Consider the following 144,179-nt stretch of genomic DNA (forward strand, 5'->3'; position numbering starts at 1 on the left):
ATCTACTTTGTGACAGAGGTGATGGACCCAGGGTACAGATCAAGACATTTTAAAAAATATGACTGAGGTAGGAATTTGTTTTGCTTAACTATGCACGTTTATTACAAGTGGCTCTACACATACAAACATACCCCAAGGGGTGAAGTCAGTGAAAGGGAGAAAAAAGACTTTTGTTCAATGAAAAAAAAATGTTTAAAGAAATATAAGAGATGAACAAAATAAATACAAAGGGTGGGATTCACAACTGGGGATTCAGGAAAGTTCCCTTAAGGATGTGGATGATTGAGCTGAGCCTTGAAGAGTTCCTAAGAGTTCCAAGTCCTGGGAGTAGCCATGAATACAAATTGTGACGGTGAGCTAAATAAACTCTGTGACCATGGCCTTTGCACTGATATCTTAAGGAACATCTGAATTTCCTACTGGATAGAAATCCCTGCTGATTTTTGGATATAAGATCAGAATCATGTTCCCTTACATTTCCCTAAGTTTTCCCACTACATTTCTAGCAGCTGCCAGGACTAAAACTTCCTCCTTTACCTGACAGAACTGCTAAGAGCAGGGCAGCTAGATGGTACAGTGGGTAGATCACTGGCTCTGGAATCAAGAGGACCTGAGTTCAAATCTCACCTCACACACTTAGTAGCTGTGTGACCCTGGACAAGTCACTTAACCCTAATTGCCTCCAACATCTGGGGCCATCTCGTTTTCCTGATGCCATTGGACCCAGATGGCTCTGGAAGAGAGAGGCTGGTAACTTTGCACAGCCCTTCCTCACTTAAATCCAATTCATTGCATCACCTCCTAATGTCACAGTCCATTCAAAAATGAAGGACAAACAACAGCTAAGAGCATTTCTGTAAATGCAAAGTCTCCAGTTAAATAAACCTGCTAGGGGCAGCTAGGTGTTGCAGTGGATAGAGCACCGGCCCTGGAGTCAGGAGGACCTGAGTTCAAATCCAACCTCAGACATTTATCACTTACTAGCTGTGTGACCCTGGGCAAGTCACAACCCCAAATGCCTCACCAAAAAAAAAAAAATACTTCTCAAGACCATAGATCATAGATTGAGATCTGGAAGGGACCTTGGAGGCCATGTAATAAATAAACCTGCTAACTTCCCCATGTTGCTAGGTCAGTTTAGTATTCACCTTGCACATAGCTTCATCCAGCTCATTGCCCCTGCTTCTACTGGTCCACTTTCAAAATTCTTGGGGACTTCCTTTCTTTCTTTCTTTTCTTTTTTTTTTTTTGCTGGGCAATGGGGGTTAAGTGACGTGCCCAGGGTCACACAGCTAGTGAGTGTCAAGTGTCTGAGGCAGGATTTGAACTCAGGTCCTCCTGAATCCAAGGCCTGTGCTTTATCCACTGCGCCACCTAGCTGCCCCTACTTCCCTTTTTTATATATGATTTCAGGCTGATTATATCATGTGTCACTGGCCCATCCCTAGCTAAGCCCCCATTCCCAAGTCAGCCTCCAACATGTTATAGTGGAAAGAGTACTAGATTGGGAGTCTGAGGACCTAGGTTTAAACCTACATGTGCTACTTACTATTTCACCAAAGTTTTTCTTAAGTATGCTAGTGATCCGAAGCTCCTGATCTCAGGGGACACTTTCAATCAATGCACATTGTTTAAGCACCTACTATGTGCTACATTGTGCCTCAGGAACTTCATCACTGGGAAATCTTATCATCCTGCAAGATCAAATCAGCCTCAGGACTTGAGTTTCATCACTGCCCTCTACCCTCTGGTTGGAAGTCAGAGCCATAAGCTCCCAAATTTCCAGTTAAGGAGGGGGCCCAGGACAATCATCTCATCATTTCCCCTTAACTGCACTGCTTTGGGATTTCTTCATGCCCCCACGATGAGTACCTTCTCCTCCCACCCCCTTGACTTCTCAGCTTCCTTTCATGTACTATCTTTCCCCATTAGATTGTAAGCTCCTTGAGGGCATGGCCGTCTTTTTTGTTTTATTTTGTTTTTTGGTCTTTGTATTTCCAGTGCTTAGCACAGTGCCTGGCACATAGCAGGTGATTAATAAATATTTATTAATTGATGACAAATTGTGCTAAATGCTGGCACTACAAATACAAAAGTGACACTAGTCACAACATCAAGGAGCTATCAGTGGATACAAGTAAATACAGGACATACCATGAAGTAATTTGGTGGGGGAACACTAACAATGAGGGATCAAAGAAACCTCTCTGGAAGGATGTAGCACAAACTATGAAGAGAAGGAGGACTTCCAAGAAGCACAGATGAGGAAGGAGAGTGTTCCAGGCACAGATGTAGCCCAGGAGAAGGCACTGGGGTGATTGATGGAAGGTTGTGTCAGCAAGGAGACCCATTTGACTGAAATGCAGAGTGAATAAAGGAAAGTAATTTGTAACCAACCTAGAAAGATGGCCTGGAGATAGATTGTGTAGAGCATTCAATGACAAACAGAGGGGTTTGCATTTTATCCTAGAAGGAATAAGAAGTCACAAAAATTCCTTGAGTAGGGCAGTGACATGGCTATTCCTGAACTTTAGGAAGATCACTTTGGTAGCTTTGTGGAAGAGAGATTGGCAAGGGGAGAGGAAAGATGCAGAGACACAATAAGAGGCTATTAGCATAGTCCAAGTGATGAAGAAAGAATATCCCTACTAAGACCGTTGTGGTGAGAGGTGACTGACTTTTGAGCTCTTTTGTTGTTCAATTCTTTTCAGTCATGCCCGAGTCTTCATGATGCCATTAGAGGTTTTCTTGGCAAAGATGCTAGAGTAGTTTGCCATTCCCTTCTCCAACTTATTTTACAGATGAGGAAACTGAGGCAAGCAAGGTTAAGTGACTTGCCCAGGATCATACTGGTGTCTGATGCCAGATCTGAACCCAGGTTTTCCTCACTCTAGGCCTGGCACTCTATCCACTGTGCCACCCAGCTGCCAAAGCACTGTAATGAGGATATGAATAAAAAGAGAAACAAGTCTTATTCTCTGAACTTTATTGGTATTTATTAATTTTATGGATTTACCAGTGATTGGATGAGATACTTTTTTTTTAGGGCAATGAGGGTTAAGTGACTTGTCCAGGATCACAACAGCTAGTCAAGTGTCTGAGGTTCAATTTGAACTCAGGTCCTCCTGAATCCAGGGCCAGTGCTTTATCCACTGCACTACCTAGCTGTCCCCTTATCCACTGTGCCACCTAGCTACCCCCAACAAGCCTTATTCTTAAGGAGCTCACACACTAATTGGGAGAGGCAACACATGATAAAAAGTTCAGCTGTAGGGCAGATGGAAGGGTCTGGAAGTTGTGATAAAATGATGGAATTTGGCAGATGCCCAGGGGTCCCACCTGAATGATCTAGTACTGTTTGGGAAACTGGCTAAGTACCTACTTGGGATGATTGGATATGGGCCACACCTGGCCTGCCTTGAGTGAGGTATGCTGCTGATGTCAGCAGGGGAACCACTCTCATATCCAGCTTGAAGGACCTCCCTTTTGGGGGAGGGAGAGAAAAAAGTAGAAAAAAGGGAATGCTTGCTGCCGGAAGCAGATTGCTGAGAAGCTGCACAGCTGTTTCCTATTGAAACTACGGACCCCAGGTGGTGAGTTAATAAAATAAAAAACTAGTCCAGCTCTTTGAATTAGCTAAGCTGGAAGCAAGTTTGGGGATTATGTCAGTCTTTGCTAGAGCCAGGGAGCTTATCCATTTTCCTCTTTCCCTATTCCCTTGTCATTGGCTTTATTAATTTCACCTTTGCTGTGTATTTTATTCCTATTAATAAAACCTGATTTGTTTGTGGAAAAGAGGCTGTTAATCTCCTTTCTTATTGGCCTGGAAGAAATAACTAAAAAAAAGCAGTTTGGAGGGTAGGAAACTTTGGACCTAGAGGTCCCTCATTATTTTCTGAACCTCAATATTATGGAGAGCCACCCAATTAACTCTCCCCATATTAAACTTGGTCCCTACAAAGTCCTAAAGGTGTAATGGCAGAACATTTGGCAAAGCCCAGAGGTTCTTTAGATACCTTAAGTAGGTGCTAATAACAGCTTTGGGCTCTGCATGTAGAGACAGCACCTCCAGGTGGTCCTATGAGTAGAAACGGAGGTCCTATGAGTAGTTAATGCAGCTGCTCTGACATTCTATATTCTATGTACTGAAGTTTGGTTTTGGGGCTGTCGTCAGTGAGTAACCTTGCCCTGTGCCAGCAGAGTTCAGTGTGAACTTTATTCTTCCAGAATCTGGCTTTGGATGCCTTTCATGGGGGACCCTGATCAAACATTGCACCTTTGTGTTTAAAGGTGGATGCCAAAACAATCAGCCATGACTTTCTGCAGGGAAGTGGTGCAAATATCCATTATCTCTCTCTCCCCCCCCCACACACACACATACACACATATTATTTGTTATATTCTGCTGAAGTTTGGCCATAAAATAGTAAGATTTCAAGCTGGAAAGGGTGTTAGAAATAATTTAATTCAACTTCATCATTTTATTTATTTATTTATTTTTGCAATCAACTCCATCATTTTGCAGATGAAGAAACCAAGGTCTGGAGTAGTGATACTTACCCACTCCACGAAGCTTTTCCTGATAGATTGAAGATAGAGTTCAATGATCCATTCATTTGTGTCCCCCAAAGTCTGGTCCTTTGTAGTACTTTTTCAAAATTAAATTTTATTTTAAAATGCATTTTTGTGTGTGTGTGAAGCAATTGGGGTTAAGTGACTTGCCCAGGGTCACACAGCTAGTAAGTGTCAAGTATCTGACGCTGGATTTGAATTCAGGTCCTCCTGAATCCAGGGCCGGTGCTTTATCCACTGCCACCTAGCTGCTCCCCTAAAATGTATTTCTAACAACATAAGCAAGTTTTACTCTTCTAGTCCCCACCTCTCTGCAAAGAGGATTCTTCTCCCTCTGCTTCTCTTCTCCCTCCCTCTTTCCCTTTTCCTCTTGTCCTTCTGACAAAACTGAATTATTTCTTTCAAATACTTTCTGTATTAATTGGGTAAACATTTTATGCTTTTCTTAATTTTTAAAAACAGGTGATTTGAACTAGAATCAGAGAATGTCAGAATTAGAAGAGATCTCAGAATAAAGAATTGGAAAGAACCTTGGAGAACTAACCTAGTCCCACCCACTCATTTTGTAAATGAGGAAACTGAAGTTCCTAAAGGAGCAGTGATTTTGCCTAGGGTTTCACAGTGAGTTAAGGTCAGAAAACTATTTGTGGGACGGATCAATTGTTGTTGATCCTTCATTCTTGAAGAGTACCATGACTTCAGGGTGATGCCATGTGGTGAACTGGATTTAAGTGAAGGAGGGCTGTGCAAAGTCACTAACCTCATTCCCTCCTGGGTCCTGTGGTAAGACATACATCAGGAGGACTGGAGATGGCCCTGAATGTTTAAGGCAATTGGGGTTAAGTGACTTGCCCAAGGTCACACAGCTAGTAAGTGTATGAGATGAGATTTGAACTCAGGTCTTCCCAACTTCAGGGCCAGTGCTCTATCCACTTGCCACCTAGCTGCCACTGGGATAGATGGATGAATAAAGGAAATGTGGAATCTACAGGTCTCTGTGTCTTTTTATGCATGATATAACCAATGGAAGCTTAATCATTATGCAAGTAAATGTATATGCCCTGACCCTTTTCTTGCCATCTTCAGGCCCTTAAATCCTGTAGCTGCACTCCCACGGGGAGGCAGAGAACGGGGTTCACATCCTGCCTCTCATGCTTAGTACCTGTGTGACTTTGGGTAGGTGCTTTAACCTGCCTTGGCCTCGGTTTCCTCAAGGGTAAGATGAAGAGTTTGGAAGAGGTGTTTCCAGAAATTTCCCACAATCTCCAACATCTTAAAGCAACTGCTGAGTCATTTAGAGGACAATGGATTTGGATCCAGGAAATCTGGGTTCGAGTTGACTTGCTCAATGAGTCTATTAACCTCCCTTAGCTGAAGGGGTAGTAATAATACCTTAAGATTACAGTGAGGATCCAAAGAGATAACGTATGTAAGGCGCTCTGCAAAGAAGAAAAGCCCTATAGAAGTGTCAGCCCTCTTTGGGAGATCTTTCTCTTCCCAACATAATTGCACCCGACCAAGCCTGTTTTTCCTCCATCATTATTACCAAGCACCTCAATAACTCACTTCCCAGAACTGCATCCTGGGCGTTCATTTCCGCTCTACTTTGAATTTTGAGTTTGCTGCGCCCTCCCGTTTGCTTATTTCTTTTTTTGTTTCTCAGCTCCCTGGTCGAGGACTGCGTCGGTGCACCGCGCTAGCGTCAGAAGTGACGTCATGGCGCGCCGGGGCCGCGGGGCGGAGAAGGGAACCCCGCTCGGGGAGGGGGGGCAAGGGAAGAGGGAGGGGCGGACGGAGAAGAAGGGGCGGACTCCGAGCGGCAGCGACGCAAGATGGCGGCGACCACGGGCTCGGGTGAGCTGGGGCGCCGGGGCCCGGCCCAGCTGCTGAGAACGAGGGGATCGGCCCGGACGGGCCCTGAGCCGCGGGGAACCCGGCGGCCTCCCGGTGCCGAGGCTTGGGGGAGGCTGGAGCCCGGCTCGGGGACCCGAGCAGCCATGGGGCCGGAGGCTGAGGCGGCGCCCGGGCGCCGGGGCCTCGGCTTTGGTTCCTCGGGCCCCTCTGCCCCGCGGGGTTCGGCGGGCCGCCCACGCTCCGGGCCGCAGAGCCGGGGGCTGCCCTCAGGCCCTGGGCGCGGTGGGTGTGTCGGCCCCAGCGGTGGCAGCTGCGTGGAGGCGGGGGCCGGAAGCAAGGGGCTGGGGCGCGGAGAGGCCGCGGGACTGAGGAGGGGATGGGGGGGTGGGGAGGGAAGATGGGCCAGGGGGCTGCAAGGGGCTGGGGGACGGAGAGCTGGGGCCGGTGTGTTGGGAGGCACTGTCCAGGGCTCTACTGGGGAGAGGAAATGTGGAGGGGGGCGGAGACCGTGCAGGGGTCGGTATCTTGAGGGGGGGACGGTTATTGGGGTTTGTGTTTGGGGGAAGGAGCCGCGCAAAGGTCTGTGTCTGGGAACCTGCTTTTGGGGGGTACTATGCAGGGTTCTGTGCGGTTTGGGGGCGCTTTTTAGTGGTGTATGTGTTTGGGGACCAACCTTGCAAAAATCGGGGGGGGGGCGCTATGTAGAGTTCTGTTTAGAAGGAACCTTTTCGAGATTTGTGTGTTTGACCGGGGAGGGGGAGGCTGGCGTGCAGAGGTCTCTGTTTGGGGAGGGGGAAGTATGCATGGGGTTTGTGTGTTGGGGGAAAGGGAGGAACCACGGAAGGATCTGTTAGGGGTGCAGTGATACAAAGGTAGGCTAGGGGAGGATTTGGTTTCTGAGAAATGGTATGGGAGCAGGTTAGTCCTCCCACTAGGAGCCTTCTGGGAGTTTGATGTTAGGACCAGATTTGGAAGAGATGGGGTTGCTGGAAATTTCTGGGGAAGAAAGGAAGTAATTTAATTCAAAAGACATTTATTAAGCACTGGCTTGCAAGGCGCTATATTTCTTGCCTTTGTATCTCATGATACAAAGCTTGGAAACTCCTCAAGAGACTTATATTGAGGAAAAAGAGACATTGACTCCAGAGGTAATCAGGGGAGACTTCCACAGGTGGCACCTGAATTGAACCTTGAAGGAAAATAGGGGTTCCAAAAGGTGAGATGGAAGGTGGAAGTGATGAAGCAAGAGACATTAGTGTTCTGCTCTCTATATAAGAGATACTGTCTTTCCCTTTTCAAACATTATTTGTGCCCCTAAAACATATTTCTGTTACCATTCATGCTGTTATGAACGGGGGAGAAATTGATAATAGAACATAGTTTGGTAGTGTGCTTTATAGTTTACAAAGCACTTTCTTTTCAAGGCCTTTGTGAGATGAGTAATAACAGCTGAGATTTGTAAAGTACTTTGCTTTAATCATTTCATTAATCATTTGATTTTCACAACTTCCAGATGAGGTCAGTAGGACAGATGGCTTCATCTTAGAGATGAGAAAAATGAACCTCAGAAATGTCAAGTGTCTTGCCTAGGGAAACATCATTATTAAGCCTGGAACTTGAATCTTTCTCCTCCTCTTCCAGTGACTGTCCATGTTAGATATAACTGAACTGCCAGAGCTGCTTTTGATTGATTTGATGAGTAGAATTTGACTTCTGAAAGTCTGTTTTATCTTAGAGATAGGATAGAGAAGATCTTGTGCTGGTTGCAACTTTAATAATACTGTTAACATACAAAGCTCCTACAACAGGCACTCTTAGAAGAGAAAGGCTGAGTCAGGCCAAACTGCTGTATGAAACTTTAAACTAGAATAACCTCTCTGCCAGGTTGCTCTGAATTGTAGTGTATTATTTTGAACCCACTAGCTGTTGGTTTCATAGCATGACAACTCTGCCCTGTTGATAGTTTCTTATAATTCTGTCTTCATGCATTTATTTTAACCTTTGTGAGGTGCTGCCAATCAAAAGTCCTTTAACAAATGGTGATGCACTAAGTTGAAACACTTTCTGTGGCTGAATTAGATGATGTAGAATAAATAGTTTTAGAGAATATTGAAGAAACCCTTCTCAAAGCTTCTTTGCCTGTCTGTAACTTAAAAGCTGATTTTGATTAATTGTATGTCTTCTCACATAAATATTAATCTGTTTCCATTGTTTTAACAATGGAAAGCAATTCAAACACTATGGAGTTTGCATCCCATACAGTTGTTTAGCTATACGTGTAAACATCATTAATGTGAAGTCCATACTTAGAAACCAGCTCTCCCCACCTCTCCCTGGGAAAAGTAGACTTCTTATGTTAACTTCTCTCTAGGGACTGAGTATTTTTTTAAGTCACTTATTAAGTCATTTATTTTAAGTCACATTTAAGTTATTATTCTGGACATAGCTACCACCTTCCTAATCTCCTTCAATTCTTAAATGCATAATTTCTTTTTTGTTTGTTTGTTTTTTTGTTTTGTTTTTTTGTGAGGCAATTAGGGTTAAGTGACTTGCCCAGGGTCACACAGCTAGTAAGTGTTAAGTGTCTGAGGCCGGATTTGAACTCAGGTACTCCTGACTCCAGGGCTGGTGCTCTATCCACTGTGCCACCTAGCCACCCCTTAAATGCATAATTTCAAGAGAAGTAGGGATTGGATTTCTGAAGTGAGTATTAGATCCCTTCAGGAAGTCATCAATAACTTGGCTCCTTCTGGACTATGCTGTGTTCATAATAGTTCAGTACAAATCATAGTGGTACAGTGGAATGGGCACTGGACTTGGAATCAGAAATCCTAGTTAGATTTAGATCCCAGCTTCTACCATTTACTAGTTATATGACCTTAGACAAGAGTTAACTTCTTAGGACTGTTTCCTTATCTGTAATATGGGAAGGGAGTTATGCTAGATAATGTCTAGGGTCCCTTCCAGTTCTGACATTTTGTGATTATAAAGCTCTTTAGATGTACAAGCTTCTAGCCCCATAAAAGGGCTGTTGCCTTACACATAGGTACTTAATAAACGTTTGTAGAATTGGACAGCTCTGTGAGGTAGATAATGCGAGTATGATGGCTTCCAATGAGATTTAAGGCTGGAAGGATGTTTAGAGACATTTAGTCCAAACTGTCCTCCCCAACTCTCCAAAGAGATTGTGAACAGCTTGCAAGTACACATTGGAGCTGAGTGCTATCTACTCTAGATAGGTGTGGAGTAGAAAAGGTCTACCAGGAGATTTTAATTACACAATGTCTTATAGGTCACAGTGACCATACCTGTTTAGACCTGTTTTAAATTTGTAGGCCATTAGTATAAGATTTAGCTTGCCAGGGTCTCTAAGGATTTAAGTTGCCTTAAAATGATTGATTACTTGAACCACCTACTAGTCAAATAATTTTTTATATCTAAAACTGAAGAATAATGCATTATCAGATTTTATCCAACTCTTGATCGTCTTCCCTAACAGGAAAAGAGTTTTCAAAGCACTTTCACAATCACTTTCATTTTTTCCTTTACTATAAAACCCCTTGAAGCAGACTGGGGGGGGGGGATGTTTTGTCTCTCTTCTTTACTGATGAGAAAACTGATGCTCATATAAGTGAAGTGACTTGTCCACAGATCATCTGATGCTTCTTCCAGCATCTTTTCCACTAGATGACACTGCCTTTGGAAGGAAAAGGTACAGATTGTGTATACCTCTTATTTTAGGTTTAGTGGCCCTTAGGTTAAATGGGGGTGGCATACCAGCTTACTCCTTCCTTGGGGACTGGAGGTTACTCACTAATGGGGACACCCAGGAGAACAGAAGGGTTATATTTAGGACTCATATGCAAAGAGCCAGAATCCCTGTAATATAATTGACATTTTAGTGAATCTGTAAAATTTGATAGGAAATAAAGTTAAAATGACCAGCCTTTAGAAAATAAGATAATCTTCTTATAACTTAGCATTTAGTGCCTTGGTGCCTTATTTTCCTCACCTGTATTAATAATTCACATTTCTGTAGAACTTTAAGGTTTATATTTTGCTTATGTAGTCCTATTTAAGGTAAATGCTAGTGATAAGTTCAACACTCCCATGGTTTTGACTTAGCATTATCACTAGCATTTATCTGGCACTTTAAGGTTTGCAAAGCACTTTACAAATACTCATTTGATTCTCATTACAACTCTAGGAGAGAGGTGCTATTACTAACCCCATTTTACAGATTAGGAAACTGAGGGAGATAGAGGTCACATGACTTGCCTCTTCGTACACATCAAATATATGTCTGAGACTGGCTTTTTTTGTTTTGTTTTTTGTTTTTTTTTTTTTGCGGGGCAATGGGGGTTAAGTGACTTGCCCAGGGTCACACAGCCAGTAAGGGTCAAGTGTCTGAGGCCGGATTTGAACTAAGGTACTTCTGAATGCAGGGCTGGTGCTTTATCCGCTGTGCTATCTAGCCGCCCCCTGAGACTGGCTTTTAATTTAGGTCTTCCTAACTTCAGGTCCAGTACTCTTTCCTTGCTAGGGGTGGGGGTGGGGGCCCCCGTAATGAATCACCACCTGCTGATTGATGATATAAGAATATTAGATTTGGAAGTAGGGGACCTGGTTTTGAATCCAGGCTTCCATATTTGTAGTTTCTCTGAGCTTGAGCAGCCCATAACCTCTCAAGGTACAAATTTCCTCGTCTATAAAATGAGCCAATTGGGCTATGTAATTCATAAGTTTCCTTCCAGGTCTAATGTTCTATGATTCTAGGTATGCTTGGTACATTATAGCAGAAGCAAATTTCCTTCTACTCTCCCTTCAGAGAAGCCCTAGGGTTTTTGTTGTTTTTTTTTTAATTTGTTCCATCCATAGTAGCCCAGAATCTCAGAAGCTTTATTTTACTGAATTTTAAGTCTTGCCCTGCAAAAAAAAATCAACATATCCAAGAATTAATTTACAGGGAGTGTCAAGAAGGAGTAAGAGGAAGCATTTTCCAAGACAGAAAAATCTAACAGTCCAGCACAGAGCTTCTTAACCTTTTTTGTGTCATGGATGTCTTTGGCATTCTGGTGAAGCCTGTGAACCCTTTTTCTTTTTTTTTCTTTTTTTCTTTTTTTTAGTGAGGCAATTGGGGTTAAGTGACTTGCCCAGGGTCACACAGCTAGTAAGTGTGAAGTGTCTGAGGCCGGATTTGAACTCAAGTACTCCTGAATCCAGGGCCGGTGCTTTATCCACTGTGCCACCTAGCCGCCCCACGTGAACCCTTTTTCACAGCGTTTTTAAATGCAAAAATTAAAATGCTTAAGATTACAAAGAAAAGCAATTATATTGACTTACATTTATCAAAAAGCTTTAGGGGGCAGCAAGGTGGCGCAGTGGATAAAGCACCAGCCCTGGATTCAGGAGTTCCTGAGTTCAAATCCGGCCTCAGACAGTTGACACTGACTAGCTGTGTGACCCTGGGCAAGTCACTTAACCCCCATTCCCCCACAAAAACAAATGAAAAACTTTAAAAGTTCATTGACTCCCTGAAATTTATTCATGGACCCCAGATTTAGAACCCTTGGTCTAGCATACACCAGTGTTCCACAGAAAACATTTTAGTACTACATGTAAAAAGGGTTTTTATTTTTTGTGTGTGTCTATTTGTAATGTATAGATGAATATGTATACAACACAGTTTTAAATAACTGCTTTGTTATGGGAGTTTTGGTACATGGCTATAGTTTTTCTGGGTGTGATGTGCTCAATTTAGGAGGGAAAAAAATCCCAATCTCACTTAACCACCCAGGGCTCATGAACTTAACATTTTAATGGTAAAAGCATACTTCAGTGAGTTTACATTTAGCCTTTGAAACCAAAATGGGTTTTAGTTAAGCTCTTTATCTCTACAAATCCTGTAGGTCTCATGGATTTACAAGATTAGCTATAGACAATTTTTGGTTGGAGGTGATTTTTTAAGGGGTTAAATAGTGGTGTTTGTCTGAGATCATTACCTTTTTGTAAGAGGTTTCAGATTTTTCAGTGAACCAAATAAAATACAACTGGGAACTAAAATATCTTGTTAAAATGTTTTTTGTGGTTTTTCTATTCAGGAGGAAAGGAAGTGAAGGGGGAAGGGGAATAAGCATTTATATAGCTCTATCCCTTTTGATCTTCACAGTTAGTTGCCTTGCAGGGTAGGTGCTGTTATTATCCCCATTTTACAGTTGAAGAAAAAAGCTGAGGCAAACAGAAGTTAAGTGACTTTTCCTGGGTCACAGAGGTAGTCGGTGCCAGAGGTAGAATTTGAACTCAGGTCATCCTGACTCCAGGTCTAGCGTCTATCCACTATACCACCTAGCTACCACTATATTTCTATTTTGTCATTATGCCATTATGCTCTGCCAGGGCCTATGCTCTACACAATAACTTTAGAGGACACAGTAAATTTCATCATAATGAGGTAGCAGAGCAAGTCTTTATTTATTACTTTTTCTTTGTTAGCAAGAAACAGTATTGTTCTAGCTTCTTAAAAATTCAGGATTTTAATGATTATAGTAAACATTGTTGTAAATAACATTTTCAAGTAAATAATTTTATTTTCTAGAAAAAACACTTTGAATTTTTATTCTTTAGAAGGAAAACATCCTGCTTCTCTCATTTCTTTTTAAAACTCCAGAAAGTAGTTCACCCAAATCGAATTATATTAGAAATTTTTTCTATACTAAATTCAAATGCTTCAGTTGTTTGAGGATGGGTGATGTTAGAAACATTTAGGGTAGAGTAGTATGGGTTAGAGAAGCAATGCCCATTATGCTGTTCTTAATGCAAATATTCTATTTCTCCCCATAAACTCACTTTTCTTGGATTATTAAAATTTGATGCGGGGGCAGCTAGGTGGTGCAGTGGATAGAGCACTGGCCCTAGAGTCGGGAGTACCTGAGTTTAAGTCTGGCCTCAGACACTTAACACTTACTAGCTGTGTGACCCTGGGCAAGTCACTTAACCCCAGTTACCTCACTTAAAAAAAAATTGATGCACAAAACACCATTACGATCTTTGTAGTTCTCTGAGAATAGATATATTTTTAATAGCAATATATTTTCAAGCTCTATAATGCCTTAATTGATGTTTTATAGATGTTAAACTTAGGGGGGGGGCAGCTAGATGGTACAGTGGTTAAAGCACCAGCCCTGGATTCAGGAGTACCTGAGTTCAAATACAGCCTCAGACACTTACTAGCTGTGTGACCCTGGGCAAGTCACTTAACCCCCATTGCCCCGCAAAAAACAAAACAAAACAAAACAAACAAACAAAAAAAAACTTAGAGGGTACAGTGAATAGAGTGCTGGGCCTGGAATTGGGAGCCTCCTTCCTGAGTTCAATCTGGTCTCAGACACCTACTAGTTGTGTGACCCTGAGGAAGTCACTTAATTCTTTTGCCTCCGTTTTCTCATCTGTAAAATGAGCTGGAGAAGGAAGTGGCAAACTATTGCAGTATCTCTGCCAGAAAACCCCAAACGGGGTCAAGAAGAATCAGACATGGCTGAAAAACTACAGAACACCAACAAGAACACTGAATTTTGAGTAAGAAGACCCCCCCTCAGACTCAAATCCTTAGTGAAACATGTATAACCTTGGAAAAGTTGCTTTACCTTATAGACTCCAATTTCCTTATCTGGATAATGAGTCAGAATTAGATGACCTCTAAGGCCCTTTACAATTCTAAAATCTTGTGTCTTGCATTTGTCACATAGGTACTTAATAAATGCTTGTTGATTGAATTTTCTGACAGTAAAAGATTGTCCAGACCTGAAATGATGGCTACTGGAAGAAGTTATGTAATCTTCTGTTTAAGATATTAAGACTTTGGGGGCAGCTAGGTGGCGCAGTGGATAAAGCACCGGCCCTGGATTCAGGAGTTCCTGAGTTCAAATCCGGCCTCAGACACTTGACACTTACTAGCTGTGTGATCCTGGGCAAGTCACAACCCCCATTGCCCCGCAAAAATTAAAAAAAAAAAAGATATTAAGACTTAATTGTTTGGGGGTAGTTTAGGAGTTGGGAAACAACCAAGGGGTCCCACAGTCTCTCTTCTAGCTCTTTAATTCTAGGATTCTAGATCTGAGGCACAGAAATATTTGTTAATATTTCTATGTACATATTAGAAAAAAACAGTGTATTTCAGTAGATGTGGGTCAGCAAAATTTTTTTATATTAAATTTGATCTGCAAATTGGTAATTTCTGGTTGTAAGACTTAATTTGAATGCCAGTATGCTGAAAGGTACTGTGCTTGATGCTACAAGTTAAAGCGAATGCTTCTGTCTTTTTAAAAAAGAGACCGTCTGGGGGCAGATAGTTGGCACAGTGGATAGAGCCCTGGCCCTGGATTCAGGAGGACCTGAGTTCAAATCTGGCTTCAGACACTTGACACTTACTAGCTATGTGACCCTGGGCAAGTCACTTAACCCTCATTGCCTTGCAAAAAAAGAAAAGAGACCGCCCATTTGCAAATTAATACAAGTGCTCACACAGATTTCTTGTAATTCCTCCCAACTCATTCTCAGGCATGTGAAGAAACTAGACAATGAGATTTTTAAAAACAGTATCAACCTCTCCCTCCCTCTATGTGTTAGCCATTTTGGGGGAGGTCAATTTAGAGTGTATTTGCTCCAAGCCTATGTTTCTGTTTTATATCCTGCCAATAACCAAACTGGTTTCTCTCCCATCAATCCATCATGAGATTATAAAAGCTGTGTTTTGGTAAAATGGATGATACTCCCTGTTGAAAACCTTCAGTGGCTTACCACTGACTTCAGGGATAAAGTTTATACTCCTCAGATTGGTTTTCACAGTTTTATATATATATAAATTAACTGCATCCTGGCTCTTCAACTTCATCTTTTGGTGTTTTTCTTTTCTTTTTCTTTTTCTTTTTTTTGGCAGGGCAGTGAGGATTAAGTGACCTGCCCAGGGTTACACAGCTAGTAAGTGTCAAGTGGCTGAGGCCGGATTTGAACTCAGGTCCTCCTGACTCCAGGGCCAGTGCTTTATCCACTGCATCACGTAGCTGCCCCCCTATCTTTCAGTGTTTTAAAGTAGTAATCCTTTCCTATAGTTAGGCTAGTCTTGTTTTTTAATTCTCTTTGGTACCTTTAGTTCACTTTACTTTGTATCTAGAAGCCTGGGCAAAACTTTAGAACTATATACTTTTTTTTTTAACTTTGAAGTAATGGAAAGCAAAAGCAGGAGGAACAAGCAATATGTTGGCAGTGAGGATTAAGTGACCTGCCCAGGTCACACAGCTAGTAAGTGTTAAGTGTCTGAGGCCAGATTTGAACTCAGGTCCTCCTGACTCCAGGACCAGTGCTGTATCCACTGTGCCACCTAGCTGCCCCTTAGAGTAGGTGTTCTTAACCAAACCCCTTTTGGGGATCTGAGAACTTGGATAGGGGAAAAAATTACATTTTTATTTTCACTAACTTCTAATGGAAAGTTAGTATTTCCTTCAGTTATGGGGCCCAGATTTTATTTGACCAGACCCATATTTTAGCTATAAACTGAGATCTAAAAGGGGCCCATGAAAAAGTCTTTGGGCTATTTGGGAAAAATCTCAAAAAGGAAACTGAGCATATCTGAGCAGGATGTGGAAGCTCAGGTACCCACATGGTCCATTCTCCCACTCAATCTACAAATTCTACCTTCTTTCCCCTCCACTCTCCTGAAATGTCCTCATGGGAAAGCCAAAGCTAGAGCCTTGGTGGGTAGGAAACCCAGGACTCCTTTTCAGCTTGTTAAAGTAAACTATGAACACCCTTGAGTGGAAAGAATAAAGTGCACTTCTTGGTAAGACTAAGTTGACAATGAGGCACCTAGTTTTGTGGCACCCAGGTCTTTGGGAGTCCTCTGTTCCTTCTGCTAGCTTTGTTTACAATGCAGTCCTCCCATTTTGACCCATCCTTAGTGGTTTAGCTATCTTAACTAAAGTTAAAGATTTAGTTAAAGTTCTCCTATTTGAAGTTTCTTAGAGTTTTCCACTCCATGTTGGCCGTTCTGTATAGCATATTTTCTGCCAACTTATAACATTTAACAATTAATAACCCTGTGAAGTAAGTGCTGTGGGTTTTATCTTCAATTTTACAGCTGAGAAAATTGAGGCATATTCTTAAGAAGCTAAGTTAACTTGCCTAGGACCTTACAACTATTAGGTGTATGATTTGGTATTCGAACCCACTGACTCTAAATCCATTACTTTATTCACTGTTCCATACTTCCATTCCATAATTACATGTGGCCTTCTTTTGATGTTTCATGTATGCCTAAATTGTCAATGTTTTATACTTATTTTGTAGCCTCTGCAGCACATAGCATAGGATGGAAAACATAGTGGTTGCTAAGTAAAAAGTTTTAGTTGAAAGAAGACATGGGGAAAGCTAGGTGGCAAAGTGGATAAAACACCGGCCCTGGATTCAGGAGGACCTAAGTTCAAATGTGGCCTCAGACACTTGACGCTTACTAGCTGTGTGACCCTCATTGCCCCACAAAAAAAAAAAAAAAAAATAAGAAGAAGATGTGGGAGATGTTACTGATAAATTTGAGTGTTGGTAGTGAAAATTGGTGAACATATGAAACATTTTTTAACTTAAGTGAAGGCTGGTATGAAAATAGTTATTTAACAGTGTTGCCTCCAAAACTAATTACTGTGTGCAAGGCATTGTGCTAAGTGCTAGGGATATCATGATTTTTGAAAAATGATAACCCTTCCCCTAAAGTGCTTACTTTTTACTGTGCAAAGAAAAACATCTGTTTTATCAATATCAATCAACAAGCATTACTAACTATGTGCCAGGCACTAAGCTAAATATAATACAAGGTAGGAAAAAATGGAACAAAAGAACAATACAGACTGTGTTCTAGTAAAATCTGAGGGCCAAGAGAGATGCTTGGAAATCTTGGGTTTGGGGTGAAATATATTTTATAAATGCTAAACCCATGCCTTCTTGGTCCTAGTACTAAGGAATTTGTTCTTAGGCACTTTACAATTCAGTCTACTAGGTAAATTAGGGACGATTGTCTTTTTGTTTTTTTGTCGGGGCAATGAGGTTTAAGTGACTTGCCCAGTGTCACACAGCTAGTGTCAAGTGTCTGAGGCCAGATTTGAACTCAGGTCCTCCTGAATCCAGGGCTGGTGCTTTATGTACTTCACCACCTAGCTGCCGCCGCCCCCCCCCCCCCATTATCCATTTTAAACTGTTTTAGCTGTGAGTAAAACTTAATGAACAAATTAACCTTTACTTGGAATCTGCAGGTTTCTGTCAGCTATTGTAACTTAGATATGCTTTTAAGCAGCATTTAAATTAATATAAAAGTTCTTCATGACTTAGGGAAGTAAATTAAAAATTCATAATAGGGAACCATCCACACATGGTACTTATTTTAGCCATTGAAGGACCTACCTGCTCTCATCTGATCAGCAGTTTGTTCACCACACATTCTCGTAGCATCATAGAAAATTAGAAGAAACGTTAAAGGTGATGGTCTCTCCCCTTAATTTTACAAATAAGGAAATTGAAAACCCACAAAGGTAAAATAACTTGTCCAGGGTCATGCAGCAAGTGGTGAACAGACCTGGGATTTCAAGGCTTTTGTTTTTATTCCAAAGGGTGTGTGGAATCATGCTTGGTTTCATAACAGGGAAATGTATCTTAGTTTCTTGGAGTTAACATAATAGCTAGGACTTGTGTAGTGTAAAGTGCTTTATAAATATCTCATTTTTATCCGTACAACAATCCTGGGAGGTATGTGCTATTATTATCCCCAGTTTACAAATGAGGAAAGCTGAAGCAGACAGGGTGGCTTACTCAGGGTTACACACACACACACACACACACACACACACACACACACACACACACACACACACACACACTTTTTAATTTTCCAGTCTAGAACACCAAACAAAAGAAGTGAGTGGCATTCCTTTAGATTCTTTAACTATTTGAACCAGGCCCTTAAGCTGTTCTTTCCTTACCTTTATACACTAATATCCCACCTTTATTTCGATTATGGTTGTTTAGTGCTTTAGAAACTTGTGAAAACAGAGCCCATTGGCAGTATTGTCCTAGGTAACTAAGCCTTTAACTAGTTTGCTGTGAAAGAATGAGAAAATGCTTGCCCACTGTAGGAGTAATACTTTTGCTATTTTGAAGTTTTTATATCATTGAACACCTACTTGGAATTTTTCCAGCACACCAGACACTTAACCAAGCTTTTTTCTTGCTAAACTATATCTAATGCATATTGTTTTACAACTTGAATCAAAGTTTAATTATGCTTTAATATTGAGTGTTCTTTGATGTAGTTATGAACTGCTTCTGAAGAGTAAAAACATTTGATTTACCATACTCTCAATTCCATTGTGTTTTAAGATTTATAAAACATTTTCCTCATGATACTAAAGTAGGTACAGCGGTACATAACATACTAGTGTCATAAATGAGGAATCTGAGGTTCTGAGAGTTTATGATTTGCTCAGATCTATACAACTAATAAGTGACAGAACCATGATTTGAACTGAGGTCCTTTGGCATATTATGTTCCAGTGTTCTTTCTCCTATGCCATACTATCCTTTTAATGCTACATTTTGGTCAGTAACAAACTAGAACTACTTTTTAATGACCTATATAGGTAATCAAACTGAGGTTGCATGGGACCAACATATAAAAGTTTAATTCTGCCCTCAAAAGTGTAGTCCTTTCTATTTACCATTTCCCCCAAAGATGAAATAATTCTAAAGAAATAAATACAATTCCCAGAAAAACTTGGGAAAGACATAAATGAACTGATGCTGAGTGAAGTGAACAAAACCAGGAGAATATTGTACACAGTTAACAACAACATTGTGTGATCAACTTCGATAGACTTGGCTCTTCTCAGCAATACAATAATCCAAGACAATTCCAAAAGACTTATATGGAAAATGCTTTTCACATTAAGAGAAAGAACTATGGAGTCCAAATGCAATTCAAAACATACTATTTTCGCCTCCTTTTTTGGAATTTTGCTTTTTTTTCTTTCTCATGTTTTTTCTTTTTTGTTCTGATTCTTCTTTCACTGATGTTGAAATATGTTTAATATGATTGTACATGTATAACCTACGTCAGATTGCTTGCTGTCTTGGGTGGGGGGAGGGAAGAGAGAAGGAGGGAGAGAGAAAAAAAATTTGGAACTCAAAATCTTATTAAAAATGAATGTTGAGGGGCAGCTAGGTGATGCAGTGGACAAAGCACTGTCCCTGGATTCAGGAGGACCTGAGTTCAAATCCCGACCTCAGATACTTAACACTTACTAGCTGTGTGACCCTGGGCAAGTCACTTAACCCTCATTGCCCAGCCCAAAAAAATGAATGTTGAGGGGCAGCTACATGGCGCAGTGGATAGAGCACTGGCCCTGGAGTCAGGAGGATCTGAGTTCAAATCCCACCTCAGATACTTAACACTTACTAGCTATGTGACCCTGGACAAGTCACTTAACCCCAATTGCCTCAACAACAAAAATGAATGTTGAAAACTATCTTTACATATAATTGGGGGGAAATTAAGTAAAAAACAAAAGTACCGTGTGTGTGTGTGTGTGTGTGTGTGTGTGTGTGTGTTAGGAAGAAAATCAGTCCATTTTCAACTCTGTGTTTAATTTTCACTGTTTCAGATGTCTCATAGCTAGAAAGGGGCTTTCTAACTTTCTTTTTTTTCTTCTTCTTTTTTTTTTTTAGTGAGGCAATTGGGGTTAAGTGACTTGCCCAGGGTCACACAGCTAGTAAGTGTTAAGTGTCTGAGGCCTGATTTGAACTCAGGTACTCCTGACTCCAGGGCCGGTGCTCTATCCACTTCACCATCTAGCTGCCCCTATAACTTTCATTTTTACAGTGGAAGTAAAGGAGGCCCAGAAAAGTAAGGTCACATACCTAGTCTTTGACAGAGCCAAGACTAATTACTTAGGTCCCCTCTTACTCTGGTACTCTTATTTTATTTATTTATTTGTTTGTTTGTTTGTTTATTTTACTAAGCCATGCTGTAAATGTACAGAAGTCAGAATCGCTTTCAGAAGTGTAGTCCTTCCTATTTGCCATTCCCCTCCCTCTTCCCCCCAGGAATTCTAAAGAAGTAAACATAATTTAATGGGGGGGTAGGTAGGGGAATAGGAATGTCTGTATTAAGTACCTACTATGTGCCAAATGCTAGGTGCACAAATAGAAAAGCAAAGATAGTCCCTGCTTTCCAGAAGCTCACATTCTGATTGGGGGAGGTAGCACATAAAAGAAAGTTTCAGATAAAGGGCAGATGGAAAGGTCCAGTGGTAATGCCATAATATGGTGAATGACAGGGTCCAAGTAACCTTAGGTACATTAACAAGCAGTGTTAAGTGATTCAAAGTGGTTAGTATCTCTCACATTTATCCAATTGCTATCACCGTAATTCAGGCCTTATTATCAATCCTCTAGACTGATCACAGAATTTGAGGAGAGTTGGAAGAGACCTCAGAGTGACCTTTTATTTATGTCTTCTATATGAGCACTCTTCTGACCACAACATTCTTCTGTTCCGAAACCTTAAGTGATTCTCCATTGCTGTTTTTGTTTTGGTGGGGCAATGAGGGTTAAGTGACTTGCCCAGGGTCACACGACTAGTAAGTGTCAAAAGTGTCTGAGGCTCGATTTGAACTCAGGTCCTCCTGAATCCAGGGCCACTGCACCACCTAGCTGTACCCTCTCTGTTGCCTTTTTTTTTTTCCTTGCAACAAACATTTATTTTATTTTTTCCAGTTACATGTAAGGGTAGTTTTCAACATTCATTTTCAGAAGATTTAGAGTTCCAAAATTTTCTCCCTCCCTTTCCTTCCCCCTCCACAAGACAGCAACCAATCTGATATAGGTTATATATGTACAATCCACAAGTGCTTTTTATCAGTTCTTTCTATGGGAGTGGATAGTATGCTTCATCATTAGTCCCTTGGGGTTGTTTTGGATCATTGTATTGCTGAGAGTAGTTAAGTCATTCATAATTGCTCATCGAACAATATTGCTGTCACTATGCACAATGTCCTCCCAGTTCTGTTCACTTCACTATATATCAGTTCATATGAGTCTTTCCAGGTTTTTCTGGATCATCCTGTTTGTCATTTCCTATAGTACAATAGCTAGCATTTGGCAAGGGGGCAATGAGGGTTAAGCGACTTACCCAAGGTCACACAGCTAGTAAGTGTCAAGTGTCTGAGGTCGGATTTGAACTCAGGTCTTCCTGAATCCAGGGCTGGTGCTTTATCCACTGCGCCGCCTAGCTGCCCCCTCTGTTGCCTTTTAAATAAATTCCTTAGCTTGGCATTCAAGCCTGGCATAATCTAGTTTCCTCTTATCTATACAGCAGTATCGTATACTACTTTGCTCCCTATAATGTGTTTCAACCACAGCACGATATTGTTTTATTCTTTAGTCAGTCTTGCACTTTTCTGCCTCTGCCTTTATGTATGTTAATCATAAAAGCTAAAATGGTTACCCCCATTTCTGATCTATAGAAATCCTCCCCAGCCATCAGAGGTCAGTTCACATTCCACCTTCTCCATGAAGCCTTCCTTTACCTCACACATAATTGATAAGATTTAAAGCTAGTAGGGATTTTAGAGAAAACCTAGTCAAACTTCATTTTATAAGTAAGGAAATTGAGACCTAGAAAATTGAAGTGCTTTGCCCCAAATCTTAACAGTGAGAATCTTTCCCTTCTTTAATCTAATGCTTCTAGTTTGGATCTTTTCTGGGAACTTAGAATTTGTATTTGTTATTTGTCTTCACCCCTACTAGATTGGAAGCTCCTTAAGAACTATTTCATTTGTGTATTCCTAGGACCTCACACAGCACGTGACCCCTGAATGCTTGTTGAATTGAATAAAATTTTCAACAACCTGTAGCATACAGGCACCTGGATATTCCACTTAGACCTCAAATTCAACTTTTCCAAAGCTGAGTTCATCTTTCCCTTCTAGCCTTTGCCCCTTTTCTCTATTTTTATTGATGGTACAGCTCTCCCAATCATTTAGGCTATCTCCTCCTTTTGACTCTCAGTGCTCTAGTTATTGACCCCATTACCTCTTCTCTGCTGGACTGCCCCCAATAACTCCTAACTGCTCTCCCCATTTCTAGTTTCTCCCCTCTCTGGGCCTAGTCTTCTCAATGCTTGCCCAATCATTTTTCAGTTCAAATCCCTTCAGCGGCTTTCCAAGATTTTCAGCCAGAGGAGTTCTTAAACTTTTTAGACTCACAGACCCGTTTGACAAGTCTGGTGGAGGCCCTTCTCAGAATAATGTTTTTAAAGACTTAAAATATATAGGATTACAAAGAAGTCAGTTATCAAAATATTTTTTTGAAACAAATTCACCCTTGCTCGGTCTTTGTCTATTAAGCAACTTCAGCCTTCTTTCTACCCTTATCTCATGCTGCTTATTTCACATAACTGTGTTGCAGGTAAATTGGAGGACTTATTTCTTGTTTTCATGATACCTGTCTCCTCACCCAATTTTCATCTTGTCTCTCATAGATCTATTTTCCATTTCTACCCATTGAAATCACTCCCAAGAGCCAACTGAGGCACATCTAATCCCCACATAAATTTATTGCTAAGAACATCCTTGTGTTTTTTATTGTAATTTTATGTTGTGGCCAAGGCCACCAAACACTGCACTTGAATAGTTTTTGTTTTTGTTTTTGTGAGGCAATTGGAGTTAGTGACTTGCCCACTGTCATACAGCTAGTACTTGTCAATTGTCTGAGGCTGGATTTGAACTCGGGTACTCCTGACTCCAGGGCCGGTGCTCTATCCACTGTGCCACCTAGCTGCCCCTCTTGAATAGTTTTAACATTAATAGCTTTAACACCAAACTCAATCTACTTCTATCCTAAACAAAAATAGTTTTTTGTGTGTTTGCATTTCTTACATCTTTTTTTATTAGAGAAGATAAAACAAATAGATCATCATCTCTCTAATTGATCCTGTAGCTAACTGTTCAAAACCTAAGTATTCCTATAAACACATTTTTGTAAGTATTTCATAGAGTCTAAGCTGAAGAGGACCTTAGAATGTAGAATGTCAAAGTTAGAGAAACTAGTCCAAAGAATAGGAAACCTGTGATCTTCAGGCTAAGTTCAGCTTTCCCTGATGCTTTTAGTGCCACCTTGTTTCGATGAGAACAGAGTGAGTTAGTTTTGATTAGCACCCCTCCAGATTGTTGCTATTATATTAGCTTAATATCCTAACTTGAACTGTAGTTCCTAGTAACTTGTCCCTTCCACCTTCCTCACAATTTAGATATATTGAGTTTAGAAAGGAATTTTTATGAAACAGTGCTCAAAAGTAACTTCCCAATTAAAAAAGAGAGGAATAATCTCAGTATATTGAGACAAAGCTCTAATACCAAAATACCTAAAGTTCACAAAGGTACTTCATGGGACTCAAGAGAGAGAAACATTCAACCTCAAAAGTGCTGTTGGTATCAGTATACTAAATTTCTTTTCATTCATTTTAGGAGTAAAAGTCCCTCGAAATTTCCGACTGTTGGAAGAACTTGAAGAAGGTCAGAAAGGAGTAGGAGATGGGACAGTTAGCTGGGGTCTTGAAGATGATGAAGATATGACACTTACAAGATGGACAGGAATGATTATTGGGCCTCCAAGAGTAAGCTTTAAGCAGTAACTTAAAATTTACTTTGCCTCATTATAAATATCTTAACCTTGTAATAGAAAAGTTCACCAATAGTTTATTTTCTAAACTGGATTTTTTTAACCAGTTTGAGTTTACATATATAATACTCTTTGAATGTTCTTAATTGTTAAATGATAAGGAAAAAGGATTTATTATCAGCTCTCCTGTTTAATTGCCTAGTTTGATTTGCTTGACAGTATATAAACAGTGAAGTTTGAGGACATTCAGTTTTAGATATATCTTTTATCTTAGGTAGAAATGCTTATCAGTGAATGGCTATCATAAAAATTTTTGAAGCACCTGCAAGTTTTTTTTTTTTAGCACTTGATGTCCATTCCCAATTTTTTTTGTCACTTTATTGTTTCTGGGAATAAGAGCAAATTCTCTCATTTCTGAATGGCTATTCCATAGTTTATAATAGAAAGCTAGCTTTATTTAGATTTACATTTTCATTTGTTACTATCAGAAAATGAGCCAGAAGAAAGAAAACTATCATTAATGTAGAAGTCAACAAATGAACTAATTAAAACCTTAATACCATTTTGTTTCAGACATGAAGTCATTTAGATGCTATTAAGTATCTAATATGTGCAAGGTAATAAATAAATGAGACTTGGGCCTCAACTTTGAGGAGTGTATAATCTATTGCTAGCATTGTTGTTTTTGCTTCTAAAGTTGTGCATGCTGGTGTGATAGGAAGATATGAGTTCTAATTCTCAGTCTGCTACTAATCAACTGTGTGACTTCAGGCAAGTTATTTTTCTTCCCCGATTCTTATTTTTCCAAACATATAAAATGGAGATAATCCTGTCATTCCTACTTCCATAGATTTGGTGAGGGGCAAATGAGATAAGGTAGGCGGAAGCACTTTGTAAACTAAATGCAATGGAATAGTTTATAGAACAAAAATTTTTTATGGAATACAAATTACTGTTCCACTTATTCAATTTAATGACTTTAATGTTAGATTAATTACATACATGTTGAATAGTAGTAACTTTTACATTTAATACTTGGAAGTCAAGCAGTACCCTCTGAGTTTTGAATCAGTTTTAACTTAGGTAAATGTTTGATCTCATCAGTGTGGGTACCATCTTTGCCTCATCTCAGAAACATTAGTGTAGTTTGTCTCTTGTTTCTCATTTCTTGCTACATTATCCTTTTCTGGTTATTATGCTAGTCTGCTTAGTAGGTATCCACCATTAGTTTTTTCATTGTCTTTTGTTGTTGTTTTATTTTTTAGGCTATCAGGGTTAATTAAGTGACTTGTTCAGGGTCACACAGCTAGTAAGTGTCTGAGTTCAGGTTTGAACTCAGATCCTCCTGGTTCTGGGGCTGGTGTTCTATTCTCTGCACCACCTAACTCCCCTTCCATTGCCTTTTAAGTTATTTGTAATTTGATTCTTTGGCAGTAGTTATTGTGTCACATGTGACTTTTATCTAAAACACTTACCTTGGCTGTTGGAGATGCAAGGTCTTGCAGGGAATACGTGATTACAAGTGCTTTTGTGACTTAAGAAAAACTTATTTTGGGGGCAGCTAGATGGCACAGTGGATAGAGCACCGGCCCTGGACTCGGGAGGACTTAAGTTCAAATCCGGTCTCAGACACTTAACACTTACTAGCTGTGTGACCCTGGGCAAGTCACTTAACCCTCGTTGCCCCCACCAAAAAAAAAGAAAGAAAGAAAGAAAAACTTATTTTAAAACCAAACTAGTGGGGGCAGCTAGGTGGCGTAGTGGATAGAGCACCAGCCTTGGATTCAGGAGGACCTGAGTTCAAATCCAGCCTCGGACACTTAAAACTTACTAGCTGTGTGGCCCTAGGCAAGTTACTTAACCCCAATTGCCTCACCAAAAAAACAAAAACCCAAACTAGTGACTACACTTTTATCATTTGCAATAGCATGTTTTCACACATAAATTTAATCAACAAAGGAGTTTAGTTTCATCACCAACTTTTGGGAGGGGGGGAGGGCAATGAAGGTTAAAGTGGCTTGCCCTAAAGAGCTACATCCATTTCTTTGAAGCATATTGTTCCATCGGTTCATCTTGAGGGGGACTTGTATTTATTTCAGAATTTTCATTAAATTTTTCTAAGAGTTTCATAAGAAATTCTTTCATAAGAAAGAAAAATAAAAACCCAAAACTTTAAGTATTGGTCTTAATTTTAGCTTTCATTTATACATATAATAGATGTTTTCTAATATCTGACACACACCCCCCCCTTGATTTTTCAACTTCTTCATAAAAATAACACTTGAACTTTGACTGTTATTTTTATCTCAGCATTCCATTTTTGGAATCAGATCATCAGTGATTCCTCTTCTATCTCCTTCTTGACTTTTTTCTTAGGTTCCAAGTGTTTTATTCAGCATTAAGCAAAAGACATAGAACTGAGAAAGATTACAACTACTTCTCATTTATGGAGCATTCAGTTATGTTCTTGTCCAACAAAAACATGATTCCTGTGCTTGATTTTGGATATACAAACATTGCTTCTAATACTGAGCAGTGGTACAACACAGCCATTTCTAAGTCATGAAACTGGTTGAATTCCTAGGATAGAAGAAACCCAGACTGCCCCTCATTTCCATTTGAGGACATTGGGACCTCGTCATTTTCCCTTTAAACACATCAGAACTCAAGCTAGATTTTCTGGCTCTTTTTTTAAAAAATGGATTCCTGGCTTGATATTTTAGCAATGTTTGTGAAATATGGAAGATGACAGGTTATACTTAGTGCTTTTTCTGCATCAAGGATAATTGCAGTCACTTTTTAGATATGTAAAGGACCTTAGATCATTTGGTCTGTCCCTTATTTATTTGTTTTAAAAATTAAAGAACAGAAAAAAAGGATTATATGTGAAACAAATCTCTTATGCACAGCTTGCTTTTCTTTTCTTTTTTTCTTTTCTTTTTTTCTTTTCTTTGTGGGGCAGTGAGGGTTAGGCGACTTGCTCAGGGTCACACAGTAACTGTCAATTGTATGAGGTTGGATTTGAACTCAGGTCCTCATGAATCCAGGCCCGGTGCTTTATCTACTGCACCACCTAGCTGCTTCCTTGCATTTCTTTTTAAATGTTTAATAAATTCAGCGTTTGGCTTTGAAAAGTCTTCTACTTTTCTGTGGTTCTTTCTGGCCTCCCTCTCTTCTGTGCATTTAAAAAGTACTTCAATGACCTTTTTCTTTGTTGGGGGAGGGAAGGTAGTACCTCATCTCTAGTCTCCCTCTCAGTTTCATGGCATCTCCAAGCCTACATTGGCAAAAAAAAAAAAAGAAAAGAAAAGCCCTTGTAAACAAATACACATAGGCAAACAAAACAAATTCCCACATTAGCCAAGAAGGTATGTCTTTTTATCTCAAATCAGGGTATGAGGTCTCGTGTTTCATCCTTGGTCCTCTGGAATCATGGTTGATCATTGGTCTTTCAGAGTTTCTTTTTCTTCATAATGTTATTGTATAAATTATACTCGTTCACTCTGCATTACTTCATGAAAATCATCCCAGGTTTCTCTGAAACCATGCCTTTGTCATTTCTTGTAGCACAAAAACATTAATACCATGGTATTCCTATACCATTCTGGTCCCTGTTTAAAGAGGAGGAAACTAGGGGGCAGCTAGGTGGCACAGTGGATAAAGCACCAGCCCTGGATTCAGGAGTACCTGAGTTCAAATCCAGCCGCAGACACTTGACACTTAACTAGCTGTGTGACCCTGGGCAAGTCACTTAACCCTCATTGCCCTGAAAAAAAAATTTTTTTAATAAAATAAAGAGGAGGAAACTGAAGGCCTAGAAATGTGAAGGGACTTGGCCAAGGTCTTTCAGAAAGTTAAGGACAAGCTGGGACTAGACCCAGGTTTCCTGATTTCTTGACCAGTCAGTCCAAGTTACTTTGTATCACACAGACCTGAGTTGCTTGTTTGGGGGTTGTTGTTTTTTTGTTGTTGTTGTTGTTTTTAGTTTTTGTCTTGAGTAATATTTTTCTGTTTGGACTTTTCTTTGCAAAAACCACTTAATTATAATTTTCTGATAATCTTGTTTTTTAAAAAAAATAACTATGATATATCTTAGATTTCTGTACATACTGAATTTTAAGAGTCATGCAATTTCATTGGTAGACAAAGATTAACATTTTTACGAGTCTTGTATATATCGTGCTATAGTTCGAAGGTTTTGTTCTAAGGTGTTTTCTTATAAGTAAAAGTATATTTGGTTTGGGCTGAAAATTTTGTCTCTGAAGGTGTGTTGTATATAATTTGATTATTCTGTCTGGCCACTAGATGTCACTGTTGCAGAGGAAGCCACCAAATGAACTTAAGGCCACTTAGCTGGATGTTAGGGTTTAGAGTTGGAAACAAACTTAGAAGTCTTTTTAAGTCCAGTCCCTTCACTTTACAGATGAAACTGAGGCTAAGAGAGGTTAAATGCTTTCTCCACAGTCACACAGATAATAAATAACAGCCTGAATTTGAGCATAGGTTTTCCAATTCCAAATCCACTACTCATTCAACTGTACCATGTTTGTCTCCTCTAAGTGGAGAATATGGATGGTTAGCAGTGGAAAAGGACCTCAAACCATAGAGCATGAATGAATGAATGTAGACCAACTTCCCCCTTGTTTTACAGATGACTAAGCTGAAGGCCATAGAAGGGAACTGACCTGCCTAAGGTCACACACACAGTGAGATAGTATGTCACGTCTTCAGAGTAAAAGTGGTAGAAGATACACTTTATCTGGTTGGTACATAAATGATTGGACTGCTGTTCCTTTTTCTGAAATTTGTTTCGTGAAAGTTCTAGGATTCATATATACTTGGTCAAGGACGAGTTGGTGCTACCATGGGAATTTGTTTCCTAGCAGTAAAATAATGATACATAACTAATTTGAAACCAGTATACTTGATTCCACAAACAAAAGCATCATTTCAAGTGCTTATGTTCACTGAATGTTTAATGTTCTAAGATGTTTACTATCATGATCCAGAGTTGATTGTTGACTGTCTATATGCCCCTTTTCTTTTTCTAGACAATTTATGAAAACCGAATATACAGCCTTAAAATAGAGTGTGGACCTAAATATCCAGAAGCCCCCCCATTTGTAAGATTTGTAACAAAAATTAATATGAATGGAGTAAATAGTTCTAATGGAGTGGTAAGTTGTATTTTTCCCTCTTATCTTCACTTGTATTCATTCTTCTAGAATGGTAATCTTGATCATTAGGACTTTTTTTAAAAACTTTGAGTTTTTTTAATTGTAAAGATAATATATAAAGAAAAAGTATGTTGATTATACAAATCGGTGGGTATCTGTAAGCCTGAGTTCATAATCCCTAGTCAGTCAAACATTGATTAGCCCTGAAGGAGATACAAAGATAAATGATATACTGGCCATTTTCTCTCCCAGATATCTACCCTATACTTCCAGGATATGTGCATTTGGAGAAGAGCAGTACTAGAGTTTGTAACCATTCCTTTGTGTTCTTTTGGTGCAGTATCTCTTTAGGTGTTACTATGAGGGGCAAAGTGTAGTGGAAAGAATAGTGGACTTGGAGTCAGAACACCTGGAATCAAACCCTGTCTCTAACACTTAAAGTTTTTGTTCTTCCCTTTGGATCCATGGTGCTTTACACATAGTAAAGACTCAATAAATGTTTGTTCATTGTTGTGACTTTGGACAAGTTGCTTCCCTTCTCTAAGCCTCAGTCTAGGTATCTTGTGCAATTTTTCTGTGTGTAAAATAAGGAGGTTGGACTGGGTAACCTCTAAGGTTCCTTTCAATCCTAAATCTGTGCTCTTAAGGTCTGTAACATTGGGCTAATGCTACTTGCACTAATTCCCACAGATTTGTTATGAACTAAACTTCAAGCATTATGTAAATGTAAACGGTTGTCATCAGAATCAGAATTCAAGGCAGTAATGTTTAAAAGTTAAGGTTTATGACTATATCTCTGTAGCCCCAGGCTCTCTACCATTTATAAGTCTCTTCTTTCTCCTGCTTGATCATAAGTTTAAAAATTATCTTTGGGGGCCGCTAGGTAGCGCAGTGGATAAAGCACCGGCCCTGCATTCAGGAGGACCTGAGTTCAAATCTGGCCTCAGACACTTGACATGTACTGGCTGTGTGACCCTGGGCAAGTCATTTAACCCTCATTGCCCCACCCCCCAAAAAATAAATTATCTTTGTATGTTTTCCAAGCACAACACATTGAACATAATAGATTGATGAATGAACCTGTTGGATGGGGCTGATACACATAAAAGCTTGAAGACTAGAAGAACTTTTTTTTAAAAGTCATTATTAAAAATTGCCTCAGGCAAGAAAGACCAGTGGCATTGGTAGAAAGAAAGGACCACTAACCCAGTAATTCTGGAGTGTAGGTCTATTAGGGAAAAAATAGAACCTTAAGTAGTTTGGTCAGATGTTTGGCTATGAGAACTAGTCTCCTCCCTGCCTTGGATTACTTCCTTATATTGCCCATTATAATTGTTTTCTAAAAACTCTACCACCTTCCCACACTAAGCACCATATCTCCAACAGAAGCAAAAGTAGGAGGCAGCTCAAGATTCCCTTCCCCTCGGTAACATCAGCTTCAAGAGCAGAAAGGTAAACACTGAAAGGAGTGGTAGGACCATGGTTACTACCTTTCTCTAGATCAGGGCTTCTTAAACTTTTTCCACTCTTTTCACTCAAGAACTTTTTATGCAGCTTCAGGTATATAGGTAATACTGTTGCCAAATTTTTCATGACCCCCACATTCAGTTACCCATAGTTTAAGAAGCTAGGCTCTAGGGGCAGCTAGGTGGCACAGTGGATAGAGCACCAGCGCTGGATTCAGAAGGACCTGAGCTCGAATCCGGCCTCAGACACTTAATACTTACTAGCTGTGTGACCCTGAGCGAGTCACTTAACCCCAATTGCCTCACCAAAAAAAAAAAAAGCAGCAGCAGCAGCTAGGCTCTAGAGTATGATGTCTGAATTGGAAGGGGCCAGAGGCCCATCTGTTCAACCTGGGCCTGCAGGAACTCCTTCCTTTATAATATCCCTGACAAAAGTCATTAAGCCTCTTCTTGAAAAGCCCAACAGTGAAAGTGAACTCCCTCCCTCCTGAAGCAGCCTATTCCACTTTGGGATAGCTCTGATGGCTAGGAACTTCTTCCTTACATCCATCAGAATCTATCTTCTTTTTTTGGTGGGGGAGGTGAGGCAATTGGGGTTGTGACTTGCCCAGGGTCACACAGCTAGTGTTAAGTGTCTGAGGTTGGATTTGAACTCAGGTCCTCCTGACTCCAGGGCCGGTGCTCTATCCACTGCTCCACCCAGCTGCCCCAGAATCTTTCTCCTTATAGCCTCTACTCTGTTGGTCCTAGTTCTGTCCTCTGAGATCAAGCAAAGTCTAATCCTTTTTCTTTCACATGACAGCCCTTCATGTATTTGGAAAGAGGTACCATGTCTTATCGTACCAGTCCCTATCCATATTCTCTCCCCAAATCTCTGCCCAAGGTAAACATCCCCAGTTCCTTCAATCTTTTGGTTTTGTTTCTTTCTCTGTTTCGGCTGCCCTCTTCTGAACTGATTCCAGTTTGTCAATGATCTTCCTAAATCTGACCCTGCCCCCCCCCCATATTGATCACAATATTCAAAATGTAATTGGGGGGGGGCAGCTGGATGGCGCAGTGGATGGAGCACTGGCCCTGGATTCAGGGGTACCTGAGTTCGGATCTGGCCTCAGACATTTACCACTTGCTGGCTGTGTGACCCTGGGCAAGTCACTTGACCCCAATTGCCTCAAAAAAAACAAAAACAAACAAACAAATGTAATTGGGCCAGGGCAAAATACAAAAGGCACGATTACCTACTTTGTCCTAGACATAATACCCTAAATCTGATTAGCTTTTTTGCCTTGTCATATCATATCATATGAAAGTTAAAGTTAGTGATTGTATTATCAGAAGATAAACTTGGAAGAAAAGTGTATTTTTCTTAGGATGTCTGCTCATAGCATCTGAATCCTAATACACACTGACATACATGAGAGCTTCCAGAGTTCGATAAATTGATGGATTTTTGTTGAATTCTTTTTTTAGGTGGACCCAAGAGCCATATCCGTGCTAGCAAAATGGCAGAATTCATATAGCATCAAAGTGGTTCTGCAAGAACTTCGACGTCTAATGATGTCTAAAGAAAATATGAAGCTTCCTCAGCCTCCTGAAGGACAATGTTACAGCAATTAATCAAAAAAAAAATCTCCCCCCTTTATTCAGTTTTAAGCTGTCTTCATTTTCCACAGTAGTAAATTTTCTAGATGCATCTTGTAGACCTCAAAGTACTGGAAAGGAAGTTCCCATTCAAAGGCAATTTATCTTAAGATACTGTAAATGATACTAATTTTTTCATTTGAAATATAAGTTGTGCTATAACAAATAATCTTGTCCTGTGTAACCACTGTCCACTTAGTTGAACTTCTGGTATCAAGAAAGTCTATTTAAATTTATTACTGTCATAACCAGTGTGGCACATCTAACTCAACTGTGAAAAAATATATCACACAATCACCTTGCTGCTTCTATGGCCAAGGATTCCACCACCCTACCCCCATCCCTACTCCTTTGCAATAGCATTCCAGCACTAAGCCATTTATTAAAGTAGACACAAAGGTTTTAACTTCCAGTATGACACAGGAAGCTTAATGGACTACTATTGAGGGGGTGTGCTAATCCGTCACCCCTCCCTTTGTGCTGGCTCTAGTAAAGGCTGACAATGCTGGTGTCTTTATTTTTATTATTAAATACCTTCCATTTAAAATGGTGCCCCAGCAAGCCATTTTACTTCCCCACAACCTTTGGCCAACACATAGATTGTACCCCTCTCCCACCCACTCATCCACCCTCTCTTACACGGGCCTTTGGTGAGGGATTCAGGGTTCTTTCAGTGTCTTCTCTTCCCCACCTTCATCATGGGGTGCTGCTCTTCCCTCATCCTTAAAATCAGTCTCCCCATTTCAGTGATACTTCCTCGCTTCTGGCCAGTAGCCAACCCAGGTAGGGTTGGAAGAAATCCCTGACTCCACTCCCTTTGCTTCTCATTTTTGGAACTACCTTTAATCATCACCAGCCTGGGAAATGAGTATCTAAACTGTTTGCAAACCTGGATCACCCCCTCCACCAGCCCCACCATGCCAGGATGCTGGCAGTGGGCAGCGTTTTTAGCTCAGCTTTTGATACAGTGACGAGCAGTAATTTCCCAGGATTGCTCAGATCTGCCAGCTTAGCAAAGGTTTTCATAGTTAAAAGGAAGGGCTGTCTGAAGACTCCCTAAGCACACACTCCAGTTGAAAGAATTGGACTTGTCCTTAAAAATTGAAGAAATGTGATTTGACAAGCATTGCACTCACTTGGTTGCTCTTTGCCATAGCTTAATAACAGGTTTGGAATTCAATGGCATGAACAAAACCTTCGATTTGAATTTGGTACAGATTTAGGTTTTGGCACTTCCTCCTTTCAAGCTCTTCAACAAAGACCGAAAGGGGGAAAAACCTGGGTGCATTGCAGATCCCAGAATCTGGCTGGCAGAACTCCCTGGCAAATCACTGCCTTTTCTGATTCACTGTCTTGGACCACTAGCTGCTGTAATGTGGATACAAGCTGAAATTAAAACAATTTATCGTGTCCCGAGGGTTTGGTTTTTTTTTTTTTAACTCAGTATTTGTGTAAATCCACATTTTAAAGCAGCAGCTGTCAAGTCAGAAAAAATAATTTGTTTCCATTAAAACTCTTTTGGGGAAAATATTCGTTGTAAGGATTTCATATCCTCTGTAATTAAAGTTTAACATAACAGTATTCCATAAGCAGCCTTTTTATTGTCAGACCATTGCCTGGTTTTAATATAATAAAGTGTGCGTTAATATTAAGAGGCTGCAGTCTTATTCCTCTTAGCTTATTGATTTAGGAGCAGAACTGCTCTGAGCTGTGGCCTTTAATGTCCTGGATGCTAGAAAGAGAGCCTTCTGTGCCTAGCTAGTTCATAACCTCTTTTGTCCTGTGTTCAGTTGATGTAAGTTTTTCAAATAAGTTCTCTCTAACCACTGTATTTTCTGCCCTGATAAAACCTGTGGCCAAACAAAACAAACATTAGGATAGTGGGAAAGGATCCTTTCTCCCCTCGTCTCAGCAACCCCGTTACTGTTATGATTTGTTTGTGATATCATGCATTTCTTTCTGTTTAAAGTTGCTAACTACGACTTCCCCCAAGAAGTTGTTCATCTCTTGCTGAAAGTAATTGATAGCTTTGCTGATTTAAGCTCCAGAGGTGTTTTCTCTTGTTGGATTTTAATTGTTTGAAATGAAACAGTTTTGATTTAGAAGAACTGAAAATTTGGGTGACCAAATAAAAAGTTTACTTGAATAGTTGAGTGAGGTGGTGGGTAGTCAAGATGTTACTGAGAATGTACAGACTGCACCCTGTTACTATTGAGGAAGACTACCATTACCATGTTTGGAAGGTGTTCCCCTTATCCACTTCCAAGTGTTTCTTTGGTTTGTTAGCTTTCCAAAGACTAGAGCGGTCTCATTGAGTGCCTTCCTCCAAGAAGGAGGCTCCTGGGCCACCCTCAGCCATGAAGTACCTATGTTTAGACTGAGTAAAGAAACTACAACTGGAGAAGGTGGGTGAGATGGGATTCCTAAACAAGTCCCCACACAGGAAGAACGACTTGAATGTCTGAAAAAAATAACCCTCATTTGGGCCATCGATGCGAGTTGTTTTTAAGATAGAGCTAACGGTAACACCGCAAAAGCTGTTGGATTCTAGCATTTCCAAATGAAATAAAATGTGACTTCAGCTACTTTTTAAAGACTTAAAATTCTTTCTCTTGGTACTTTGCTCAACCATAGTATAGGAACACTGATACCTCCTCTTCTTTCTTTTGTATGCAGCCCGATCCAGCTAGATGAAAGGAGAAGACAGAGCAACCCTTGGAAACAAATTTTACTATCAGCACAGTTTGAAAGGTTTAGCTGTCGGAAAAACAGACTTAAGTACAGTACAGAAGAGGTGGCGAACTGCATTCTTATAGTCCATGATATTCAAAAGCAGAGGCCGACAATCCATATTTTCATGTCCTCTAGTGCATACCTCTTACCTTCTTCCTGGTAGGATTTACCCAACCCAACTGTTACTAGTATTTCTGAAAATATCTTCAATGGAGTCCCCCTTTAGACTTAAAATATGATTGGTTTGATTTCCCTGCCCTTGCCTTCCCCCTTTTTAGGGAAGGGATTAGGGCTGAGCAGTCTGCTTATTGATGAACTTTCTAGATTGATGTACTTTGTGGGCAGAATCAAAAAGATTTGTGAAGGCCTAAGCCTAGCGTTAGAATAGAAATGTTATTTCAACCTTCCAAGCTTCAAAGAAAGCCGCCTGTGCCTGGCACTGTCATAACCTTCTTTGTCATATATTTGCTTATTTGGGTCCTCTCTGACCCCTGTATTTTCTATCCTTACTCATGCAAAGAGGTTGCCATGTAAAATGTCACTGTATTTGAATTAAATGGGATGCAAAAGTGACTTGCAAAATATAATTGCTGGGAGTTTTTAGGGTGGGAAAGATCTTAGGAAATGGATTCCCTTTGGTTGCTAGATCTGCTTTCCATCTGTTACCGTATTGGTCCAGATATAGGCTACACTCTTAAATCGACATCTCTTTGGAAGGAGGAAAAAAAAAAAAAAGGAATGTCTACACTGAGAAAATAATACTAAAGTTCCTTACAAAAATACGTTTACTGTGAAAGACTTTTAAAAACATTTTTTGAGTTCAAATAAAGGTTTTTTTAAAATTCACTTTATCATCACTGCTCTTTGTCACTTTCACTGTCATTCTCTTCCTGATTTCTATATGTGTAACTTTAGGTAGCATTAAGGTTCCCTACAAATCAAAATTTTTAGAGGGCTAGGAGGGAGTGGAGGAAGGGCAGAGTTAAGCCAATATTGGTACCAATACGGTAAATGTGCATTTGCAAAATCAGGAAAATAAGACATAAGCAATGTGTTAGAGCTGCCCTGTGACCTTTGCTGCATTCCTGAAACTGAGTGAGGGCAGGTATGTAGGGTTTTCAAAGCAATATCTGTATGGATTGTTTTGAGGCTTTAGACCTATGGGTTGATTGGTATATGTGCCACCTCAGGCAAGGTTTAGTGTTGTCTAGCATTGTGAATGGTATAAAAATAAACAGTTATGCTATTTTTTCATTGCCCTATGGAGTGTCTTCAGTGATCTTGTTTATGTTGTCCTGATGGATACATGCTTAGTATTTAATCTTTGGAAGACATATGGGTGGAAAGGAGACTTTCAATGTTTTCCTAAGCTTAACAGAGAGAATTTTTCAGTTTGGGTCGGACTAAGTATATAACTTATGCATATGGATTTGAAGTGGCCTTCCAAAGAAATATGTTGCAACTTTGGCAACAGAATCTTGGTCTCTTGGAATTACAGTTAGTAAATTCCAAAGAATCAATCATGTTTTTGGTTAACTAAAATGTTTTACTACACACTACTTGAATAAAAGATATGGACCATCCGCAGAAGTCTAGGAGTTTGTCACAAAGATTTTTCATCAAAATAGTATTTATTGTAATGGAATTCAACCTCTAACAGATATGGAGATTGTTCTAAGCCCTACCTTATGATTTGCTGTGTGATTGTGGCTAAATTAATGTTTAGCACTGTTTTACTCTCCTTGAGAGTGAAGTGGCACCTTGTGACCTTATAGATTGTAAAGGTTTCAGATAAAAGGTGTCCCAAACCTTTGAATAACATTGGATTGTGTCACTATTGTCTTCTTAGGAACTATAGAAATAGATATTGAATGGGAATATTTATAGTCTATTATAAATATCACAAAACAGAAGATGTATGTGACTCATGAACCACATTGAGAGAAAATGTGAATCCAGCTTCAGACACTTAAAACTTACTAGCTGTGTGACCCTGGGCAAGTCACTTAACCCCAGTTGCCTCACCAAAAAAAAAAAGAGAGAGAAAGAGAAAATATGGTCTACTGGGAAAAAAGTATTATACTGACTGTCAAGAAGCATGGGTCCCAGTTCTATTGTGTGATGTTGAGCAAGTCACCTCAACCTCTAAACTCTCTGGACTTTAGTCTCCTTCAGGGTTCCCATCCAGCTCTTAAGGTTCTAGGATGAGTTACCCTGTCTGTTAAGGCCTTTCTCACAGCCATGTCAGCACTAAATTTGCACTTAGAAAACCTGGGTTCAAATCTTGGGAGGCAGCTAGGTGGCGCAGTGGATAGAGCACCAGCCCTGGAGTCAGGAGGACTTGAGTTCAAATTTGGCCTCAGACACTAACACTTACTAGCTGTGTGACCCTGGGCAAGTCACTTAACCCCAATTGCCTCACTAAAACAAAAAACAAATCTTGGCTCTGTACCTTAGTACCCATGTGACCTTTTAGTCATTTAAACTCCCTAGATCTGAATTTTCTCATCTGTCAAGTGAGGGGATTGGACAAGATGATATCAGATGTTTCACCTCTAAGTCCTATAATTCCATAGTTGTACCAGATTCATGGAGGAGAAACATTTTAAGTTCAGAGAAATAAATGGCTTTCATTTGTATTGGCCATGGTTAATATAGCTGTGAATACTAAAGTCAAAACAAGGCATCAACAGAATTTGAAAACAAATTACAAGAAATCCTAGGATTTAGAGTTGGAAGAGACCTAGGGATTTGTCTAGTACAATCTCCTAATTTTACAGGCCCCAGGTGGGCCCAAGGTGGTTGTGATTGACCCAAAGTTGTAGAAGGTGGCAGAGCCATAATTCAGGCCTTGACTCTTAATCCAGTGCTCCTTCGACTACATGCTGCCAAATTACCACCTCAACATAATTAGGGTTCCTTAGAACCATGTAGACCATCAGAGCTGGAAGGGTTCTTACAAATCGTTTAGTTCAGGGCCTCTTAATCTGAGGTCCACCAACTTGAAAAACCAGCGTTTTTAACTATTCCAGTATAATTCCTTTATAAATCTGGGTATTTTGTGTTATTCATTAAAAAACATTTTGAGAAGGAATCTGTAGATTTTACCAAACTCCCAAAAGGAAGCTTGACCCAAAAAAGGTTAACATGAGATCTAATTTGAACCCCTCTCATTTTAGAAAAGAAATAGGCTTATAGATGTCCTACCCAACTAGCAAATACTGGCATTCAGATCTTATGAAAGCACTTTGTAAACCATAAAGTATTATAGAAAGATACCTTGTAAAGTTATGCGTCCTTGGTTGGGGTGGGGTTAGGCTTTAGGTCTTTCTGTCCAACTGCCTTTCCCCTGTTCAGCAAGAGGCATCTGCCGGTATTCCCTGCTTGGTCTCTGTTTTCATTTTCTTACTGTTCTCTGGGAAAAACAATGAGGTATTTGAAGGGCAGGGCAAGGGAGGCATATACAATCTCCTTAGTTGTTCCTGTCCTGATAAAGATTGAAGGGAGAGTGCCGCAGAGAAGAGATAAACTGCTAAGGAAAAAAACTTATTTTTCCTGCCTAATTCAGTGACTTTCACACAGCCTGGCAGATGCCTTCCTATACAGTGTGTCCACATCGGAATTATCTCCCATCACAAGCAGCATTGTTTTTCCTTTTCATGGTGTCCCAAGGATAGAAACCTGAGCCTTTGACCAGCCATAGATAGGCATGTTAAAGGAAGATGAGGGGGGGAAGTAGATGTTTTCTACCTCCTACCCCCAATATTTCTGGGATTTCATTTCAGTATGTGACTGAGAAATTTTTCTTTTTTCAACCGAAAAGGCTGGTCTCTGTAAACAAGATTGGCCAAGAGATAGAACCATGGAAAACTAGAAGAGGCCTTAGAACATGAAGTTTTAAAGCAAGAATGAACTGTATACAATTCAGTCCAGGGGTTCTTAACTTTTTTTATGTCACTGAACCCCTTTGGAGGTCTGGTGAAACCCTTCTCCAAATGATATTTTTAAATGCATAAAATCACATCAGATTAGAAAGGAAACTAATTTTATTAAAGAACTATTCAAAATAATTTTTAAAACAAGTATATAGATCCCAAGTTAAGAATTCCTTATCTAGTCCAACCTCCCCCCCCCCAGTTTTATGAATAAAGATACCCATTCTGGGAGACAGGAAACAATTCTCCCAAAACCACATAGCAAGATAGAGGCAGAACCCAAACTAGAAACTCAGGAATCTCTTAGTTTATTACTCCAACACCTTCCCCTATTTTAGAAAGGGAATGCCTTGTTCAGAAGACCTTTTTGCTCCTGGGATGTTTATCCCATGCAAATTATTGTTTCATTTTTTCCCTAGCAGATGTAGGAAGCAGACTCACCTGTTTGACTGAGTCCAGAGGGAATGTGAACCAAGTCAGCTCTTTAGAGAGGGGAACCTGACAACCCCACTCCCATCCTACCCCTTGGGTCAGTTTCAGTTTTGCAAGGGTATCTTAGCCCAAGGTCATCTCTGCATCTGTCCCTATGCAAGCTGTTCATCCATCCTTCCATCCATTCATCCCTCCGAGAGCTCAGTAGAGGGAGCCAGTGAACTGTGGCAGGAACCTGAATTCTCTAAAGTGTAAAATGACATTCACTTTGCTGCTCATCCCTGCTCACTACCACATAAACACGTTGGCCTTAGTGGAAGCCACTTGTCTTTTCTCTTTAGGGCCCTTATCTCTCTTATGTTCTGCTATCCCCTTTCTTCTGTCAGGTGATATCCCACTTGGAGCAAAGCAGATGTTGCCAAGACTCATTGACAGGCTATTGCTGCCATATCTGGGCAGCTCTCTCATGTATAGCCCCAGAAGAATCAGTCTTGAATGTTGGAGACAGAAGATAGAGATCATCTAGTTCAGTCCTCTTCCCCCCCCCCACACACACACCCTATTTTAAATATGGAAAAACAGGCCTAGAGAGAGGAGTGACTTGTTTTAAGGTTATACAGGGACTGATGGCAGAGACAAGACTCCAATACAAGAATTTTTCCACTCTTAGGCTTATACACATATGCTCCTTTATCAGTGAAAGGAAAAAGGAGGAGAAGGATAATTGTCCCTTTAAAGCTTCTGGCTAAAGAGCTAACCCATGTCACACTGGGTTCAGGGAAGTTTATGAGACACAGTGTGGTCTAGTGGGAGAAATCCTGGGCTGATTCTCAGAGAATTAATGAGAAAGTCCTTTTCTCTCTCTAATCCTGAGTTTCCTCCATTATAAAGTGAAGATAATAACTAACATAAGTTCATAGATGTAGAGCTAGACAGGATCCCCCTCATTTTACTGATAAGACAAATAAAGTACAGAGAAGTTAAGTATTTTACCAAGGAACACATAGATAGTGTTTGTGGTAAGATTTGAATTCAGGCCTTCTTGACTCCAAGTACAGCATTCTATATACTATATACTATGCCAGATAGCTGCATTTATTAAGCACTTGCTATATATGAGACACTGAATTTACAAAGACAGAAGCAGAACAATTCTTTCCCTCAAGGGGCTTAAATTCTAATAGGACAGACCACATGACTCCTGAAGGAGATTAGATATGGCAAGAGGCAGAGGGGAGGAGGAAGTATATTCCAGATTTGGGAGACAGTGACACAGAGATGAAAGATGGGGTGTGTCTGGTGTGAGGAGGACTATAGAATCTATGTATGGAAGTAAATATTGAAAATTACTGGAAAAGTAGGAAGATGTTATGTTGTGAAGACCTTTAAATGATTGCCATACCTATCTCACAGAGCTATTGTGAAGGAAGCATTTTGTAACCCTTAGAGTGCTATAGAAAGGTGTCCTATTTTTATTAATACCAAGCACCAGGCTGCTGGGACATCCTTGTTTCTTGTGCCCCAGTTCAGTGATATAAAGCGACAACACCCAGCCTTTCTCCTCCCGTATTACTCTCCTCCTTTACTTAGAACCTGGGAAATCTGGGAGCAATTTTCCAGTTCTGTTTATTGTTGGAAAGTGTCTTGTTCAGTAGTCCCATGTTTGGAGTAGGAGACCTTGCCACTGTGAGTTCAAGCTCTCTTGGCTTTTCCATTTCTTGGGCAAACTGCTTGGCAACCAGCCTCACGTCTAAACACCAGTGAGGGAAAATTTGGAAATGTCTTTCTGGTTTGGTTTGGTTTGGGGGTTGCTAAATGTGGGGTTTCTCTTGGATATAGGAAGCAAATACATTGTTTGTGGCTGGGAAGTTATGGAACTTTCTGCCCCCAGTGCCCCAACAAAGCCCCATTTCATTGACTCCTGGCAACCCTTGCTTGCTTATCAGCAAGAGCCAAGCAGTTCTTCAAGTATCCACCATAGCTATGCAAACCTTCTGTTGTAACCAGGGCTCCCAAGGTGGAGGATGCCTGTGCTGGCAGGTACAATGGCAGGAGCACTGGATTTGGAATCGGGGTACCTGGCATCTAATTATGTCTCTGCCACTCACTGCCTGTTGACCTTGGGCAGGGAACTTTCGGCTTCTTCATCTTTAAAACAAGAGTGTTGAAAGAGAAAATGTCTAGCCTTCCAGCTCTAAAAAACTCTGTCTTTGTACATTCAAATCTTGGGCAAGGAGAAGACAAAGAGTGATGTGCCCAGAATAAATTACAGGAACCTTAGTCTCTACTACAACTGAAGTCAAGAGAAATTGTTCCCATGAAGCCTTTCAAGACCCAACTCCATTCTTCCTTCCCCAGGCAGCCTTTCTTGACCATTTCAGTCCCTGATGTTGATTCCTTCTTCTAAATCTCGACCACACTATATCACTGACTGATACTTATTATAGAGTTAGAACTAGAAGCAACCTTAGGGCTCACTGAGTCCAGTGACTTGTTCAAGGTCATTCAGATAGTGAGCAGCAGAACCAGGATTACTGTTCAGCTTTTCTGAGTGCTCAGCGCTCTTTCCACTCCACCACTGTTCAGCCCCATAAACCATCATCTCTCTGAATGCCCATGACTCTCTAAGTAGGAAGCAGTCATACCCCTGACTTGTCCCTCTTTATAGCTGCTTCAAGCCCTTGCACATGGTATTAGTTAATATATTGGAGGGATTGTTTGGTGAAATGGGAAGAAGATTGGGTGCAGAAAAGCTGGCTTTAGCTCTTGGCCAAACACACAAGCTATGTGTCCTTTTCCTGCTCGAAACATCAATTTCTCCATCTGTAATGTAAGGATAATGGGATTTGCACTATTTCACTGGGGTGTTGCAAGGATCAAATAGAATCCTAAAAACTTTGTAACAGTCAAATGCTATATAAATGTGAGTTATTATTAGTTATTTGCAGCTCACTGAAGTATGTCCCAAGATCCTGAACCATTATTATTCTCTGGAGGAGGGGGAGGCAGGGGATAGAAAATGGAGAGAAGAGAATATAGCTACAAAGTCCTCCCACCCCCACCCCCCACCCCAAATGAGTAATCCCCTCCCTGTCTCAATCTGAGCTAAGGCTCCTTTCCATCCAGCCCCCTAGTACCCTCCTTCCTGCCCAGAGTTCCTGAAGAATATGACTTGGCCATGACAGTGTTGGTATAGGCAAGGGATGATTATAAAGGACGGTTTGGGTTATGATGTCAAGGTCCCTTCAACACCAAAAGATCTGTGGCGCCCAGAAACCTGAGCAGCTGCTGGGGGCAGGGGAACCTCAGACCAGAGAGCTGCCAAACTGCATTTCCTGCCCCTCACCCCCACCCCCACCCCCACCGCCCAGAAGCTGAAATCCTGAGGCACTTTGGAGTTCTGGTGGCTGCGGGTGGGTTAAGCTGCCAGATGTTTCCCAGCTGTTGGACCTGGGCCTCCAGCTGAGCCTGAATGAGCAGACCCTGTAGCTTGTAAGTATTCCTATAAACAGTTTGGGGGTTGATGAAGCCCTCACCTGGGGTGGCCACAGAAAAACTTCCCACGGTCCAGGCAGGGAGGTGGGCTTCCTCTGAGATGGTGGTGCATGTTGGGGGACATGGGGGAGGGCATCCTGCCTGGGTCAGGCCTGGGCCGCCACCTGCTAAAGCAGTGCCTGCCCAACCCTGCCCCCCTCCTGGTCTTCTGGCGCCAGAACCGTGTGGTCCCTGGAATTTGATTATTTGTCTTAGCAGATAATTCAGGCCAGAAGGCCCAGCCTGCCCCTTTCCCTCCTCGTTGCTGCTCAGCACTATTCTAGCTCCTAGGACCCTCTCCCCAATTACAAAAACCTCTTTTCACTCAGCTTCATAAAACCCTAAAATAGTTCCTCTCCTTGATGCTACTTCCAAGAACCCCGAGTTCACATCCCCCTCCCATTTTGCCACCTATGTGACCATAGGGAATCACCTCTCTTGACCTCAGTTTCCCCTTCTGTAAAATAAGGGAGTTGGACTAGATAAGCCCCGCATCTTGCTTTCTACTGTTGTGTGTTCTATGTTCCCTTACAGCCTGGACACTGTGTGCCCTGAGGTCCCTGCTACTTGCCTTCTATGTCATCTGTCCCCAGGTTCCTTCCAGCTCTACCATTCTGTGACTTAGTCTTTGCCCCCTCCCCACTCCAGTCCAACAGTTGGAGAACTCTATCCAGCAGATTTCGCCTGTATCAGATAAAAAGGACAGAGATCAAAGGAGGCCCTGGGAATAGATCTACATCATAAGCCTCATCTTATAAACCTGTGGACCCACTGCCCCAGGTCCTAGTACTAAAATGATGTGGCAGAAAGACACCTTCCAGGCCAGAAGAGAAGTAGGAAGTAGACATTGGTTTTCTCTACAAGAGATGAGATTCAAATGATAAAAGACTTCCATTCCCAATAAGAATAACCCAGGTGCAGGACTGACCTTTGTACTTTGCCACTGAATTTTTGCCTAATAAGCCATATGTTGTAGGTTTTAGTCATTTCAATTGTGCCTGACTCTCCCTGATTTCATTTGGGATTTTCTGGGCAAACATGCTGGCGTAGTTTGCCATTTCCTTGTCTAGCTCATTTTATAGGTGAGGAACTGAGGCAGACAAGGTTAAGTGACTTGTCCAGAGTCACATAGCTACGAAGTTTCTGAGCTGGATTTAAACTCAGGGAGATATTAATATTGATAGTTCATATTTCTATAGCTTTATACAAAATCCTCTTTTCGCAACTTGTAAAGTAAGTATGCCAAGACCAAAACTCAAAGAGATTCATTTTTGTCCAAGGTGACACGGTAGAGTTTAGAGCAAGGATTCAAACGCAGGACCTCTGGTTCCAAGTCTTGCTCATTCTGCTATGCTACTCCCTGTCCCTCAACTATATGCCCAAGCATTTTCCACCATTTTTCTTAAGATTCATGTTCAATGCTCTGCCTACTCTTTTAACCTTCAAGGATAATATCTTTCTCCAGAATGCTTGCTCTTGATTCTTTGCTCCTCTGGGCATCTTTAGCACTTTGTACCTCTTTTTTTTTTTTTTAGGAGAAATAAGGTCTTTAATCGGGGCAGAGGAACTATAACTCGTGGTATCGCAAAGCAAGATGCTAGGAATACCCACTTTGTACCTCTTATGTAGCATTTGACCTTATACTGAAGTTATGTGTATATTTATTTCTTCTACCCTACTAGATTCAAATAGATAAGGTTTATTGTTCAGTTGTTTTCATTCCTGTCTGACTTTTTGTGACTCCATTTGAGATTTTCTTGGCAAAGATTCTGGGGTGATTTACCATTTCCTTCTCCAACTCATTTTACAGATGAGAAAACTGAGGCAGACAGGGCTAAGTGACTTGCCCAGGGTCATATATCTAGTAAGTATCTGAGGCAAGATTTGAACTCATGAAAATGAGGCTTCCAGACTTCAGGTCTGGCATTCTATCCACTGTGCCACCTAGACTGCTTCTCATTAATCTTTTTGTTTCCTACATCACACAAATTGAATGGAATAGTACATTTCTTTACTGCTTTTACAATTTACAAAGTACTATACTCATAGCCATACTGTGAGGTAGGTAGTACAAGTACTGTTGTCCCTATTGTATGGGTAAAGCCAAAGGGGATTGAGGTATTTACCCAATATTTTACAGCTAGTAAATAGTTGAACCCAGGTCTCCTGACTTCAAGTCCAGTTAGCCCTCATTTAGTGGTTACTCAAGGAATAACCACTGAATGAATCCATTTTCAGTTCAGTACAATGGAATTGATACATGGTGTTGAGGAAGGAGCACCACACTTGTCTCCAGAGTTCTGATATTTAACACAGCTAAACTGTGTAATCTTGAACAAGTCATTTGGCTCCTTTCAGCCTCAGTTTGCACATCTGTAGAATGATGATGATAACACCCATACTACCCACCTCACAGGGTTGCTATGAAGAAAGCACTTTATACACTTCACAGCTCTTTAGAAATCTAAGTTATAATAATGATGCAAAGCTGCCCACTGGCTGTTCTGTACCAGAAGCCACGCTAGCTCCAGACTTTCCAAAGCTTGTCCTCCTCTCAAGAACCCAGGGTTACTTCCACATCACTAGAGTCTTCCTCCAGTGATTCTAATAACTGGCAGTAGGTAAGATGGAATCGAAGTAAAGTGCTGAAAGGTAGAGGGAGAACTTTGAAAGAAGACCAGGAAAGAGGAAAGAGGAAAGGGAAGAAAGATAAAAAGGAAAGAAGGAATTTATCTGGGAAGCCTTTTCTTCAGTTCTCTCTTCTATAAACAGTTACCAATAGTTTTCTAAGGCATGTTGTATCTCTAAATCTCCTGACCAGCATGCCAAAGAAAAGACCAGATGGAATATCCCAACCCCCTTGGTGAAACATCTCGATAGAATATGGTTTTTGTTATTGGGCAAGCCAAGTTATGACCTTGGCCCCAATAGCATTGCCACCTCCTTAGAGCACAGAGGTGCTTGGATACCCAGTACTTCCCCTCCAGGAAGAACCATGAAGCCTAAACTAATCCCTTGGAGAATCAGCAAACATTCACTGGGCTGCTATTATACACTCTTCTTAGGCTAGACAGAAATGGATCAATTCTAAAATATCAAGAGCTGAAAGGAACCTTAGAGATTATCTGGTTCAATCCCCTCATCTTCCAAAGAAGAAAACTGATGCCTTGTAAAGGGAAGGGACTTAGCCACGAGCACAAAATGAGTTAGTGACAAGGCTGACCCTAGAATCCAGTTCTTTTGACACACTATACTATTCTTTGCTCTCCTGCACATTCTTACCCTCCAGTATCTTATAGGATAGTAGGGGAAATAAGACAGACATAAAAAAATGACTACACTGTCATGTGGTCTGCCAAGAGTTGAATTTGCCTAGCTTTCTGGAAGATAGGGGCTTGAACAATCGATTGGCTTTGGAGAGGCGGAGAGGATCAGAGAGGGGAGTTCCTTGGGCAAGAACATAAGATTTATAGGTCAACTAAGAATCAGAATGTTAAAAATTGTTTTTACATATCATGGGGGAATAAAATAGTATTAAGAAAAAAGAAAAGCTTGGAGGAGGTGAGAGGGAGACAATACAGATTTGAAAATAAAACAAAATTAAATTCAGCAACAACAAAAAAAGTCTGTTGAATTTAATTGTTGAAACCAAGCTCTTAGGACAGTGGGTTGTCATTTACTGAGCTTGGCACTCAATGGGGACTGATGGCCACTAACATCACTGCCTACAGGGCAAAGTCCAAACTCCTGTCTTTAGACCTTAGCTTTCCGGTTCTGTCTTTCCAGAGCCATTTCACAGTTTCTCCATAGGCAATCATTATTCCAACCGACTTGCTCTATTCACCAACCCCTCAAAGAAAACATACCTGCATGGGGACTTTTCTTGGGACCACTGCAACCCACTGTCACCATGGTCCTCTGAGCCCTTCCCCGAAACCCTCTAACACTATTGGCCTTGGGAATGGACTCTCCTTAGGCCTGCCACACACTTCAACTGAATTTGTCCCAGGTAAAGTTTCCATTAGTTGTGATCTTGAGTGTGGTTGTAAATGCCAGTGCTGCTAGGCTTCATTAAGAAGCATAGTGACAGGGCAGCTAGGTGGCGCAGTGGATAGAGCACCGGCCCTGGAGTCAGGAGGACCTGAGTTCAAATCTGGCCTCAGACACTTGACACTTACTAGCTATGTGACCCTGGGCAAGTCACTTAACCCCAATTGCCTCACTAAAAAAATAAAAATAAAAAAAAGAAAGAAATGTATAGGGGGCGGCTAGGTGGCGCAGTGGATAAAGCACCAGCCCTGGATTCCGGAGTACCTGAGTTCAAATCCGGCCTCAGACACTTGACACTTACTAGCTGTGTGACCTTAGGCAAGTCACTTAACCCCCATTGCCCCGTAAAAAAAAAAAAGAAGCATAGTGTCCAGAGCAAGGGAGAAGAGAGTCCTGCCTGGAGAGTCCATAACACACCTGGAGTATTGTGTTCAATTCTGAGTGCCCCATTTCAGGGAGAACACTAAGAGCTTAAGAGGGGAACCAGGGTCATGAAGATCCTTGAGTCCATGCTATATGTTGCAGGAATTAAGAGATAGAGTCATTGTGTTTAGTCACAAGTGTTTGAAGGACTTTAATTGTGGAAGATTCTCCTTTTTTTCTTTTTTTAAATACTCATTTTGAACTTAAAAAGACAAAAAAGAACATTTTCATGTACACAAGATAAAAAGAGGATTCAATATAAATCCCATGATTTCCCATTTCACACTGTTTACTTTTTTTTTTTTTTTTTGCTGAGACAGTTGGGGTTAAGTGACTTGCTCAGGGTCACATAGCTAGTAAGGACCAGTGTTCTATCCACTGCACCACCTAGCTGCCCCTACACTGTTTACTTAAAAAACTATAATAAAGGGGGCAGCTAGGTGGCACAGTGGATAAAAAACATTGGCCCTGGATTCAGGAGGACCTGAGTTCAAATCCGACCTCAGACACTTGACACTTACTAACTGTGTGACCCTGGGCAAGTCACTTAACCCCCATGGCCCCCCCCCCAAAAAAAACCTGTAAAAATACTAAACATCATTTTCAAAACTACACTGCTTTTCTACACTTCCTTCTAAATTTTCTTTTCTCTGATATACACCTTTTTTTAGAGAGAGATATTCCACTTGTTCTGCAAGTATTTATAATACTCAGAATAGTTTAGACATTCACCATTATTCTTTGAACAACAATATTGCTGTTGCTGTATACAACATTCTTTTGATTCTGCTCATTTCACTGTTCATCATTTCATGCAAGTCTTTCCATGTTTTTCTAAAATCAATAAACTCATCATTTTTTACAGCACAGTAGTACTCCATCACAATCATTTACTACAGCTTGTTTAGCCATTCTTCAATTGATGGACATCCCCTCAATGTCTAGTTCTTTGCCACCACAGAGAGAGATGCTATAAATACTTTAGAACATATAAGTTATTTTCCTTCCCCCCCACCACCACCACCTTGGGAAACAGACATGAGTGGTATTGCTAGGATCAAAGGTTATACAGTTTTATAACCCTTTGGCCATAACTCCAAATTGCTCTCCAAAATAGTTGGATCAGTTCACAGTTCCATTAATAGTGTATTAGTGTCCCAGTTTTTCCACATCCCCTCCAACATTTGTCATTTTCTACTTCTATCATTTTAGCCAATCGGATGGGTGAGATATCTCAAAGTTGTTTTAATTTGCTTTTCTCTAATCGATAATGATTGAGTATTTTTTCATACGACTATCTGTATTGTTAATTTCTTCATCCAAAAACTGCTTTTTCATCTTTTGACCATTTATCAATTGGGACATGACTCATACCCTTATAAATCTGACAACATTCTCTATATATTTGAGATGAAACCTTTATCTGAGAAACTATCTATAAAATTTCCCCCCAAATTTTCTGCTTTCCTTCCAATCTTGGGGACATTAGTTTTATTTGTTTAAAAATGTTCGAATGTTGGGCAGCTAGGTGGCGCAGTGGATAGAGCACCGGCCCTGGAGTCAGGAGTACCTGAGTTCAGATCTGGCCTCAGACACTTAACACTTACTAGCTGTGTGACCCTGGGCAAGTCACTTAACCCCAATTGCCTCACTAAAAAAAAAAAAAAATGTTCGAATGTAATCAAAATGATCCATTTAATATTCCACAATGCTCTCTATCTTATTCACAAATTCTTCTCTTATCCATGAGTCTGACAGGTAATATGTTCCATGTTCTTCTAATTTACTTATATCTCCCTTTATGTCTAGGTCATGTATCCATTTTGACCTCATCTTCATAAATGATGTAAGATATTGATTTATACCTAATTTCTGCCAGACTTTTTCAGTTTTCTAACAATTTTTATGAATCTTTACATTTGTCAAACACAAGATTACTACAATCATTTATTACTGCATATTGTATGTCTACTCTGTTCCACTAATTCACCTTTATATTTCTTAGCCAGTACCAGATAGGTTTGATAATTACCATCTTATAAAACAGTTTAAGACTTCCTTCCTTTACATTTTTTCATTAATTCCCTTGATATTCTTTACCTTTTGTTCTTCCCATTGAATTTTGTTATTATTTTTTTTAAGTCAATAAAATATTTTTTGGTAATTTAATTGGAATGGTGATGAATAAGTAGATTAGTAGAATTGTCATTTTTATTATATTGGCTATGCCGACCCATGGACAATTAATATTTCTTCAATTATTTAAATCTGGCTTTATTTGTATAAAAAGTGTTTTATAATTATGTTCATGTAATTCCTGGATTATCTTGGCAAGTATACTCCCAGGTATTTTATGCTATCTGTGGTTATTTTAAATGGATTATCTCTTACTATCTCCTCTTTCTGCAGGGCTTTATTGGTGATATATAGAAAAGCTGATGATTTGTGTGGGGTTATTTTATATTCTGCTACTTTGCTAAAATTCTTAATTGTTTCAACTAACTCTTTAGTTGACAGTTCTAAACATTCTATAATTTTTTTTCATCTTAAACCCACCCCCACTTTAGAGTCTGATGTCTCATTCTTCTATGACAATCTCACCATTCCCCCCACCCCCAACATTTACCAGGCTCACTTCCTGCCCCGGGGCTCAGTCTCTTTACTAAGCCCAACATTTACTCATTTGGTTTTTTCCCATATTTTCTCCCCCAGCTTTCCCAAGCAGGTGATTGATGAATGTTTGTTAGATTTTTCTCAGTTACTTCCCTGGAAATGTAACCTTAAAACCTGAGTGTTCAGGAAAAGCCACCCAGGATAGTTGATGTAGGGTCATGCCTCCCCTTCTAGATAGGTATATATGTGTATACATATGTGGATATGTCTCCAATGTAGCCATATGCATGGCTATATATAAAATGTATGTGTCTGTATATGCATACATGACTGTATACGTCTGTGTATTAGTTCCTTGATATAAAATCAATCCCTTTGTCACCTCCCAGCAGACAATCTGAGCCCAGCAATCTGGAAAGCAGATGGAGGAATCCTCTCTATCTCCTGCGACACTGTTTGACTCCAGCCAGGCCTTCCCCAGGGCGAGAATCTCCTCCCCCTCCTCTTCTCTCCGGTGAGAGGAGAGGGGGTGGGGGGAGAAGACTTGTCTTTAGAGCTGATATTTAGGGAGCATTGTTCACATGGACTAGGAGTTCTCTTTACTGCTTGAGAGCAAGGGTCAGTGCCCTCCCTACTGGGGTCAAAGCTCAGGGTCACCTCCCAGAACTGGAGAAGCCCCTACTGATAAGGCTGGGGAGCACCTTTTCCCCTCAGAACATTTGGGAAAACGGTGCCAAAGTTACCTGCTCCAGGAAGCCATCCCTGACCACTGTAACCTTTATGATTTCTTCCCTCCCTAATTTCCTATGGCTCTTATTATTGTTATTAATAATATGGATAATAATAATAGGATCCTTAGAATCCTTATTGTTATATTGAATTCTTATATCGTTAATATGATATAATGTTATTATGTTATATTAGAATCCTTATATTGTTATGCTTATGTATGATATATAATTTTATATATTATATTATAATCCTTATATTGTTATACTGTTATATTAGAATCCTTGTATTGTTAATGTAGAGTACTTTAAGGTACTGTTGTTGTTTAATGAATTACTTGTGGCCAACTCTTAATTACTTTTTTTTGGCCATTTTCTTTAAGTTTTTCTTGTCATTTCCTTTAGCTCTTTTTACAGATAAGGCAATTAAGGTTAATTGACTTGCCCAGGGTCACATGTGTCCGAGAGCAGATTTGAACTCAGGAAGATGAGGCTTCCTGACTCCAGGTACACACTCTATCTACTGCCCACCTAGCTGCCCTGCTTTAAGGTTTATAAAATGCTTTAATTAATACACTTGTGAGAATCTATTTTCATCCCCATTTTACAGATAAGACATCAAGGCCCTGAAGGATTGTGTGACGTGCCCAAGGTCCCATAGGAAATACCAAGTTTCTGTACCACTAATTGGGCCATAAGAATATACAGTCCAAGATTGTTCATTTCCTTTCCATGTATATCTAGTCTCCCAAATAGAGTGTGAGCCCAGGAAGGAAAGGGTCTATATTTTCTGCCTGTTTATCTCCCCCAGAATTCATAGCCCAGGTCTGGGCATACAAAGTGTCCCAACACTTTAATAGCTGATGTCTTAGTGCTTGAAACCTTAATAGCTCAAAACTGCACTAAGCTTTTTGAGACACCCATATAGTAAAGGCTAAATTAATACCTACTTACTAATTAAAGAATTAAGCTACCACACATTTTCTCCCCTAACAAACAAAAACTGGGAGCCAAGACCCATGACTTGTTTTCCTTCTTTCCTGTTGCTACTCCCCCCTCCCCATCCAAAGAGTTCAATTAGATCTTGGGGGAGTAAATGCTAGAGAGGGGCCCTGCACATATATACCATTCCTGGCATGGAAATGAGAGGAAATAAAGCACCAAGAAAGATACACTGAACAGTTACGCTTTGGGGGCATCTATGAACTATGTTGAGGGCACAACTGAGAGAATGTTATACACCACTGAGAGATCTTTGAGGCAATGTAAGGTACCAGGGAAAGTATTAACGACAATGCCGCTACTACACTGGATGAGCTGCCTGAATATATAGAGAGATGTGCAAGATTGGGGATACTGGCTAGTGAGCACAAAGGCACCATCCTGTAATTGGCAGGGCCTGAACATTTTTTAACTGAGGGGAGAGTATGCACTCAGTTCCACCTTCCTTTACTTTCTCCTAAATAAGGTTAATTCTTTTTTTTTTTTTTTGGCAGGGCAACAGGGGTTAAGTGACCTGCCCAGGGCCACACAGCTAGTAAGTGTTAAGTGTCTGAGGCCAGATTTGAATTCAGGTCTTCCTGAATCCAGGGCCAGTGCTTTTCCACCGCACAACCTAGCTGTCCCTAATAAGGTTAATTCTTACTCAATGAGTGAATTTGTTTTGTCATGGGTACTTGTTGCCCCACCCATACTACACATTCATTATGGAATTAATAGCTAGTTCATACACTTGAGGCACTAGCCTTTACAAGGAGTTTGGATAGCTTAAGAGGGGGGAAAGAAAAAGGTCACACAGCCAAGAGTGGGGCTATGCAAAGACACAGACAAAGTCCCCACTCCACCCTATGCACAGCAGTAGGTGGAGGTGTCCGTGAAGCAGTGAAGCAGACAGGAGCTTGAAACATGGAACAATAAGACATAATCAACTGCATGCCACCATTGCCACTGGAAAGGGAGTCTCAGTCAACTCCCATGTGGCTTCACTCACTATCTCTATGACTTCCGAGAATATAAGCTCCTCAAAGGCAGGCATCGTTTTGTTTGCTGTCTGTATCCCCAGGACCTTGCTCTGTGTTTGGCACATAATAAGGACTTAATAAATGCTTTTCCATTCATTTATTCAACAGGAAAATAATCTCAGCTCTCAAAGAACTTACATTCTAATGAGGAAGACAGCACATACATAAACCGTGTTTATGAGATAAATTGTTGTTGTTGTTTGTCCTTTTCAAAGAGTTCCGGTGACATCATGGATGATGTATTGACTTGGGCATGAACTGGATTGAAGTAAGGCAGAGTTTCCCCAAGTCTAGGTCTCATTCATTCTCTCTTCCTGAGTCATCAAAGTCCAGTTGCAGGACAAAATTCAAAAGAGCCATCGAATGGCCCAGGATACAGTGGATGACCTTGGTACCTTTGATGTTTGACTAAGCTCTAAGAGCCCCCACAGTGCCTGCTTCCACTGCCTTCTTGGCATTTGAAACAAATTCTTCTCATCTGCCCATTCTCCTAGAGAAAATCTTCACATGCTTGGGGGAGACAACCCCCTAACTCACCGACCTGTTTGAGGCCTATCAGTTACCCTCAACCTGGTTTAGCCCATCTGCTGAGATGTTTCCTGGCTGTGGCCACTGTCCATGTTACACCTTCTTGGAGCCACAGGTGAGAGTTGGGTGAAAGGTGGACACCAAAGGTGGATGAGCAACCCTGAAAAGGGCTTTGCAAGCCCTCCTGCCAGAGGTGCTAGTCCTCTTTTTTTTTTTTTTAACATATAAGGTATTTTATTTTTTCCGTTACATGTAAAGATAGTTCTCAACTTTTGTTTATACAAGCTTTACAATTTCAGATTTTTCTCCCTCCCTCCCCCCTCCCCTAGACAGCAGGTAATCTGATATAGATTATATCTATATATCCATATCCATATACATGTATCTACACGCATATATATATATACACATAATAACATTAATCCTATTTCTGCATTAGTCATGTTATAAGAGAAAAAATCAGAGCAATGATGAAAAACCTCAAAATAGAAAAAAAAACAGCACCAAAAACAAAAGAAATAGTATGGTTCATTCAGCATCTATACTCCACAGTTCTTTTTTTTTGTTTTTCCTTGGATTTGGAGATCCTCTTCTATCATGAATTCCCTGGAACTCTTCTGTACCATTGCATTGTTGAGAAGAATATAGTCCATCACAGTAGATCAACACTCAATGTTGATGATACAATGTTCTGGTTCTGCTCATCTCACTCATCATCAGCTCACGTAAGACCCTCCAGGTTTCTCTGAACTCCTCCTGCTCATCATTTCTTACAGGTGCTAGTCCTCTTGACTATCCCATACACCCCTAGGTAAATACAGAGCAAATGGAAAGCTACCTTAAAGGAGGAGGCACTTGTAACTGAGGAGATAGGAAAACCTCTAGAAGGTAGCAGTGCTTGAGCTGACTCTGAAGGCAGTGAGATAGAAGATGGAGTAATGTGGGAAGAACAGCAAGGAAGCAGGTCTGTTGTACCACAGAGTCTGGAGGAGAATAACATGTCAAAAACCAGGAAGGCAGGAAGAGGCGAGGTTGTAAATAATCTTGGATGGATGTCAAATGGGGTTTATATCTGAGTGTAGAGGTACTAGTGAGCCACTGAAGGTTATTGAGTAGCAGGTTGATGTCATCAGACATGCATTTTAGGAAAATCACTTTGGGAGCTGAGGAGACAGTAGATTTAAAGGGAAAGATTTAAGGTAGAAAGTCCAATAAAAACTACCGCAAATTTATTCAGAGGAACAAAAGAGATAAAGAATGAAAAATGTAGGAATGGGGGGCAGTTAGGTGGCACAGTGGATAAAGCGTGGGCCCTGGATTCAGGAAGACCCGAGTTCAAATCTGACCTCAGACACTTGACACTTACTAGCTGTGTGATCCCGGGCAAGTCATTTAACCCTGATTGCCCTGCAAAAAAACAACAACAACATAGGAATGAGGGGAAAATAGTACTTCCGAACTCCAACCTATATTATATTACTCATCAAAACTCTTTGGTATCAATAGAACAGACTAGACTAAGGAGAACAGGAAATAACCCAGTTTTTTATAAATCCCCAAACATAAATTACTTGGGAAAGAGCTTTGTCTGATGAGAACTGTTGGGAAAACTGAAAAGCAATCTGGCAGAAATTAAACTCTTTACACCATATTCTACAATAAGTTCAAAATGGATATGCAACTTGATTATTAAAATTGTTAAAATTATTAAAATGGTCATACCATTTAAAAATTAGAAGAAAAGAAGATTCTGTACATTTTGCAGCTATGGAGAGATGTATTTTTTTCCAGTTGATATTATCAATTTATTTAAGAAAGGTGAACTTTTTAAAAATAAGAGTGAGACTATCACAGTTTCAAGTACTGTGTGGCCAAGCAAACAAACTAAAGGTTAACACACCTTCCACATCTGCTATCTTGCCAGGGTGGAGGACCTGGCACCAGAATCAAATCTCTTTCTTCTTACGGATAGGCTTTCTGTTTTGCTTGGAAACATCTCCCCAACCTCATTTATGATACCACACTGAAAATTTCCCAGACACCTCCTCTCTTCTGCTACCCCACCTATGGGATGCTGAAGAGCATGGGGTGAGGCTACTCTGGGAGTATATAATAACATCGGTGGTTTAGTTCCACCATGCAGAGTAAATTAAGTACAAGACAGAATTAGAAAAAAGTTTGAAGAAACTTAGCATGAGAGGGGAATCTGATTCCTGGCAGATGTTCCCACTTTATACTTGCTTCAGTTATGAACATTTCATAAAGGAATTCTGGCATTGTGTTCAAGGAAAGCAGGTTGGGAGAGAGTGTCACACTTTTATTTTACTCTCTGCTCTCCTCAAGATGAGTCTGGGCATGAAATTCAGTAACCTGAATTCAAATATTGAACATGTGATGAAATAATGAGATTTAGCAGATACTCAAAGACCCACCTGGAGATTAAACTAGACTGACTGAATCAAGTGAGAGTGATTAACTGCTGATTAGCCTACTTCAAGTTAACTGGATTGTAATCACAGTTTGAGAACACCTTCAGAACCAATGGATTTGGATGATGCCAACCAATCAGCTTGAAGCAGTGTGTAAGGACCGCCTCTATTCCAGACCTATAAAATGCTTCCACAATCAGTTTGCTAGAGAGTTCATGATTGAAGCAGGCTTGTGGCAGAGGACTTGAGGAAGAACCAGACCAGGCTGGAACTCTAGGCTAAATAGGCTTTTTTCTTAACTTTCTGAACTCCATGGGAATATCTATATGCTTTAATAAATGTTTAATGCCCAAGGACTAGTGCTAAAGCTTCTAATTTAAGGCGACCACAATTTAGATTTTAAACATCACAGTTTGGTGACCACGAAGGGTACCAAACATAAAAATGGTCTCTTAGATTTGAGTAATGTCAAGCAGGTAACTGATGAGATGCCAAAAAGTGAAGAAGCAAATCTCTTAACCTTAAAAGAGAGAGAGAGAGAGAGAGAGAAAGAAAAAAGATCCAGAAGGAGAAAAAATGCAGAACCTCAGTCAAAAAGGCAAATTTACCATTCTGAACTAGTGACCCCCGAAAATAAGAAAGGGGAATTGTGTTTCTAGCAGAAACCCATTTAGTTCCTCCCCACCTTGGAATTGGGAAGGGAAAAGAGGAGAAATTATCTTTCAAAAGAATAAATATTAACTACCAAATGCCCAGCTCTTTCCTCTGGGGATCAAGGGAGTTTTTTCATAAACATGGAAGATGCAATTTAGTTCTTGAATGGACACTTCTGGCTTAGTGGATGAGTGTGGTGCTGCTGCTGCACAGGGAATTTTTGGTTAGATCCTCCTGCATATTCTCATTCTCTCCCTCTCCCTCTCCCTCTCCCTCTCCCTCTCCCTCCCCGTGTGTGTGTGTGTGTGTGTGTGTGTGTGTATACACATATATATACATACACACATATACATTCTCCATCTCCTGGTCTTGGTCCTGCCCCATCTCCTCTTCTTTTTTCATCCTCCTCCTCTTCTCCAATCCCTTTCTCCATAGCTATGTCCCCATCTCTTGTGATCTCTTTCACATGAGCAAGCATGCCAGCTATCAGTGCTTCCTCTAAGTTCTTTCTCACTTGTTGTTTCCTGATCTCTTCATCAGTCACTGCTGATCAGCGTTTTGCAAAGTGGTTGGAAGGCAGATATTAAGCCACCACCCCAGCGTTCTTCCTCATAGCTGCTGAGAGGTGCCTAGACTGTTGTGCAGAGAACCGCAGAGAGAATAGTTTCGTTGGTACAGCCTGGTCTGACCACTTGTAAACCTTTAGAAAGATCCATTGTTCTCAAAAGCTCTTCTGCAGTATCAAAGGCATTCAATCCACTTAGTTTCTGCCCCCACCCCCACCCAAAAGCTGACAAGATGGTTCACAGCCTTATGTGTATCACTCTTTATTAAAGGGATGGTTAGTTGTCTCAGTAACAGGCTGTTTAAAGATGGAGGCTGTCTGCTGGACAACGTGAAGGGGAGGGCGGGGCCTGCATGAATCTGGTTTCCACTTGGCTTGGTTAGAATAACCATAATGCATCTTCTGCCTGTTCTTGTTCATCTTACTCATGAGCATTTCTCCTGTTTGAGAGTCAAAAGTGCTCAGCTCCTTAGAGTTCCCAAGGTAATAGACTACCTGAGATTTGCTTTGGAATTTCTTCCCCCTCTGGAATTAAGTCCATGAGATCACCAGTAAGTGTCTCGAGGAGGAATGACCCAAATAGTAACTGTCTAATTAAGAACCTTTCTGGAAGGTGCTTCATTAAGCTTTCTGGGAACTGGGAATCAGCTTCTCCGCCTCCAACAATTCCCTTCAAGATGTATTCTTTTTTTTTTTTGGCAGAGCAATGAGGGTTAAGTGACTTGCCCAAGTTTACACAGCTAGTAAGTGTCAAGTGTCTGAGGTCGGATTTGAACTCAGGTCCTCCTGAATGCAGGACTGATGCTTTATCCACTGCACCACCTAGCTGCCCCTTTCAAGATGTATTCCTTTTTTTTTTTTTTTTTTTTTTTGCTTTTTGCAGGGCAGTGAGGGATAAGTGACTTGCCCAGGGTCACACAGCTAGTTAAGTGTCTGAGGCCAGATTTGAACTCAGGTCCTCCTGAATCCAGGGCCACTGCTTTATCCACTGTACCACCTAGTTGCCCCTTACGTCTTTTTTCTTTTCTTTTTGGTGAGGCAATTGGGGTTAAGTGACTTGCCCAGGGTCACACGGCTAATAAGTGTCAAGGGTCTGAGGCCAGATTTGAACTCAGGTCCTCCTGAATCCAGGGCTGGTGCTCTATCTACTGTGCCACCTAGGTGCCCCCCCAAGATGTATTCTTTTTTTTTTTTTAAGTGAGGCAATTGGGGTTAAGTGACTTGCCCAGGGTCACACAGCTAGTAAGTATTAAGTGTCTGAGACCGGATTTTAACTCAGGTACTCCTGACTCCAGGGCCGGTGCTCTATCCACTGCGCCACCTAGCTGCCCCCCAAGATGTATTCTTAACAAAATAAGGAATAGAGGCCATCATAAAAGATAAAATCAATAATTTTGACTACATGAAATTGAAAAGTTTCTGCAAAAGAGAACAATCAAGTGTGACATTGAGTTTGTGAACTCAAGAGACTGGAAAGATGATGTTGTCTTCAACAGTACTCCTGAAGTTCAGAAAAGACTGGGTTCATGGGATGGGTTTTTTAGACATGCTGAGTTTCAGATTCCTATAGGATATTCAGTTTGAAATGTCCCATAAACAGTTGGTAGTGTAGGACTGGAGCTCAGGAGGACTAGGACTGAGTAAATAGATCTGTGGAATCATTTTCATGGAGATGATAGTTTAATCCATGGGAGTTAATGAGATCATCAAGTGAGAGAAGATAAAGAGAAAAGATGCAAGGGCCTAAGACAGAGCCTTGGGAGATGCCCACAGTTAGTGGGTATGACACGGATAAAGTTCCAGAAAAGGAGGAGTGGTCGGGTAGGTAAGAGGAGAACCAAGGGAGAGTGGAGTCATAAAAGACCAGAAAGGAGAGTATACCCAAGAGAAGAAGGTAATCAACACCAACAAACGCACCAGAGAGTTCAAGGATGATAAAGATTGAGGAAAGACCATCAAATCTGGCAATTGAAAAATCATTGGGCTTTTTTGTCTTTTCATTCATAAGATGATAAAGAAGTGAAATCGAGCCAAGAAGGACCATTGCTGAGTACCCAGTGCATGCCCAAGGACAAGACCATCAAGAAGTTAGTCATCTAAAACATCACGGAAACTGAAGTCTGCCAGTATCCTCATGTGCTACCCAAACTGCATGTGAAACAGTATTACTGTGTAAGATGCACAATTCACAACAAGGTAGTAAGGAAACAATCCATGAGACTCAGTGAAAACAATAGAAATACCCCATATAATATCAAAATATCCATAACAGGGTCAGCTAGGTGGTGCAGTGGGTAGAGCACCGGCCCTGGAGTCAGGAGGACCTGAGTTCAAATCCGACCTCAGACATTTAACACTTATTAGCTGTGTGACCCTGGGCAAGTCACTTAACCCCAAAGGCCTCACCAAAACAAAACAAAACAAAAATATTCTTAATAGTGTTATGGTAGCAAAAATCTGAAAACAAAGCGGGTGTCCATCAACTTAGGAAATAGCTTTTAAAATCTTGGCATAAGCCAATGGATTTTTTCCTTCATATTAATTTTTTGTTTTATTGTTGTCTCATTTTTAAAGCCTAAACATTTCCCCCCATCACCCTTCCTAGTGACAAAGAAAAATATTTAGGCAAAGCCAGACAGCACAAGTCAGCAAGTCAAGTCACAACAAGTATTCATTAAGCACCTACTGTCTACCTGGCACTGTGCTAAACCCTGGGATGCTAAGCAACTCCATCTGACAATGGCCCTCAGCTCTGTACTCAAAGGGGGAAGATATGTTTCCACCTGACTAGATTGTTATACTTCAACGAAGTACAATTGTTTTTTTTTTAACTATTGCTGTCACTTACAGTACTGAAGCCATTGTCTGTTCTCTTTGTTCAGCATTCTTTACTCTTCATACACATCTTCCCATGTTTCCATAAATTCCTCATATGGTATAATACTATTCCATTACATTCATACACAATTTGTAATAACCCATTTTGTCATTTTGTTTCCAGTTTTTGTTACCACAAAGAATGATGTTATAAATTTAAATGTATATAAAAATTATGTGTTAATGTGTGTGTATATGTATATATACATACATATACACATACACTTTTCTCACACATCTGTATGTTTATATTTACACTTTTCTGTCACTGACCTCCTTGAACATTTACCCAGTACTGAAATTACTGGGTCAAAGAGCATGTATAGTTTAGCAACTTTCCTCAAAAAATTCCAAATTAGGGAGCAGCTATGTAGTGCAGTGGATAAAGCACCGGCCCTGGATTCAGGAGGCCAGATTTGGCCTCAGACACTTGGCACTTACTAGCTGTGTGACCCTGGGCAAGTCACTTAACTGGCATTGCCCTGAAAAAAGAAAAAAACATTCCAAATTAATTTTCAAAATGACTGGATCAATTCACAGCTCTACCAACAGGGGCCTATCCAGCCCCAGTCCCCTATTATTGAGTTTTCATTTCTTTAATTTTCTATATCATTTTGATAGATGTATGGTAATGCCTCCATTTTTAAAATGTGCATTTCCCTTACTATTAGTGATTATCATCGATAATGTGCACTTCTGAAAACTGTTTCTGTCCTCTGAGTATTTATTATTTGGGGAATGCCTCTTGTTCTTATATATTCAAAAACTCAGATGGGGCTGTGACCTTATGAAAGTGGACATTCCTTCCAATAATTTAACCTATCCATGACATTCTCTCCTCTGCTTCTTTTATCCATGTTCTTCTATAACTTCGTCATAGGAAGTCTACCTGACATCATGGGCACCTTCTTCACTTTCTCTTGACATCATGAAGTTACCAGGGGAGCACACGGCCTGTCCATTCCTTGCTTTGGCTATGTGTGGTCTATCTGCCAAGTGGCCAATCCATCTTCTTTTTTGCCCATACATTTATTTGAGGAATCTTTTATTCCAGTTTTCCTTCCTAGTTCTTTGCCATGCATTATAGTCCACTCACGAATACCATGTGCCTCTTCATTGCAACAGAATAACAAGGATACCCAGACCAAAGAGGAGACTGCAGTGCTGTCACTAAATCTGTGGCGCTTTCTAGCTGGCTGATAGTGGCTGAGAACAGCAGCAAGTATACGGGAACTGCAGCCAGGAGCAAATCCATGGTTATGTTTCTCAGATCCAAACTCAGACCAAGAGCTTGCAGAGCTCAGACCAGGAGGGCAGTGCTCAGATTTCACCCTGAATCAGATTACTCTTTGCAGTCAGAAAGTGTGCAGGCATGCAACTTGAGCTATCCCTGAGATCCTAGAATAACACAACATTAAATACCCTGAGAAAGCAGCAGGACAACCCATGAGGACAGAAGACAAGACCAAGAACCTCCACATTTCCATTCCCTCCACAAGTGTAGCTGACTCTGTCAGGAAGTAAGATTGGAGGAATGAGAAAACAAAAGAAGAATCCCTTCCTAAAGAACAATTTTGGTGACAGGGATGCTCAAGATACAAATCCAGAAGAAGATGATTATTCTATGCAGCTTGGGGACAAATTGAACTAGAACTCCTGGGAGACATAAAACAAGGACCTTTTAAAAGGTTTTTAAATGATTTTATAAATGTGAAACTATGGGGGGGGGCGGAGCCAAGATGGCGGAGGAGAGACTGTGACTCCCACAAGCTCCAGATAAACCCGTCCATTCACGCCCAAATAATGCGGTAAAAATCAAAACCCAGAACAGCCTAATGCACATAAGAACAGAGTGAGACTGTTTCTCCGCAAAAGAGGGCGATTCTGATCACCTACTGATCAGGCTGAACAGCTCAGCGCGCGGTCCGGACCCAGCCACGGACACTGCTTCCAGCGCATGTCAGAGTCTTCAGCACCAGCAGCTTCTGAGGCTCCGATCACGGACTGGTGAGGGGGTTCGGAGGTAGGCCGGGGTGAAGTGGAGGCAGTATCTGCTGGAGTTGGGGCAAAGTGCCCTGGTTCTGAACCAGTGGGCTGAATCGAGTGGTGGTGGCCCAGTGGGGGAGGGGTAAAAGCACGCCAAGCTTCCAACCATAGAGAATCAGAGCTCAATCAGACTTCTGTTTCCGGGTCAAAGAGAAAGCGGCTGTGATTACTCACAAGCCAGGCAGGCTGAGAAGAAGCCCAATCACCCCCTGGGCCACGCTGTAGCACCAACGGTGTGTCCGGGAAGCAGTGCTACACTTTAAGGAGTAAAAAGCCAAGAAACAGTAAGCCAGGATGAGTAGGCAGAGAAAGCAGAAGACCATCGAAAACTTCTTTGGGGGAAAGGTAGACCACAATACATCCTCAGAAGAAGAAGATAATAATAGGGTCAAAGCTCCAACATCCAAAGCTTCCAAGAAAAATATGAACTGGTCTCAGGCCATGGAAGCTCTCAAAAGGGACTTTGAAGAGAAAGTAGGAGAGATAGAACGAAGATGTAGAGAAAGAGAGGAAGGAATGGAAAGAGAAATGAGAGCAATGCAGGAGAGTCATGAGAAAAAAGTCAACAGTTTGAAAAGCCAAATGGAAAAGGAGATTAAAAAACTGTCTGCTGAAAATAATTGCCTAAGAATTAGGATTGAACAAATGGAAGCTAGTGAGCTTATGAGAAACCAAGACACAGTAAAGCAAATCCAATTGAATGAAAAAATAGAAGGCAATGTGAAATATCTCCTTGGAAAAACAGCTGACCTAGAAAATAAATCTAGGAGAGATAATTTGAAAATCATTGGACTACCTGAAAACCATGACCAAAACAAGAGTTTAGACACCATCCTCCAAGAGATTGTGAGGGAAAATTGCCCTGATATTCTTGAAGCAGAAGCTAAAATAGAAATTGAAAAAATCCACCGATCACCTCCTGAAAGAGATCCCAAAAGGAAAACCTCCAGGAATTTTATAGCCAAATTCCAGAACTCCCAGGTCAAGGAGAAAATATTGCAAGCAGCTAGAAAAAAGGAATTTAAATACTGTGGAGCTCCAATAAGGATAAAGCAAGATCTAGCAGCTTCTACATTAAAGGACCGGAGGGCATGGAATATGATATTCCAGAGGGCAAAGGAACTGGGACTACAGCCAAAAATCACGTACCCAGCAAAACTAAGCATCCTCTTTCAGAGGCAAACATGGAACTTCAAGGAGAAAGAAGACTTTCAGGCATTTGTTATGAAAAGACCTGAACTGAATAGAAAATTTGACTTCAAATACAACACCCTGGAGAAGCATAAAAAGATAAACAGGAAAAAGACTTCATGAGGGATATTAAAATATCAAACTGTTAACATTCCTATATGGGAAGATAATACAGAGGACACAGGTCTGAACTGAATACGAAGGGAAGTTATGTTTGTTCTTTGTGGGGTGTCTTATGTATGGGGCCGGATTTGGGCTTGGGGCCTCCTGGGTCCAGGGCTGGTGCATTGTCCACTGTGCCATCTAACTAACCCATAATGACATCCTTAAAATAGGGTTGAGGTGTAGGAGAAATAGACTGGGGGAGGGGGAAGGGGAACGATTGTCTGTGGAGAGGTTGTTCATATGAAGGAAACAAGAAAAACGCTTATGGAGGGGAGGGGAAGAGGGGGAAGGAATTGGGGAGTGATTGAACCTTAATATCATCAGAATTGACTCAAAGAAGGACTAACATACATACTCAAGTGGGTATAGTAATATATTTTACCCTGAAGGAGGGGAGGGAGATAAGGGGGGGGGAGGGGAAGGAGGGAAGGGCAGATTCTGGGAGAGAGCAGTAAAAAGCAAAATACTTTCAAGGAAGGTGAAGACGTTCTGCATAACGGCACAAGTATGAAATATTGAATTGCTTGATTTCATAGGGAGGGTTGAGGAGAGAGGGAGGAAGAAATTTGGAACATAGAATTAGCTCAAAGACCTTAAACTCATCAGAATTGGCTCATGGAGGGAATAACATTCACACCCAGTTGGGAGGAGTAATCTATCTAACCTTACAGGAAAGTATGAGGGGAAGAGGATAAGGAAGGAAGGGTGGAAAAAAAGGGAGTGTAGAGTAGGGAGGGGACAGTCAGAAGTAAAATACTTTTGAGGAGGAATAGTTTAAAAGAAGATGGAAAATAGAGTAAATATCATGGGAAGGGAATAGGATGGAGGGAAATAGTTATGATGACTTTGCTGGGTTAATACGAAGAAAATTCTTTGTCAAGTTTAAGGTACATTATTTAGGGTATGATGAACAGGATACTATTAGAAAAACCTGGAAAGACCTACATGAACTGAAGCAGAGTGAAATGCACTGTATACAAAATAACAGCAATAGTGTAAAATGACCTGCTGGGAAGCATGTGGTTATTTTCAGCAAGGCAATGGTCAATATAACCCTGAAGGACTATGAAAATGGCAACCCATCTACAGAGAAAGAAGTGATAGTATCTGAAATAGTTGGAAACACATTTTTTTTTCTTTTCTCTCTTTTTTTTCTTTTTTGGTGAGGCAATTGGGGTTGGGTGGCTTGCCTGGGGTCATGTGGCTGGTGGGTGTTGGGTGTGTGGGGCTGAATTTGGGCTCGGGTGCTCCTGGTTCCAGGGGCCAGTGCTCTGTCCGCTGCACCACCTAGCTGCCCCTGGAAACACATTTTTTTAAAAAATGTTTTTTCCTCTTGACAATTCCTCAGTCTGAAGTTTTGGGAGTTTTTGACTGTTTTTTCCTCACAACCTAGCTAATGTGGGAATGTTTTCCATGACTACTCATGTATAATTTATTTTGAAATGCTTGAGTTCTAGTGGGTGGGGGTGGGAATAGAGGAGGAAGAGAAGTTGGAACAATTTTTTTAATTGATGTTAAAATTTGTTTTTACATATATTTTGGAAAATAAAATTCTATTCTAAAAAAAAAAAAAATGTGAAACTATGGCTTTAATCATGTCAAGAACATTTAAGATGGAGGAACTTGCTTCTGGGGAAGACATTCTGTGTCCTCCTACCACATGGGTGGGAGAAGGCATTTTCAATTTCCTAAGTAGTCAGAACAGGTTTTGTGTTTAAAAAATGCCAAACTGGCACACTCTCTTTCCCAAGGCATCCCAAGAGAGTGAAGATCCAAATTCACCCATACCATGGATAGTTTTAACTGAACTGGTAAAGGAAGAAAGAAAACCTTGCTCCCTCTCCTTTTTTAAGCCCTACAGCTCCAAGAAATGGGCTTGGATTTTCTTTTTTGGTCTGTTTCCTTTGTCCTTTCAGTTCAAAGAATATTAAGTGGAATCCCTGCTGGACCTGAAATTGGACCATGGTGTCCACAATGGAAGTACAACCAGCCAGTCCCTGCAGGGAAGTCCTGAGAAGCCAAGGTGCCTGGGATTTGAATTCAAGCTGGGTCTTTGGACTTAGAACTTGGGATAGTGCAAATTGGAACTGAACTAGGCCATGAACTTAATCATTCTCCCCTGCTCAAAGACTGAAGTGGTATTGGGGAAATGTTTCTGTGGTTATTCTTGCTATACCTTTCAAGTAAATACTTCTTTGTAAAAGCCAAGTGGTTTAAAAGCTAAGTGGATTGTTAAGTGGCTAAATGGAACTGAGATAAAGAGGACTTCCTACAATTGAGGAAGCACCATTGATGGGGCTGAAGCCAATGGCAAAGAGTCTAGACACCCCCAAACCTCCTTCAGGGTACCAAAGAACCCAGGAGGAAAGGTGAAATGTAACATACCTGGGCTTCAGGAAGTAAAGAGAAAATTGGAAAAGAATTGAATTACAGAAGAAAGAACTGGAAAGAGAATGAATAGCTTGGCATAAGAAATACAAAGTCTTGCCCAAGCCACAGATGCCTTGAAAATTACAATGGACCAAATAGAAATTAATGACTCCAAGAGGCAATATGTAGTAAAACAAAGTCAAAAGACTGAAAACAAAAAGAGAAAGAAAATGGAAGATAACTCATATCAAAAATAACAGATCTGGACAACAGATTGTAAAGAGATAATGTAAGAATTTGGGGACTTCCTGAAAACCATGACCAAAAATGAAACAAAACAAAACACACACACACCAGACATCATATTTCAATAAATCATAATAATAAAAAAAAACTATACAGATCTCTTAGAACCAGCAGGCAAAGTGAAAATAGAATTCACTGGTAAATTCCTAAAAGAAACCCCAAAACAAAAACTGCCAAGAACATTATAGCCAAAATTCAGAGCTTCCAGGTCAGAGAAAAAATAGTGAAGACAGCCAGAAAGAAATCAAAGTATGGAGGTGTCATAATCAAAATCACACAAGATTCAGCAGCCATCATTATAAAAGAGTGGAGAGCTTAGAATATGATATTCCAGAAGGCAAAGATATAACCTTACTACCGAGAATGACTTACCTAGCAAAAATGAATATAATTCTACATGGGGAAAATGAATCTTTAATGAAATAAAGGACTTTCAAGCACTCTTGATGAAAAGAATAAAGTTACATACAAAAAAAAGGTAAATATGAGGTAAAAATCCTAAGGGACTAAAAAAGGATGAATGATTTACATTATAATAGGGGGGAATAATACATGTGTCCCTTCAGCACCCTATTAACAAGACAGAGAGACAGGGAGGGATTTTGTTATGTTTCAATGATCTTAAAAGAAGGTAAAGGGAGAAAGAAAGGAGGGAAAAAGGGGAGGGAAGAGAAAAGGTGGGGGAAATTATCTCATATAATTGAGGTATGTAAGCCAAAGACTATAGAAAAAGGACAAAGGGATGGATCGAAAGTGGAAAACATGTTTTAATCTGACTGGTGAAAGTAGAAAAGAATATACATACAGAGAGAGAGAATTAGGTATCGAAATACATTTCACTCAACAGGGGAAAGGGGGGGCGGAATTCTAACAAATTCATCTGGCGAAATAAAAGGTCAAGAAAATCAACAGAATCAAAGGGGGAAAAAAATGGGAAGGAAGGTGGACTAGCAGTACCAGATCTCAAACTATACTACAAAGCTGTAGTCATCAAAACAATTTGTTACTGGGTAAGAAATTGAGTTGATCAGTGGAACAGATTAGACATAAAATATACAGAATTAAATAAGTACAGTAACCTAGTATTTGATAAATCCAAAGATCTCAGCTGTTAGGACAAGAATTCACTATTTGACAAGAACTGTTTTCCTCTTCCTTTCCTTCCTCCTCCTCCACCATCCTCCTCCTCCTCCCCCCCCCACATATGGAAATTTGTTTTGCATGACTATACATGTTTTAATGAGTTTTGTTTTTCTTGCCTTCTCAATGAGTGGAGATGAGGAGAAGGGATGGAAAGAATTTAAAATTGAAAATAAAATAAAACTGAATTTTTTTTTTTTAAAACAACTAACAATGGGGGGCAGCTAGGTGGTGCAGTGGATAGAGTACTGGCCCTGAATTCAGGAGGACCTGAGTTCAAATTCGGCCTCAGACACTTGACAGTTAACTAGCTGTGTGACCTTGGGCAAGTCACTTAACCCCAGTTGCCCTCACCAAAAAACAAACAACTAACAATGATTCAAAAAATGTTTTTAAAAAGGAGGGAAAGGGGCAGCTAGGTGGCACAGTGGTTAATGCTCTGGCCCCAGATTCAGGAGGACCTGAGTTCAAATCCAGTCTCAGATACTTGACACTTACTAGCTGTGTGACCCTGGGCAAGTCACTTAACCCTCATTGCCCTGCAAAAATTTAAACCAAATTTTTTTAAAAAGGAGGGAAAGATGAGAAGGGAGAGGGGGAGAATAAGAAGAAGAGTAGCTTAAGGGAGGAATCAATCCTAAGCAAAATAAACTCTAAGAAGAGTAGATTCCCAAAAGGTGCTTAAAAGAAAAGAAAAGATAAGAACTTGTTATTGGGTTCTGGGTGGGAAAAGAGAAGAGGGAACAGAGGAACAGAAGCAGATTGCATCAAACCTAGAGCATTGGTGCTAAGTGCACTCCTCTCTTACCACCTTCTTCTTTATAGAAGGGACAAGAAACAGAGAAGAAAAGTACAAGAGAATACAATGTGGGGAAATAGATAATTTCTTCTTTTTCCTACACTGATTTCATTTGTCCAAAAGCTTTTGAATTTCATATAATCAAAATTGTTACTTTTATCTTTTATAATAAACTTTCCCAGGGCAGCTAGGTGGTGCAGTGGATAGAGCACTGGCCCTGGATTCAGGAGGACCTGACTTCAAATCCAGCCTCAGACACAACATTTACTAGCTGTGTGACCCTGGGCAAGTCCACTTAACCCCAAATAATAATAATAATAATAACAACAACAACAACAACAAAGCTCTCCCTTATTTAGTTAAGAATTCTCTCCCTACTAATAGTTGTGAAAGGTGCCTCATTCCATTCCCTAATTTTTTTTAATGATATGATATACTTAAGGCTAGTATTCACTTACATCTTATTATGGTATACAGCATAAAATGCTGGCCTAGACCTAATTTCTGCCAAAATCATTTCCAATTTTCCTAGAAGTTCTTATTAGAGAATCCTTTCTCTGGTAGCTTCCGTTTACAGTTTTCAAACATTATTAAGGGGGCAGCTAGGTGGCATAGTGGATAGAACACGGGCCCTGGAGTCAGGAGGACCTGAGTTCAAATCCAGCCTCAGATACTTAACACTTACTAGCTGTGTGACCCTGGCAAGTCACTTAACCCTAATTGCCTCACCAAAAAAAAAAAGTTTAAAAAACCCCACACAAAACAAACATTATTAAGGATCTCACCAGAGTGTGACATTCATTATAGGGTAAGTCAAAGCATGGCACGCTAGGCAATATAGCTTCCTCACTAGAATATGGTAGTACTTCAGGATATAAAAACCCAATAGCAACCCAGTACTTCCAATCCATGGAGAGCTCAGATTATTCTCAGATATTCAATAAATATTCACTGAGCTCCTACTATGAACTCAGTTTCCAGGGGTATCTAGAAATGAATAAATCCTAAAAAAAAAAAAATCAGAGTTGGCATAGACCTGGAGATCACCTGGGTCTAATCCTTTATACTATTTGCAATTAGTGGACCTTGCTTCAAATCTGGGCTTACTAACTAGCTATGTGGCCATGTCCAAGTTATTTCCCTTCTCTGAATCCCAATATCCTTACTTATGAAATGAGGTTGCACTAGATCATCTCTAAAGTCCCCTTTTCCAGTTCTAAATATTATGATCTTATTGATCTTCAACAGAAAATAAAGAATTCAAAATAAGGCTCTAGGCTGGTATTGAAGAAAAGAGACTGATTAGTTTGGTGGAAAGGGAAGTAACTACAAGATTTTAGGGGAGGAACCCTTACAAGGAATAAACGGGTTTGAGTAACAGTTCTTCAGCTGACTACCTTGTGTAATCTTGGGCAAGGCAATTCTCCCCTCTGGGCCTAGTATCCTCCTCTATAAAATTAAATTCATATTGTAGCCTTGTTGTACGTGCACATTGTGTGATTGGAAATAATGTGGAATAAAGGTAGAAAGGTAGGATGGAAACAGATTGTGTTGGGACTTGAATGACAGCTTGACAAGTCTGTATTTTATCCTAGAGATAAAACAGGGACCCACTGAAGATTTCTGAGCAAGGAAAATGACATAATCAGATCTGTGCCTTAAGAAGATTTGATAGCTGTGAGGAGAAGGAACAGAAGAGAAGAAATATAAGCAGGGTGACCAATTAAGAGGCTACTAAAATAATTCAGAAGAGAGGTGATAAAGGCCTGGTGGTTATGTGAGAAGGGGACAAATGTAAAACAAAAATGTTGTGCATATATCATTAACAGAACTAGGCTGTCAATTGGCTATCAAAGTGAGAAAGGGGAAAGAGTGAAAAATAACACTAAGATTATGAACCCAAGTGACAGAAAAGATGGTAGTACCCTCAAGGAATAGGAATGTTTGGAAGAGAGACTGTATGGGGAACAAGATAATAGGTTTCATTTTGGACATAATGAGTTCAAAATGTAAACAAGACACAGGTCCAGTAGTCAAGTGGGGATGTGGGCCTGAACTTCAAGAGAGAAGTCTATAGCTAGATATACAGGTGTGGGAGTCATCTGCATGGAGATCATAATTGAACCAACAGATGTGATGAGATCACCAAGACAGAGTGTATGTAGTAAGAGAAGGGGACCCTGAAGAGAGGCAACACAGATGCTTAAGAGGTGGGAGATGGATTGTGATCTGGCAAATAAGAACTAGAAAAAGTGGAGAACAGGAGAATTGGGGAAATACAAAATTCAGGTGGAAGGAATGGTTGACTATGCTAAAAGCTTCAGAGAAGTCAAGGGAAATGAACATTCAGAACAAACTACAGGATTTAGCAGTTATGAGATGATAATTATGTTGATGATCATAATTAAAAGCTGACATTGATATAAGCTTTTAAAGTTTGCAAAGAGTTTTACAAACTTCTCATTCAAGCATAGCAACCTCTCTATGAGGTAGGTACTACAGGTATTGTTATACCCATTTATAGATGAGGAAACCAAGGTTTAGAAAAGTTAAATGGTTTGCTCAAATCATACATGCCTAATAGAATCCTGATTCTAATTTTCATCTTTGGTTAACCTTTGAGAGAATAGTTTCAATGAAGTTGTGGGTTCAGAGATCAGATTTGCAAGAGGTTGAAAAGTGAGAAGAGGGGGGGGGCGGCTAGGTGGCGCAGTGGATAAAGCACCGGTCCTGGATTCAGGGGTATCTGAGTTCAAATCCAGCCTCAGACACTTGACACTTAATAGCTGTGTGACCCTGGCAAGTCACTTAACCCCCATTGCCCCCCCCAAAAAAAAAGAGAGAGAGGACATTGAGCTCAGACCCTATTTGGTAGGAATAGGCACCTTGATTCTCCTATTCCTTTCTTTTTAAAAAATTAATATTTTTAATCAGCAAAAATCCACCTTCTCTCCTTCCAACTCTCTTCATCCCTCCCCCAATTGACAATGAAAGAAAAACAAAACCGCTATTACAAACATGTATAGTCAGGCAGACTCAATCTCCACATTGTCCATGTCCAGAAAAGAAAATTTCTCCTTCTGCACTCTGAGTCCTTCACTTCTCTATCTAAAAGTGAATATCATGTTTCATCATGAGTTTTCTGGAATTGTACTTGATTGTTATGCTAATCAGAGTTCCTAACTCTTTCAGAGTTGTTTGTCTTTACCATACTGGTGTCATTGTATCAATCATTCTCCTGATTCTGTTCATTTCCTTCTGTATCTATCAGTTCATAAAAGTCTTTCCAGGTTTTTCTGAAACCATGCCTGTCATAATTTCTTATAGCACAAAGATATTCCATTCCATTTTTATGTGATTAGAATGTGATATGAGTGCAATAGAAATGATGAAGGCTGAAAGAAATGATGAAGGGGCTAGTTTCAGGGGAAAAAAAACCCAGGAAAACTTTTATTAATTGTTACAGAATGAAGTGAACAGAACCAGGAGAAAATTTATATAATAACAGCAGAATTGTAAAGATAATCAACTGAAAGATTTAGTAACTCTGATTAATACAATGACCAACCAGAATGTCAAAGGACTGATGGTAAAACATGTTATCCATCTCCAGAAAGAGAACTGATGGATTCAGAGTACAGATTGAAACATATTTCTTCTATTCTTTCTTTTTTTGCTTTTTTGTTTCTTGGAATATTCCTTTTTTTGTTTGTTTGGTTTTTTTTTTCAAGGTAACAGGGTTAAGTGACTTGCCCAGGGTCATACAGCTAGTAAGTGTCAAGTGTTTCAGGCTGGATGTGAACTCAGGTCTTCCTGAATCCAGGGCTGGTGCTTTATCCACTATGCCACCTAGCTGACCCCCTCTTGGAATATTTCTAATGTGAAATTTTGTTTTTCATGGCTATACATATTTGTAATGGGCTTTATTTTTCTTGCTTTCTCAAAAGGTGAGAAAGAGAAAGAGAATTTGGAATTTAAAATAAAAATTCTAAAAGGGGGCAGCTAGGTGGCACAGTAGATAGAGCGCCAGCCCTGGATTCAGGAGGACCTGAGTTCAAATCCGGCCTCAGACACTTAACACTTACTAGCTGTGTGACCCTGGGCAAGTCACTTAACCCCAATTGCCTCACCAAAAAAAAAAAAATCTAAAAGGGGGGGAACCACATATACATACATATACACACATGTATATGTATATATATATGCATGTGTGTGTATATATATATACATAAACTGGGGAATGGCAGGACATATGCATGTGTATTGTACGTATATGTGTATTATATGTGCATGTGCATATATATGTATAGGTGCCGTGCGTATATACATACATGTGTGTGTCTATATATGTGTCTATATATATGCATATATAGACACACACGCACATATATATATAGACACACACATATATGTATATGTTCTGCCATTCCCCAGTTTATGGGCACTCCCTTAGATTCCCATTTGCCACTTCAAAAAGAACTATAAATTATTTTGCATATCCTTAGTTTGTTTTGCTTAATACTAATCTTTCCCTTAAACTACCCTCCTACTAATTCCCTCTTATCCCTTTTCCCATTTCCTATTTCCCTGTGAGCAAGATGCATTTTTCTATCCAATTCCATGTGTGGATATATTCTTCCCTTCTTTGACCAGTTGAGACGAGATGAAAGCTTCCCCACCACCACCACCACCTCCTCCTCCTCGTTTGTATAGACATCTACTTGTACAACTTGACTATATGGAATAATTTTCTTAACCTTCCTTCTCCCCCCACCCCCAATATATATCTTTTCTCCTCTCTTTCCATTCTTCTCTTAAGAACAACATATTGGGGCAGCTAGGTGCCGCAGTGGATAAAGCACCAGCCCTGGATTCAGGAGGACCTGAGTTCAAATCTGGCCTCAAAACACTTGACACTTACTAGTTGTGTGACCCTGGGCAAGTCACTTAACCCCATTGCCCCGCCCCCCCCCCACAAAGAACAACATATGATAAAGCTGCTCTAATTAGAACCCTTCTATGACATCTGATGATAGGATTCAGTGGGTACACATATATCTCTCCATATTAAATTTAAGCAGTTTATCCTTGTTTAATGCTTTGCCACTGCTTGTTTGTGTTCATCATTTTTATGTTTGTCTTTGCTCTTGTTTGAACTTCAGACTTTCTATGCACCTCTGATCTTTTCATCAGGAATGAAAGGTCCATTCCCCTCCCCTCCCCCATTAGGATTATATCCAGTTTTTCTAGGTATGTTATGCTTTGTTTTTGTTTTTTTATTTTTGCAGGGCAATGAGGGTTAAGTGACTTGCCAGGGTCACACAGCTAGTAAGTGTCAAGTGTCTGAGGCCAGATTTGAACTCAGGTCCTCCTGAATTCAGGGCTGGTGCTTTATTCACTGTGCCACCTGGTATGTTATTCTTGATTGTAAACCTATATCCTTTGCCTTCTAGAATATGGCATTCCAAGCTCTCCACTCATTTGTAGTTATGGCTGCTAAAGCATATGGATCCTACCTGTCGTTCCTCAGTTCTTGGATTCTTGCTTTCTGGCCACTTGTAATATTTTTTCTTTGACCTAGAAGCACTGGATTTTTGTTCCTGGAAGTTTTTATTAGGGAATCTCTTTCAGAAGGTGACCAATGAGTTCTTTCTATTTCCACTTTGCCCTATGGTCCTAAGAACTCTGGGCAGCTTTCTTTCAAGTTTTTCTTGAAATATGATATCTAGGCTTTTTTTTTTTTTTTTGTCATAACATTCAGGTAGTACAACCTGAATACTGAACTTTTTCCCCTCCCTGATCTATTTTCCAAATCAGTTGTTTTTGCTATGAGACACCTTAAATTTTCTTCTATTTTTTCAATCTTTTGACTTATGGGATATCGACTCATGGAATCATTGGTGTCTATTTGATCCATTCTAATTTTCAGAGTTTGTTGCTTAAACAAGATTTTATACCTTTAGTGCCAAACTGTTAATTACCTTTCCAATTCTTTCTTCCATACCTCTTCTTTTTTTTTTTTTTTTTTTTTTTTTTTTTTTGCAGGACAATGAGGGTTAAGTGACTTGCCTAGGGTCACCAAAGCTAGTAGTGTCAAGTGTCTGAGGTCAAATTTGAACTCAGGTTCCGTCCTGAATCCAGGGCCAGTGCTCTATCCACTGTGCCACCTAGCTGTCCCCCCTCTTATTTCTTTTCCAATTTTTCCTCTAGTGTTATCGTTTTATTGACAAAAACATTTTAAACTCTGGCTTCATCTCTTCTAGGATTCTAGTTAAATTTGTGCCCAATCCGTGTCTTTCTCTGATGCTTTGCTTATAGATTTTTTTAAATCATTTCTCTTTTCTAGGTTTGTGTCTGGAACATTACCATCACTATAATAGCTTTTTATGATGGAATTCTTTTTTGTTTGCTTGCTCATTCTTCTGGCCTCTTTTCCTGAGTTGGACTTGTTGTTAGGACCAGACTTTAATGCACTTATGGAGGGAAAGTTTGGGTTGGTCCTGTTGTTGCTTTCTTGGGGGTACTAAGTGTTGTGTTGCCAGTCAGGGACCTATAAGCTTTCTATGCTCCTGAAGGTGTATGATTGCTGTTCTCCTTGTCTGAGTTTTCCAAGTTCCTGACCCAGGTGTGGGTCTAGGTATAATAGACTGCTTCTGTACTCAGACACCATCACTCAACTGCAGAGTTCTGCTGGTTCAGAGTGACAGAACTGCAGGGCTCCCCTTTGGTCTGGGATTCCTGATCATTCCCTTATAGACTTCTGAGACACACCTGTTGCTTGTTTCTGAACCTGCTCCTTTCTCTGAACACTGCCCACAGCCTCTCTACCCAGGAATGCCACCCAGCACAGGATCCCTCATCATTCACTCTTATTCTGTGACCAAAACTGGGTAGTAGGTGACAAAGCTGTTGGTTGGCACTTGTCCCTATGGGTCAGGGGTGCCCTGGTAAGAATTTGAGACCTTTCCCTATTCTGGTTAACTAGCTTCTCCCTGCCCTTGAATGCTCCCACAAGGTGTTCTTGGCCAGTTTCTTTCCCCACTGTCCATAAGACCCCTTTGTCTGTTGCCATATGCCAACCTGGGCTGGAAAAAATGCTTCACCGTTACTTTGTCTTGAATTTCCCCATTACAGTTCAGTCTGGTGCATTTTCTAGATTTGTTTGAAAGGAGTTTAGGTGGGTTTCAGGGAACTCACTTTACTGTTTCCTTCTACTCTGCATCTTGGCTCTACTTCTTCTGTGCTTTTCCTTCATAATCTTTGAGAGGGGGCCAGTGTGGGACAAAAAGGTTCAGTGGTAATATGACCAGTAGGATCCTGGGGCAAAGTCTCCTCCTAGCTCAGGCAGCATGTGGCCACTTCAGAGGCCAGAGCAACAGTACTGTTGCAGTGGGGATTGTACCTTCTTCTTCCTCAAAAGTGATGGCCCTTGGTGGTGACAGAAGGCAAAAGGCAATGTTTTCCAGATGTTAGTCATGGCAGCATGAAAATAAATATCCTTTCTATAGATGAAAGCCAGGAGATCAATGTATCCCATTTCTAATGGGATCTAGAGGCTGGGGTCTTTTCACTCCCATGTTGAGTGATGAAGACAGAATAAGTTCTGAGCAGGGGGGTGGGGAATGAAGCAGAGGATGTGTCAGTGTCATGTGGAAGAGTTTCCAAGGTCCCTTCCAGTGCTGACATTTTGTAATTGTTATATTTACATAAATTTATATTGATGATTATTATATTTATGATGTCTTAAGATCTAGAGATGTCAACCGAGGACGGATTGTCCCCAAACACCTTTATTACCACAAGAGTCTTCCTGTTTGACTACGGGATAACCAAGGCCCAGAGATGATAAATGACTTATCCAAGGTCACACATTTCTCCTGATCCCACATTTTTGGAGGTGTCCTTTTCTCTTGGCTCTGATAAACCCTTCTTTTTATTTCCTTACAAAGCCTCCTCCCCAGTCTGCCCAAGTCTGAGTGTTTTGTTAGTGAGAGCAATCCAGTCAGTCTTGTCACCTAGGCCCCTTCTTGATCCTTGGGAAGCAAGATTCGCTTCCATTCAAGAGGATGCTTATCTCCTTGCTTATTTGGCAAGCAGTCAAGAAAGGAAAAAAACGTGCAACGGAAAATGTTGAATCTACTCATAAGCAATTTGGAAATCATAACACAGTGGACAAAAAGTCATCCTAGCTAGAGAGAGGATGTCCTCTGACAGAAATCTCTTCCATTCATTCAGTACTTGGGGGAATACTTGGGGAGTACTTAGCCCTGTACTAGACCCCTGGAGAAGCATTATGCTGTAACAGGAAGAGCACTGAGCTGAAAATCAGTGAACCCAGCTCTGGGTCATGGCTCCTCATTGTAGGCAAGCCTCTCCCTGCTCCAGGACTCACTTTCCCCTATACAATATGAGGATATTGGACTAGATGCTTCCTAAGTTTCTTTCTTCCTTACAATCTCCCCCCCTCCCCCAAACCTCACCCCCTTTCCCACCTCAACATATATTTCTTTTTTTTTTTTGAGAGGCAATTGGGGTTAAGTGACTTGCCCAGGGTCACACAGCTATTAAGTGTTAAGGTGTCTGAGGCCAGATTTGAACTCAGGTACCTCCTGACTCCAGGGCCAGTGCTCTATCCACTGCGTCACCTAGCTGCATATATTTCAACATATATTTCAAGGGCAAGCTAGACAACAGTGCTCCCTAGCAGGGGGTAACTGCTCCTGGGAGAGGGGGAGATGCTGGAGGGGCCACATTTCTTCCCTTTCCTGTCTCACGGGTAGAATTTTCATGCCCTCGTCCCCAAGGACAGATAATGTGGGACTATAATTTCATGCCTAAGGCACAAACCCCCTGCCCTGAACCAACTTCAAAACCTGCTGTGACTCAGAAACTGTTTCAATTTCAATCATTTTTATAGGCGTGAAATCAGGGTCCTGTTTATTCAAGAAGATATAAGTGTATGAAAGATGGAGAATACAGGAAAAGAATTTTGTGGGTCATAGAATGATAAACATCAGTAAACATGAGCCTAAAATGTCAGTATTGGAAGTGACCCCAAACACAGAATGTTAGAATTGGAAGAGACCTTAGAATGCAGGTCAGAGCTCAATGGGAGCTTAGCACTTAGAAACATGGAATGTTAGACTAAAAATAGACCTGAGGAGTCATTCAATCCAACACCATTTTGCAAATGAAGAAACTGGAAGTGATTTGTCTACCATCACCCAGCCAGCTAGTCACTAAGTTGTACGAGAACCCAAGTCTCTGGGTTACTGCCAGTCCAGTGTTCTTAGTCCATCAACAGGACTGGGTAATCCAGTGCTTCTGTGACAGTCACATTTTTAGGAGATACTTAGCTGAAGACATAGAAGTCATCCAGGTCATATTTATAGTTAATGCTGGGAGGAAAGCTAATACCTTAGATGGCATAGTCAGGATCCAAAATGGGATAAACTCCCCTGTAACTCCCAGGACATGAAGTCCTGCACTGAGGTGAAAAAAGTCAACAGCTCAAATACAGAATCCAGCCAGATCAGGATTCCCTTTTCCAACAGGGCCCCACACCTGGTAGTGGGTCCCTTAAAACATGTTTCAAATTGAATTGTGTTGGATTCTTGACAAGGTGTCACTTGGCTTCTGCTTGAAGACTTCCAGGGATGGAGATCCTGTCCTGGGACAACCGATGTTAAAAGATCAGCATCACAACTATAGTGGCAAAGGAGTAGGGATAAGTGGTGGCATTTATGTAAGAACTATCTAGGGTTCTGGTGGACTGCAAGCTCAATGTGTTGGCAGTATGACATTGTCAAATTAAAAAAAAAAAACGTAGAGAAATTTCAACTCCATTAGGAGAGGTCAGAACACCACATTTTAGTCTGTAAGTCAATTATTAAGAGTCTACTATGTGGGAGCAGCTAGGTGGCGCAGTGGATAAAGCACCGCCGCTGGATTCAGGAGGACCTGAGTTCAAATCTGATCTCAGTCACTTGACACTTACTAGATGTATGACCTTGGGCAAGTCACTTAATCTCATTGCCCAGCCAAAAAAAAAAAAGTATACTATGTGCCAGGCACTGTGCTAATGTGTTTAGTCATGCTTCAGTCGTGTCCATTCTTCGTGACCCCATTTGGGGTTTTCTTGGCAAAGATACTAGATTGGTTTGCCATTTCCTTCTCCAGCTCATTTTATAGATGAGGAAACTGAGGCAAACAGGATTAAGTTACAGGGATTTGGTAGATACTCAAAGGCTCACCTGAAGATTAATCTAAACTGATTGAATTAAGTGACTGTGATTGACTTTGCTGATTAGCCTACTCCAAGTTAATTAGATTGTAACCATACCTGGCTAGCCTTTAAGAAGGTATTGTTCTCAGAAGCTAAGGACTTTGAACTCAATTCAAGACCACCTTCAAGTCCAGTGAAGCAATGGATTTGGTTGACGCCTACCAATCAGCTTGAAGCAGTGTGTAAGGACCGCCTCTGCTCCAGACCTATAAAAAATTTCCAAACTCAGTTTGAGAAGAGTTCGTGGTTGAAGTAGGCTTCTGGCAGAGGACTTGAGGAAGAACCCGGCCAGGCTGGAACTCTAGGCTAGATAGGGCTTTTCTTAACTTTCTGAACTCCACGTGAATACCTGGTATGCTTTAATAAATGCTTAATGCCCAAAGACTGGTGCTAAAACTTCTAATTTAAGGCGACCACACATTAGATTTTTTAGACAACACATTTAGATTTTAAACATCACAGTTATTTGCCCAGGGTCACACACAACTAGTAAGTTGTCTAAAGCCAGATTTTAACTCAGGTCTTCCTGACTTCAGACCTGGCACTCTATCCATGAGCAAGTAGGTTTTTCCAGCAGAGGTCAAAAGATTACTTCTCAGGAATTCACTTCATTAAACATTTTAAGCACCTTCTATTATGTGCAAGGCTCCATTGTAAGGGCAATCCTGTCCAAATATGGGTTGAACTGGGCGACTTCTGAGTGCCCTTTCCAGCTCCAGCCCAAAGTAGGCGGGCTGCATTGGGAGGCAGTCATTTGGCCATAACAAGAGGTTTCCAACGGAGACTGCATGACCACTGGCAGGGAGGCTGTTTCATGTATGGATTGGATTTCTGAGGTTCCTTCGAGCTCTAAGATTCTGTGATTCTGGTTCCTTTTAAAGGAGATTAAACATTGAAAACCATTCCCCTCTTACAATGCCATTCCATGTGTGTATTTATTGGGGGAAGAGAAGGAAGCTATCGTGTGCATATGAGTATCTATGTCTATATGTTTGCATGTAAATGTGAACTGTGTATTTATATCTTAAAGACAACCTGGCATGGTGGACAACACATGAGACTAGAGTGAGGAAATCCAGGTTCTTGTTCTGACTCTGCAACTAACTCATTGTATAACTTTCAGTAAGTCACTTCACCTCAGTTTCCTCCTCTTTACAATGAGGACTTTGGACTAGAGGACCCTTCCAACTCTTATGGGATCATAAAATAGTAGATTTAGGGCGGCTAGGTGGCACAGTGGATAAAGCACCGACCCTGGATTCAGGAGTACCTGAGTTAAAATCCGGTCTCAGACACTTGACACTTACTAGCTGTGTGACCTTGGGCAAGTCACTTAACCCCCATTGCCTCACAAAACAAACAAACAAAAAAATAAAATAAAATAGTAGATTTAGAGCTAACAGGGATCTTGGAGGTCATGAGATCCAACCCTCTCATTTTACAGATAAGGATATCTGACATCTGTATCTTCTAATTCTAAGACGTGATAGGTTGAAACAGTTCCCTTATATTGCCAGGAAAAATAATACACATTCCTACTTAGATGTGTTTACTTGTATATGCATTCACATGTGTAGAAATCCACATACATACATACATAAGTACACCTTGTTTGAAGTCGGGGCCTGGCCACAGTCTTTCCTCTGTGGCTCAGATAACCCCTTGGCCCTGGATAGTAGCTGCTAGAGCCAGGACATGTGGACAGTTTAAAGTGTTTCTGAGAGGGGGGCCCTCAGAGGCTGTCATCTGTCCAAGGCCTTGCTCTGAGGGCCAACAGATCTTGGACAGGTTCCCTGCTCCTTAGGAGCATTCCTCCCCTTCCCCACCTCCCCCAAATAGGTCAACTACAGCTTGTTCTGCCTGCCCCCTTCCCTTGGATCACACTTGCTTCCTTCCACTACTACAGACTCAATATTTCTCCTTCCCTTGTTCCCTCCCCAATTATAATCCCCATATTCTTCCTTTCCTTCCCCCACATTCCTTCTCCCCTCTTCTCCTCAATTACATCTTCTTCCTTATTCTCCTCCTTACCGGCACATTTTTCCTCCCTTCCTTTTCTTCCATATCTTCTTTCTCCTCCTATCACATTCCCCATGCCCCTAAAATATTCCTTTCTTCCACAATCTTGTTTTCCCTTCCCTTTCCCATTATAGCCCCTCCCATATCACACCTTCCCACCCCCCACCCCCATTTCTCCACTCTCCTCCTTCCCCTTTCCTATCTCCTCCAGGTCTGATCCTATTTCTCCTGAGTCCTCCCACCCTAATCATAACTGATTATTAATGTAGTAGGGGTGATGGGGTGGGACCTCTTTTGCTTGTTTCTAAGGCATCTCCCATGGGGGATGGATGTGTTCTCTGACTCCTGGCTGAAGAATATATGTCTTGTTGAGATGGCCACAGGACCTCCTTACTGGTCACTGTGAGTGGGGCTTGTGTCAGAGATGATTGTCAGGCAACTGAGTGGCAAAGAGGGTGAACTCTTTGGGAAGAACCACTTCTCTGAGTAGTAGGAGTAAGGCCCCAACCTACAGAAGCTGTTGGGTTTTCTCTGAGGACTTCACTTTGGGCTTATCCAGTGATTTCTTCCCCTTGGACTTCCAGCAAGTGGGGAGAAGGGATTTCTCTCCATTCCATTCCGCTTTCCCCCAGTGGCAAGCAGAACTAGAAGCACAGAGCAACTTGAACATGCGCTTGTTTAAATGAGCCTGAGTCCCTAAAGGCTTTTTTCTGTTTTCTGTTTTCTTCTCCAGGCCAGTGATCCTCGGAAATGGATATTTTCAGCCTTGGTTGCCCAGTGTGAGGTAACTTCTGCAAAATCACCTCTTCCCAGAGCAGAAGGGCACCATTACTACCAGGAGGAATCTGTAGCTGAAGGAATATGCTCATCTACATAGACCTTATGAGTTGCTCAAACAGTGAAGCTCTGAGATAAGTAAAAAACACTTAACACTTACTAGCTGTGTGACCCTGGGCAAGTCACTTAACCCCAATTGCCTCACTAAAAAAACAAAAACAAAAACACCCCAAATACCTGTTCAATAGTCCCTCAGAGTGGTCCTGAGACCATAGGTTTAGAGCTAGAAAGGGCCATTGAACCCAATCTCCTCATTTTACACATAAGGAAACTGAGGCCCCAAAAGGTTTAATTGTTTGCACAGGATCACAAAGCTAGATAAGTGTCTAAGGCAGACTTGAAGCAAGACTGATTCCAAGTTCAGTGTTCTCTCCCCCATACCATGCTGTTTCCTTGTCCTTTATCTCTCAGGAGAATATGAGTGTGATAATGTTTCTATATTTGGTTAATGCATGCTTATCAGTCTTTTGTGTTTTAAGTGTTTTTTCTGTGATGGTGGAAATAAACAGCCACACTATACTTCATATATATTATACAGAGTATCTTTTCTAGAAGAGAGGCCCTGTTACCCCACTTTTGAGGGAGGCCCTAGATACAAGCTATACATAAGTTTTTAGTATAGCCCTGAGTGGGAACAACAAGCCAGAGATCAAAAAAACACCAACCTCACACACACACACACACACACACACACACATCTTTGGGGATCAGAGCCCCTCAGCATGAATCTGATCTGTGTGAGTACAGAGCCAGGGGCCCCTTGTAGGAAGGGGGGGGCGGGGCAGCCAAAGGTCACATTAGGATGTGCCTTGAGGGAGTTCTAAGCTAGAACTGCAGAAGAGCAAATTGAAAGAGACCTCAGGGGGCTTGGATTTCAATCTCTACCTGAAGAGGAACCCCCTCTTCAGCATCCCTGACAAATGGTCATCCAGCCTCTGCTTGAAAACCCCTCTATAATGACCTGATCCCATACCTCCTGAGGAACACTTCGACACTCTGACAGCTCTAACTATTAGGAAGAGCTTCTTTAATGGGTTTTTTCTCCCAGAACAAGGGATAGCTTTGGATTCAACCAAGGAATTCTAGGCTTTAGTCAGGCTTGGGCTTCCCTCCCTTTCCTCTAGCCAGGAAGCAAGGGGGGGGGGCAGGAGTAGGCGGGGAGAGAGGGATTTGGGAGTCTCAACTTTCAGCTTAAAGCAGAACTTTTTGAGTTTTTCATGATTTTTAAGGTCCTTTCCTGCCTCTAAATCCTATGATCCTTATCAAGGGAACTGTTCTCAACTAGATGAGGGTAGGTGCCTTGGGTTAAAAACACAAACACAGACTCAGTTTGCTTGCCCTCACTAACACATTCATACAAACATGCTCATTCACAAATTCATATGCATGCAAATTAATTCATTCCAACTTTGATATAAAGTACATACACACCTTCCCAATACACTACCACAAAAATGTACATTGACAAGTACAAAGGCATAATAACTTCCTGGAATACAATTCTCCCAGGGTTAGTTCTTGGAGTGCCTTGGGGCTGAGGACCCTTCTTTCCAGGGTGCCTCTCCGAGGGACCTTTAAATAAGGCCCCATTTCTTCCTCCTTCCTCCCTGCCCCCCAACATTACTTAAACAAATGGTTCCCATTAACTTCAATTAGTGCATAAACTTGGCTTCTAATTTATTGGATCTATTAAAGGAGCATATCCTTCCCAGTATCCATTTCTTCCCAATCCACAGACTTCTGTTGTGCTGTGGAAGCTGGGAGAGTAGGCAAGGCCTGGCCTAGAAAGGCTCTGACCATCGATTAACACAGTACCTGGCACATAGTAGGCATGCAATAAATATTTATAGAATGAATTGAATTGACAAACCATTACAGTGGTACTTCTACAGTGAAGTTTCTCCAACACAAATTCTCACTATTTATCAGTAGGTTTAGCACTCCAATCTCCCTAAAATCAAGCCACAGGTTTGCATCTGATCCCTTGTCTATATTTGGGATGGGACTCTCCACTTTCAATTTAAGGCAGAGCTTTTGAGTTTTTCATGATTTCTCAGGTTCTTTCTACTTTAAATCCAATGATTCCATCATTTGGATTGTTCTCAACAAGATGAGGGTAGGTGCCTTAGGTTAAATACAAACACAGGTCAGCTAGGTGGTACAGTGGATAAAGCACTGGCCTTGGATTCAGGAGGACCTGAATTCAAATCCAGCCTCAGACACTTGACACTTAACTAGCTGTGTAACCCTGGGCAAGTCACTTAACCCTCATTGCCCTGCAAAAACAAAACAAAACAAATACAAACACAAACTCAATTTACTTGTTCTCATTAACATACCCATACAAAGGGTCCATTCATAAATTCACATATACCCACATTAATTCACTCACACTTTGATACAAAGTAGATAGATGATAGATAGACAGATAGATAGATAAAAAGATGACAGGCAGACAGACAGACAGTGTTTGTAGGGTATTTACACCAACACACAAAGTTACACTCTGACAGGTAAAAAGACTTCTACCTAGGCTGGTTCTCAGAATGCCTGCAACCACCTGAAAAGGAGGCTCATTTTCTCTCTCTTTGCAAAATAAGGCATCTAAATTATTTCTATGTTCCCTTCCAGCTCCAACATTCTATGCTCAACCACTTGACCAGTCCCAGAGTGACCTCATGGATAATACCTACTAGGGTAAAGTGACAATAGGGAAAGTTAAATCCAGAAAAAAAAGCAACTCATCCCACAGATGTGGTTATGATCCACAAAGAAGGCCAGGACCAAATTCTATCTTGAATACTCACCAAAGCCCTAATTACATTAGTCTGTAATCTGGCCCTACATTATGCCTTCTTTCTGGGTAAGGGGTGTTAAAGGGTTTAAGTTTCTAGGTCAGGAACAATATAATCAATCATTCTATAGTTAATCAACAGGTACTAATAAGGCAAGCATTGTGCCAGATACTGAGGACACAGACAAAATTGAAACAATCTTTGCCTTCAAGTAGCTTACATTTAATCAGGAGAGACAACAGGTACATATGTACAAAATAAATTCAAGGTCATTTTGGATGGATGTGTACTAGCAGTTTGTGGTGGGGAGAGGTAATCCAAAAAAGGTCATTTAAGATGAACTTTGAAAGAAATGAGGAATTCTAAGAGGTGAGATTGAGATCAGGTGCATTCCAAATATGAGCATTGGCCAGTGAAAAGGGATGGAGGCAGGGGATTGAACGATACATGTGAAGAACAACAAGATGGCCAGCTTGTCTGGACCATGGAGTATGGTGAGTGGAATAATGTACAGTAAGCCTGGAAGGTAGGTTAGAGAAAGGAGACTTTAAATGCCATACCCAGGGGTTTGTATTTGGTCTGAGAAAAAAGGAACCACTGGAATGTATTAAAGTGCTCTAAGAATACTAGGAGTGTGGGCAGCTATGTGGCACAGTGGATAAAGCACCCGTCCCAGATTCAGGAAGAACTGAGTTTCAAATCCGACCTCACACACTTGAAGCTTACTAGCTGTGTGACCTTGGGCAAGTCACTTAACCCTCATTGTCCCACCCCACCCCCCAAAAAATTTAAAATTAAAATACTAGGGGTATTTGGCAGATGTGTAAAGGTCACATAGGAGAGGGAAGAGACTGTTCTGTGCTGTAAAGTCACTCCCAATCCTAACATTCTGTCCTCTCACCTTCCTCCCAGATCAGATAGCCCACATTCTAAGGTCCTCCAACATTTTACATCCTGCAATCTAGGATCTTTCCAGTTTTGACAGTCTATGTTGTGTTCTGTTCTCTATGCTCAAAAGCACTCCAGTTGTCTCAGTCCAGATTCTCTTTCTCCCTAGAGGCTGAAACAAGTCAGAAAAGCCTAATTTGGAAAAAATAACTGATTGAGGCAGTTCCAAAGGTTCTGCGACCTCAGAAATTGCTCTGCACCCTGAGGGGTAAAAAGACCCCCAAGTCTGTGACAAGAGAGAGACTTCCTTACCCAGAACCAGTCCCGGGCTGACCTCATGGCTAATATCCAGAAGGGCAAAGTGACAATAGGGGAAAAAAAATGTAACACATCCAAGGTCCCACAGATGTGGCTGTGATCCACAGAGAGGGCCAGGACCTCATTCCATCTTGAATACTTGCCAAAACCCTAATCCCATTGGTCTGTCATCTGGCCCAGATCGTACCTTCTTTCTGGGTAGGGGGTGTTAAAGGGTTGAACAGTTTCTAGGTCAGGAACAAGTATAAATTCCCTTCCCTCACTGGACTCGGCTCATAAAAACTTAAAGCTGAGAAGTACCTCAAGACAGAGAGTGTCAGGGCTGGAACAAATTTCAGGGGCAACCAAATATAACTTTCTCATTTTACTGATAAAGAAGGGGCTCAGAGCAAGGTCATTACTTGCTCAAAGCCACTTAGTGAATTCGCGTTACACCATTCATTGTTCAGTATCTAGCACTAGTTATTACAGGCTCCCTGGGTGACCTTAAACAAATCAATTTACTGCTCTGTGCCTCAACTTCCCTGTCTGTAAGATGGGACTCAAAATGGTTGCACTGCTTCGCAGGGAAGGCGGCTCTTTCTGCTGCTATTCAGGCCATCACCCCTTTCAAGGACAGGCTCTAAGCGCAAAGCTGTTGCTGCCTGGGTGTGGAACGTCGGACCAGTTTCTTCCCCTCTGTAGAGCCTCAGTTTCCTCCTGACTACAAAGAGGTCCTGGAAAAGGGGCCCTTGCAGCTCGGAATTCAGAGAACGTAGACAAAAGCAGCCACCCCCGGCACCGAGAGGCAGGAAACTGGCAGCCCCCGCCCCCGCCCCCCTGCCTCCCCCCGGGCCCGGAGCAGACGCTTTTGATAAAGACCCTCTGTCCCCGGCCGAGTAAATCACGGTGTGGTACTCCTCCCGCGCCCCGCCCCCCACCCCCTCAACCAGGGGTGGCCGCCGGCCCGGGACCCCAGCGCGCGACCCGCCTCAGCCTGGCTGGAGCCAGCGCACATCTGGAGCGCGGCACCGTCGCAAAGTCGGGTCAGTGCCCGGCGGGCTGGGCCGGGGGAAGGGAGAGGAGGGAGGAAAGGGGTGGAGAGGGCTGAGAGCCGAGGGGAGGGGAGGGGGCGCGGACACGCGGCACCGCCCCACAGACGCACGCGCTTCCTTGTCCAAACAAGGCTACCCTCGCGCCGAGCCCGCCCCCTCATCCCCCGTTCCTCCATTCCCTCCCCTCTCCTTCTCTCTTTCATTCCCCTCTCGTCCCTCCCTTCCATTCTTTTCTTCTCCCTCTGCTTCTCGTTCCCTCCCTCCCTCCTTCTTCCTTCGCCTCCCCCTGTCTTCTCCATCTCCCTTGTCCTCCCCTCCAGTGCCCGTTGTCGGTCCACACCGCTTAGTGCTAAGGCTTCTGGGCTGTCTGTCACCCACCAGAGCAGAGCCCCTGCTGCCCGAGACCTGAGACCCCAAACCGAAGGGCAGGGCTCTGGAGGGTCCTCCAGGTTCAGTCATCCTCAGGGTTACAGTAGGAAGAGCATCACCTTTGAGGACCAAATGCGGGGGTTTCTCTGCCACTTTAACACCCCTGTCATTTGGGAAAAGTCCCTTCACCTTTGTGAACCTCGGTTTTTTCTATAAAATGGAGACGGAAATGCTTTCCCCACCTTTCCCACAGATTGTCATGAGGATCAAGTGAGATACTGGCTATAAAATGCATTTTAAACCTAAATCCTATAGAAATGGGAGCTCATGAGCTGATCATAGAATTAACAGCTGGAGGGGACCTCAGAGGCACCCCCTTCATTTTAGGGATGTTTCTCCCTCTATAAAATGTCGGGGTTATGATCCCTTAAATCTTTCCCATGTCTCACATTCTTTACACTAAGGTCCCTGTCAGCTCTAAGCTCTCCTTCCTCAGGTTCCTCTTGGTCTCCCCCTCTCTGTTCCCCCTTTTCCCTCAATGACCCACAGCAAGGGGATCGATGATTAGAAAGGCCCAGAGCCCTGCCCACCTATATGCACTGGATACTCCTGTTGATATCCTAAGGACAGGATATCCTAGGACAGTGGGTGGAAGGGGGGGAGAAGGGGAAAAGGTTGAGGGAGGAGGGGTGGAGAGCAGGCACTGAGAACTGCACTAACAGGAAACAGACAGTTCTGACAGGAGACCTAAGTCTCAGGCCAGGCTCTGCCACTGAGTCACTCTGTAACCTTGGATAAGTGATTTCCTTTCTCTGCCCCTCAGTTTCCCCATCTGGAAAATGAGGGTTTGAGGACCTAGCTGGTCTCTAAGGCCCCTCACAGCACTCAATCCTATGCTTATGACGGTCCCCTGGAAAAGAAAAAAAGATCCCAATGTTGGATGGGTAGGATAACCAGGAGCCAGCTGTTTTCCTGCTTTGGGAAGCGGGGAGGGCATCAGTGGGAGGAAGGAGGTGAGATAAATCCCGCAGCCAGCCTCTGTCCTTCCTGGAGGCTGACCTCAGCTGCTTGCCTCATCCAGCCACCTTCCAAACACCTGGAATAGGAGTCATCTGGGCCTTGTGGGGCAAGGGGTAGGGGATAAGGTACAGACACACCTCCCAAAGTCACTTCCCCTGTGGAGGGGGGCGGGGGCAGGAGGGGGGGATGGCTATAAAGGCAGTTGAAATAACAATCTGTTCCTGTTGTTTCAACTCTCATCAGGGTTTTTGTTACCCCTTATCCAAGTTCCAGATTGAGGAATTACCTGGATAGTTAAGAACTAGAAAATCAACACAGGCTCATCCCCCATCGTCTGTTTCTATATGGGTGGCTGTGTCTGACCATGTGGCTCTGAATGTGTCCTTGGGGGTCTGTGAGCATCTGTATCCCTCTGTGTGTATATCTATTTGAGTATGACTGTGGGGGAGATGGAGAGTGTGTGTGTGTGTGTGTGTGTGTTTATGTAGGGCAGATGTGTGTGTACATTGGGTGGCTGTATGTGTGTGGGGTCTTTGTATGTCTGTGTTTGTGTATGGGTGTGAGTTGTGTATGTAGCAGGGGTGCATGTATGTGTATTTGTGTGAGACAGTGTGGGGAGGGCTCACTGAATACTTCGCTAACAGGAAGCAGAACCATGTTAGGACATCTGGGTTTTGGTCCATGTGTGAACGTGTAACAGAATGTGTGAGGATGGGCAACTCTGGGCATCTGTGAGAGTATGTCTGAGTCTCCATGTGTCTCTTCCAGTATGTGCCTGTATATTTTCATGTCTTAGAATCACACAATCTTGGAAGAGACCTCAGTGACCATTTGGTAAACCACCCCCCCAAAATAATCCCTCTACAAATGCACCTGACTGGTGTCCACCAGTCTCTGCTTGGAGACCTCCAGTGATGGGGAGCTCACCACCTCCAGGGCCAATCCATTCCACTTGGCTCTGATTGTTCTGAAATTTTTCCTTAAACCAAGCCTGAATCTTTCACTTCACAATTTCTACCCACTATTCCTAGGAACCCTGCACAACCATTCTGATCCCTCTTCCACAAGACAACTTTTCAGATATTTGAAAGCAGCGGCCATATCCTTCCTGAGCTTTCTTGTTCCCAAGCCAAAAATCCTTAGTTCCTTCAACCAGTCCCTCATGCCAAGTCCCTTCACCATCCACCCTCCTCTGTAGTGTGAACCATCTCCAATTTATCAGTGTCTTTTCTGAAGTGTGGTACTCAGAATAGCCTGCGTGAGTGTGAAAGGCAGTGCAAAAGAGCAGAGATTTGGTGCTAGAAGGAAATTATGAGGTCATTTAATCCAATAGATGAGGAAACTGAGAAACAGAGATTAAATGACTCGTCCAGAGTCACACAATATCTAAACTGGGATTTGAATCCAAATCAGGGCATCTGGGTGTGTCTCTCTGGATTTCTGGGTATCTGCTTAAGTGTGTCTCCTTGTTTCTGTATGTAAGGGTGTATCTGTGTGAGTACCTGTGTGTAAAAGCACACATGGGTGCTCTGTGAAAGTACGTCTATGTCTCTGGGAGTGTGTCTGTGACCGGGAGAGTTAGTACCCTGTGCTACGGTCACCTCTGGCCGCTTAGCAGGGCATATCTATGTGGCTGCTGCCTGCATCCGAGAGGAAGTCTTTTTTTTTCATGAATTGGCCCCAAAGCACCATTGCCTCCACCCAAAGCATGTCGCAAACCAAGCATGAGTAAGGTCCCTGAGTGCCACAGGCTCAGATGCCAGCATCATAGAGGGCAGGGCACGTTCTCACTTCTCCCAGGGGGAAGTATCAGGGTTGCTAGAGGAGAAGGACAGGGATGGTGGGGGAGTGGATGGGGCCCAGAAGGTAGAGCAAGGGACTCAGACCGCCATGCTGCCCACTTGTCCACCACCTAGCATTTTACTTGTGGCATGTTTGCCACAGATCAAGAATAAAAGCAGCTGCTGGTGCTGGTCTCCGTGTGAGGTTAACATGGTACATCAGACCCCTGTGTGACCTTGAGCAGGTCACTTCCTCTCTGTAATCCTCAGTTTCCTTTTCTGGAAATGGGGAAAATGACTCACATCCCAAAGAGAGAGGCGAAAGAGAGCATCTGGGGGGAGAGAGAGAGAGAGAGAGAGATGCAGAGGTAGCAGTGGTGGGGACACATTGGGGCCTGGCTTCCACCTGTTGTTATTTCGGTCTGTCCCAGGCAACCTGCTCGCCAGGCTGGAGCCAGTCGCCATCTGGAAAGACTGGGCCGTTTATAAAGCTGACACGGCAGCCCCCCCCCCCCCCAGGGCCCTGACCCCACTCACCAATCTGGAAATGATTATGGGCTGAGCCAGGCTGTATTGGAGGCTGGGGGAGCTGCCAACATCCTCCCTCCCTTGGTCCTTCTCTGGGAGTGGGACATGTGGAGTTCTCATTAGCCAGACAGACTGATATTTGACTCATTTTCTGAGCCCCAGCAGAGGAGGGGAGCTGGTCTCAAGCCCCCCACACCTTCACTGATGAGTAACAAGACCCAGAGTGAGGAGTGCTCCCAGGGAGGGGGCCAGGAGTGATCGTCATTTTTCTCAGATTATAATTTGCAAAGGAGGAAACTGAGGCCAAAAGCGCTTCAGCGATTTGACTTAGTTTTAGGGTAAGTTCACAAAAGGGCGGAAAATTCAAACTCAGGTTTCCTGGTTTCCTGCCTCCCAGGGGCCAGGACATTGTCTCCATGGACCTGGAAAAGATCTTCCAACCTGGGTTTTGGATTCAGTGGTTATGACCTGGCCAGGAGCCATCTCTGCCTACTGGTGGCTTGGCTCCATGGGCAACCTCCAGGCCTGTGGGACAGAAGATGGGAGCTTAAAGATGGAGATGGGGGAAGGGGAGATAAGGAGTCTACCATTTGCCCAGCAGAGCATGACCATACAAAGGCCCCATTTCATTTTATAAGCCTGGAACAGGGGTCGCTGCAGAGCTGAGCTAGCCTGCCCCAATCCCCACATGTTTCCACATACCTACACTCAGCTGACAGCTAGGGCAAGAATTTTCCTTCCATCTTTATGGGTAGATGGAGCATGGGGGGCAGGGGGGGTGGAACAAAACCAGTTCCCTAAGCTTTTTCTAAGCCATCCCTTGGGAAGGACCAAGCCTCCATGATGTGAACATAAGAAATAGAATCCACATTTTAAAATAGATTTTTATGGGGACCTCTTGTTTTTATATTGCCTAGAGTTCCCCCCCCAAAAAAAAATTTCCCTCCCCCTCTTCTTTCCCAGAGAGTTATCTCTTATGACAAAGAATTCTTGGTGAAAAAGAAAAGGAAATCAGCAAGACCGATCAACACAGCAAAAATTCCCTGGCATCATATGCAAAGTTCCATGCCCATGGACCCCTCCCGCCTAGAACCCACATTTCTATAGTGCTTGAAGGTTTACAAAATGCTTTTTTTCTTCACAATAACCCTGTGAAGTAGCGCCATGATTATTACCCCGGTTTTACAGATGAGGAAATTTTCCTTGGGTCACAAAACTAGCAAATGGAAGAGCCAAGACACTATCACAGATCCAGAGTTGGACCTCAGAGACCTCCGGGAACAACCCTATAATTGATAGAGGAGGAATCTGAGTCTGGGTGAAGGTAAGTAATTTGCCTGCTGTCAAGAGGAAGTAAGCATTAGAGGCAGAATTGGAACCCAGATTCACAGACCTGAGAACTAGTCCCCTTTCTACTGCACCGAGCTGACTCAAACCTTAGTCTTCTACCTCCAGCTCTGGTGCTTCTCCTGCTGTGCCAGGTGTTCCCCAACCCAAGGGCCCAAGAGTTATCCTGAGGGGGGTCACAAGTACATCCAACACCATTTTGATCTTTATTCAGCCTCCATGAGGTATGACCCAGCATAAAAAAAAAAACAAAACAGCAAAGTTGCTTGTCACAGATTGAATAAATGCATCTGGACACACATGTATAGTGTATGTTACTTTTTCAACTATATGTAGATGCTGTTGGGATTCATGAAATACAGCATTATTTTAAAGCCCTGCTGTAGCCCACACTGTAGCTTGCTGAATTCACTGTTCCCGTGTATTTTCTCAATCAGTGGATACCAACAGTGTAGCAGGTGGTCCAGGAAAGTTATTGACATTAAAACTTGAAAAGGGGGATCTTTCTCCCATGACCATGCTGCTTTATGTCATATAACAGCAGCCTTAGCCAGCTAGGGAGAGAGCGAAGGCTGGTAGGGAAGTGGGGCCTCAGGGCACTGGGGTATGGGGCCCAGTGGCATAGCTTTCTGAAGGACTCTGTCAGCACCCAAAAGAAGGAGGCTTGAGATTCTGTTGGGGAAGATGACAAGACCCGTCCGGTCCTGACTCAACTTTAGACTAAAGTCAAAGCCCCAAGGAGGGAGGATGGGGCAAGAGCAAGAAGAGGATGATCGCCCAAGCACCCATCTCTACCAACTGGTTGTGTGAACTTGGGTAAATCACATCACCGAACTGAAGTTTAGTTTCCTCATTTATAAAAACAAAGACGTTAACCCTTGTATTACCTCTTCACAGGGATGTTCTGAGGAGAGTGCTATGGAAATAAAAATCATTCCTATAATTGTCAGAGCTGGGATTCTACCTCCAGGTATCTTGACTCCAAATCCGAGGTCATTTCCGGTACTCCCTATCTCTGCTTGAGGCCCCTTAAGGGGCCAATAATGATGACCTAGAGACACTCCTGCCTGGCCCTAGCCTTCCCCCCACCCCCCAATCCCTAGACCTGACGTGAATGTGGTTTGGATTTGGCAATCAATTGCTGGCCTGTTGCGACACCCAAGGCCTCTGTAAGACCTGGGGGCAGGGATAAAGCAGACAAGAGAGGATGTAGGGCATGTTCTCCATTCCTGCTGGGCCCCAGGCAAAGACTCACAGTTGTCTAACTATCTGTCTCCTTCACCGGAAGAATATTCTTTGCACCGTTCAGCCAGACAGTCAATGAGTCTTTGCTGAGTATAACTGTGTATGAGATCCCATGGCGGGCCATACAGGAGAGAAGATACAATCCTGGCTCCAAAAAAATTCCAAGTCTACCTGAGGAGGTGCATCAGTATTGTGGAGAGAACACTGAACCTCTGTTCAAATCCCTGTTCCAATATTTGCTAGTTGTGTGACCTTGAGAAAGTCATTTAACTTCCCTGGGACTGTTTCTTCATCTATAATATGGGAATAATAATCCTTGTGCTACATACCTCACAGGATCATTGTGTTTTTTAAAAACTCCAGAGTACAATGCAAATGTCTATTATTGTTACTACTTATGATGAAGATGCTAGAGAGTCTAAGGGACTAGCATACTAAGGCACATAGTCCAAGCTACACAAGTTTAGAGCAGATCCCTGTGGGCTAGAAGAGTAGTGGGCTAGGATTTCTTCCAGGAGGAGGTAGAATTTAGGATCATAGGACATTTATTTATTTGTTTGTTTGTTTGTTTATTTATTTATATATTTTACTGAAAACATTGATGGCCTTAATGAAAGCAAGTTGTTCTTGTCCAGTTGTTTTTCAGTCCTGTCCCCCATTTGGAGTTTTCTTGGCACAGATACTGGAGTGGTTTGCCATTTCCTTCTCCAACTCATTTTACAGATGAGGAAACTGAGGCAAACAGGGTTAAGTGAAATAGGGTTAAGTTAAGTGTATCCAGGGTCACACAGCTAGTAAGTATCTGAGGCTAGATTTGAACTCAAGAAGATGATACTCCAGGACTGGCCCTTTATCACTGTGCCACCTAGTTGCCCTTAATGAAAGCAAGATGTGTTTCTTAAAACAAAGTATTACATTTCTGTTGTCAAGAAGAATATCTTTATATAATACTTTACATTATACTATGTTATATTATTATATATCATATCATCTCTTCCCTTTTACTATCAGACTCTTAGAAATAATTGTCTACATTGCCTGCCTCTACTTCTTTACTACTCACTCACTTTCCATTCCCTTGAAGTCTGACTTCTAACCCCACCACTCAACAGAAATTGCTTTGTCAGAGGTTATCAAGTATCTCTTAAGTGCTAAATCCAATCATCTTTTCTCAGTCTTAAGATCATAGGATTTTGGTGGTGCAGTGGATAAAGCACTAGCTCTGGATTCAGGAGGACTTGAGTTCAAATCTGGACTCAGACACTCGACACTTACTAGCTGTGTGACCCTGGGCAAGTCACTTAACCCCCATTGTCCTACCAAAAAAAAAAAGATCATAGGATTTTAAAGCTGGAAGGAATAGATCATGGAATTCAAAGTTGTCATTTTACCACTGAAGAAACTGAGGCCCTGAGAGACAAAGCAACTTGTGTGAGGTCACACAGGCAATAAATAGCAGAGGCTAGATTCAAACCCAGGTCTGACTCCAAATCTTTTGCTCTTTCCACTACCCCCACAATTCTTTCTCAAACTAGACCTCAAAAGATGAGGAAGATTTGAACTGGCATGTCAAGCATGGGATGTGGAAACCAGAATGAGTAAGGCAAGTTCAGAGTCATCAAGAGCCAGGCTAGATTAAAGTTCCTCTTGTGAAATAGTGACTGATAAGTTTTGGGTCAGATTATGAGGGACTTTAATGCCAGGATATGGAATCTGGACTTTCTCCTGAAGACAATGGGGAGCCATTGAAGATTGTTGAGCAGTGGATAGCCATGCTTGCAGTTGTATTTAAGGAACATTAATCTGGATATTGTCTAGGATGAACTGGAGGATGAGAAGCTAGAAGCAAGGAGATTTGGCGTAATTCCCATTTCTCTAAACCTTTACTGTTTACAAAACACTTTCCCTACAATAGTCTTGTGAGGTAGGTAAAGCAAGGATTATCTTCCTTATTTTACAAATGATACAACTCAGTTTCAGAGAGGTTACATGACTTGCTTGAAGTTACACAGCTAAAATACAAACCCAGCTCACTTAACTTCATATTTTCCACCACTGGATATTTATGGGAATTCCTCAATAAGCTAAGGGAGTGATGGTGGAGGTGGTGGGGATGGAGATGAGGTTAGAGGGTGTTAGAAATCCTGATTCTGATGAAGAATTCCCCATTGTGGATGAGTGGATATGAGAGATGAAGAGAGGAAGAAGTCAAGGATGACTCAAAACCGGGAAGTGACATCACAGACCAAGTGCTGGCATGGATTTCAGAGTCCATCTAAGTTCCTCATTTTAAAGATGAAGAAACTGAGGCCCAGGGAGGCAATCAGGAAGAATGTTCTACCCTGCATCCACCTCCACCCATCTCCAATATGCTGGATTTAGGTACCTCCCCCAGAGCTCAGAATGAGCATCCGCCTCCACCAGGGAGAGACATGCTGTCTGCTGCAGGACTGCAGATAACAGGGACTCCTGATCATCTCTGTTACAAATAAATGACTTGTCCAAGGTCACAGAGGTAGCAAGCATCAGAGATTGGATTTGAACCCAGTATTGTCAGAGACAATGATCTTTCTATGGTACTACCTAGTCTGGGAAGGCTAACTTCCTTTGGAAGGTAAGAGAACATGAACCCAATGCCAACCTGTGGACCCTTTGTCCAAACCCACCAACATACTGCCTGTGACCTGGCTGAGAGGTGGGCACTTCCCATTGGTAAGGCAGTAGGGTGGAAGGGTCAGCATAAAGAAATGAGAACAAGTGATCAATGCCTGGCTTTTAGTTTCAGCGGCTGCCACGACCTTGTCCTATGATTGTGGGTAAGTCATGGCCTCTGTCTGGCCCTCCATGACTGCATATACAGAAAGAGCTAGTTGGACTATGTACTTTCAAAATTCCTTTCTATCTCTAGCATCTCTAGAAGGAGGATGAAAAAACCCAAGAGTAGTTCTGAAGATCAACACATCCCTCCCCACACACACACCCATCCCAGGGGTGGCCTTACCTCCATTAGGGAGTCTCAATTTTAAATAAACCATCCCCAGGTCATGGGTCAACTCCAGGTCTCCCCTGCTCCAGAACCAGGGCAGTTCCCTGAAGGCAGTGCCCCCTTTCCTCCATCTCCCTGACAGGGGTGACTGAGAACATAAACACTGCCCAGAGCCTCGGGGGTCTCTCACAGGCGAGGTCTGGAAGAGGGCGGGAGCTCTTGGTGTCCTGTTTACACAGAGCGCTAGGGGTCACAGGCCTCCCCAGACTCCCAGGGCCTGTCCTCTGGAATCTGAAAACAAATACAGGCCCTGCTCCCCAGCCCACCCTCTGTCACCCACTGTCCCTATCTCATGGGCTAGGATTCTGTTGTTCAACCACCTCAGGCATGAGCTCCCAGCCTGCCCCTCCCCTCCCCCCCCTCACTTTATGGGGAACACAGATGAGCTCTGGACTATTCACTTGAAAGGTATCAGAAACCCCTATTTATATAAGAGGGGACCTGAGAGACCCTCTTGTCCAGAATCCTCTGTCCATCCCTGCTATTCAGTAAATTCGAGTGACTCCCTATTACCTCCAAGATCAAATATTAAATAAGCCCCTCACAGGCAGCCCCCATCGCATGATTGGCCCCCTCCCTATTCCTCACATAAGCTCTCCCCTCCCCCGCCCCCGCCCATCTCCTGGCTCTAGGCACTTTCCCTGGCTGTCCCCCAAGCCTGGACTGTTCTCCTTCCTCATTCGGGCCTCTTGGCTGCCCCGGCTTCCTTTGAGTCTCAGTTAAAATGCCCCTATCGACAAGAAGCCCTTCCTGATTCCCCTTAATGCTAGTGCCTCCGCGTAAGATTTAGCTCCAGTTTATCCTGTACGCACCTTGTTTGTATGCAGATGTTTGATGTTTGCATTTTGTCTCCCTTTAGTAGACTGTGAGCCCCATGAGGGCAGGGGCTGTTGCTACCTCTCTTTACATCCCCACTACTTAATAAATGCTTAAGAGAACTACCTTGTGGTCATACTGCTGCTTAATGTCAGGACCAAGACCTGACCAAGCTTTCTACCAGCGGGACCAGGCTTCCCTGAAGGGGAGACCTGAGGAAGCCTTAGTCCATCGCCTGGGACCAGGCAGTCAGGCTGCAGGGATGACCACGGGATGACCACGCACTAGGGGCTAGCTTTGGGCCGGCAGAGAGGAGGAGAGCCTTTCCTCATCTCTGTTTTTAATGGGAAGGGGCAGAGCCACCCACATCCTCCACCTCAGCAGGGGTCGAGTTGGGGGGAAGGGGACCTGGCGCTCTCTCCCAGCCCTCCCTAGCTCCATTTCCGACAGCTGCCGGCCCCCGCTCTTGCAGAATTCCCCAGACAGAGATGTACCACGACCTATAAACAGGAAGTGTTGGGGGGGGGCGGGGATACCAAGGGCTGCCTGCTGATGTGAATTTTTCAGGGATGGGAATTCTGGATCCCCTGGGATCACTGAATCCTGCCCATTCTTGGGGAACTGGGAGCCCTAGGAAGCTGGTCAGTGGGAAAACATATCAGGGATCCCTCTGAAAGAGGGCTTACAGGGCGCCCACACACACACACGTCACGCCCACCTTAGTTACCTCTGAATTTAGGATCTGAAGCTGAAGGAGACCTTGGAGAAGTCTAGTCCAAGCCCTTGGTTTTTCAAAAGCGGATACTGAAATTCAGAGAAGCAAGGTGATTTCTTTCAAGTCACAGAGGAAATTGCGGGCTTGGGATTCAAATTCAGATCTTTTTAATGCAAAATTAAGGTGTTCCCTACTCTACCCTGAAGCTTTCCTGTAGCCCTGGGTGGGTCCACTCACCTGCCCTTAAATCCACGCTTCCTGGAGGGAGGGAAGGAGGGGAGAGGAGTTTAGCATAGATATCCCGGGATGCCTGGGACACCTTGGGAAGACCTTCCCTCTAGCTCAGGTGCCTCCTAGACCTTTACATTCCTCCCCTCTCCCACCCCCCACTCACACACCTGCGAAATTAATCCTTTCAGGGTTCCGCCGGCCAGCCATCACCTAATTCTTGCCTCAAGCCACTCCCTTGGTCTTGTCCCCTGCCCTCCCCTTCTCAACAACTTCTTTTTCCCTAAAGGGAAGCCTCCATCCTTCCCCCTTTCTAGGTCCTCTTTCTGTGTTAGGGATTATTTTGTTTTCCTATATCTGTATCCCCAGCAATAGCACAGTGCTTGGCACATAATAAGCATTTAATAAATTCTTTAACTATCTACCTCTCTATTTTATCTATCTCTATCATCCAGCCAGCCATCTATCCATCTGCCTATCTACTTTGCACTTAGCTCACTAATCCCTTTTAGGGCTTCTCTTGCATATGTATTATCTGTCTACGTCCTTCCTTCCGTTACATCGTCAGCTCCTAGAGAATAGGAACTATGCCATGTTTTTCTTTGTATCTTCAGTAGGTGCTTAATAAATGCTTATTTTTAATCATAAAAGTATTTTATTATTTTCCAGTTACATGTAAAGATAGTTTTGAACATTTGTTTTAATCAGATTTCTAGTTCCAAATTTTTCTCTTTCCTTCCCTTCCCTCCTCCCTCCCCAAGACAGAAAGCAATCTGATATAGGTTATATATGTACAATCACATTAAACATATCTCTGCATTAGTCATGTTGTGAAAGAAAAATCAGAACAAAAGGGAAAAACCTCAAAAAAAAAATGCAACCCGAAAGTAGAAACAGTATGGTTCAATCTGCATTCAGAATCCACAGTTCTTTTTTTCTGGATGTGGAGAACATTTTCCATCATGGGTTCTTTGGAATTGTCTTGGATCATTGCACTGCTGAGAAGAGCCAAGTTGATCATCACACAATGTTGCTGTTACTGTGTACAATGTTCTCCTGGTTCTGCTCACTTTGCTCAGCATCAGTCCACTTAAGTCTTTCTAGGTTTTTCTGAAATCCTCCTGCTCATCATTTCTTACAACACAATAGTATTCCATTACATTCTTATATCACAGGTTGTTCAGCCATTCCCCTGTTGAGGGGCATTCCCTCGATTTCCAATTCTTTGCCACCACAAAGAGAGCTGCTATAAATATTTTTGTACATGTAGGTCCTTTTCCCTTTTTAAGGATCTCTTTGGGATATAGACCTAGTAGTGGTATTACTGGGTCAAAGGATATAAGCAGTCCCATAGCCCTTTGGGCATAGTTCCAAATTGCTCTCCAGAATGGTTTAGATTGGGGCAGCTAGGTGGTGCAGTGGATAGAGCACCGGCCCTGGAGTCAGGAGGACCTGAGTTCAAATCCGGCCTCAGACACTTAACACTTACTAGCTGTGTGACACTGGGCAAGTCACTTAACCCCAATTGCCTCACCAAAAAAATAAAAAAAAAAAAAAAGACCTCCAGAATGGTTGAATCAGTTCACAACTCCACTAACAATGAATGCATTAGTGTTCCAATTTTTCCACAGCTTCTCCAATATTTATTGTTTTCCTTTAATAAATGCTTATTGATATTATCACTGACATCAGGGGTTTTTTTCTTTTCTTTTTCCTTTTTGCTCATACCATAATCTCTATCAGGCAAGGGATTGGACTAGATGACCTTAGATATCCCTGCCAATTTTAGGATTCTGTGAGTGTATGAGTGAATGGGAAGATCAGACTTTAACCAACAGGTGTTATTTACCTCCCCTGAGGGACAGAGGCAGGCAGAGAAATCCTGGCAAGCTCATGAACTGCTCTGCCCAGTGGCTAGGGTACCAGGAGACTAGTCTGTTAAGCTCCAAGAAGTTCATCTCCACTCCAAGACAAAGGTGGAGAAGGGCAATTGGTGTATTTTTAACAACCTCTCTTTTCAGAACAAAGAGGGAAGCGGAGGTTGGAAAGTGAGAACAGAGCCACAGAATTATATGCAGCCAGCCAGAAACCACAAGCATCCACGAAAGTGAATCTTAGCACAAGAGAAAGATCCAGGACTCAGGCTCTAGGAGAAAGCATTGCTCTTGGTCTTCCTCCCTCAAATGTGCCGTCACAGGGAACTGGCAATTTTTTTCCTTCCCCTTTCTCTTCCTTTCAGGGAGAGGACAAGAGGAAGAAGGAGGGATATGGTCCTCTAACCACAGACCAGCCTCTCATTCTCTGCCTTAACAGCTGAGACAGCTGGTGGTACAATGACTAGAGCACTAGACCTGGAGCCAGGATGGCCTCAGATGGTTTCAAGCTGTGTGATCCTGGCCAAGTCAATTCACCTCTGCTTTCCTCAGTTTCTTCATCTATAAAATGGGTGCCACCTCCCTCACAGGAGGTGGGCTCAAATGAGATAATAGAATAATGCCTGGCATATAGTAAGTACTATATAAATGCTTATTCCTTTCCCTCACCATCATAGAACAATAGACCCGGAAGGAAACTTAGAGTCCATTATCCCAACTTTTTGTTTTCCAGATGCTGAAACTGAGACCCCGAAGTGAGGTTATGAATCCAAGGTCTTAGTGGAGCAGAGCTAGAACCCTCATCTTCTGCCCCCAAAAAAGCAGTGAGTGCTCTTTCCATCGCAATGCTCTGGTCCTGACTCCATGGGAAGGCAGCATTGTAAGGTGGGAATGGTCATTGATCTGGATTCAGGAGGCCTGAGTTCAAATCCTGACTCTGTTGCTTGTGGCCTGTGTAACCTTAGACCCTGTCTTTATTTATCTTCTCCAGACCCCCATTCCTCATCTGTAAGAAGAAAGGGTCAGATTAGATATCCCCGTTTTGGACTCTAAATCACTCATCCTGTGAGCCTCCTGGTGATGGAAAAGAAACTGGGAGAAACAGGAAACAGACATGACAGAGGGAGGAACCTAAGTCCCAGAAGTGGAGCACACTCCCCTGGAGTCACATAGCATCTGTAAATTCATAGTCTGCTACAGCTAATAAACCACAAGGTCATAGATTTAGGGACAGAGAGGGACTTTTGGCCTTATCTAATCCAATCCCCTCATTTCACATTGGGAGGTCCAAAGAAACAGTCACTTACCTAAGGTCATTCAGTAAACAGCAGAGCTGGGATTCAAGACAATCCTGTCTCCAAATCCAGTGCCTCTTCCATAGCTATCATGAGGAACCCCAAGACAGTTGGCTAGCGTCATGGCAGCTGGGTGGTGCAGTGAGTAGAGCAGTAGGCTTGGAGGTAGGAAGATCTGAGTTCAAATCCAACCTCATGATACTTACTAACTGGATAATCCCGGGAGGGAAGTCACTTCATCTCTGTTGGCCTCAGTTTCCTCATCTGTAAAATGGGGATAACAATGGTGCCTACATCCCAGAGCTGCTGTGAGGGTCAGATGAGATAACTATTTGTAAAGTGCTTAGTGTAGCAACTGTCACATAGAATGAGCTATGTAAATGTTAGCTATTTGTTAAGATTATGATTATTATGTCTCGTATGATAATTGCACATGTATAACCCACACCTGATTGCCTACCACCTCAGAGAGGGAAAAGGGGAGGGAGGGAAGGAGGGATAAAATTTTGGACTCAAAACTATAAATAAAAATGTTTATTATTTTTTTAAAAATATTGTATGGCTATTTCATTTTTTAAAATTTAAGTACCTTAGAGATAACTCATCCTATCTATGATAATGATAGGCCGCTCCTGGTCTTAGACAATGATAAGATCATAGACTTAGCTTGCTCATCTCGCTGTCTTTTACTTGACTTTTACTTACTCCCTCCCAAGCTTCAGAGAGTGAGTCCCAGGTGTTTCAGTTTGAGGGAGGGCAGGTTTTTCTCTCACCTGGTCTGTTTTCTTGTCCAAAGGTAACCTCAAGTCAACTTGCTAATTAACCAGCCAGCAGAACTTTGTGTGCTGTGGTGGTTCCTAGCTCTGATGAGCCTGTGCCCCTCCCCCACCTGGCCTTCCCACTGCTCATGGTTTCTTCCTGGTTCCCTGCTGGGGTGGGATAGCCCAATTCCTCCTTAGGTCCCACAGACACCCCTGTATTCCTCCCCCCTCCCCCCGCCAGCTGTTCAGCCCTCTCACCCGACCAGAAGACACTGGTGCTGCAGCTGATTTGGAGGCTGGGGGTAAGTTCCTCTGGCACAGTGTGCCTGAGGTCTGTGTCAGTCTGATCACAGGGTCAGGCTCTGCTTACCCAGCACAGCCCCCTCTAATCTCTCTTTGGCTAGAAAATAATCTCAGCCATCTTTTTGTGGGTTTTGCTGCTCCAGGGGTTGTTTTATTGCTGTTTTGGGGGTAGTTGTGTCAGGAGCTCTGTGCATTTAATGTCTTTCCTCTGCCATCTTGGCTCCGCCCCCGGAACAGATCATAGACTTAGAGCTAGAAGGTATGGCTCTAAAAAGTCATTAGTCCAATCTTTTCATTTTATAGATGAGGAAACTGAGGTCCAGAAGGTTGAGTAATTTGCTAAAGTCATACAAGTTGTGGGGATTAGAGCCCCAATTATCTCTGAAACCTGACACTATATACCATCTAGCCTCCCATCCAACCCTTTTTGTTGTTGGGGGGGTTTTTTTGTGTTTTTTTTTTTTGTGGGGCAATGGGGGTTAAGTCACTTGCCCAAGGTCACACAGCTAGTAAGTGTCAAGTGTCTGAGGCCAGATTTGAACTCAGGTCCTCCTGAATCCAGGGCCGGTGCTTTATCCACTGTACCACCTAGCTGCCCCCAACCCTTTTATTTTATTTTATTTTATTTAGTGTGAGGCAATTGGGGTTAAGTGACTTGCCCAGGGTCACACAGCTAGTAAGTGTTAAGTGTCTGAGGCTGAATTTGAACTCAGGTCCTCCTGAATCCAGGGCCGGTGCTCTATCCACTGCGCCATCTAGCTGCCCCCAACCCTTTTATTTTACAGATGGGAACACTGAGGCCCAGTGAGGGAAAGTGACTTACCCAAAGTACATAGGTAGCTAATGATAAAGCTGAGACTGGAATCTAGATTTCCTAACCACTTGTCCAGTGCTTTTTGTACTATCCCATACTAGCCCATCCCATTAACTTCCAATTCCAACCTCCTGCTCTGGACTCAGGACAGTCAAGTCCCCGTCAGCCTTCCTAGAGACAACATGGAGCGGGGTGGCCGACTCAAGCCTTTTGGCCAATCCAGCCCCTGGAGTCTGTTGGTGGGGCCCTAGGCCTGGCCAGAACACACAGGCATGTAGGTACAGGACTCAAATTAGGCCCAGGATTACACACTATCTTCCTGTTTCTGCCTGACCCATTGAAACAGCTTCCTGGCCTTCCTGACCAGGCCTAGGATGGAGGCAGAGCTCAGCTCTGTGCAGCCTTCACCTCTGACCCCAACCCACTTAGCTCCAGGGGGAGGATGGGCTGGGTGTCTGGGGGCTCTTGAGGGATGAGGTGGGGAGGACCTTGACTTGGGGACCCAGAAGAGGGAACAGCTCTGAGTATCTGTCCTCCCTATTCTGATGCCAGGCATTTTCTTTCCTTTTTTTTTTTTTTTTTTAGTGAGGCAATTGGGGTTAAGTGACTTGCCCAGGGTCACACAGCTAGTAAGTGTTAAGTGTCTGAGCCGGATTTGAACTCAGGTCCTCCTGACTCCAGGGCTGGTGCTCTATCCACTGTGCCACCTAGCTGCCCCCAAGGATACCAGGCATTTTCAATGGCTGCGCCCCATGCTTGAACATGCTGTCCTTCCTCCTCCACCTCCCTCTTAGTTTCCTTCAGGTTCAAGCTAACATCCCACCCACATTGACAGGAAGCCTTTCCCAATCCCTCTTCATTCCAGAGACTTCCCTCCGAAATCAGCTACAATCTATCCCGTCTATATCTTGATGGCACATAGTTGGTGCACATTGCCTCCCCCATTAGACTGTGAGCAACTTGAGAGCAGGAACTGTCTTTTGCCTTGCTTTGTGTGTCTGGTGTTAGCAAAGTACTCAGGCCATAGTAGGTCCTTAACAAATGCTTATTGACAGACAGACTGACTGGTCCCTTGGCCTGGACACCTAGAAATCACCCCTGATAGCTGGGGGCTAAACGGTGTAGAAATACTTAGAGGGTAAAGCACTGGCCCTGGATTCAGGAGGACCCAAGTTCAAATCTGGCCTCAGACACTTGACACTTACTAGCTGTGTGACCCTGGGCAAGTCACTTAACCCTCACTGCCCTGCAAAAAAAAAAAAAAAATTAGGGGTATGGAGAGCTACTTCCCCACATGCTTCCTCTCAGAAGGCTGAGTCATTTAGGGAACCAGCTTGGGACAATGGAAGGAACATTGCCTTTGGAACCAAGAGACCTGAGCTCACTTCCTGGCTCATTGACTGGCTATGCAATCCTGGGTAGGTAAGCCTTTCTGATCCTCATTTTCCTCATCTGTAGCATAGGGATAATAATATTTATGCTGCTTTTCTCACAGGCTTGTGAAAGGAATTGTTATTATTACTTAATTCAACAAGCATCTAGAGGGGACTTACGAACAAGGTTTAATGTTATAGGGGAGAGTGAATGAGTGAGTGAGTGAGTGAATGAATGAGCATGCTGTTTGTCCTTTGTTTTTTAAAGAGGACTAATAACATCAGTGGGTGATGGTCTTCATTTGTGTGTGAATTGGAGTTAAGTAGGCTTCACTCTCAGAGTTATCAAGTCCAGTAGCAAGACAAAAGTCAGGACAACTTGGCATAGGCCCAGGATGCAGTAGATGACCCTTGATGTCTGAGCAAACTCTAAGCCTTCCACAGTGCCTGTTTCAGCTGCCTTCATGGCTGTTGGAACAAATTGTGCTTATCCATGGTTCCTCCTCACATGCTTGGGGTAGATACCCCCCAATTCGCTGATGGGTCTGAGGTCCATTGGTTACCCTCAACCTGGTTTAGCCCCCCTGCCAAGATTGTTTTACTGGGTATGGCTGCTGCACATGCTACAGCTTTGGGGGGTGGGCCACAAGTGAGAGGTGAACGCCAAAGGTGGATGAGCAGCCCTGAAAAGGGCTTAGCAAGCCCTCCCACCAGAGGCTGTGGTCCTCCTGAATACCCCATATACCTCAATAGTGAGGATACACATAGAAATAAAAACAAAGATAGTCCCTGCCCCCAGGGAGCTTCCAATCTAATGGAGGGAGACAAGACAGGAAAGAAAGCTGAAAAGGAGAAGGGAGGTAGAAGGTAAGAATAATAGATTTTTTTAAGCTGAAGGAGCCTTATTGGTCACTGAGTATAACCCTTTCATTTTATAGACGAGGAAACTGAGGCCTATGGTCAAAGAACCATCAGGACTTGAACCCAGGTCTTTTGACTCCTAGGCAAGCTTGGTGTGACAGCCTAAAGGAAAGAATCTAGGCCTTGAAAAGGGGGAATTAGAGGAAAAAGGAAGTTAGGAGGTCTTTGGGTGAGGAAGGGATGACCAATACATTTCTGCTGCCACAGTTCTATAACAGGGCAGTGCCCACTCAGCAGCCTCTGGACTAAACAGGAATGGGGAGTTGAGGGGGGAAGAGCCACTTCCTTACTACTCAATGACTGCGACATTGTTTGGGGGTAGGAGGAGGGCAACCTCCGGTCATTTCAGGCAGGAAACAGGTGCTCCGGGCATTCCAGGGCCCAGAGCCTGGCCTCCAATGGGACAAGACACAAGAGCTTTCTTCTCTGTGCACCTGGAGCAGGCTACGTGAAAGCTCTGTGCCCCCTCCCAGCTGATAGTGCAAGGAAGTGAGGAGAATTTCCAGAAATGTCCCTGGATTTTCAGCATGGAGGGGTTGGGGGTGGGGGAACCTAGATCTATTCAGAAGCACACGCCAAGGCTCTACCATCACCAGTAGACACAATGGCATGCCCCATTCCTGTTTGGCCTCACTGCTACTCTCCTTGGTCCAGACATAAGGGAAGGGGGAAGATCTGCCACCCGCTAAAAGGTCCCACAAACCCAGGCTTCTTCTCTGCCCTCTGATATCCTTGGCCCTGGCTCTTCCCTGCTCCTCTAGTGGGGGCTCATCCTGCATCACTGACACAAATTCCTACCCTGCCCCTTCCTCAACTTCTGGCCCAGGGCCAAAAATCAGCTGGATTCTCCCACCCTGGCTTCCTCCAGTACAGAAAGTATGAGCTAACCCCAGGGAAGGGGAGGGGGCCAGGGGCTGTGTGGGGGGTCCCCTTATCCCTGAGGCAAGGTTAGCCAGCTCAGTCCTCCATTCTAGTCCCAGCTAGAAGACCCTGTGCTAAGATGCCTTCCATTTCTGATGGTCCATACTCTTCCATTTCTAAGATTCTATGAGTCTATGATCACTAGGCTGTGCCTGATGACCACAGACCAGAGGAATGTGTTCTCCCTTGGGGATCTGCAGAAGACCTTGGTCTGACCTTTCTTCCACTCAGGGCAATGGGATAATTGTGCCCCTTTCTAGGAGAAAAGAGCAAATCCTAAACCAGCTTCCTCTGAGAGCCAGGGTGAGCTACTCAATTGCCCCACTGTGAGTCATTACACCAAAGTGGACAGAGATTCATCCACATAATAGAGAATCATAGGTTAAATTTTAGACAGATAGGATTTGAACTCAGATCTTCCTGACTCCAAACCTAGTTCTCCATCCACTGTACCACCTAGCTGCCAAACCCCTCATTTTACCAAAAAGGAAACTAAAGCCCAGAGATGGTAAATGATTTACCCAAGAAAATTCTAGCCCAACTTGGAAAGTCTTTGGGTTAATTCAAACCCTCCTTGATCTTCCTGAACTGTCTCCTGTTGATTCCCTGGATTACCCTGCTGAGACCTGCTGCCAAAAACTGATGGAGCTTGGGTTCGAATCTGAACTCTGCAGATTGCAAACTGCATGACTTTGGGCAAATCCATTAATCTTACTAACCTGTGGTTTCCTCATCTGTAAAATGAGTGAGGGAAGGAGGGGGCTTGGGCTAGGTGACCCCTAAGGCCTCTGCCAGCTTTAAATCTATGATACTGTGATCATAACCCCACCTCCAAGTACGGAAGCCCTTCCCATGTCTCCAATTCTATTCCACTCACCCAAAGATCCTCTGAGTCTGTTCTGGAATGGGATCTCTCCACACCTCAGTTTCTCCTAGCTTTCACATTTTCCAGGAAAGTTTCTTTAATGGCCCATAGCTCCAGACAGGAGAGATGGAATGAGGTCAGTGGAAGCAATCAGGGGCCCTTACTGGCTCCCCCAGGCTTCTATTTTTAGCAAGAGAAGAACCTTGGGGTAGGGGTATGGACAGGAGCCACATTCTAGTCCCGGCTCTAACCCTTACTCGATTCATTCCCTTAAGTAAGTCACCCTCCCCTCTCTGGCTCTCAATTTCCCAATCTAAGAAAGAATAGAATTGTTGTAGATGATTTCTAAGGGCTCTTCCTGCTTTGCCGTTATAGGATTCTGAATTTCCCTTCTACAAACTGACCTCTGGGTCTGGCTTTTTCCTGTAGGGTGTGGCTTCTCAAAATGTCTAAAACTTAGCTATTAGAGACTCATTCTTTTGGGTTAAACATGATTCTCCTCGCTCCTCTTTCAAAAGACAGAACAATAGTAACAGTATTGCATTCATCTAGAGTTTTATACTTTCCAAGGCTTCTCACTTGATCCCCTTCCATAGGCCTGAGACCGAGAGGTGGAACAGGGACTACCATGAGCCTCATGGAGGGTAAATAAGAGGATTCACGTTAACGTGAATCAATTTCTCAATCGGTTTTCCTAGAAAAGATACCGTGAAAGCCTTGGAGCCTGATCTCAGGAAAAATTGAAAGACTATGAAGTTCATATTACTTTCCCATGACCTTGGACTTGATATGAACCTACTTGCTTTCTTTGCTTTGGGTGACAGGGTAGCTGGGTGGCATGGTGGATAGAGTACTGGCCCTGAAATTGGGAGGTTTTGAGTTCAAATCTCGCCTCAGATACTTATTAACTTTGTGACCCTGTGCAAGTCACTTAACCCTATTAACCTTAAAAATATCCAGGGCCATCTCCAGTCATCCTGATCTATATCCTGCCACTGGACCCAGATGACTCTGGAGGAGAGAATGAGCTTTGTGACCTTGCACAGCCCTCCCTCACTTAAATCCAATTCTGTGTAAGTCATGACATCACCCTGATGTCATGGTCCTCTTGGGGATCAAGGACAACCAAGCTTTGGGTAACGACTCAAAGTGAAAAAGATATGAGCTAGAAAACTGAGTTTATTTTGGATCAAATAATCCAAGAGAGAGATGGAAAGGTCCTCAGAGCCTATCTGGGCCACTGTCTTCATTTCACAGAAGAGAAAACTGAGGCTGGGGAGGTTAACTATGATTTGACCCAAATCATATAGGAAGTATGCATCAAAGCAGGGATTCGAACTCAGGTTGTCTGATTTAAAAGCTGGGGCTCTTTTGTAAAGATTTTATTTTGTTCTTCTAACCAACTTAGGTTTCCTATGGTATTCTCCTAGGCGTAAAAGCAGGACTAAAAGCAGCTAGCCATGGTAGATAGTGGATAGATTTAGAATCAAGGAGAAGACCAGAGTTCCAATACTCCCTCAGACACTTAGTGGCCACATGGCCCTGGGCATACCTCTGTTTCCTCATCTGTAAAATAGGGATAACAGCACTGATTACTTTTTTTTTTTTACATCACTGATTACTTTTTAAAATATATAATGTAAAGGGGCAGCTAGGTGGTACAGTAGATAAAGCACAGGCCCCAGATTCAAGAAGACCTGAGTTCAAATTCGGACTCAGACACTTGACACTTACTAGCTATGTGACCCTGGACAAGTCACTTAACCCTCATTGCCCTGCCAGAAAAAAAAATGACTTGCTTTGTTCTTAAAAAAAAAAAAAAAAAAAGGATGGGGCAGCTATGTGGTGCAGTGGATAGAGCACCAGCCCTGGAGTCAGTAGTACCTGAGTTCAAATCTGGCCTCAGCCACTTAATACTTACTAGCTGTGTGACCTTGGGCAAGTCACTTAACCCCAATTGCCTCACTTTAAAAAAAAAGATAGATATAGATATAAATAGAGATAGAGATAGAGATAGATATATAATGTTGTATTTCCCCCAATTACATTAAAGCAATTTTTAACATTTTTTTTTAGAGTTTTGAGTTCCAAATTCTCTCTCTCCCTCTTCCCCCTCCCCTCTCCCTGAGCAATCAGATATAGGTTATACACGAATAGCACTTATTTCACAGGTTTGTTGTGAGAATCAAATGAGATAATGTCTGCAAAGTGTTTTGCATATGGGCTCTGTTTTTGAGATTTAAATGATGTTTTATGCTAAAGGAAATAATAACTTTATGTCATCCTAGATGCTGTTCTCAATAGGAACATTAAGAGGTTAGAGAAAGAAGGTGTTATATAATACAGAATGAAAAAATGTCAGAGCTGGAAAGAACCTTCAATTCTAGTCCTAGTTGAATTCTTCTTCCCCATTTTACAGATGAGGAAACTGAGGCCCAGAGAAAAACTAAGAGAACTTACCAAGCTCATCCATGGAGAGGGCAATCAAGATGATCAGAGATCAGTGATCTGACTATTTAAGGATCAGTGGAAGAAGCTGGGGACATTTAGCTGGAGAAGATTTGGGGGGGGTTGGGAAAGGATGAACATGATAGCTAGCTTCAAGTATTCAAAGGGTAATTCTATGCAGGAGACTTGCACAGTGGCCTTGGAGAGCAGAATTAGAAGCAGCAAATAGAAATTTCAGAGACCTCATTTAGGACCTTGTTGATTTTAAAGAGCTTTCTAGGAGTGAGAACTATGTACTAGTATAATGGGCTGTTCCCAGAAAGGATTGGTTCCCCTTACTAGGTTTCTGGATACAGCTTGTCAAAGATATAGAAGGACTATATGTTACCTACATATTATTATATGCAAATTATACACACACATTTTATATACATATATATGGGGGGCAGGGCAATGAGGGTTAAATGACTTGCCCAGGGTCACACAGCCAGTTAGTGTCAAGTGTCTGAGGCCACATTTGAACTCAGGTCCTCCTGAATCCAGGGCCGGTTGCCTTATCTACCGTGCCACCTAGCTCCCCCCCCCCTGCCAATTTAAACATTACCATGAAACTCTGAGGCAGTGGGGGTTGTATAGTGGAAAGAATAGGAGACTAGGAGCCAAGAGACCTGGGTCTTGTCTATCTGTCTGCCAAAGACTCAATAAGCTGTCACTACTTCCTGCCCTGAGCTCAGCTTTCCCATCTTTGAAATGGGACAAGAAAAACTACTCCCCTTAGGGTTGTGAGTGGGCCAAAAAAGACTAAACATGAAAGTGCTTTGAAAAATTTATTAAATGTAATTAAAATAAATTTTAAAAGGAACTATATATACATATATACACATATATACATACACACCTATATGTGTGTGTTTGTGTGTGTGTATGTATGTATAATACCAGGTCATATCTGGGCTGGAATAGATACCTAGCCCCAGGGGTCCCTTTCAGCCCTGGCTTTCTGTAATTCTGTGAAGTGACTTGCCAAATGTCCCCTAGCAAGGGAATAGTAGGCCTGGAACTTGAACCCAGGTCCTCCTGACCCAAGTACAGTGCCCTCTCTAATGAAATAGACTGTGCAGTGGAAACTCTGGCTCAGAGACAGAATCTGACTGGGCCAAAGGAACTCGAGGTAGTGTCAGAGCCAGGACTGGCCACCCAGCCCGCCCCCTCCCTGCCACATTAGAGGGAGCCACACTGGCTCTTCAGAGCAGGCCGGTAATAAAGTAACTAAAATGTTCATACCCTTTGACCCAGAAATTCCATTACTAAGCTTATACTCCAAGGAGGCCATTGATAAGAAAAAAGTCCCCATTGACATCAAAATATTTATAGCAGAGCAGGCTTTCCCCCACTGGGAAAGCTCGGGGGTAGAGGGGCCCTCAGGATCTGCTCTGGGCCTAGAGGTCCCTCCCCAGGAGCCCTGGTCCCCTTTCCCCTGCCTCCCACCAGCCAACTCTTGAGGAAGAAATCCAGCTCGGGAAAATAAACCCTTTGTCTTTGATCTGCATTTACAAGCGGGTGCTGTTTATAGTGTCTTGTATACAACTTGTCACCCTCCCACCTGGGGAACTGGGAACTGGTTCTTATCACAGGCACTTTGGATATTAACAGGCCCTGGGAGAAGGCAATGTGTTGATCCAGGGGCCCCTTCTCTGGTGCTCTATCTCTCTCTTTCTCTCAATCTCTCTCTATCTCTCTCTCTCTCCCTCTCTCTCCCTCCCTCCCTCCCTCTGCCACCCCAGCTCCCCTCTTCCCTACCCCATCCAGCCCCCCTTTCCCTGAGTCACTGACAAGTTCCACAGAGGTGAGAGAGAAGTAGGGTTGGGGGGAGCACTTCCCTGATCGGGGAATTCCATCAGAGGCTGGAATGTATACTGAGATGAGGGGAGTGATAACAGGGTCCAAGCTCCAGAAAAAATCCCTTCTCTGCCTGGACCACAAGCTTCTCTAAACCCAGGGGAAAGAGAAGGCAATTAAAGTTATCAAGCATTGATTAAATGCCTGCTGTATGCCTGGCCCTGTGACGAGTTCTGTGAGGAGGCAATAGAGTGTACAGAAAAAGGACTTGTGGGCTGGGAATCAGGATGCCTGTTTTCAATTCATCACTGTGTGATGTTGGCTTGAACAGTTCTGAGCCTCAGTTTCCCTATCTATAAAATGAGGGTTAGACTCAGTGGCTTCTGAAGTCCCTCCCAGCTCTGACATTCCACACTCCATGTGCTGTGTCTGACATTCTAAAATTCTAAGGGCCCTCCCAACTGGGATATTCTAGAAGATAAATAAATCATCATGAGTATTTTCCACACGTATACAATTTTTAAGTTACAAATCACTATCTCCTCTTCTTCCATCCTCATTACAACACCGTGAGGAAGATGATATAAGTGATAATGTGGAGGAGGAAACTGAGGCTTAGAAAGAGGAACTACAGAGGAAATGAATGAGCAAAGGAGGCCAAGAGCCCAGGTTTCCCAGTTCAAAGATCTCCCCAGTACATCCTCAAGGAGCCCAGGCCACTGTCACCGGCGGGCACATATTTCTGCTGAGGCCTGGGCAGGGCGGGGCTCATTCCTAACAAGAGGCGGCAGGTTTTGCTCTTCTATGGGCAGGTGCATGGACCCGCCAGGCCGGTTGTGTGTGTGGATAGCTCTTCCCCCTTCTCTCCCCCAAGAAAAGTTGAAGAATTTTGTACTCCTCCACAAGACACCTGCTGTGAGTCCTTCTCCCTCACCCTTTCTCCCTTCTGAAGAGGCCTTGGCTGCCCTGAGAAGAGGTAATATGGGCCCCCACAAAGCTGGGACTTGGCCTGATGATTCACACCCAGATCCATGCAGAAGACTTGGGGCATTGGATTCTGACCTCCCTCCATAGACTAGAACCTGGTGGGTGCGGGGGACAGTGGGAGAAAAGGTCCTGAACTGAGAGCCATCTGCCTCTGCCACTGATCAGATGTGTAATCTGGGGCAAATTCCTTCCTCTCCCTGAATTTCAGTGGGCCATTCCCTAATTGCCCAGCCCCCTCTCTACTTTACTGGGGGAGGGGGGAGCGGGGAGAGATGGAAAGCAATGGTGTTGTCATGGGAAATCATAATTCAGGCTGGATCCCAACAAGCTAGCATCTTGTTCCTGGTTCTAAGACCAGTGTGATAATGTACTGCTCCCATGATGCACCTAGCCAGAACTTCCCTCTACTTTTTACATATGGGACACCTCTCCTGAGGCATGCAGCTATGGTGGGAGGTTTGATGGCCAGCTTTCTTGGGTATCTCAGTCAAATTTACTTATTCATTCCTTGATTCTTTCATTCACTTATTCTCATATTTAATTCATTCACTCATTCATTCACTAATCAATTCATTTGTTTATTCTCTCATGAATTCCTTTGGTCATTCATTCACTAATTCCTCAATTCTCATTCATTCACTAGTTTTTTTTTGCTCATTTATTATCTCATTTATTAATTTAAGGATGCATTCACTCATTTACTCATTCATTCATTCAAACAAACATTTGCTAAATGTCCATCACATGCAAGGTCCATGCTTAAAGGCTAGAGAAAAAAGCTCAACATCATCAATGAAACTTTCTCTGAGGCAGTGGGGGGGGGCCTTACAGTAGAAAGAATAGGAGACTAGGAGCCAAGAGAGCTGGGTTCTAGTCTGTTCTGCCAAAGACTCAGCAAGCTGTCACTTCCTGCCCTGAGCCTCAACTCTCCTATCTGTGAAATGGGACAAGAAAAACTATTCTGTCTGAGGTTGTGAGAGCCAAATAAAATTGCAGATATGAAAGTTCTTTGAAAAATGGAATGTAATTAAATTAAAGTAAAATGTAAAAGTATAATACATGTAAAACGTATTATTGAATACTCCTCTTGTTATTTTTATTACATTCATCTTTTAAAATAGTTTCCCCCTCTCTCATCCCTTTCTTTTATTCTGTTCTATATATCTGCCCATCTTTTGGGGGCTCTACCTTCCTTCCTTTCCCCACTTACTTTCTCCAATTTCTCCCCCTCTGTGGGATCTTGGACAAATCTCTTCTACTCTCTGGGTCTCAGTATCCTCATCTAGAAAATGAGAAGTGTGAACTAGATGATTCGAGGTTGCTTCTGGATTTATGATCATATTATGATCCCTCGGGCCCTGCTTGATTCAGGGGAGAGAGCAGAGCTGACAAGATGACGGGTGACAGGTGATGTCCTATTTGGGTGGCTAAAGCCTGAGGCCTCTGATTACAGGTTCTCTCTGCCTCCTAGAGAGCTGACCCAGCCCCAGACTCCTGGGCTCTAACTTGCCCCAAGTCCTCATCAAGGCTGGAATGTTCACCTGCTGGGCTGTCCATACCTGAACCTCTCAGTCTAGGCCTTTAGGGCAGCTTGGCCTGTCAGCTCTAGCCCAGGTCCTTCCCCATCCCTCCCCTCACCTCCTAAAGAAGAGGAATGCTGTCCTCCCACCCAGGTGGCCTTCCTGACTCCCCAGGCCATGGTTGCTGCTATCACTGATGATACTGCTGCAGTATCTCCTAGGCAGGCCATTAGATAGAGTCAGACTGGGCAGAGCAGGGCTGGCCCTCGGGCCCAGGGCCTTCACCTGCCTCCTCAGAAAGCCCTTCCTTCCAGCAGACTCTCTCCCAGAAGGAATAATGGCTTGCCAGAGCACAGGGAGAGACAGGAAGATTATTGCCTCTCTCTGACCCAAAGGAAATCCTCTCTTAGAAGACAGAGTCAATATATTTTTGGTAATGGACAATGGGGAAATTTGTTTTGCTGGACTATGCAATTTTATTATGACAGTGTTTTTAAAAAATTCATAGTTGGATAGGCACTGGGAGACAGAAAAACAAATGCTTGTTAAAGTTAATACAGTAATTTTAAGTTTTAAAAATTTAGATTTTTAAAATTTTTAACAATTTACTTTTTTTACTTTAAAAAAAATTAATAAAGTAACTTTTAAAAAAAGAAGACAAAGTTTCCTCAAAGTTCCTGTTGGAATATCATAATGTAGTAGAAAGAAGGCTAATTGGGGCAGCTAGATGGCACAGCGGATAAAGCACAGGTCCTGGATTTGGGAGGACCTGAGTTCAAATCTGACCTCAGACACTTGACACTTACTAGCTGTGTGACCCTGGGCAAGTCACTTAACCCCAATTGCCTCACAAAAGGAAAAAAAAAAAAAAGAAAGAAAGCTAATATTTTTGGGGCGGGGCAGGGCAATGAGGGTTAAGTGACTTGCCCAGGGTCACACAGCTAGTAAGTATCAAGAGTCTGATGTCGGATTTGAACTCGGGTCCTCCTGAATCCAGGGGCAATGCTTTATCTACTGTGCCACCTAGCTGCCCCAAGAAAGCTAATCTTGAGGTCAGAAGACTGTTAAGCAACATGGCATGTTGAAAAGAGTGCTGGATTTGGAGTCAGACCTCTGTCCTTGGATCTGTTGTTCACTCCGTGTGGTCATGGGTGAGTCATTTCACCTCTCCTTGCCTCAGTTTCTTCATCTGTAAAATGGGGTAGGGGACTTGGGAGAGAGGAGAGAAGAGAGGAGGCCTCTTTCTCAGAACAAAATTCTTGTGCAAAACCTAAGCCAAGGTTTCTTCTCCCCATCTACTGGTTCCTCCTCAGGGATATGCTAAAAAGCCAAAATTCCCTCGATTCCTGCAATGGAATTACTGCTCCACTCTCTTGGCAATTTGTAAATGATCACTAGGGCATTCCTTGTCCTATCAGAACAAAATTCTTGTGCAATTCAAAAGACTTTTTAGAATTTAGTCTCGGGCAGCTAGATGGCACAGTGGTAAAGCACCGGCCCTGGATTCAGGAGTACGTGAGTTCAAATCCGGCCTCAGACACTTGACACTTACTAGCTGTGTGACCCTGGGCAAGTCACTTAACCCTCATTGCCCTGCAAAAAAAAAAAAAAAGAATTTAGTCTCAAGCCTACAAATGATTGATTGAGATATGGTCTCCCTGAGTTGAGGTATCAGGCCTAAAATAAGATGGGTAGTCTCAATCGCATCATTATGAAAGAAATCATATCAACAGCTTGAATTTATTGTGCATCTCTCTCTAGGTCCATTGGCAAAGTTATAGGGAGTCTCCCCAAGTTTTAGAGAGAGAATGGGAGGATAGGGAAGGGTTGCTGATGTTGGGAAATGTAGTTGACTGAAAAACAAAGATATCAATACTTTTTAAAGTGCTATGTGAATGAAAATATTATGATAGTGCAAATAAATCCCATTTCTAGAGGGCTCTACCATTTACAAAGAATGCTTCCTACAGTAATAGGGAAGGTAAAGAGAATGAATTTGGTTTGGACATATTGAGTACTCAAAGAGGTAGGAAGAAAACCAGGAGAGAGTGGTGTCCCAAAAACCTAGGCAGAAGAAAGCATCAAGGAGGAGAGTGATCAACAGTGTCAAAGGCATCAGAGAGGTCAAGGAGAATGAGGACTGAGAAAAGGTCACTGGATTTGGCAACTAAGAGATCCTTAGTAACTTTGGAGAGAGCAGTTTTGGTGGAATGTTAAAGTCAGAAGGCAGATTATAAAGGGTTGAGAAGAGAGTGAGAGGAGAGAAAGTGGAGCCAACTATTGTAAATGGCCTTTTCAAGGAATTTAGCCACATAGGGCAAAAGAGATACCAATAGGGGCAGCTAAGTAGCACAGTGGATAAAGCACCAAAGCACTGGCCCTAAATTCAGAAGGACCTAAATTCAAATCTGACCTCTGACACTTGACATTTACTAACTGTGTGACCGTGGGCAAGTCACTTAACTCTCATTGCCCTACAAAAAGAAGAATAAGAAGAAATATCAATAGTTAGCAAGGATGGAAGGGTCGAGTGAGGGGTTTTTCACAATAGGGAAGACATGGGAGTGCTTATAGGCAGTAGAAAATGAGCCATTGGAGAGGGATCAGATATAAAATCCTTTGTTTGTCTTTTAAAACTCTTCATAACCTGGCCTTTCCCTTCCTTTCCTGTCTTCTTATACTATATTTTCCTCCATGTACTCTACAATCCAGTGACAAGACAAGTTGACAAGCATTTTTTAAGCATTGTGCTAAGCACGGGAGATATAAAGAAAGAGATAATTGGCCCTGTTCTCAAGTTGCTCATAGTTTAATGGGGAGGGGGTGATGCAAATAATTATGTACAAGCAAGATATATATAGGATAAATTGGAAATAAATCTTGGAGGGAAGGCATTAAATGCATTAAGAAGGAACAGGAGGGGCAGCTAGGTGGCGCAGTGGATAGAGCACCGGCCCTGGAGTCAGGAGGACCTGAGTTCAAATCCGGCCTCAGACACTTAACACTTACTAGCTGTGTGACCTTGGGCAAGTCACTTAACCCCAATTGCCTCACCAAAAAAAAACAAAAACAAAAAAACAAGAAGGAACAGGAAAAAATTTTTATAGAAGGTGAGATTTTAGAGGAGACCTGAAGGAAGTTAAAAGGCAGAGATGAGAAAGGATAGAATTCTAGGCAAGGGGAATGGCCAATGAAAATGCAGAGTTGGCTGATGGAGAGTTATGTGTGAAGAATAGCAAAGAAACTAATATATGGAAGGGAGTAAGGCATTAGAAGACTAGATTCAGTAGAGATTTAGGGGACAACAGTAACAGTTTCTGTTGAATGAGGAAGTTGTTATGCTGCAGAGAATCAAGAAGAGAGTGAGAAGAAAAGAAGTAGAGGCACTGATTTTAGAAAGACTTTTCAAGGAGTTTAGCCACAAAAAGGAGGGGAAATATAAGATAATACTAGCAGAATGGACAGATCAAGTCAAGGTTTTTTAAGGATGGGGAAGATATGGGTGTGTTGTACATAGTACAGTAGTAGCCAGCAGATAGCAAGAGATTGAAGATTAGTGAGTGAGGAAAAAAGAAAAGGCAATCTCTGAAGAAGATGGGATAGAATGATATCACTTGAAAAGGCTAGGTAGTGAAGTGAATAGAGTACTAAGTTTGGAGTTAGGAAGATCTGAAATTCAATTCTGTCCTTAGTCACTTAATTTTTGTTTGCTTCAGCTCCCTTTACTATAAACTAGGGATAATAACACCACCTACCTTGCAGGACTTGTTGTGAAATTCAAATGAGATAACATTTATAGGGTTCCAATTCAAATGATCAATAAGCATTTTCTCTGATCCTCACAACCTCTCAAGCCTCTCCAAAATGGAAATTATACAACAAGATAAAGCAACTTTGGCTGTTTCCATGGTCTAGGACAATTCAATTTTCAATTCAGAAACAAGTTCTGTAAGCCATCAGAAGAAAGACCTTCAAATACAAAGGAAAGGACATTCAAATAACACAAGACTATTCTGCCCCCACAAGTAAAAGAAAGAAAGAATGGAATGATTAGTTCTGAAGAGCATTAGAACTCAGGATGCAGCCCAAGATTACCTACCCTGCAAATATAAATTTAACCATACAGGACAAAAAAAGAACATTTAGTAATATGGAAAAGTTTGAAACATTTTTAGGAAGAAAACCAGAGCTGAAGAGATTATTTGCTTCTCAAACAGAATTTCAGAGTAATACAGACAGCAGCAGCAACAGAGTGACAACAGAAAGAACAGTAAGACACTTTTTTTCTAAATCTACACAATGAGATGGGGTGAAAACAAAAATCTGGGAGAGGTAACAGTGAAGAGGCAAGAAGGGAGGATTGTGGAAAGAACCTGGCAACATACTGCCCATAGATGAATGTTTCTTTTGTGGTACTGCTTTATTTTATTTATTTTTTGTTTGTTTGGTTTTTTGCAGGGCAATGAGGGTTAAGTGACTTGCCCAGGGTCACACAGCTAGTTAAGTGTCAAGTGTCTGAGGCTGGATTTGAACTCAGGTCCTCCTGAATCCAAGGCCAGTGCTTTATCCACTGCGCCACCTAGCTACCCCATGTGGTACTACTTTATGATAAAGAGTTAGTTAATCTGATTTTTTAAAAAGAGAGCAGAAACTTGAGTCAAGAAAATAGCAAAGTGAAATTATAGCAAAACCAGAAGAAATAAAAATTATAATCAGAACATATATTTTTTTTTGCAGGGCAATGGGGGTTAAGTGACTTGCCCAGGGTCACACAGCTAGTAAGTGTCAAGTGTCTGAGGCCGGATTTGAACTCAGGTACTCCTGAATCCAGGGCCGGTGCTCTATCCACTGCGCCACCTAGCTGCCCCATCAGACATATTATTCATAGTTATATGTTAATAAAAACTGAGAACACAAACGAAATAGAGGAATAGTTTCAAAAATATAAAATTTCCAAACTATCAGAAGAACAAATAGAGATCTTAAATAACCTGAACTCAGAAAAGGAAATAGATCTAATTGTAATGGAATTATCAAAGATAAAAACTTCAGAACCTGATGGATTCACAGGAGAATTCTATCAAGCTTTTAAAGAACAGTTAGTACTCAGACTTCACAAATTATTCTCAAAAATTGAGAAAGAACCTTACAAAGACAAATTTAGTTCTGATACCTAAACCAGAGAAAAAGAAAGATAGGCCAATATAATTAATGAACATTGACTCAAAACATTTAAACAAAATTTTATCAGACAGATTTCAGTGACTTATCCAAGAAATCATTCATTATGATCAAGTGAGATTTATACCAGGTATGCAAGGATGGTTCAACATTAGAAAAACAATTAACATAATTAATATTAAAAACCAAAACCAAAGTTATTCAAGGCCACTTGATCATCTCAATAGATTCAGGAAAGCCTTTAACAAAATGAAACAATCTTTTATGCTAAAAATCCTACAAAGTATTGGCATAAAGGGAGCCTTTTGAAATATCATTCAAATCATCTATCTAAATCCAAAAGTAAGCATCATATGTAATGGGGATAAACTAGAACTAATTCAAATAAATAGAGGAGTGAAGCAAGGATGGCCCATTCTCCTCACTCTTATTTGATAAAAATCCAGAAATGCTAGTGATGGGAATGATAAGAGAAAGGAATTAAAAGAATAAAGATGGGTAAAGACAAGACATCCTTGTTTGCTGATGATATGATGATGACTTGGAAAACCTCAACGAATTAGAAAAGATACTAATTAAGACAATAGCTTCAGCAAAGTTGAAGCTACAAAATAAATCCTCAAAAGTCACCAGAATTTTTTTTTTTTTTTTGGTAAGGCAATTGGGGTTAAGTGACTTGTCCAGAGTCACACAGCTAGTAAGTGTCAAGTGTCTGAGGCTGGATTTGAACTCAGGTCCTCCTGAATCCAGGGCCAGTGCTCTATCCACTGCGCCACCATAGCTGCCCCGATTTTTGTATCATAATAACAAAACACAAGAAGCAATAACAGAAAAGGAAATCTCATCTAACTAATTACAAAATGCATAAAATATCTGGGAATCAACCTCCCAAAGCACAAAAAAAAAAGACTTGTATAGATTCAATTACAAAGCACTCCTTAAAGAAATAAAGAACAATCAAAATAACTAGAGGAATATTCAGTTCTCAAGATTAGGCTATGACAATATAATAAAATTTATAATACTACTAAAATTAAATTATACTTTCAATGCTATGCCAATCAATTTCTCAAGGGGATACTTATAAAACTTAATAAAATAGTAACAAAATTCATTTAGAAAAGCAAAAGATCTAGAATATCAAAAAGAAGTAAGGACAAAGGGGGAGTACCACTTCCGGACCTTAAACTATATTATAAAGTATCTATCATCAAAACCATCTGGTACTGGTGAGAGATCTACAGAACGAAGTAGGCAAGAGAGTTTCAGAAACAATAGTTGAAAACATGAGTTACCTAAGGAAAAACTGTTGGGAAAACTGGAAAGTAGACTGGCAGAAATTAGGCTTAAGCGAATACCTTATACTCCACAATAAACCTAAATAGATACATAACCTTAATATTAAAGATCATTAAAAAAATTTTAATGGGCTACTAGAGTGATGGGCCTGAAGTCAGGAAGACTCATCCTCCTGAGTTAAAATCTGGCCTCAGTCACTTACTAGCTGTGTGATCCTGGGCAAGTCATTTATACCTGTTTGCTTCAGTTTCCTGATCTGTAAAATGAGCTGGGGAAGGCCATGGCAAACTGCTTCAGTATCTTTGCCAAGAAAATCTCAAATGGGTTAGGAAGAGTCAGATACAATTAAAATGAATGAACAACAGCAACATAAAAAAAATTAGGAAACAGATCATATACCTCTTACAGCTATGAATTAGAGGTGTATTCTTTTTTTTTTTTAAGTGAGGCAATTGGGGTTAAGTGACTTGCCCAGGGTCACACAGCTAGTAAGTGTTAAATGTCTGAGGCCGAATTTGAACCCAGGTACTCCTGACTCCAGGGCCGGTGCTCTATCCACTGCACCACCTAGCCACCCCTAGAGGCGTATTCTTAACCAAACAAGAGATGAAGGCAATTACAAAAAATAAGATACTTGAAACTGAAAAGCTTCTGCCCAGTCAACATTAGTGTGTCTAGGATAAGAAGGGAAATGATTAAATGGGCGTGGAGGGGGGGGAATCTTTGTATCAAATTTCTCTGATAAGGGGCAGCTAGGTGGTGCAGTGGATAAAGCACCTGCCCTTAATTCAGGAGGACCTGAGTTCAAATTCAGTCTCAGATGTTTGACATGTGACCCTGGGCAAGTCATTTAACCTTCATTGCCCTGCAGAGAGAGAGAGAGAGAGAGAGAGAGAGAGAGAGAGAGAGAGAGAGAGAGAGAGATCTCAAAAAAAAATTTTTTTCTCTAATAAAAGTTTGGTATCCAAGATACATAAGCAATTAAGAAACGTGTAGAAGACTATGGGTTTGAACAAAAAGTTCTCAAAAAAAAGAACTGCAAAGTATTCACAACCACATAGAAAAATGTTCCAAATCACTAAGAGAAATGAAAATCAAAAACAACTCTGAGGTTTCATCTCACACCCTGGCAAAATTGGCCAAAATGATGAAAAATGGTAACAGTCAATATGGGAAAGATTGTGGGAAGATAGATACACATATATTGTTGGTTAAGTAGTACAACCATTTTGGAAAGTAATTTGGAATTACACAAATGAGATGACTAAAATATCCATATCTTTTGAACCAGAAACTCCATTACACTGAAGAAGACATAATAAGAAAAAAAGGCCCTATTCTCCAAAATATTTTTAGCTGCACTTTTTTTGATAGCTAAGAGTTGGAAACAAAGTAGATGCCCGTCGATTGGGAAATGGCCAAACAAATTCTGATTCATGAATGCAATGGAATACTACTGTGCTATAAGAAAAGATGTATGTGATGAATACAAAGAAGCATGGACAGAGCTATATGAACTGATGTAGAGTGAACTGAGCAGAGCCAAGAAAACAATAGACACAGTAACTATAGCGATGTTAAAGTAAAGAACAATGACACACCAAAAAATTCAAAAGTAAATGTAACAGAACCATAAAAATCAAGTAGAACTCAAATGAAACTTAGGGGCAGCTCCGTGGCGCAGTGGATAAAGCACTGGCCCTGGATTCAGGAGGAACCAAGTTCAAATCCGACCTCAGACACCTGACACCTACTAGCTGTGTGACCCTGGGCAAGTCACTTAATCCTCATTGCCCTGAAGAAGAAGAAGAAGAAGAAGAAGAAGAAGAAAAGCTCAACTCCTCCCTTCATGGAGGCATGAGGTCCACAGGTGTTATACATCACACATGTTTTCAGACTTTTTCAAAGTATTGATCAGTTGTGCTTATTTTTCCTCTCTAAAAAATATTATTGGGTAGCTAGGTGGCGCAGTGGATAGAGCACCGTCCCTGGAGTCAGGAGGACCTGAGTTCAAATCTGGCCTCAGACACTTAACACTTATGTAAGAAACAGAAAATAAAAACTCATTTTAAAAAATTAAATTTAAATTTAAAAAAAGCTTAAAGTGTTTTAAAAAAATGTTTATAGTACTTAGCATAGTGCCTGACACATAGTAGGCACTACATAAATGTTCATTCACTTCCCCACCCCTCCATGCATGTAGAGGGGTTTACCTTGACAAGAAGGGTCATCTTGTCATGTGAGATAGGGATGAAGGAGGAGATATCAACATAAGGCATCTGGGTGATGTGACATGAAGAAGATGAGAGAAAAGGGAGCTCTTGAGAAATGACCTCAATTTTTTCAATGAAATATGACCCTGACTTTCTTGCTATTCTTCTAGGACACTCCTCCCTACTCTATACCTTACCATTGGCTGTTCCCCATTCCTGAAATGTTTGCCCTCCTTCCCTCTACCTCCTGACTTTCTCTAACATTCAAGTCAAATCCCACCTTCTACAAAGTGTGTTTTCCAGCTGCCCCCACACACACACATACTATGATCCCACCTCTACCCCTGCTTGTGCCTTGTTTTTGAGATTATCTTCCATTTTATACCGTATATATCCTCTGTGTACATTGTTTTCATGTTTTCCCCCATTAGAATGTTTTGGTGGGTTTTTTTGGGCTTTTTTGTTTTTGATGGGGCAACGGGGTTTAAGTGACTTGCCCAGGGTCACACAGCTAGTGTCAAGTGTCTGAGGTCGGATTTGAATTCAGGTCTTCCTGAATCCAGGGCCAGTGCTTTATCCACTGAGCCACGTAGCTGCGCGGCCCCCCGCCTCCCCCTTAGAATGTAAGCTCCTTGAGGAAAGATTCTGTGTTTTTGCCTCTTCCTGGGACTTAGTACAGTGTCTGGCACATGGTGAATACTTAAATATTTGTTAACTTACTGGCTTTCTCCTCTATAACAGGTCACATATCCAGCTCTAGTTTCTCTCCTGAGTGATAGCCCTGCATTACCTAAAACATGTTGGACACCTCTAACTAGATGTCCCACAGAAATCTTAAACCCAACAGGTCAAAAATACAACTCATTACTTTCCCCTCACCCCCGCCTTGCCCCAAGCCCAATCTTTCTCTAAAATGATCTACATATTTCTTACTTCCTTTCACTTACCCTATTGCCCAGTGACACAAGTCTCCTCAAACCATTCCTTGAACAAGATACTCCATGTCTCTTGACTGAGCACTGGGAAGCCGTGTCAATAGCTCAAGCCTTTGCCCCCTGGACCAGTCAGGTCTTGGGGACAGCTCCCTGTCTTTTGGGGGGGGCAACGGGGGTTACATCACACAGCTAGCAAGTGTCAAGTGTCTGAGGCTGGATTTGAACTCAGGTCCTCCTGAATCCAAGGCTGGTGCTTTATTCACTGCGCCACCTAGCTGCCCCCAGCTCCCCGTCTTTTAAAGACAAAACTAGCCCAGCCCACATGTTAGGAATGCTGGCAGATGTGGTTCCCACCATAAGAGGCCATACAGTATAATGGGAAATCCACTGGATTTAGAATCTGAAGAAGTGGGTTTGTGTTACTACCTCTGACTCTGAACAACTCACTTCCCATCTTTAGCTTTGATTTCCTCCTCAGTAAATAAAGGGGTGAGGGGATTAACGAGATTTTTTTTGGCTCCTCTCAGATTTTAATCCCATGGTCCTGAGATTAAATGTGGTCTATGTTCTTATTTCATGCACCTGTCTCCTCCCAGATAGACTATAGGCCCAGAGGAAAGCAGAAATTTGGTCTTAATCTTCCATATCTAGCATTAAAGCCTAGCTGGGCACTAGAGATCTTTGTGGATTTGATTGTTCCTTTTTATCTCCCCACTAAGTGCCTAACATAGGGCTCAGTCTTTCCTTCTGATTCATCACTTGGAGGGGGGGGAGGGGAGGTGAGGGCAGGGGAGCCAATATCCCTCATCATCTGCCCAGTGGAACATTTTTGCCATTACCTTCTGGGAGCCCTGGGTGGAGAAAACAGACAGAGCCTGGCGTCAGCTGCAGCAGCAGCGGCAGAGAATGGTTTTTCCAGGCCCTCCCTAGGACTGATTTCCCAGCTGTTGACACCACTGGCCCAGGAAGGGCAGGAAAGGGAAGAGCTGTTCCTACTCTCAAAGCTAGGCCTTCCTAGGATTATCTCTAAGCCCTCTCCAGTGGCTTTCTCCCTCATCCCACAGACAGGTTCTCTTTGCCTCAGTTTCTTCCTTTATAAAAGGGGGATGATGCCTGCCTCAGAAGCTTGTTGGAAGGAAAACATTTCCAAACCTTAAAAGTGCTATAGAGGGGCAGCTAGGTGGCACTGTGGATAAAGCACTGGCCCTGGATTCAGGAGTACCTGAGTTCAAATCTGGCCTCAGACACTTGACACTTGCTAGCTGTGTGACCCTGGGCAAGTCACTTAACCCCCATTGCCCCGAAGAAAGAAAGAAAGAAAGAAAGAAAGAAAGAAAGAAAGAAAGAAAGAAAGAAAGAAAGAAAGAAAGAAAGAAAGAAAGAAAGAAAGAAAGAAAGAAAGAAAGGAAGGAAGAAAGGAAGAAAGGAAGAAAGAAAGAAAGAAAAGTGCTATAGAATTAGGAGCTGTGATGGTTGTTACCCACACAGCCCTGGCTAGAAACTGAGGCTCATATTGGGGTCCCAGAGGCACTTGAATCTGCTTCCTCTGCCTGCCCATGACAGCTGGTTAGAGGCTAATTCTGTAGCTGGTCCCAAGAATTAGGGACCAGCCACCATGGAGGCTCACCAAGTTAGGTCCAGGTGGCACTAACATGTTCTCTCTGAAGACTCAGGAAACGGAAGAAAGGTGGTGAGTGGACCAAGGACTTCTCAGCTAAACAGTATTTCAGGAGATCCACTCACTGTGTGTGTGTGTATGCGCAGAAATACAAGTTTGGAATTGGGTATGTTCATGTGGGTACACGGGAGTCTGGTCTGCATGTATGTATGTGTCTGCCTATTTGTGAGAAACAATACACTGTGTGTATCTGAGTGTAAATGTATGTGGAAACTGGTACGTTTCTAGAAATGTACATAGAGAAGGGAGAGATGCTTCCTTCTGCACTGGACACCTTCTCTGGGGTTTGGGAAAGAGAGGCCTCCCTCCCTCAAGGAATGAGAGCCCAGCCCCCCTTCCAGACCCATCCCCACCCCCCATTGCCTGGGTCCTTTGCTCCCTCCCAACAAATAAGGGTCTCTTTGCCCCTCAGGGCCAACCTGGCTCTTCCTACTCTCCCAGCTCTCCTCCTCCAACCTCCTCTCTCTCCAACCTCCCTGACTCACACACCCCCTCCCCATTCATTCCCTCCCCCTTTGTTGTGGAATTTCTTCCCAGTCTCCTGGCCTGGTGGCCCAGCCTTGGGCGGCAGCCTCCTGCCAAGGAGCCAGCCAGAGCAGACTTTCTGTCTGCTTAGGGACTTCCTGTGCCGGCCTGGGACCCAGCTTTTAAAAGGCTTCAAGAAATCCAAGCCAGGGCCCAGGGCTGCCTGCTCCCGCCTCCCTCTCTCCCTCCTTAATCCCTCCCTCCCAGTGCTTTCCCTCCCTCGGTCCCTCCCTTCTTTCCTCACTCCTTGACTGCTAGACTTTCCTTTCGCCTGCTTCCCTCTCTCCCAACTTCCTTGCTATAGAAATAGACAGAAGGCCTGAGAATGAGGAGAGACACAGAGACAGAGACAGAGAGAGGCAAAGGGGGACAATATTGTGGGCCATACTGTGGGACATGGGGTAGCCAAGAAAATTAGTATCTTGGAACCAGGCTAAGACCACAAGCTGTTAGCCGTTAGAAGGCTTGGTTCTTGCCTTACCTCGGGCACCTTAATGCATTTCAGGTTTTGTTTCTGGAAAAAGAACGGCGGGGGGGGAGCTGATCTCTAGCTCCAGCATTCTGCGTTTTATATGCTGGGCTCCATCCCACATCTGACATTCTATGTTCTAAGGTCCCTTCTGACTCTAACATACAAAGGACTCTTCCAAATGTGATATTCTATATATCTTTATCTGCCCCCTCCTTTCCATTCTCATGGCTATCTCCGTAGGCTCTCACTATATCTTTTATTTTTTTGGAGGCAGAGTTAAGTGACTTACCCAGGGGCTAGTGAGTTTGGATTTGAACTCAGGTCCTCCTGAATCTAAGGCCACTGTACCACCTTGCTGCCCAAATTAACGTATTAATCTTCCTAATTGTACATCTCCTCTGTTCAAGAACCTTTTATGGTTCCCCATTCATTGCCTGCACGAAAATGACTAAACCCCCCTTCCCATTGTTCAAGGCTTTCCACAAACTGGTTCCACTCTTACTGTCCACTCATCTTCCGTATACCCTCCCCCCAAGCCAGGGCGGTATCTTGAATGCACCATGCTCATTCCATAATAATGATTATTTAAAAAAATAATAAGCTAGCACTTATGCAGTGCCTTAAAGTTGGCAAAGTGCTTTATAAATTTATCACATTTTATTCTCACAACAATCCAGAGAAGTACGTGCTATTATGGTGCCATTTCACAGATGAGGGAATTGAGGCAAACAGGTTAAGTACCTTTGTCTGCATCACACAGATTGTCATTGTCTGAGGCAGGATTTGAACCCAGGTCTTCCTAAATCCAGGTCCACACTCTATCCACATCAGCATGCCCTCTTGGCCTGCCTCTCTTCCCCCTCCTTAGCTACAGAGCCCTGTTCACATCCTTCCCTCATCCTCTAGATCCAACTATCCCATACCAACTAAACCCACCCCTTGACCTTTCCCTTCTCTCCAGTTCCACCAGCCTTCACGGTCTGCTTGACAGCCTCTAACATTAATTTTATGTTAAATTTATGTTATAAATAATAATATAAATATAAATTATATAAATTTAAATTTATGTTAAAGCTTCTACTGCTTTCCAGTTATCTCATGTCTGAGATGGAACTTTTTTCACATTTTTTGCATTGAACAATTTTCAAGAACCATACTTTGGTGTATCCATGAACTTATCTATGTGGATGTTCCCTCCTTTACTGCATATCAAAGCTCATCCATCCTGGATAACTCTTGCCATTTCCTCCCAACCCTTTAGATTAGATCTTCCCCGCACCCCACCCCCCACCCCCCCCACCCCCGCCCCAGCAATGAGGATTAAGGGACTTGCCCGGGATCACACAGCTTGTGTCAAGTATCTGAGGTTGGATTTGAACTCAGGTCCTCCTGAATCCAGGGATTGGTGCTTTATCTACTGAACCACTGTGAGAAAATAATGGGATTTGTCAGATACTCAAAAGCTCACCTGGAGATTAATCTAAACTAATTGAATTAAGTGAGAGTGATTGATTTTGCTGATTAGCCTACTTCAAGTTAATTAGATTGTAACCACACCTGGCTAGCCTTTAAGGAGGTATTGTTCTCAGAAGCTAAGGACTTTGAACTCAATTCAAGACTACCTTCAAGTCCAGTGAACCAATGGATTTGGATGATGCCTACCAATCACCTTGAAGCAGTGTATAAGGACCGCCTCTGCTCCAGACCTATAAAAAGCTTCCACTCAGTTTGAGGAGAGTTTGTAGTTGAAGCAGGCTCCTGGTGGAAGACTTGAGGGAGAACCAGACCAGGCTGAAACTCTAGGCTAGATAGGCCTTTTCTTAACTCCACGTGTTCTCTTTTTTTTCTAATACCTAGTATGCTTTAATAAATGCTTAATGCCCAAAGACTGGTGCTAAAGCTTCTCATTTAAGGCGATCACTCATTGGATTTTTTAGACATCATAGCTAGAATTTTAGGCCCTTACACCACCTAACTACCCCTCTGGACTAGATCTTTAGAAAAATATTGTCTCCCTGAGACTGTCCATCTGCTGTTTGTTGGCCTTGCTATTTGACCAATGTCTTATGTACAAGATATCCCTGCTGCTATCCTGGAGATAATAAGCCCACCATGATTTTACTTAATAATTACTTAATAAGCCCACCATGATTTTTCCAATTTCCTATTGGGGAACTAAATGACAGATAAATTGTAATCATTACTAAATCTGAAATGTAACTATTAAAATTTAATTTGTTATTCAGTTGTTTTTCAGTCATGTCCTACTCTTTGTGACCCCATTTAGGGTTTTATTGGCAAAGATACTGGGTAGTTTGCCATTTCCTTCTCCAGCTCATTTTAAAGATGAGGAAACTGAGGCAAACAGGGTTAAATGACTTGCCCAAGGTCACACAGCTAATAAGTTACTGAGGCCAGACTTTAATTCAGATCCTCCTGACTCTAGGGCCAGTACTCTACAGTACCACCTTGCTACCCCAATTAACATATTAAAATAGTATTAACAAAAAATAAAATCAAGCTTCTGCCTATTAACATGAAATATTTAAATAAAACCATAAATTTAAAATATTAAATCTGATATAAAATGTTAAAATACTTATCATGTAATAATTAACATAACATATTTAAAATAGTTGAGGTTTTATTTATTAATTGAATATAATCTAATATTTTAAAATATTAAGTCTGTTGTGGTAGCAGAATTCAAGAAAATCCTCAAAGAGTGAGTTTTATATTGATCCACTATCAATTAGGACTGCATTTAGCATAAGTGGGATTTATGAACTAGACTATACAAATTTTCATTAACAGCTAATATAATATGGAGGTAATATGGTGTGATGGAAAGAGCCCAGGACCAGACATCAACAGTCCTGGCTTCAAATTCTAGCTTTGTATCATTAAACAAATCTCTTTCCTTCCTTAGACTTCCTCTGTAAATAAGAGAGTTAGATCAAATCGTGTTTAAGGTCTTTTTCCAGCTCAGGGATTCTGACTCTGCAGTCCTGTCTCCATGGTCATTAAAGGAATGAGTCATAGGAATTATAGGAATTTACAGCTGGAAGGGCCTTTGGATTTCCATAGAGAATCATCCCACAGGCACACATACACAAACACTGACTATGGAATCCAACCCCTTTCGAGAACAGGTTGTTTCCCTTTTTTTGACCTTGTATACTCTGGACCCTGCACATTTTGGGGAGGGACTGGCATAGGGACCTCCTGGTGAGTAAACTCCCTCTGCCAGTGATATCAGCAACTGCTCAGCAATGTATAAACTTAGAAAACTGTCTGAGATGCTAAGAGATTAGACCTCACAGCCTAGGCCACACAGCCAGGTGTAAGTGGTTGAACTTGAATCCAGCTCTTCTGGACTCTGAAAATGGTTTTCTTTCCACTTTGCCAGGGCTGCCAGTCTTGTTCTACTTAACTGAAGCTAAATAAACATTTGTTGAATGAAAGGTGGCATGGAACAATGAAAAGAATGCTGATTTTGAAGTCGGAGGACCTGAGTTCAAATCCTTCCTTTGTTAAGTACTGCTTGTGTAACCTTGTACAAGTCACCTTGCCTCTGTTTCCTTAGCTGCGAAATGAAGAGGTTGGACTAGCTGGCCCTTACAGCTCTAAATGTATAACCTTAGCAACTGAATCTGGCCCAGCTCATTATCAACATTTTTTTAAGAGTGCTTCAGTGCTTTTATAGCTCAGTCTGTGATCTCATTACTTCAGGTTCTATAAATGAACAATGAAGACTATAGCCCCTTTATGTTTTTCTTCATCCTGCATCATTCATGCAGTGCAGTGCTTGCTTCTCCCATAGAGGATCTACCCAAGTAATGTGTTGGAGGCCTTCCTCTAGGTCAGGTGTTTTTTTTTTTTTTGGTGAGGCAGTTGGGGTTAAGTGACTTGCCCAGAGTCACACAGCTAGTAAGTGTCAAGTGTTGGAGGCTGGATTTGAACTCAGGTCCTCCTGAATCCAGGGCCAGTGCTCTATCCACTGCACCACCTAGCTGCCCCAAGGTCAGGTGTTCTTAACCTTTTTGATATCATGTACCACTTTAGCAGTCTGGGGAAGCCCATAGACCTATTCTCAGAATAATCTGTTGGATTTTTTTTTAAAAATTCATAATTGAAGAAAATGCTAAATTACAATTAAAGGTTAAATTTTTTCACATTCATATTCACAGCCTCCCCTGAAATTCTTGCAAAGACCTAGGGACCCCAGGTTAAGATTTGGGTATGGGGGCAGTACTAGGTCTAAGTCATTTGCTATTCACTGTTGTCACATGACCAGCCCTACTACTTTCCTGATATGTTTCCTTGCTGATATTAAAAAGAGCAATACTAATACTTCTTTAAGGAGCCTTAATTTCTTTGGCCCTTCCATGGCTTAGTGGATTTGATTACTCTGACCATCCCCCCACAGCCAACCTTCTGCTGCTGATGTTTTCTGCATCTAGTTAGGCTTGCCCTTGGTCATTGAACCTATGGTCCATGTCACTGAGACCACACTCAAAGCCTCTCTAGTCTTAAGATTCCAAGTTTCTTCTTGACTAGGTCTGTCCTTGGTCAACAGAGTTGAATCAATCAACAAACATTAAACAATAAACATGAAGAGTCAAACACAGGGGCAGCTAGGTAGCACAGTGGATAAAGCACCAGCCTTGGATTCGGGAGGACCTGAGTTCCAATCCAGCCTCAGACACTTGACTCTTACTAGCTGTGTGACCCTGGGCAAGTCACTTAATCCTCATTGCCCGGCAATAATAATAATTATTATTAATAATAATAACAATGAGTCAAAACAACTAAACAACAATGAAGTCCTTTCCAGTTCTAGACCAATAATCTTCTGATTCAATGACAATCTGGATCCCCAAGCAAAACTCTGTCTACCTGATTAAGTGTGCTGAGCCCAGTAACCCCCTCCTCTAGTATCACCTCCCCTTTCCTCTGCCAGCCTTCAGCTATCCCTCCGTGCTGATGGCTTGCCCAGGTCTCTGCTTTGTTGGTTCCTGTCTAGGGCATATCCTGCTGAGTCACACTGGGCTTGGAGCCACCTGGCCGGGGGAGCTCCCCAGCCCAAAGATATGAGAAGGAGAACCACAAGGCAGAATTAGCCCAATGCTGACTCACCCCAAACCCCCAAGACCTTTCTCCTTTCTGTTGGGTAATGAGATGAATCTCCTTCCCCAGCAGCCACAATAGTCAATTCCCGGTTCTAAGGCAGGTTGTCAGCACAGAGCTGTGTGGGACAGCCCCTAGGGAAGGGATGGGGAAGGCTCCAGGAAAGGTCCCTGGTCAATCTGCACATTTGACTCACTCAAGCATATCAGCCTGGGGTTAGGGAGAGGAGGGAAATGGGTTGGAATGATGGCAGAACTGCCTGGTGTAGTCAAAAGGTCACTAGGCTTAAAATCTCCAGACAGGGATTCACATTCTATCTCCTTAACAGCCTGGTCTCAGACCAAGTCACTTAAACTCTTCAAATCTAGATTTTCTCTTCAGTAAAAGAGGGACAACAACTAGGTTTTGTTTTGAGGAAAACATTCTATAAACCTTAAAACAAGACAAGGACTCGGATTCAGGATGACCTGAGTTCAAATCCAGCCGCAGACACTTGACACTTACTAGCTGTGTGATCCTGGGCAAGTCACTTAACCCTCATTGCCCGGCAATAATAATAATAATAATAATAAATTAATAAGAAGAAGAGTCAAACACAGATGAAACAATTAAACAACAATGAAGTCCTATCAGACTGCTTTCCATCTTGGAGGGAGGAGGAAGGGAGGGTGGGAGAAAAAATTTGGAACTAAAAATCCTGTGAAAACTAATGTTGAAAACTATCCTTATAAGTAACTGGAAAAAAATAAAATACTTAAAAAAAAAAAAGAAAGCGACCTTCTCAACCCAGGACCTTTTCACTTACATTTATGGGTCATGAACCCCAGTTAAAGTCTGGGGAAGCCTATGGACACTTCTCAGAATGATATTCTTAAATGCGTAAAACAAAACACACAGAATTACAAAGGAAGCCAATTATATTGAAATAAAGTTATCAAAATATAATTTTGTGGGGCAGCTAGGTGGCGCAGTGGATAGAGCACTGGCCCTGGAGTCAGGAGTACCTGAGTTCAAATCCGGCCTCAGACACTTAACACTTACTAGCTGTGTGACCCTGGGCAAGTCACTTAACCCCAATTGCCTCACTAAAAAAAAAAAAAATTATATATATATATATATATATATATATATATATATATATATAATTTTGTACAGGGGAAAAAGTGATACACCAAAAAATCAAAAGTAAATGTCGCAAAATCATAAAGATAAAATAGGACTGAAGTGAAAAGATATGAGAAGTCCCCCAACCCACCCCTTTTGGAAGTGTGAGGCCCACAGGAATTCCACATTGCTCATGCATTCTGCCTATTTGCTGCCTTTTTTTTTTCATCTCCCAAAAAATTCTAGTTGTCATATGAGATGGTTGGGAGAAAAGAGGGCAGGTGGAGAGATACACAGGATATTATGCTGATGTAAGAAACAGAAAATAAATTTTATAATATATGTCTATATCTCTCTAGCTCTAATCTCTAGCTCTAGCTCTATTAAAAACCAACAACTGCGGGCAGCTAGGTGGCGCAGTGGATAAAGCACTGGCCCTGGACTCAGGAGTTCCTGAGTTCAAATCCGGCCTCAGACACTTGACACTTACTAGCTGTGTGACCTTGGGCAAGTCACTTAACCCCAATTGCCCTGCAAAGAACAAAACAAAAAAAAAAAAGAAAGAAAAACCAACAACTTCACAGACCCCAGGTTAAGAATGCTGGGTCTAGACCAATTCTAATTTTAGAGATCTGGAAACTAAGGTTCAGGGGCCACAGTGAGACCTAAGTGGCACTTTGAAAGGGGAGCAGAGGATCTTGAACCTGAGGGCCTGGTACCTTGGAGAGCTAAGCAGGCAAGGAGGGGATGGCTCCAGGGTGACTGACTACCACTTTTCCAAGCACAAGAAGATAGGAATTTGATTGTTAATTTGGGACTCTGTGGCTGGTATATAGATGGCCAGGAACCTGAGGGACATTGACTTAATGGCATGTGGGTATGTACATATGTAGCAGAGTTGTGTCTTGGAAACCATACCCATCCTAAGGAATACCTGTGTGGTAAAAAAATATGAAAGTTTTTTAACAGTCGGTTAGGATAACTGAAAGACACCAGTTTTTTTAAGGACCACCCTTTCGGGGAGGAGACCAACGGCATGAGCTACACACGCCAATCTGCCTGCTGCGCACGTCAGACTGCCTGCTACGCACTCGACTTCCGGGGTGCGCGCTTAAAAGGCAAGGAAAAATTTTAAATCTCACACCTGCCTTCTGCACACCCTGCCCAGGTCCATCAGATCTGCTTTGACTGGCTACTGCCAACCTAGGCCCATTCAGACGTTAGCTATCTTCCTTCCTCAGCCAGTCTTGCACCACTCAGCCATAGGTTTGGTCCACAGTCAGACAGGATATGAAGTGCTACTTTTGCTCCATATATTATATGTATTTCTCAAATTCCTGCAGGTTGTGTAGGTGCTGGGCAGGGAATGTGTTGCAAGCAATGTTTGCTGTTCTCTTTAGTTCTACAATAAAATACTTTCCAAAATGTTTAAAATAAAAGCAAAGAGAGAAAGAGAGACAGACAGACAGACTGAGGCCCAAAGAAGAAAAACGAATATTGGCCAAAGGTCACATGGCTAACAAGTAGTAGTGCTGGTGTTCTTTAATTTTCTGATTCCAAATACATTGCTCAGGGGCAGCTAGATGGCGCAGTGGATAGAGCACCGGCCCTGGAGTCAGGAGGACCTGAGTTCAAATCCGGCCTCAGACACTTAACACTTACTAGCTTTGTGACCCAGGGCAAGTCACTTAACCCCGATTGCCTCACTAACCCCCCCCCCAAAAAAAACCCCAAATACATTGCTCTTTCTACTATAGAGAGATGTCATTCCAAACAACCAACAACATTTATTAGGCAAGGCAAGGCACCAAGCATTTATTAAACTCTTGCTATGTGCCAAGCAGGCACTATGCTAAGTGCCTGGGATACAAATACAAGTTAAGAAGAAAGCCAGTTCTTGCCTTCAAGGACCTTACATTCTGGGGGGGGGGGGGTGGGGATGAATAAAAAGGAATAGAAAAGTCAGAAACAGAGACCAAGGGAATGAAGATTAACCTGCCTGGGCCCCTCCCTACAGTGGATACCCAGAAAAAGATGGAGGAAGGCAAGAAGGAAGAGGAATTTAACCAATGGGAGAAGGGATAGTGGATGGAGCACCTGAGACATCATGGCAACAAAGTCTGGCAGAACACCTACTGTGCACTGGCTCTGTGTTAGTCACTTAGGCTGCAAAGATGAAGCAGTCTCTTCCCTCAAGGAACTTAACATTCTATCAGGAGAAATAATATGTACACCACACACACACACACACACACACACACACACACACACACACACACGACAGAGATATAGCTATGGAGATAAGTGATATAGACATAGATATAAATAGAAAGCTGGATATAGATGGAAACAGATAGAGATAGAGATGACATAGTTGTAGATGAATAGACAATGATAGATGTAGATACATATGGATGTAAATCAAAAAATATGGGTATGGATAAAGATATAGATAAAATAAATAGAAGATGATTTTGGGGAGCAGGGAGAAGGCACTAGTTCCTGGGGAAGGGAGGAATCAGGAAGTATTTCCTAGAAGGAGAAATTGGAGCTGATCTTTGGAAGAAATTAGGTATTCTAAGAGGGGGAAGTGAGTCGAATGCATTCCACCTATGAGCAGCCTGAACAAAGGCATGGAGACTGGAAATAGAATATTGTGTGTGAGAAACGGCATATATCTCCCATAAATATGAGATCTGTCTGCCCTCAGAGCGGCCTGGCGATGGATCCTGAAACCAGTGAAAGATGTCTCTCTCTTGGCCACCTTGCCCCAGTCTAGAACAGAGAGGGTTCAGCTCCACCCAGACATAGAAAAGGCTGGATGGTTGTTGAACCTGTTGCCTTCGTTTTCTAAGACAGGCTCTGCAGTAATATGAACATCATCAAGGGTCAGGAGGGACCAGAAGCAGGGGGATGGCAGAGATATGCTGCCATGAAAGGGGCTTTGTCTTCCTTCTCAGCCTGCGGATATGGAGTGAGTTAGCATTGGAGACCTTTGGGGACAGAAGGGAACTCTTTCCCCCTCCCCTGCCCCTGCTTTACTAACTGGCTATGGCTGTAGGGTAACAGAGCTGGTGTGACAAGACAACGGATACCTGCCGATGACCTTAGGGAGCTCGATCAGTGTGGTACAGAGACTGGGGGTAAGGTGCAGGCCTGAGCAGAGAGAAGGGAGATCAGACTCTAGAACCCATTTTACCCAGAGGCACTATGTGCTCTTTGAAGGACTCAAGGAAGACCCCCCCCCATACCTTCCTTTCCTCTTGCCCTCTCATAAGTGCCTGGAATCTCACTGTCAGAGCTTCATTCCTTTATTTTAAAACTAGATCACCTGGTAAAATGCAAGTGCCTGGACAGGCATTTTAAACCACTATGTATATTTTAATGTGAATGAGGCTGACTGTTGTTTACTGCCAAAAGATTTTGTGAAGAGGAAGGTAAGAGTAGGGAGGGAAAGAGAAAAAAAAAAAAAAGAAAATGTAAGAACTGACATTTATATTGTGGTTGACAAATTGCTTTCATATTAATTACCTGACTCAGTTTTCAAAATAAGACTGGGAGAGTGGAAGGAAAGAGATTTTATTAGTTAATAGCCCAATAATGCATCTATGATCTCATCAGTATGGGGATTCCCTCCAATGATAGAGACCCAAAGCTTTCCCATCCTGTAAAACTCTTGTCTGTGTCCTCCCATAAATTCACAACAACAATAATAATAATCATAATAACACCCAGAATTTTAAGATTTTCAAAGCAATTTATAAATATTAACTCATATTATTCCAATAGCAACTTTGGGAGGTAGGTGCTATTATTATTCCCACGTCACATATAAGGAAACTGAGGTAGAGGTTAAGTGACTTGCCCAAAGTCATACTGCTAGTTAAGTATTGATGGCAGCTAGGTGGTACAATGGATAAAGCGCTAGCCCTGGATTCAGGAGGACTTGAGTTCAAATCCGGCCTCAGACACTTGACACTTACTAGCTATGTGAACCTGGGCAAGTCACTTAACCCCCATTGCCCTGCAAAAAAAAATTTCTTGTTCCCTTACCTTTGTTTACCCACAATCCTTAGTTTTCCTCCATAAAATGAAGGGGCTAAACTAGATAACCTTTACATGCCCTTTCAACTCCAAATCCCATGATCCCAGGAGGAGAAAGGATGTGTGTTCACAAGGTCTTAGCTTACAGAGCCAGGATGTGAGTTCAGGTCTTCTGATTCTCAACCCTGTGCTCTAGGACCTCATACTCCCATGACCAAGAGCAGCAATTCTTTTCTGTGTCTTCCCTGAGGGAGGGGCCCAGGAAGGGGGGCAGATCCCTTCCACTGAATCTACAAGTGCTCCTCTGGCCCTGGATTTCCCCAACGGCCAATATCCCCAAATAAGACTCCCCTGCTCAGCCCTCAGCCCTCTTCCCAACACTGCCCAGACAGGCTAAAAGGGGAACTCGCCTGGCCCAGTTCCCACCACCTCACAGTGACTCATAGTTCTGGGCCTCAGCTTAGCCTCCCACTCTGCTCCTGTCGATGTCAGGCCCAGCACTCACTAAAATACCCAGCTCACCCATTCTCCTCCCCAGCTCTCACCCCTGCCCCAACCAGTCATCCAGCCACCAATGAATTTTCTATGACCAGAGCATCCAGTCAGGGCACCATCTGGGGATGTGTAGATAACCAAGGCAAACTTTCAGAGGATCGTAGATTTAGAGCTGAAAGACAGCTCAGAAGTCACTTAGCCCAACTCCTCCCAAACAAAACACAGAGGAAGATTTGCCAAAGATCTCACAGGCAGCAAGTGACAGAGCTGGGACCTGAATCCAGGTCCCCAGACTTCAAATCCAGCACGATTTCCACTATACCATCAGAGTAAGGGAACAGCTAGATAAGAACAAGGCCCTATGCTAGACCCTGGGGAGGAGATGGGCACACTTCCCTATTGTCTTCTAAGGGAACCAAGACCCACATAGAAGAAAGAGTCAAGTCAACAAGCATTTATTAAGACCCAACTATATGTCAAGCACTGTGCTAATCTCAGGAGATACAAAAAAAAGGCAAAAGATAGCCCCTGTTCTCAGCAAACAACTAGGTATAAATAAGCTACATACAGGAATAATCAAGAGAGATTGTATCACTGATGTTCAGGAGGACCAGATAAGGCTTCTTGAAGAAGGTGAGACTTTAGCAGAAACCTAGGGAAGCCAGGAGAAGATATGAAGAGAGTTTCAGGCACAGGCAGTGGAAAAGATCAGTCAAGAGTTAGTGTTTATGTGAAGGATTAGCAAGGCTTCTGTCACTGAGTGTCAGGAGGACCTGGAGGAGAACATGCTCCAAGAAGACTGGACAGGTAGGAAAAGGCCAGGTTATGGAGGGCTTTAAAAGCCACCAAAGGGGCAGCTAGGTGGTGCAATGGATAAAGCAATGGCCCTGGATTCAGGAGGACCTGAGTTCAAATCCAGCCTCAGACACTTGACACTTACTAGCTGTGTGACCTTGGGCAAGTCACTTAACCCCCATTGCCCCACAAAACAAAACAAAAAAAAGCCACCAAAAATTTTATCTTTGATCCTGGAGGTAAGAGGGAGCTGCTGCAGTTCATTGAGGAAGATGGTGATATGCTCAGGCCTCTGCTTTAGGAAGATCAATTCGACAGCAGAGAGGAAAATGAATTGGAGTGGAAAGAGACTTGTGACAGGCAGACAGACCAGCAAGCTATGGCAAAAGTCCAAGCATGAGGAGAAGAGAACCTGCACCAAGATGGTGACAGTGTCAGAAGAGACAAGGGGATGTAGACAATGAGTTGTTGACCTCTGTGCTCAAAGAGGACAGAGATGACATCACTACGTCAGGGTATAGGGGATATCTTTTAACTCGAGCATAAATTGGATTTAAGTGATGCAGAGCTCCTTGAAGGCATCAGCCTCCTTTTCTCATCCAGGGCCATCGAAGTTCAGTGGCAAGACAAAAGACAAGATGATCGGTGATGGCCCGGGATACAGTGAATGACCTTAGCATCTTCCATGATGTCTAACTGCTCCACTGCACCTGCTTCCACAGCATTCATGACTCATTGGAACAAATTGTTCACATCTGCCTATTTCACAGGGGAAGTCTTCCCATGCTTGGGTTAGATAACCGTCTAACTTACCAATGGGTTTGGGGCCCCTCAGTTACGCTGAAAGAGTTTTCCAGAGTATGGCCGCTGAGCATGCTACAGCTTCTTGGAGCCACAGATAGGAATTGGGTGACAGAAGGACACTAAAGGTGGAAAGCAGCCCTGAAAAGGGCTTGGTACCCTCTGCAGCAAAAGTACTAGTCCCAGGGGCAGCTAGGTGGCGCAGTGGATAGAGCACCGGCCCTGGAGTCAGGAGTACCTGAGTTCAAATGCGGCCTCAGACACTTAACACTTACTAGCTGTGTGACCCTGGGCAAGTCACTTAACCCCAACTGCCTCACTAAAAAAAAAAAAAAAGTACTAGTCCCCCCTGAACACCCATGTACCCCAGGTGTATACAAGAGATGTTATGAAGGTAGAATCAACTTGGCAGCTAATTGAATATGGGCAGTGAGAGACAGGAGTTGAGGATGACACCTAGGTTGCTACCCTGGGTGACTGAGAGGATGGTGGTGCTCTCCAGAGTAATGGAAAAATTAGGAAGAGGAGGTTTGGGGAAAAAATAATGAGTTCAGTTTTGGGCCTGTTGGGTATAAGATGTTTATGAGACACCAGGTTCAAGAGTTGTTCAATAGACAGATGGAGGCCAGAAGAGAGGTTAGGGCTGGACAAACAGATCTAAAAATGAGCTTCATAGAAATAATTTTGCATGGAAGCAAAATAGTATAAAGGGAGAAAAGAAGAGGGCCCAGCACAGAGCCTTGGGCCCAGTTAGTACACTTGACCTGGGGGAAGATCCAGCAAAGGAAAGGAGGAACAATCAGACAAATAGGAGGGGAACCAAGAGAAAGCCATGTCATGAAAACCTAGAGAAAAGAAGGTATCAAGAAGAGGGTGATTGATAGTGTCAATGACTGCCAAGAGGTTAAAAAGGATGAGAACTAAGAAAAGGCCATAGACTATGGAAAGAAAAATTTCAGTTGAATGTTGAAGCTGGACATCAGGCCAAAGAGAATTAAGAGAGTAAAAGGAAAAGAAGTGGAGACATTGGGGCAGGTAGGTGGTGCGGTTGATAAAGCACCGGCCCTGGATTCAGGAGTACCTGAGTTCAAATCCGACCTCAGACACTTGACACTTACTAGCTGTGTGACCCTGGGCTTAACCCTCATTGCCCCACTAAAAAAAAAAAAAAAGTAAGTGGAGACATTGTTTGTAGATGGCCTTCTCGAGGAGTTTAACCACAAAAGGGAAGAGAGCTATAGGATGACAGCAAGAATGGACAGATCAGGGGGCGGCTAGGTGGCGCAGTGGATAAAGCACCAGCCCTGGATTCAGGAGTACCTGAGTTCAAATCCGGCCTCAGACACTTGACACTTAATAGCTGTGTGACCCTGGGCAAGTCACTTAACCCCCATTGCCCCACAAAATAAATTAATTAATTAAAAAAAAAAAAAGAATGGACAGATCAAATGTGGGGGTATTTTGAGGATGATGGACATGTTTGTAAGCAGCAGAGAAGTAGACAGTGAATAGAGAGAGAGAGAGACTGGAGATTAGTCCAAGAGTAGGGACGATAGAGGGAGCAATCTACTAAAGAAGACGTTACCAATTCACTGCACAACCTTAGTCTGGTTACTCCTTCCCTTTAAGCCTCAGTTTCTTTCTCTTGTAAAATGAGGGGATAGAATAGGAGATCTCTGGAGTACCTTCCAACTAAAAAAGTCTATGATTTTATGGTCCAAAAATCCAACACAGTGTATCTTTCATCATTGAATTGTGCTCTAGTTGCTCAGGGATTTGAATTTGAAGTCATAATCAATCAACAAGCATTTATTAAATGCCTACTGTATCAGACCCTATGCTAGGTACTGAGGATACAAAGACAAAAGCGAAGCAGTTCCTTCCCTCAAGGAGTTTATATTATATCAGAAGAGACAATGTATATATCAATAAATATGTATAATATATTAAAAATAAATATCGGGGCAGCTAGATGGTGCAGTGGATAGAGCACTAGCCCTGGATTCAGGAGGACCTGAGTTCAAATCCAGCCTCAGACACTTGACACTTGCTAGCTGTGTGACCCTGGGCAAGTCACTTAACCCCAACTGCCTCACCCAAAAAATAAATAAATAAATAAACAAACAAATAAATAAATATCAGTTAAATTATGGAGGGGAAAACACTAGTAGCTGAGGTGAAAAAGAAAGTCTTCCAGGAGAAAGTGATATGAGCAGAATTTTGAAGGAAAGATTCTAAGAAGCTGAGGTGAGGTGGGAGTGTTTTCTAGGCCTAGAAAAAAGTCCATTTGAAACTGTGGAGATGAGAGATAGACTATGAGGGAATGGGGTGTTGTATATGAGGAATAGCAAGAGGATCAATTTAGCTGGATCATAGCACACAGAAAGTTGAGTAATGTATAATAAAGGAAAGGAAAGGTAGGCTGAGTTCAGCTTGTGAAATATTTTAAAAACCAAATACAGGAGCATAGATTTGATCCTTGAGGCAAGAAGGTGGGAGTAAGCACCTACTATGTGCCAGGCACTATGTCAAGCACTTTACAAATTATCTTATTTGGAGGAAACTATCAGAGTTTATTGAGCAGAGGAGTGATATAGTCAGACCTATACTTTGACGGATGTTAAAGATAGATTGTGGGGGCAGCTAGGTGGCGCAGTGGATAGAGCACCGGCCCTGGAGTCAGGAGTACCTGAGTTCAAAATCCAGCCTCAGACACTTAACACTTACTAGCTGTGTGACCCTGGGCAAGTCACTTAACCCCAATTGCCTCACTAAAAAAAAAAAAAAAGATAGATTGTAGGGGACCTAACTTTTAAAAAATCATTTACTTTTTTCAATTAAAAAGCATTTGGTTTCTCTCCCTCTCTTCTTCCCCCAGCCTTACTGGAAAAAGAACAAAACCCTTGTAACACATTTGCATAGTGAAGGAAAACAAATTCCTGCATTGGTCATTACCCAAAATATTTGTCTCTTCTTGAGTCTTAAGGCTATGTCAAGAGGTAGGTGGGATATTTCATCATCATTTCTTGAGAATCATCTGTGGTCATTGCATCGATTAGAGTTCTTATGTCTTTCAAAGTTGTTTGTCTTCACAATGTTGTATAAATTGTATAAACTGTTTTCATCTATCTGCTCCCTTCACTCAGCATTGTTTCATCCAATCCTCCCCAAGCTTCTCTGAAGACCTCCTTTCCCTCCCCTTCCTCATTTCTTATGGCATAATAGTATTCTGCTACATCCATATGTCCTGCTTTGTTCAGTCTTTCCCCATCTGAGGAATACTCTCTCCTTTATTACCAGTTATTTTCTACTACAAAAAAGGCTTCTATAAACATTTTTGCATGTGGGACCTTTTTAAAAAACATTTTTGTTTTGTTTTGTCTTTGTTTTTTTGTTTGTGCAGGGCAATGAGGGTTAAGTGACTTGCCCAGGGTCACACAGCTAGTTAAGTGTCAAGTGTCTGAGGCTGGATTTGAACTCAGGTCCTCCTGAATCCAAGGCCAGTGCTTTATCCAGTGTGCCACCTAGCTGCCCCCTAAAAACGTTTTGATTTAAAGTTTTGAGTTCCAAATTTTATTCCTCCTTCCATCTCTCCCCTCCCCCTCCCTCAGGTGGTAAGCAATCAGATATAGGTTGTACATATGCAATTATGTAAAACATTACCATATTAGTCATTTTGTATAAGAAAACTTAAATAAAAGAAAAAAAATGAAAGAAAGTGAAAAGTAGCATGCTTTAGTCTGTGTTCAGTTGATATCAGTTCTTTCTTTGGAGGTGGATAGTTTGCTTTTTCATTAGTCCTTTGGGATTGTCTTGGATCATTGTATTGCTGAGAATAGCGACGTCATTCACAATTCTTCAATGAACAGTATTGCTGTCACTTTGCACAACCTCTCTTGGTTCTGCTCACTTCACTATACATCAGTTCATAGAAGTCTTTCTAGCCCTTTCTGAAATCATCCTCTTTGTCATTTCTTTTAATACAATAATATTCCATCACATTCATATACCACAGTTTGTTTAGCCATTCCCCAATTGATGGGCATTCCTTTAATTTCCCATTCTTAGCCACCACAAAAAGATCTGCTATAAATATTTTTGTACAAATAGGGCTTTTTCTCTTTTGGGGGATATAAACCTAGAAGTGGTATTGTTGAATCAAAGGGTATGCACAGTTCTATAGCCCTTTGGGCATAGTTCCGAATTGCTCTCCATAATGTTTTCACAACTACACCAACAGTGGATTATCACCCCAGTTTTCCCACATCTCCGCCAACATCCAATATTTTCTTTGTTATATTTGCCACTCTGAAAGGTATGAGGTGATACCTCAGAGTTGTTTTCCTTTGCATTTCTCTGATCAATTAGTGATCTAGAGCATTTTTTCATATAATTATTGTTTTGATTTCTTTGTCTGAAAACTGCCTGTTCAGATCTTTTGACCTTTTATCAGTTGGAGCATGACTTGTATTTTTAGAAATTTGACTCAGTTCCCTATCTATTTGAGAAATGAGGCCTTTATCAGAGACATTTGTTTTAAAAATTCTTTCATTCAGGGCCTTTTTGAAAGGGGACAAACTTGAGTCCCTAGGGGGCTTGAGTTCTGACCTAGCAACTTACCACTCCATGCAACATAGATCAAGCTCCTTAACCTCTCCGGAACTCTCTTCCTGCCCTGTGAAATGAGGGGATTGAACCAGATGATGGCCAAGGTCCCTTCCTGCTCTAAAGGTTATGAGCCTATGATCCAAAAAGGCAGAGAACAATAAGGGCTGGAGTCACCAATGACTTGAGCAAGACCTGGTTGCCAGGAGCAAGTCCACAGAGTCAATATTTGGGGGTTGGGCTCCTGCTGATCTCTCCCTTCCAGAAAAGAACCTAAAGGGCAGGTTCCATTTCCCATACCTCTCAATCCCACTGTCCTAGGAACAGGGCAAATGGGTTGGGGAAGAGATCCCTTTTCCTGTATCCTAACTCCTAGGCTTCCCCTTTATCCCCTAGCAAAGATGCTTTCCCTACCTCAATTCTACACATTCTGTCTTCCTACCTCCTCTCTCCCCCTCTATAAAAAAACCTGAATTTGAAAAATGTTTCCCAAGTTATTAAACCAATTAACATTTTTCCTATATTTTTTTTCTTATCCACTTTTCACAGAACCACAGATGGAGAACTTGAAGGGACCCTATAAGGCATCTGGTCGAACCCTCTCATTTTATAGATATGGACATGAGGGTCCATCAATGTTAAATAACTTGTTCTGATAACACAGGTAATTCTAGCAGGGACAGGATTTGATCTCAGCTCCCCTGACTGCAAACCTGGCATGCTTTTCCTTTTGCCAGGGTACCTCTCCTTTGGATAGGTCTAATTATAAGGAAGTTTTTCTTTTTATTGGGCTGAAATCTGACTCTAATCCAATGGACTCCTTCTGCTCTGCCCCACCTTGATTCAGGGCCTGGGGAGGAAACTACTTCCCAGAAGTGGGGACAGTGATTTGCCCAAGGTTCTCCGATGAGTTATCATGAAGTTCCGGCTGTGGGTCAGAGCCTATGCCAGGTACTGAGGGCACAAAGATGAAAATGAAGCAGTTGGGACTAGATCTTAGGGCTCCTCACCATGCCCTCTCTAGGGACATTACATGACTTCACACCATCTCTACCATGCTTTTGCTTCCCTACCCCCTCCACACCTGACCTGGGGCCCCCAAGCAGTGAAGGGTGAACAACAGGAGGCCCATTGGAGCCTGGAGCTTGGACTATCAGTCAATGAGGCCCCCATGGAGCCAGGCTGGCCTCCCCACCTAAGTGTCAATGAGGGCATTTTGGAGTTCACAAGTGGCTGGCAGGACAGCCTCCAAGCCAAAGGGGCAGGAAACCATTTGGATGGGGGTTTGGGGGAGGATTAGACTCTGGGGAGACCCCTCTCCTAGCTGGATCCTAGGGCCAGACTCTGTCTTCCTTACCCCATTTCTCACCCCTACCCTCCACCTTCACTTCTTGGCTTGAACTGTGGTATAATGGACTGAGACCTGGAGTCATGTCTTAAATATAACTCTCATTCCCAGGGTGACTTTGGACAAGGCCCTTCATCTCTCTTAGACCTAAGTCACTTTACCTGTAAAAGGAAGGAGTTGGAGTATCATAAAGGGCTTCAGAACTCTGATGAACACAATGCAGGAATTTGTTTTATTTGGCCATGCAAATTTGCTACAAGGATTTTGTTTTTCTTGCTGTTTTCCACTGGAAAAGTAGAGAGGTGGGAAGGAGAGAAAATTGATTTTGGTTCATTGATCAATTGTAAAATCAAGTTTTTAAAACTAACTAAATAAAAGAAAATGAAAGCTGGGCATAATGA

The 144,179-nt window shown here is 42.3% G+C and overlaps 1 protein-coding gene and 1 pseudogene across 2 annotated transcripts; one reads left to right on the plus strand and one right to left on the minus strand.

Annotated features, from left to right (window-relative positions):
• Positions 1-6,340: 6,340 nt before the first annotated feature.
• On the plus strand, positions 6,341-36,417 carry LOC122740658 (ubiquitin-conjugating enzyme E2 variant 1). 2 transcript variants are annotated; one of them, XM_043983141.1, is made up of 4 exons: positions 6,341-6,426; positions 23,988-24,136; positions 29,193-29,318; positions 32,252-36,417. In XM_043983141.1, exons 1-4 carry the CDS (start codon positions 6,405-6,407, stop codon positions 32,396-32,398), a joined length of 444 nt encoding a protein of 147 aa, XP_043839076.1. In that variant the 5' UTR covers positions 6,341-6,404; the 3' UTR covers positions 32,399-36,417. The 2 variants fall into 2 exon arrangements, with proteins under 2 accessions (XP_043839076.1, XP_043839078.1); XM_043983143.1 differs by lacking the exon at positions 29,193-29,318.
• Positions 36,418-53,466: 17,049 nt separating this feature from the next.
• Positions 53,467-61,199, minus strand: LOC122739123 (annotated as a pseudogene).
• Positions 61,200-144,179: the final 82,980 nt, after the last annotated feature.

This window comes from Dromiciops gliroides, chromosome 2 (assembly GCF_019393635.1).
Source record: "Dromiciops gliroides isolate mDroGli1 chromosome 2, mDroGli1.pri, whole genome shotgun sequence".
In the NCBI taxonomy this organism is placed as follows: Eukaryota; Metazoa; Chordata; class Mammalia; order Microbiotheria; family Microbiotheriidae; genus Dromiciops; species Dromiciops gliroides.

Bases quoted from the DNA above. Each gene is read 5' to 3' on its own strand.
- LOC122740658 (XM_043983141.1), top strand. From the start codon at position 6,405: ATGGCGGCGACCACGGGCTCGG. The intron at 24,137-29,192 runs GTAAGCTTTAAG...TTCTTTTTCTAG, and splicing joins TGATTATTGGGCCTCCAAGA to ACAATTTATGAAAACCGAAT. The intron at 29,319-32,251 runs GTAAGTTGTATT...TTCTTTTTTTAG, and splicing joins TAAATAGTTCTAATGGAGTG to GTGGACCCAAGAGCCATATC.